At 36.3% G+C, this 138200-nt stretch overlaps 19 protein-coding genes and 4 pseudogenes across 37 annotated transcripts; 3 read left to right on the forward strand and 20 right to left on the reverse strand.

The window, feature by feature from the left end:
* Nucleotides 1-2842: 2842 nt before the first annotated feature.
* LOC147562923 (cytochrome P450 71AP13-like) lies at nt 2843-4936 on the reverse strand. Its single transcript, XM_086632422.1, has 2 exons — nt 3830-4936; nt 2843-3722 (listed from the first exon to the last, which is right to left on the reverse strand). The coding sequence occupies exons 1-2, from the start codon at nt 4769-4771 to the stop codon at nt 3087-3089; spliced, it is 1578 nt and encodes a 525-aa protein (XP_086488548.1). The 5' UTR covers nt 4772-4936; the 3' UTR covers nt 2843-3086.
* Nucleotides 4937-7414: 2478 nt separating this feature from the next.
* Nucleotides 7415-10103, reverse strand: LOC147562924 (cytochrome P450 71AP13-like). Its single transcript, XM_086632436.1, has 3 exons — nt 9909-10103; nt 8451-9202; nt 7415-8369 (listed from the first exon to the last, which is right to left on the reverse strand). Exons 1-3 carry the CDS (start codon nt 10093-10095, stop codon nt 7734-7736), a joined length of 1575 nt encoding a protein of 524 aa, XP_086488562.1. The 5' UTR covers nt 10096-10103; the 3' UTR covers nt 7415-7733.
* A 1742-nt stretch (nt 10104-11845) lies between these two features.
* Nucleotides 11846-14866, reverse strand: LOC147562925 (cytochrome P450 71AP13-like). Its single transcript, XM_086632451.1, has 2 exons — nt 13203-14866; nt 11846-12791 (listed from the first exon to the last, which is right to left on the reverse strand). The coding sequence occupies exons 1-2, from the start codon at nt 14136-14138 to the stop codon at nt 12177-12179; spliced, it is 1551 nt and encodes a 516-aa protein (XP_086488577.1). The 5' UTR covers nt 14139-14866; the 3' UTR covers nt 11846-12176.
* Nucleotides 14867-15645: 779 nt separating this feature from the next.
* On the reverse strand, nt 15646-17443 carry LOC147562926 (cytochrome P450 71A1 pseudogene; annotated as a pseudogene).
* A 2349-nt stretch (nt 17444-19792) lies between these two features.
* LOC147562927 (cytochrome P450 736A117 pseudogene) lies at nt 19793-21859 on the reverse strand (annotated as a pseudogene). The gene is made up of 2 exons (XR_015230776.1): nt 21023-21859; nt 19793-20394 (listed from the first exon to the last, which is right to left on the reverse strand). The product of XR_015230776.1 is annotated as a cytochrome P450 736A117 pseudogene (transcript).
* Nucleotides 21860-23032: 1173 nt separating this feature from the next.
* Nucleotides 23033-25033, reverse strand: LOC147562928 (cytochrome P450 71A1 pseudogene; annotated as a pseudogene). Its single transcript, XR_015230780.1, has 2 exons — nt 24101-25033; nt 23033-23849 (listed from the first exon to the last, which is right to left on the reverse strand). The product of XR_015230780.1 is annotated as a cytochrome P450 71A1 pseudogene (transcript).
* A 566-nt stretch (nt 25034-25599) lies between these two features.
* LOC147562929 (UPF0496 protein At4g34320-like) lies at nt 25600-26835 on the reverse strand. The gene has a single exon (XM_086654147.1). The coding sequence runs from the start codon at nt 26833-26835 to the stop codon at nt 25600-25602; it is 1236 nt and encodes a 411-aa protein (XP_086510273.1).
* A 9424-nt stretch (nt 26836-36259) lies between these two features.
* On the reverse strand, nt 36260-38475 carry LOC147562930 (cytochrome P450 71A1 pseudogene; annotated as a pseudogene).
* A 9273-nt stretch (nt 38476-47748) lies between these two features.
* LOC147562931 (cytochrome P450 71A1-like) lies at nt 47749-52235 on the reverse strand. The gene is made up of 2 exons (XM_086632467.1): nt 50978-52235; nt 47749-48671 (listed from the first exon to the last, which is right to left on the reverse strand). The coding sequence occupies exons 1-2, from the start codon at nt 51968-51970 to the stop codon at nt 48042-48044; spliced, it is 1623 nt and encodes a 540-aa protein (XP_086488593.1). The 5' UTR covers nt 51971-52235; the 3' UTR covers nt 47749-48041.
* Nucleotides 52236-52912: 677 nt separating this feature from the next.
* Nucleotides 52913-55210, reverse strand: LOC147562932 (cytochrome P450 71A1-like). The gene is made up of 2 exons (XM_086632483.1): nt 54007-55210; nt 52913-53842 (listed from the first exon to the last, which is right to left on the reverse strand). Exons 1-2 carry the CDS (start codon nt 55000-55002, stop codon nt 53213-53215), a joined length of 1626 nt encoding a protein of 541 aa, XP_086488609.1. The 5' UTR covers nt 55003-55210; the 3' UTR covers nt 52913-53212.
* Nucleotides 55211-56277: 1067 nt separating this feature from the next.
* LOC147562933 (serine/threonine-protein kinase AFC2-like) lies at nt 56278-59690 on the forward strand. Its single transcript, XM_086632497.1, has 12 exons — nt 56278-56484; nt 56923-57061; nt 57363-57389; nt 57481-57634; nt 57740-57788; nt 57886-58000; nt 58147-58217; nt 58362-58506; nt 58618-58682; nt 58790-58890; nt 59012-59117; nt 59294-59690. The coding sequence occupies exons 1-12, from the start codon at nt 56389-56391 to the stop codon at nt 59435-59437; spliced, it is 1212 nt and encodes a 403-aa protein (XP_086488623.1). The 5' UTR covers nt 56278-56388; the 3' UTR covers nt 59438-59690.
* A 105-nt stretch (nt 59691-59795) lies between these two features.
* LOC147562934 (NDR1/HIN1-like protein 13) lies at nt 59796-60613 on the reverse strand. The gene has a single exon (XM_086632507.1). It carries the CDS (start codon nt 60569-60571, stop codon nt 59876-59878), a length of 696 nt encoding a protein of 231 aa, XP_086488633.1. The 5' UTR covers nt 60572-60613; the 3' UTR covers nt 59796-59875.
* A 966-nt stretch (nt 60614-61579) lies between these two features.
* LOC147562935 (sphere organelles protein-like protein) lies at nt 61580-68983 on the reverse strand. 3 transcript variants are annotated; one of them, XM_086632517.1, is made up of 15 exons: nt 68790-68983; nt 67739-68172; nt 67518-67582; nt 66913-67185; nt 66332-66460; nt 65897-66229; nt 65458-65527; nt 64769-64843; nt 64473-64620; nt 63794-63825; nt 63176-63376; nt 62884-62955; nt 62650-62793; nt 62274-62460; nt 61580-62127 (listed from the first exon to the last, which is right to left on the reverse strand). In XM_086632517.1, the coding sequence occupies exons 2-15, from the start codon at nt 67922-67924 to the stop codon at nt 61910-61912; spliced, it is 2133 nt and encodes a 710-aa protein (XP_086488643.1). In that variant the 5' UTR covers nt 67925-68172; nt 68790-68983; the 3' UTR covers nt 61580-61909. The 3 variants fall into 3 exon arrangements, with proteins under 3 accessions (XP_086488643.1, XP_086488651.1, XP_086488656.1); XM_086632525.1 differs by having other exon boundaries at nt 68748-68962; XM_086632530.1 differs by lacking the exon at nt 68790-68983 and having other exon boundaries at nt 65458-65524.
* Nucleotides 68984-69372: 389 nt separating this feature from the next.
* Nucleotides 69373-71346, reverse strand: LOC147562936 (Ribosomal protein S21 family protein). The gene is made up of 2 exons (XM_086632541.1): nt 70930-71346; nt 69373-69653 (listed from the first exon to the last, which is right to left on the reverse strand). Exons 1-2 carry the CDS (start codon nt 71250-71252, stop codon nt 69644-69646), a joined length of 333 nt encoding a protein of 110 aa, XP_086488667.1. The 5' UTR covers nt 71253-71346; the 3' UTR covers nt 69373-69643.
* A 1841-nt stretch (nt 71347-73187) lies between these two features.
* Nucleotides 73188-75232, reverse strand: LOC147562937 (uncharacterized). The gene is made up of 5 exons (XM_086632551.1): nt 74670-75232; nt 74418-74515; nt 73868-74248; nt 73510-73585; nt 73188-73418 (listed from the first exon to the last, which is right to left on the reverse strand). The coding sequence occupies exons 1-5, from the start codon at nt 75047-75049 to the stop codon at nt 73325-73327; spliced, it is 1029 nt and encodes a 342-aa protein (XP_086488677.1). The 5' UTR covers nt 75050-75232; the 3' UTR covers nt 73188-73324.
* Nucleotides 75233-76570: 1338 nt separating this feature from the next.
* On the reverse strand, nt 76571-77999 carry LOC147562938 (high-affinity nitrate transporter 3.2-like). The gene is made up of 2 exons (XM_086632562.1): nt 77634-77999; nt 76571-77217 (listed from the first exon to the last, which is right to left on the reverse strand). Exons 1-2 carry the CDS (start codon nt 77761-77763, stop codon nt 76730-76732), a joined length of 618 nt encoding a protein of 205 aa, XP_086488688.1. The 5' UTR covers nt 77764-77999; the 3' UTR covers nt 76571-76729.
* An 8991-nt stretch (nt 78000-86990) lies between these two features.
* LOC147562939 (uncharacterized) lies at nt 86991-88911 on the reverse strand. Its single transcript, XM_086632574.1, has one exon. It carries the CDS (start codon nt 88501-88503, stop codon nt 87592-87594), a length of 912 nt encoding a protein of 303 aa, XP_086488700.1. The 5' UTR covers nt 88504-88911; the 3' UTR covers nt 86991-87591.
* Nucleotides 88912-101519: 12608 nt separating this feature from the next.
* LOC147562940 (uncharacterized) lies at nt 101520-110306 on the forward strand. 13 transcript variants are annotated; one of them, XR_015223105.1, is made up of 17 exons: nt 101531-102117; nt 102709-102794; nt 102928-103036; nt 103138-103281; nt 103684-103788; nt 104451-104534; nt 104628-104743; nt 104856-104957; nt 105038-105151; nt 105231-105287; nt 105368-105434; nt 105506-105559; nt 105670-105744; nt 105820-105855; nt 105965-106095; nt 107323-107439; nt 107616-107793. XR_015223105.1 is itself a non-coding variant. In XM_086632618.1 (16 exons), the coding sequence occupies exons 2-15, from the start codon at nt 102766-102768 to the stop codon at nt 106079-106081; spliced, it is 1209 nt and encodes a 402-aa protein (XP_086488744.1). In that variant the 5' UTR covers nt 101531-102117; nt 102709-102765; the 3' UTR covers nt 106082-106095; nt 106815-107234. The 13 variants fall into 13 exon arrangements, 11 of the variants coding, with proteins under 11 accessions (XP_086488719.1, XP_086488736.1, XP_086488744.1 ...); XR_015223106.1 differs by having other exon boundaries at nt 101532-102072; XM_086632618.1 differs by lacking the exons at nt 107323-107439; nt 107616-107793 and adding an exon at nt 106815-107234.
* On the reverse strand, nt 108171-111528 carry LOC147562941 (SUPPRESSOR OF GAMMA RESPONSE 1-like). The gene is made up of 6 exons (XM_086632663.1): nt 111226-111528; nt 110365-110497; nt 109977-110163; nt 109238-109731; nt 108818-109135; nt 108171-108707 (listed from the first exon to the last, which is right to left on the reverse strand). Exons 1-6 carry the CDS (start codon nt 111231-111233, stop codon nt 108654-108656), a joined length of 1194 nt encoding a protein of 397 aa, XP_086488789.1. The 5' UTR covers nt 111234-111528; the 3' UTR covers nt 108171-108653.
* A 5209-nt stretch (nt 111529-116737) lies between these two features.
* On the forward strand, nt 116738-120276 carry LOC147562942 (BTB/POZ domain-containing protein At1g67900-like). 2 transcript variants are annotated; one of them, XM_086632682.1, is made up of 5 exons: nt 116738-117077; nt 117212-117379; nt 117723-117792; nt 117878-119134; nt 119608-120276. In XM_086632682.1, the coding sequence occupies exons 2-5, from the start codon at nt 117321-117323 to the stop codon at nt 120094-120096; spliced, it is 1875 nt and encodes a 624-aa protein (XP_086488808.1). In that variant the 5' UTR covers nt 116738-117077; nt 117212-117320; the 3' UTR covers nt 120097-120276. The 2 variants fall into 2 exon arrangements, with proteins under 2 accessions (XP_086488808.1, XP_086488799.1); XM_086632673.1 differs by having other exon boundaries at nt 117237-117379.
* Nucleotides 120277-120305: 29 nt separating this feature from the next.
* LOC147562943 (serine/threonine-protein kinase STY13-like) lies at nt 120306-123874 on the reverse strand. The gene is made up of 6 exons (XM_086632693.1): nt 122878-123874; nt 122367-122499; nt 122020-122212; nt 121242-121366; nt 121002-121160; nt 120306-120884 (listed from the first exon to the last, which is right to left on the reverse strand). The coding sequence occupies exons 1-6, from the start codon at nt 123003-123005 to the stop codon at nt 120564-120566; spliced, it is 1059 nt and encodes a 352-aa protein (XP_086488819.1). The 5' UTR covers nt 123006-123874; the 3' UTR covers nt 120306-120563.
* A 3235-nt stretch (nt 123875-127109) lies between these two features.
* LOC147562944 (putative glucose-6-phosphate 1-epimerase) lies at nt 127110-130608 on the reverse strand. Of its 2 annotated transcripts, none has more exons than XM_086632704.1 (9): nt 130227-130608; nt 129941-130061; nt 129430-129504; nt 128825-128881; nt 128582-128739; nt 128349-128480; nt 128022-128124; nt 127731-127830; nt 127110-127631 (listed from the first exon to the last, which is right to left on the reverse strand). In XM_086632704.1, the coding sequence occupies exons 2-9, from the start codon at nt 130019-130021 to the stop codon at nt 127414-127416; spliced, it is 924 nt and encodes a 307-aa protein (XP_086488830.1). In that variant the 5' UTR covers nt 130022-130061; nt 130227-130608; the 3' UTR covers nt 127110-127413. The 2 variants fall into 2 exon arrangements, with proteins under 2 accessions (XP_086488830.1, XP_086488838.1); XM_086632712.1 differs by having other exon boundaries at nt 129430-129590; nt 129664-130061; nt 130227-130348.
* A 2123-nt stretch (nt 130609-132731) lies between these two features.
* Nucleotides 132732-137372, reverse strand: LOC147562945 (uncharacterized). Its single transcript, XM_086632724.1, has 4 exons — nt 137132-137372; nt 134189-136435; nt 134020-134110; nt 132732-133551 (listed from the first exon to the last, which is right to left on the reverse strand). The coding sequence occupies exons 1-4, from the start codon at nt 137158-137160 to the stop codon at nt 133048-133050; spliced, it is 2871 nt and encodes a 956-aa protein (XP_086488850.1). The 5' UTR covers nt 137161-137372; the 3' UTR covers nt 132732-133047.
* Between the last annotated feature and the right edge of the window lie 828 nt (nt 137373-138200).

Consider the following 138200-nt stretch of genomic DNA (forward strand, 5'->3'; position numbering starts at 1 on the left):
TTATTGTCTTTAGCAAACTTATGAACAGATAAGAGGTTCTTAGTAATAGAAGGAACATGTAAAATATTATGAAGGAAAAAGGAATTTGAATCAAAAGAGGCAATAGTTGAACCAGTATGAGAGATAGACAAACCTGTTCCATTACCAATTTTAACATGACCTTTGCCTTTGAATTCCGATTGAACTCCTAGATTGGTCATATCTGATGTAACATGATGAGTGGCTCCTGAATCAGGATTCCAAGTAGTTGAGGAAGAGTGTGGTGGAGCAGATGAATAAGTGTTGTGAATCTCAGGGAAATATGTCTCATTATCTGTGAAATGATGAGAGTCAACTGGCTGAGACATAGAAGAGTAATCAAAATCAGAATATGGATAATAATGATGATAATCCGAAGAGTAATCAGGAAGATAGGTAGTAGGATCTTCAAATTCAGTAAGATATGATTGATTTTCAGTAGAGATAGTGGATGACTTAGGTTGAAAAGCTGAATTGTTCTTATTATAACAATAATAAGCTGAATGACCAGATTTTCCACAAATTTGACATATAACAGGAGAAGAAGAAGATGAAGATCTTCCTCTTATCATGGTTCGACCATGATTCCTCATATCAGAACGACCACGACCTCTGTAATATGATTGACCTCTGTGTAATCCTCTAAAAGGAGATGTTTGAGTAAAATTGATTGAAGAGTGAAGAAGATTATATGAATTTTCATGTTGTAAACGATTTTCCTCTATCAACAGAAGACCAAGCAAATCATTAGGAGAGTAAGATTGTGATTGAAGAGAAAAGGCAGCTCGAAAAGAGCCATAATCAGAAGAGAGTCCTCTTAATAGTATATCACATAGATCCTCATCAGATATAGGTTTAGAAGCTTGTCGTAATTGAAGAGCAATGGATTTTGCTTTATTGAAATAGATTTGAATGGAATCAGAACCTTTTTTGAGGTTTTGAAGATCAGATTTCAAATTAGAAACTCGAGCTTTCGAGTGAGAAGAATAAGATCTTTCTAGCTCTGTCCAGACATCATGAGATGTTGTGAGATCAAGGACTTGACTATGAGTTTCTTCTGTGAGAGAGGCAAGAAGCCAACTGAGAATCATTTGATCTTGCCTGATCCAATTCGTATATTCAGGATTAAGAGAAGGATGATCAGTAGGATGATTTCGGATGAACTTATCAGGACAAATTGAAGATCCATCAACAATTTGAAGAACATCATAAGAGCGTAAAAGAGGAAGAAATTGAGATTTCCAAAAAATGTAATTAGTAGATGTCAATTTGTTGGAAACATATTGATTAACAGTAGAAGGAGATGGAAGATGGAAGGAAGAAGAAGATGATGAATAATTTGGAGAAGAAGAAGAAGAATCATGCGCCATTAAAGTAAAATTGAAGAAGAATCAAAAAGAAGAACAAACTTAGAAAGGAAAAAGAAGAAGATCAAGCTTGAATATCGAAAAAAAAAGAGAAAATCGAAGAAGGCTCTGGTACCATGTTAGAATTTGAAGTAGAAAGAGAAAAGTAAAAGATGGAAATTGATTTCATTCATTCAATTGATTTCAATTTACATTAAGATATATATAGAGAATCTGAAGAGAGAGAGAAACAGAAAAGGTTTGTTAGTTGTTATGAAACTAACAATATGGTTTCATAACTAACTTTCTAACAACTAACTTCTTTCATAACTAACTTCTTTCATAACTAACCTATTCTAACTAAGCTCGATTATATACATCTAATTAACTTAATCATCTAATTAGATGTTGATTCACTTTCCTTAACAAGGTTACCTGTAATCGGGAGCTTCCACGGCGTTGGAGGTAGTTTGTAGTGCTTCTTGTTGGTTATAAGTTGCTTAAAATTGAACACAAATAGGTTGAACACGAGCGAGATGAAGAACAAAGAGAAGATGAAGGATGGTCATTATTTAGTAGTGATATTTTAGTCCATTGTCGCTCAAGTCATGTTAGTACCTCATCCATCTTTCTTGAGTACTGTGATTCTGTGAAAGAGTTGCAATTACTATGCGTAAATACACATCTATATATGTGTGTGTGTGTGTGTTGGTTCGCAGTTTGTTTCGCGGTCAATCCGCATTCATCCCTCTCTCTTAAGAAGTTTGCATTTCAATTAGTCACCTTTTTTAAGATGGTTCTTTTTCACTTGTGAAACATTTCCATAACAAGTTGTTGTATCTGTCTTTCAACAAAAAAAAAAGGTTGTTGTATTTGTAAGTATTTGTCTTCTTTTATTAATAAGAAACGATATTCTTTTTATTTTAACAAAGTCTACTAAAGTAGGGTAGATTTTTTAAAGGAAAACCTCTTTAAAAAAGTATTGTACAACTACGTTGTCTTGCGTGCTTTATAGGGAGTATCCTCTTTTATTTGAAGACCATAATTAACAATGAAGTCTTTCTTTTTTCAGAAAAGCAAAAAATGTATGCTAATCTAATTCAAAATAACATTCATAGTGTCCCCTTTTCTAATTTTAGTTATATCATTTAAAAAGATTTCTTCTAGTGTGTGTGCTTTTTCTTATAACTTTTGGTTTTACTATAAGCTCTGACAGTAGTGTGGTGCTAACTTGCAGCTGGCTTTGCCTAGTAAGGTAGTTTGGTGGATGAGGAATCATGGTGGAGGGGAGGTGGCGCAACAATATTAAATTGGTGGAAACCATTTCGTTAAGATTTCTACTTCAACTTGTTCGAGTTTTTTGAACAAGCCTGAGAAGTTGTGAATAGAATCAGCTAAGGGCTTCATCGTGTAATCAAGTACTCTTCTTGATACTCTAATTCTTCCTCTTTTTTTGAGTTCTGTCTGTTAGATTGTAATTCAGTTTGCCAAAGCAAAATACATTTTTATTTCACCCCAATGATTATTATGAAACCACATTACAACTTCCATAATCAAAATGCATTATGCCATTGTTTAAGATACCCATCAAGCATATAACTTTTTATTCCATAAGACTCCCAAGTAAACTTTTTTATGTATAATAACCACACCATTAATAATTCAATTCTAATCAGCACTCTGAAATGGATACTGGGTGGAGTAGTGCTGAACTTGGGATAATCAAGATGATTTGAATGGAAAGCGAGGTTTTGCGTTCACAATTAGACTAGATATCCTGTGCATAGTGACACCAAACATTTCGGTCATGTCAAGATCCTTGGCATGGACACCAGAGGGAAGCTCATAATCAAAGCTGTGCAAAAGTTGAGCAAGAGGGAGCTCAATTGATGCAATTCCATATGAAACTGCAGGACACATTCTCCTTCCAGACCCAAAAGGTGTAAATTCATAATCTAGTCCTTTGTAATCTAGTGCTGCATTTTTACCACCAGGCATGAATCTCTCAGGTTCGAAAACTTCGGGATTTTCCCATGACTCTGGGTCTCTCCCGATCGCCCATGCATTCACAGTGAACCTTGTTCTAGCTGGAATTTCATACCCGTCTATTGTTATGTCTTCCATTGATTCTCTATGGAGAAGTAGTGGCGCAGCAGGATGCATTCGGAAGATTTCTTTGATGACAGCTTTCAAGTAGTCCATGTGAGGTAGATCACTTTCTGAAACTGCTTCTCTATCTCCTACTATCCTTCTTACTTCTGCTTGTGCTTTCTCCATGACTCTTGGATTTAGTATGAGCTCTGTCATTCCCCAATCCAATGTTGTGTAGGTTGTATCAGTTCCTCCAGCAAACATGTTCTGCAAATTATCATGCATTCAGAATATTATTAGATACACAGCTCTATAGCCTAGAGAGAAGAGTCAGAGAGAGTCAGAGAGAGAGAGAGAGAGAGAGAGAGAGAGACCAAGAGGATAGCCTTGACGTTCTCCATGGTGAGATTGTCATCCTCTTTTTGTATCTCAAGCAAGACATCGACTATGTCCTTGTGATCATCTTTTGATTTCTTAGAAATCTGATGTTCCTTAATAACTTCATCAAAGAAACGATCGAAGCCTCCTGCTGTTTCAACCAATCTCGATTTTACTCCTGTTATAATGCTTACCCACTCTATGGAAGGGAAGTACTCTCCCAAGCTAAATCCTCCAAGCAACACTTGAAACTCTTCAAGCAATTTATTGAACCCATATTTATCATATTCTTCTCCTTCTGAAGAATAAGTTCTCCCCAAGGCTGTCCTGCAAGTCAAATCATTCGCGTAGAGTGCTATCATCTTACTAAGGTTTGTAGTACCTGGGCGGCACACACCTATCCGACGAATAAGATTTGCAACCTCTTGTTCTCTTACATGGCTAAAAGCCTGAACCCGCTTAGCGCTAAGAAGCTCAAGGATGCATATCTTTCGGATGTGCCTCCAATATGCACCATAGGGGGAGAAGGTTATATCAGTGTAATTATAGAAGAGGTATTTCGCTGCGTATAGCTTTGGTCTGCTTGCAAGTGCAAGGTCGTGTGTCTTTAAAACTTCCTTAGCTAATCGAGCTGATGAGACAACTACAGTTGGGATCTCACCTAATTGTAGATGAATAATCGGCCCGTGTTTCTGACACAAGCTCCGTAAAGACAGATGTGGTGCTTTGCCGAGTTGGTGAAGGTTGCCTATGATTGGTAATTTTGGAGGATTTGGTGGTAGATTATACTTCTTATTGCTTTTGCTAGATACTCTTATTCTTCTTATAAATGGAACTATGATAAGTAGTAGAAGAAAAACAGCAGGTAGCAAGAAACTGCTACTGAATGAAAGATTAGTTTGCAGGAAAAGTAAGAATTGACTGAAGAGGATACCCATAATTTAGATCTGATTAGTTTCAATTGATTTCTAATGATATATTCTTTTTGGTAACTAGCAGTATAGGTCTCCATTTATAATTAGTGATCTTCAGGTATCCTTAATTTTTTAATCAAAAACCCATCTTAGGTTGATGTGAGGGTGCTAATGTATGTTACTGAGCTTAACTTCCACTGACCCTTTCACTGCTTATAGTACAATTATGCAGTGTTAAGATATTTTATATTGAAGACAACTGGGCTTTTCGGACAAAAAGGTTTGTATTTTAAGGTGTCCACATTCATTAGTCGCGGTGGAAACACACAAGCGACGACTTTTTGTCCTTTAAGTAATGGTATTTGGGCCAGCCTAATGAGACATAGGTAAAACTCAGATTCAATCTTATATTCAAGCTTTCAAGTCTTTATCTAGGAAAGGTATGACTCTCTTTGAGAGTGAATTGGTTTTGGGTAGATTTTAATCAATTCACTGTAAAAGTAAGAGATACATTTCTCAAAAATGAAAAACTTAAAGATACACAAATTTAGCGTGACACCCCAAATCGTTGCAATTATCAATATTGTCCATGAGGTTTCAAATATTTGGTATGAGGGTTTAGGCCTTTATATAATCTAGTAAGAATGAAGTTTCAGGTGTAGTGAGAAATGTAAAGAGAATAATAAGATGAAGATTGACAAGAGAGAACGAAGAAGAGGGGAAAAAAGGAGTGAGGTATAATTGAAAAAGAAAAGGGGCCAAAGTAGGAGCTTGTCAAATATTAGGAGCCAAATGGGTGAATTGATCACACTTGAGGGGCTAAACAGGATTTTATCCAATAAAATAAGATATATGCATCCGTAAAATACTTATAAACAACACATCTTTCATAGTTTCAATATAAGTAATGCATATTTAAGACACCCATAAAAACAATTTTTAGTGTATAAGACTCCAGTTTTGTAGTTTTCAAAAATAAAATATTAATAAACTTCGTCCATATATAGGAACTCCACCATCAACAGTTCAATACTATTTTAGCTAATAAGCCTAATAAACTAGAGTTTGGTACTTTCGGCGTTTAATTAAATTCGGAACAACTTTACCCAAATGACGGAACATTAGCCGAATGAGATGTTGAAGGTTAAGTATGAAAACTATTCAGTATCTGGAAATGGGTAGAGTAAAGCTGATCTTGGAATGATCAAGATCAGTTTAATGGAAAGCGAGGTTCGGCATTCACGATTAGATTAGATATCCTGCGCATAGTAACACCAAACATTTCAGTCATGTCAAGATCCTTGTCATGGACACCTGAAGGAAGCTCATCATAATCAAAGCTGTGTAGAAGTTGAGCAAGAGGGACCTCAACTTCTGCAATTCCAAATGAAAGTGCAATTCCAATCCTTTGTAGTCAGTTCCGAAAACTTCTGGATTTTCCAATGACTCTGGGTCACTCCCGATTGTCCACGCATTGACAGTAAACCTTGCTCTAGAAGGAATTTCATACCCGTCTATTTTTATATCTTCCATATATTCTCTTAGGAGAAGTAGTGGAGCAGTAGGATGCATTCGAAATATTTCCAACCCGGATAACACTCAGATATCCGCCGAATATTACTAGCAACCTCTTGTTCTCTGACATAAGCTGAATGCCTGAAGCAGTCTAGCTCTTAGAAGCTGAAGCGTGCAGATCCTCCTCCGGATGTGCCTCCAGTATGCACCATAAGAGGAGAATGCTATATCGGTGCAGTTATACATGAGGTATTTTGCTCCGTAAAGCTTTGATCTGCTTGCAAGTGCAAGGTCAGGTGTCTTCAAAACCTCCTTGGCCTACAGTTGGGATAGCTGTAGATGAATAATCGGCCGTGTTTGACACAAGCTCTTATGAAGGTTTCCTATAATTAAGAATAATACATATAATGTTAGGCTTATGTGAAGGTGCTGATGTATAGTTGGTGAGCTCATTTTCGAATGACCCTTTCACTGCAGGCCATTCTAAATAATTGTTGTGATAAAATATTGTATATCAAATGGCAACAAAGCTCTTCGAAAAAGAAGAAATAAACAAATTTTGGGTTTACATGAAATAATCAGCACGATTTGTTCGAACATACCTGGTGTCAATTGTTTATATTTTAGGGTCTCATTGGCACATACATTACTTGATGTGGGAAAAGAAGCGCCAACTTTTTCCCTTTCGGTAATGGTATTTGAACCCGAATAAGTCTCAGGTATAACTTGGAAATTCAACCTAATGATCCACGCTTTCAAGTCAGTCTTTCGGAAAGGCCTGACCTAAAAGCCCGGTCCTTAATAAAATAGAATGCCTTTCTTTATTTAAAAAGAAATTCTCTTTCAAGAAATATTGTACTAATACATTTCCTTTCCTGCTTTTAAGATTATTTGTGATATTAGGATGAGGACCTTAATAAAATAGAAAGTCTTTCTTTATTGAAAAAACAAAAACAAAACAATAAGAAAACATGAGGGATGGAATTGCTTCCAACTATACTTAATCAACTTGTTTTGACCAAGTCGTGGGTGAAAACAAGCCCGAGAAGTTGTCAATACTTAGCTACGGGCTTCACCGTATAATCAAGTGCTCTTCTTGATACTCTAATTCTTCCCGTTTTCTTGAGTTCTATGTCTTGAGTTCTATGTCTGTTAGATTTTCATGTCAATGATCCTTGATTGTAATTCCGTTTGCCAATTTAAAAACAAAGTACATTTTTTTAATTTCACCCTAATAATTATTATGAAACCACATTACAACTTCCATTTTTCAATTCTAATCCAGCTAACAACCCCAATAAACAACAGTTACTACTTTTAGGCTTCTAGTTGAAATAGCAAAGCTTAACTTTTGATTAAATAACAAAAGATTTTTACTAATTAATGGGACATTTATTATCCTAACGTGTTCGATGGGATGTTACTTCACTTTGAAAACTACCCCGAACTGGTAATTAGAAATTTAGGATAATCAAGATGAGTTTAATGGGAATCGAGGTTTGGCATTAACAACTAGATTCGATGTTCTGTGCATAGTGATACCAAACAATTCAGTCATGTCGAGATCCTTGGCATGGACACCAGCAGGAAGCTCATAATCGAAGCTGTGCAGAAGTTGAGCGAGAGGGAGCTCAATTGATGCAATTCCAAATGAAACTGCAGGACACATTCTCCTTCCTGACCCAAAAGGTGTGAATTCATAATCTAGTCCTTTGTAATCAAGTGCTGCATTTTTACCACCAGGCATGAACCTCTCCGGTTCGAAAACGTCGGGATTTTCCCATGACTCCGGATCTCTCCCAATCGCCCATGCATTAACAGTAAACCTTGTTCTAGCAGGAATTTCATACCCGTCTATTGTTATGTCTTCCATTGATTCTCTTAGGATAAGTAGTGGAGCTGGAGGATGCATTCGGAAGATTTCTTTGATGACAGCTTTCAAGTAGTCCATGTGAGACAGATCACTTTCTGAAACTGCTTCTCTATCTCCTACTATCCTTCTTACTTCTGCTTGAGCTTTCTCCATGACTCTTGGATTTATTATGAGCTCTGTCATTCCCCAATCCAATGTTGTGTAGGTTGTATCAGTTCCTCCAGTGAACATGTTCTGCAAATCATCGTACATGTTATTAATAAATATATATAGATAGATAGATAGATAGATAGAGAGAGAGAGAGAGAGAGAGACCAAGATAATAGCCTTGACGTTGTCCATGGTGAAATTGTCATCCTCTTTTTGTATCTCAAGCAGAATATCGACTATGTCCTTGTGATCAGCATTTGATTTCTTAGAAATCTGATGTTCCTTAATAACTTCATCAAAGAAACGATCGAAGCCTCCTGCTGTTTTAACCAATCTCGATTTTACTCCTGTTATAATGTTTACCCACTCTATTGAAGGGAAGTAGTCTCCCAAGCTAAATCCTCCAAGCAACACTTGAAACTCTTCAAGCAATTTATTGAACCCATATTTATCATATTCTCCTCCTTCTGAAGAATAAGTTCTCCCCAAGGCTGTCCTGCAAGTCAAATCATTCGCGTAGAGTGCTATCATCTTACTAAGGTTTGTAGTACCCGGGCAGCACACACCTATCCGACGAATAAGATTAGCAACCTCTTGTTCTCTTACATGGCTAAAGGCTTGAACCCGTTTAGCGCTAAGAAGCTCAAGAATGCATATCTTTCGGATGTGCCTCCAATATGCACCATAGGGTGAGAAGGTCATATCAGTGCAATCATAGAAGAGGTATTTTGCTGCGTAAAGCTTTGGTCTGCTTGCAAGTGCAAGGTCATGTGTCTTTAAAACTTCCTTAGCTAATCGAGCCGATGAGACAACTACAGTTGCGACCTCACCTAGTTGTAGATGAATAATCTCCCCGTGTTTCTGGCACAAGCTACGTAAAGACAGATGCGGTGCTTCGCTGAGTTGGTGAAGGTTGCCTATAATCAGGGGCGGACCTATGTGTAGTCCAGCCTAGGCCATTGCCCAGGCTGGAATATTTAGTTTCCTCTGTAAACTCATGACACGAACAAGGATCCGGCCCAGTGGATAGGTTTCTGCCTAGTGCATCTAAGGTCTGAGGTTCAAATCCCCTCCAAAGCACTTACATCCCTATTTTTGCATGTTTTTTTCTTTTAAAGAGCTGGTTCTTTTCAGTCCTTCTATTATGACCAACTCACAGAATGACCCCCATAATTTGAACAGCTTCGAAAATAGACTCTCAAATTACTTTTTTTTTTCTTCTGCTAGTGATTATATATTATTTTAATTTCAATTTCACCCTTATTATTTTTGTATTATGAAAGATAGAGTTATTATGAGGGAGACCAAGAGATTTGTTATTTTTTTCTTCTCTTATTTTCCTCGTGTTTAAGGTCGCTATCTCGTCTATTTCATCGTTTTCTCGCAAAAGACAAGACTTGTTTGCAAATAATGACTAGTTCTTCGTTGTCGAGTCTCATTTTCTTCTTTTCTCTTTCGTTCCTCACATTAATACCTACTTTATTATAGGTAAAAATTATCAAGATTAATGCATATATGCATAATAATATGTGAAATTAGTACACATAAATAATATCTACACGATTAATTTAGAGTAACTTTAATCTTGCCCAGGCTAGCTGAGAATCCTGGTTCCGCCCCTGCCTATAATTGGTAATTTTGGAGGAATTGGTGGTAGATTATACTTCTTATTGCTTTTGCTAGATATTTTTCTTCTTATAAATGTAACTATGATAAGTAGTAGAAGAAAAACAACAGGTAGCAAGAAACTGCTACTAATTGAAAGATTAGTTTGCAAGAAAAGTAAGAATTGGCTGAAGTGGGTACTCATAATTTAGATCTCAGTTTCAACTGATTTCTAATGATATATTCTTTGCTTGTCTATGGTACCTAGTATTTGTCTCCATTTATAAGGGGGATGGTGGTTGTGGGCTTGTGGCAATCAATGTTCACCGGTGTCTGTGTTATTGGGTGGGGAAATTTGAAATGTCCCCAAATGCCTGTGTTATTCGTTAGAGACACTTCAAACGTCCCGAAATGTCTGTCCCATTCTTTTAAACATCTCAAATGTCTTGAAATGAATGTTTTATTTGTTTGATAAATTCAATGTCTTTTGTTATTTATTTAGAACATTTCAGATGTCCTCCAGTGTCTTTGTTATTTCTTTGGGACACGAAATTACTGACATCCCAAAAAAAGTTGGTTTCATGGACATTTGTAGACATTTTAGTATAAATTTGGAGAGCTTATGAAGAGAGAATGTGTTTGGAAATATAGAAGACCGGCCTCGGGAATCAGATAGATCTTTTAAAGGAAAAAACTCTTTCAAAAATAGTGTACAAGTCCGTTGTCTTGTCTCCTTTTCAAGGAGTATCTTCTTTTATTTTAAAGACCATAATAAATAAGAAAATCTTTCTTTGTCAATAGTATATAGGAACCCACCATCAATAATTGAATACTAATTTAGCTAATAACTTACCCCAATAAACAAGAGTTGCTATTTTCGGCCTTTAATTAGATACGATTTTTTTTTTTACCAATATGGTGGAGCATTACCTGAATGATATGTCGAAGGTTACGTATGAAAACTATTTAGTATCTTGAAATGGGTAGAGTAATGCTGATATCAGAATGATCAAGATCAATTTAATGGATAGTGAGATTCCGCATTCACGTTTAGATTAGATACCCTAACAGCACTTGGAAGTTGGAACTCTTCAAGAAACACCGGTGTAACACCGAGATACCCGACGAATAAGACTAGCACCCTCTCTTTCTCTCACATAACTGAATGCCCGAACTAATCAAGCGTTAAGAAGCTGAAGCGTGCAAATCCTCCGGATGTGCCTCCAGTATGCACCATAACAGGAGAATGCTAAAACGTTCGTTTATACATGAGGTAGTTTGCTCCGTAAAGCTTTGGTCTGGTAGCAAGTCCAAAGTCATGTGTCTTCAAAACCTCGTTGGCCAATTGAGTCGATGAGACAACTACAGTTGGGATATCACCTAGCTGTAGATGAAAAATCGCCTTTGTTTGACACAAGTTCATTTGAAGGTTTCCTATAATTAAGTAATACATATCATGTTAGGCTTATGTGAAGATGCTGATGTATAGTTGGTGAGCTCATTTCCGGATGACCCTTTCACTGCTTACCTTATAAATAATTGTTGTGATAAACTATTGTACATCAAATGTCAACATAACTCTTCGTAAAAGAAGTAAGAAAAAGCTTCTGGGTTTATGTGAAATAATCAGCATGATTTGTTCGAACATGCCTGGTGTCAATTGTCTAGATTTTAGGGTCTCATTGGCACATAAATTACTTGATGTGGGAAAAGAAGCCCAACTTGTTCCCTTTCAGTAATGGTATTTAAATCGGGAATGAGTCTCAGGTAAAAGTCGGAGATTTAATCTAGTCGTCACACTTATAAGTCAGTGTTTCAGGAAGGCCTGACCTAAAAGCTTGGGCCTTCAAAGTGGTCCAGTAGTTTTCATCTCCAGACATTTTTCTCCGTAAGAGTGGATTAGATTTGAGTACTTGACTTTAACTAATTCACTGTTAATCAAAAGAGATATAAGAGACTAAGAATTCATAGTTTTGTTATTTTACTAGAAAGATTTCTGTTATCATTATTCATAGTCGTGGAACCCAATAGTTCCTTATGTCTAGGAGCAAGAGGCACGCTCGACATACTTAAGAGCAAGAGGCCCCTCCAACATACTTAACAACAACAGGCCATTCTAAATACTTAAGAACAAGAGGACCGTCCAGCCCATTCAAGGGCGGATAGGCCCTTTCAACATACTTAAGAGGAAGTGATGCCATTGAAGAAATTTGAACTCCTACGTAATTAACCAAGTGGTCTTGACTACTTGGGCGAGACCCTCGGTCGATGCAACATACTTTTATTTTAGTGGTTGAAATGTGGCTTAGCAATCACAACCATATGAGATTTCCTATGCATGGTTATGCCAAAAACTTCAGTCATGTCTAAATCTTTAGCTTCAATACCAATTGGAAGCTCCCAATCAAAGCTATGGAGAAGCTGAGCAAAAGCAAGCTCCACTGTTGCTATTGCAAATCCTAAGGCAGGGCAAATCCTTCTCCCAGACCCAAACGGTATTAACTCAAAATCTTGACCTTTATAATCAATTGAACTTCCATTAAATCTCTCTGGTTCAAAAACATTTGGATTCTCCCATGACTCTGGGTCTCTCCCAATTGCCCAAGCATTGATGAAGAATCTTGTTTTTGTAGGAATTTCATACCCATCTATCATTACTTCTTCCATGGATTCTCTTGGTACTAAAACTGGAGCTGCAGGATGCATTCTCAAGATCTCCTTAATCACACATCTCAAGTAGTTCATTTCAGGTAAATCACTCTCTAAAACTGTTCTTCTTTCTCCAAGAATACTTCTTATTTCTGTTTGTGCTTTTTTCATGACTCTTGGGTTTATTATAAGCTCTGTCATTCCCCAATCTAATGTTATGAAAGTTGTGTCAGTTCCAGCAGCAAACATGTCCTGAAAATTAATAAATATTTTATATTATAAATATTGCGTATACGATTTAGATATTCGAATATCCATTGACATAACAGGCTTTCAGATTACTAAAGTTATTAGCAAAACCAAAAGTTAATTGGATATCCAACTCAAAACCAATTGAGCCTAACAGGTGTTTTTTTTCTTTTCGGGTGACGTGGTGGCTTTTAAGCTTATCACGTGTGGGCCTAGCTCTCATAGACTCATACCATGTTAAGTTTGTGGTCATCCAACCCAAACCAATTGGTAATGAGTGGAAATGACCTAGACATTATATTCTTGGTTTTTGGATCGCCCTTCTCCCATGTGGGACTATTCTCACATATACTGCCACAAAACTTCAACCAAATTAATGGAAGAAAGAGAAAAGTGAGTGAAGAAAAAACAAACCAAGATAACAGCTTTGATATTATCCATTGTTAGAGTGAGATCATCTTTTTGTACTTGTAGCAAAACATCAACAATATCCTTATGATCATCTTTTCCTTTCTTGAAATTTTGATGTTCCATGATAATTTCATCAAAGAGACTATCAAATCTTTTGAAGGTATTGACTAGTCTAGATTTCATGCCAGTTATGGTTTGAATCCACTCCATTGAAGGAAAATAATCTCCAATACTAAATCCTCCTAACAGAACTTGATATTCTTCAAGCAAATTTTGAAACCCATGTTTATCGTATTCCCGTCCACCCGTGAAATCACGCCCGAAAGCTGCCCGACAGATGATATCATTGGCGTAGAGCCCCAAGATCTTGCTTAGGTCGACCGTGCAATTACCATGGCACGATTCATCTGTAATTCGTTGAACTAGACGAGCAACCTCTTCTTCTCTTACAAAACTATAGGATTGAACTCTTTTAGCACTAAGAACTTCAAGTATGCAAATTTTTCTTATGTGCCTCCAGTAAGAACCATAAGGAGAAAAAGCTATATCAGTACAGTTATAGAAGAGATATTTTGCTGAATAAATTGAAGGTCTACTAGCAAGAGCAAGGTCATTGGTTTTCAAAACTTCCTTAGCTAAACAAGCCGATGAAACAACCACGGTCGGGATCTCACCTAGTTGAAGGTAAACTATCGGGCCGTACTTCTGGCACAAGCGACGTATAGAGAGGTGAGGCAAATCACCGAGTTGGTGAAGGTTGCCTATAATTGGTAGCTTTGGAGGACTTGGTGGGAGATTATAGTACTTCTGCTTTCCTCTTTTTGGATCCTTGAGAAGATATTTCAGTATAAGTAGAATAAGTAAAGCAATTAGGAAGAAGTGACTGAAACAGAGATGGGTTTGAATGATCTCATTCAACCAGTGAAGATAGAGAGCCATTTAGTTGATTGTTCTTACCTTTACTTGAGGATATCTAACTCTTCTATATAGTCAAATTATTAGAGCTAGAACTTTCTCTTGAGTGGGGCAGGCGATAGGACAAATGCAGCCATGCTCATTGTACATCTTATCTTAGACAAGGCTCATTTAGGACCACCATGCACCTTTATTAGAATGGCTGACAATGGATGATTCAAGCATCTGGTTCACCATATTAGGTCCCCATGTAGTATTGTGCGGAATATAAGCTTCCAAATTTAAAGTTCGCCTTCGGTACCCCTACGATTATGACTAACCCGTCGTGTGGAATATAAGCTTCCAAATTTTTGTATAGAAAACAAGTTTAGTTCTTAATATGACAGTTGGAACCAAGGAATGAAATTTCGAAAAATTTCGGTCAACATGACCGAAATATTTCGGTTTTTCAACCAACCGAAGTAAAAACACACATACATGATTTTCGTGTAAAATTTCGTCCAAGAAAATCGAGATTTCGACCGAAATCTATGGAAATTTCGAAATAGTTCAGAGATTTTGAAAGATTAAAGAAAAACCTGGTTAAATCATTGTTTTTTTCTTGTTTTCTTCATCGTATGCTCTTGATTTCTTCTTCTTATCTTCTTGATTTCTATGATTTCATATATTTTAAGGTGATTTTAGAGGTGAAGAAGAAGAAAACTGGTTAGGGTTTCAGATGGGGAAGAAGGAGAAGAAAGGGTTACGGCTGCTGAAGAAGAAAAGGATTAGGGTTTTTAAATTATAAGTCTAAAAGCCCCTCTAGAAACTGTTATTGGCACCCACTTTTTCACTGTCCCTAAGCCTTCGATGGTGCCAGTAACCCTTCGTACGGGTGCTTTAGAAATTCAATTCTAATTATTATTTAACCCCTGAAAAAATTCTGATGTGAATATAACCCCTCCAATTAACAGAATGGTTAAAATTTAAGAACATTTACCCCCTAAACTAACTATTTCTCGGTTATTAGGGGTGAATAAGTGATATTAGCCCTCTAACTTCTATTTTATTGCATATTAGGCCTCCAAGATACCAACCTTTCATGCTAAACAAACTTCAATAAAGATAATAAAATTTCGACGGATTTGCAAGATTTCCACACAGATCGAAACGTTTCCACGAAACGTTTCCACTTTTGGACCGACCGAAATTTCCACCGAAACCGAAGTTTCATTCCTTGGTTGGAACTACCACAAAAGTACTTGTTAGGCCACATATATACCAAACCAGAATTTCATTTATATTTTATTTTATTCTTATTATTCCAACTTGGGTAGTCATAAAAGAGACACAAAAACATCCTAAGTAAAAGTTTTTATAGCAATACACAGACACACATGCTCACGCTCACGCCTGCACACACACATAAACACTACGAGGTATTATCCCACAGCATGAATCGGTCCATCGCAAAAAGTAGACCTAATAAACAAAGTCCTCTCCTATATACGATGTGCCCATGCATTTACCGTATGTTATCGCTTTCTTATATTCAAAAATGATCAGTTGCAACAAGAAATAGAGGAGACTTCCTATGGTGCACAATGGCAGGTCCCATTTCAGTCATGTCTAAGTCATCCACACTTGCCCCATTTGGCATTCCCCAGTCATATCTATAAAGAAGATTAGCCAAACCAAGTTCAACAGTGGAGGTTGCAAATAAAGAGCCTGGACAACTCCTTCTACCTGCTCCAAATGGAATAAACTCGAAATTCTGTCCTTTATAATCAATAGAAGAATTCTCAAACCTCTTTGGTTCAAATCTCTCTGGGTTTTTCCATGAATCAGGGTTTCTTCCGATCGCCGACGCGTTAACAATAACTCTAGTTTTGGCAGGAATATCGTAGCCGTGAACTTTGATATCCTCGGTTGACACTCGGGGAATTAGTAATGGGCTTGGTGGATGGATCCTTAGAGTCTCCTTGATAACCAACTTTAAGAAATTCATTTTGTGGAGATCTTCCTCTGTGATGTTTGTTTTCCCTTTGCCTATCTCTCTTACCTCTTGTTGTACTTCTTTCATGACTTTTGGGTCTTTTATAAGCTCTGACATAGCCCATTCTATGGTTACTTGAGTTGTATCAGTTCCACCAGCAAACATATTCTACAAAAAAAGAACATAAAGGAAGTTAAACGCATATTTGAATATCAGACATCCTTGGGCTCCTAAAAATTCGAAGCATTCGAGCTTAATAAGTCAGAACTATTCGTGAGTGTAGTTCATGCAGGACTATTCTCGGTTTGAGCTCTATCTATCTACCTGTCTGTCTGTGTGTATGTATGTATGTCTATAAATGAGATAGAGAGAAGGAAACAGAGAGAAAGAGAGGGGGGGGGGGGGGGGGGTGAAAACTTACCAAGATGACCGCCTTGATGTGATCGTTACTTAGTGAAAGATCATTTGAGTCATCCTTCTTAATCCCAAGCAACACATCAACAAGATCCTCATTTTCATCATTTGTTTTCTCCTTACTATAATGTTCTTTAAGTACTTCTTCAAAGAAATCATCTAATGCTTTGAATGTCTTCTCCACTTTTGCATTTAAACCATTAAAATTATTAACCCAAGCAAGCCAAGGGATGAAATCCCCAACATTGAAAACACCCATTAAATGAACAAAATCAACTAACATCCCTCCAAACCTCCTCCCAACTTCTTCTCCAGAGTACTTCTTCCCAAATGTAACTCTACATATTATATCACTTGTATACTGTACCAATATGTCTGTCAAGTTCACTACTCGATGACCCATCAAAGAACCTATAATCTTATCGATCATAATAGCGGTTTCTTCTTCTTTTACGTGTCGAAATGATTGAACTCTCTTTGCAGTAAGAAGTTGGAGAATACAAATCTTTCTCATCTCTCTCCAATACTCACTATAAGGTGAAAAGGCCAAGTCCTTGTAGTCATAGGAAAACCTTCGGGCGATGTCTGAAAGAGGTCGACTAGAGCAAGCAAAATCATATGTTTTCATAATCTCTCTAGCAAATGTGGGAGACGATACGACAAGAGTCGGAGCTTGACCCAAGTGAATAAGCATTAGATCAAGCCCATAGTTTTTAGAAAGAGATTGAAGATTCTTGTGTGGGTGGATTCCTAGCATATGAAGATGACCAAAAATGGGAAGCTCATGAGGAGGTGAAGGTGGTAGATTTAGTGCTTTTCTTTTCTTATATGATATAATATTGATCAAAGTAAACACAATAAGGAGAAGGAGCATAAGAAATGAAAGTGAGAGATGAGAGACGGGTATTTGAAGTAACGGTGACGTTTCTGTTTGTTCCATGTTGAATCTTGGGTACTAGTGAGATAGAGTACTTAAACTATATGTTATACTCTGCATATATATGTATATATATATATATATATATATATATATATAGAGAGAGAGAGAGAGAGAGAGAGAGAGAGAGAGAGAGAGAGAGAGAGAGAGAGAGAGTGATACCTAAAAACAAATGTAGTGTGATCTAATCTTGGACTATTTGGGTATGCATTCTTTACCCTGGCACCAAGCAGCATAAAGAGTTAACAAATTTTGAAGTGTGTCAAGTTATGAGATAGAGGTATATGTTGTTTTCTAGTTCTGTATGTCTTCTGTTGCTTATTGAAGAATTTGTCTTCTAATGAATCAAAATCAAATGCCAAATTAAGATAAACTTCAATTTTTGTTTAAGTTAGTTTTCCTCTTTGGGTTCTTCAAAAGACATCTGATAAATTAGAATGATACAAAGAAGATTAGGGTTCACCTTTGTAAAGATGTCACACACATAAATCGAGAGAAATTAAATGTCCAAATATAGTTTCACTAATGTGTGATGGCTGACAATGGATGATCCAAGCATCTGTTTTACCATATTAGAGCAAGTCCATCCAGAGACTGTCTCAGGCCCTTAAACCAATTTTTCACCCAAATTTTACAGTCTCAGCTCAGCCCTTAAAATTCAACTCCAACCTCAGCCTCTCTTGGGACCCTAAAATTTGAATTTGAATTTATCACTTTTCTACCCTTCCAACCACCGTATTAAATTTTTTATTAACTTTTTTCCTCTATAAATACAACTCTTTTTTTCTACAAACTCAAATCAATTTCATCTTCTTCTTTCTCTACAAACTTATCAAACTCTCTTCCTATAACCTCTATCTTTTCTACAATGCAAAACAGTTTTTTTTAGGGAAATTTGGCCAAAACACTCTAAAAAATTTGAGTTTTGGTTGAAAAGGATTTATCAAACTTTTTATAGGCTTCAGCTTCATATGACATTTTTGTAAATTATCTAATATAAGGAAAAAACGAAACTGACCTTATTGCAAACTAGTTTGCAAAGCTCTGCAAACCAGATTGCAAAGCTTTGCAAGACAAACCAAATCGCAAAGTAGTGCAAACCAGTTTGCAAAGCTCTGCAAAGTGTGTGCAAAGTTTTACATAGTCATTGCAAGGCAAACCAGATTGCAAAGCAATGCAAACGGGAATTCAAAGCTCTGCAAACCAGATTGCAAACCAGTTTGCAAAGCTTTGCAAGCTAAGATTCTAAGGGAAATTTCAGCATTAGAAATGGGAATGTTTTTAGAATTGTCCTTCAAAACTGTTTCCAAACTATATATGGTCACTAAAAGGACATAAAGATAATTTGTCTTTTTGACAAAAAAAAACATGAAATTGGGGCTCCGACCCAATTTCCTATTTTTTTTAATGAACATGATGCTTGAAGAAGATGCATGGGCTGCAGAAAGAGATGATGATGATCTCAAAATGTTAGATGAAATGGAAAAGAATGCTAAACAAAAACGTTCTCGTCATGTTGGTTCTGTTTCGGGTCACCAAACGATAGATCGTAATAGACAACTCGGTCATGAAACCATTATGAGAGACTATTTCAATGAAACTCGAAAGTATGATGATACAATTGGCGCACGCTACACGTGTGGAATACGAGATCTAACGACTACGAATAGATGCATTTTTAAGTTTTTTTTATCAATGTAATGCATTTTAAGTTTTTTAATCAATGAGTTCTTTTTTTAAAGATAAAAAAATTTGGACCGTTGGATCACATTCAACGGTCATGTTGGGGAGTTCAGCCGGCCCTTAATTAAGGGCCGGTTGGGCTTGGACCAGGGGGAGGGGCCCTTAATTCAAGTTTTTTAATCAATGAGTTCGTTTTTTAAAGATAAAAAAATTTGGACCGTTGGATCACATCCAACGGTCATGTTGGGGAGTTCAGCCGACCCTTAATTAAGGGCCGGTTAGGGTTGGACCAGGGGGAGGGGAGCCCCTGATTGGACTTGCTCTTAGGTCCCCATGTAGTAATGTGCTGCTATTATGTGTGACGAGGGCACCAATTTTAAAGTTCGCCTTATGTACCCTACGGCTATAACCGAACCTTCATGTGGAATACAGGGTTCCAAAGTTTTGTGTAAAACAAGTTTAGTTGTTAATATGACAGTCAATTGGAACTACCACAAAAGTACTTGTTAGGCTCCAATATGGCAATATGAAACAAAAAATTCATTTATATTTATTCACACATACGCACGCGCGCGCGCGCACACACACACACACAAACATTTAGCATGAATAGATGGATTCGAAAAAAGTAGACCTGTTAAACAAGTTCCTTTGCTATTTACGACGTACCCATTTACCGTAGTTGTTACTTATATTCGAAAATGGTCAGTTGCTACAATAAACAGAGGAGACTTCCTATGGTGCATAATGCCAGGTCCCATTTCAGTCATGTCTAAGTCATCTACACTCGCCCCATTTGGCATCCCCCAGTCATATCTATTAAGAAGATTAGCCAAGCAACAACTCCTTCTACCTGCTCCAAATGGAATAAACTCGAAATTCAGTCCTTTATAATCAATAGAAGAATTCTCAAACCTCTTCGGTTCAAATTTCTCTGGGTTTTTCCATGAATCAGGGTTTCTTCCAATCGCCCACGCGTTAACAATAACTCTAGTTTTGGATGGAATATCGTAGCCGTGAACTTTGATATCCTCGGTTGATAGTCGGGGAATTAGTAATGGCCCTGGTGGATGGATCCTTAGAGTCTCCTTGATAACTAACTTCAAGTAATTCATTTTGTGGAGATCTTCCTCTATGATGTTTGTTTTCCCTTTGCCTATCTCTCTTACTTCTTCTTGTACTTCTTTCATGATTTTTGGGTGTTTTATAAGCTCTGCCATAGCCCACTCTATTGTTGCTTGTGTTGTATCAGTTCCACCAGCAAATATATTCTACGAAAAAAGAGCAGAAACAAAGTTAAAATCATATTCAAATACTAAACATCCTTGGGCTCCTTAAAACTCGAAGCAGTCGAGTCTACTAATTTAGAGCTAGTTGTAAGTGTACTTCAAGTAGGAGGACTATTCTCGGCTTGAACTCTGTCTATCCATATACGTACATGTATGTCTACTTTTTTGTCATTCTATCTGTATGCATGTCTATTGTGACGAAGAACAAGTAACCAAGAAAACTATAGTCGAAAGTAAACAATCATACAAAACAGAAGAGATTTAAGTGGTTCGGTTGGTGAAGCTTACTACACGGCGAACAACGACATGATGATTTCCACTATGATAAGAATAACAAGTTACACAAGGGTTTCGTGAGAATGAATAGGATATCTCTAAGGTTTCAGTTTATAAAGCCACTGAAACTCTAATTCCACTGCCTCACCTACTCTCTTTCTAATTCTGAAATTTACATGGATACCCTTTACATTGATAACCGTTCTACCATACGAGTCCAAAATTTTGTGGCCCTCGAAACGGGTTAGTGGGTCGCATACCGGGTTAGATATCGACCCACATTCAAGACACTTTCATCAATGTTAATATGAGATAGAGAGGGGTGAAAACTTACCAAGATGACAGCTTTGATGTGATCATTACTAAGTGAAACATCATTTGAACCATCCTTCTTAATCCCAAGCAACACATCAACAAGATCTTCATTTTTATTATTTGTTTTCTTCTTACTATAATGTTCTTGAAGAACTCCTTCAAGGAAATCATCTAAAGCTTTGAATGTCTTCTCCACTTTTGCATTTAAACCATTAAATTTATTAACCCAAGCAAGCCAAGGAATGAAATCCCCAACATTTAAAACACTTATTAAATGAACAAAATCAACTAACATCTCTCCAAACTTCCTCCCAACTTCTTCTCCAGAGTACTTCTTTCCAAATGTAACTCTACATATTATATCACTTGTATATTGTACTAATATGTCTGTCAAGTTCACCACTTGATGACCCATCGAAGAACTAGTAATCTTAGCGATCATAACAGAGGTTTCTTCTTCTTTTGCGTGTCGAAATGATTGAACTCTCTTTGAACTAAGAAGTTGGAGAACACAAATTTTTCTCATCTCTCTCCAATACTCACTATAAGGTGAAAAGGCCAAGTCCTTGTAGTTATAGGAAAACCTTCGGGCGAAGTCTGAAAGTGGTCTACTAGAGCAAGCAAAATCGTATGTTTTCATAATCTCTCTAGCAAATATGGGAGACGATACGACAAGAGTACGAGCTTGACCCAAGTGAAGAAGCATTAGATCAAGCCCATATTTTTTAGAGAGAAATTGAAGATCCTTGTGTGGGTGGACTCCTAGCAGATGAAGATGACCAAAAATGGGGAGCTTGTGAGGAGGTGAAGGTGGTAGACTTAGTGTTTTACTTTTCTTATGGGATGTAATATTCATCAATGTAAAAACAATAAGGAGTAGGATCATAAGAAGTGAAAGTGAAAGATGAGAAATTGGTAGTTGAAGTAATGGTGACATTTCTGTTTGTTCCATGTTGCTTATTGGGTAATACTGAGATATAGTACTTAATTATATGTTATACTCTGCATATATATCTAATCTTGGATTATTTGGGTTTGGATGTGCATTCTTTACCTTGGCCAAAACTATCTTCAAATGTTTGGCACCAAGCAGCCTAAAGAGTGTCAAGTTATGAAATAGGGGTTATGTTGTTTTGTGTTTTTGTTATTGAAGATTTTGTCTTATAATGAATCAAAATCAAATGCCAAATAAGATAACTTCAGATACACGCTACCGAGAAATTTTTGTTTTATTTTAAGTTAGTTTTCTCCTGTGGGTCCTCGCAGAGACATCTGATAAAATTGAAATGATGCAGAGCAGATTATATATCAATACAATTATCCGATGGAAAATATTATTTAGCAAACATTACCATCGTATTTATTGTAAGTTAGTATTTATTTATAAATGTGGTATTGCTTTAAGAATGTGAGAGGCGGTTTGAATTGGATTCAAATTGGAGGCGGTTTTGAATTGGGTTCATTTGAGAGGCAGTTTCAATTTGAGTTTCTAATTCCTAAGTTGGAGTCCGCTTATAATATAGAAATAGGGGGTTTGAGTGCTTTGTAAACATCAACAAAAAATACAACAACTATTCTTTAGAGAGAACTAGAGAGAGAGCAAGGGAGAGAGAAATTTTGTTCATACTTTTGAGCGGTGTTTAATTTCTCGGTCGTCGAAGATCTAGTATAAAAGGTTAAATTTCTATACGGTACCATCTTGGGAAGAACTTGCGGGTTGTGTGAGTCGTCTTCATCTATCCTCCAATAAAGTTTTCTTGTTCGCCGAGGAAGTACGCTTTAAGCCGAACCTCGTTAATTCTGTTTACATATTTAGTTTATATTCCACACGATTATGACTAACCCGTCGTGTGGAATATAAGCTTCCAAATTTTTGTATAGAAAACAAGTTTAGTTCTTAATATGACAGTTGGAACTACCACAAAAGTACTTGTCAGGCCACATATATATCAAACCAGAATTTCATTTATATTTTATTTTATTCTTATTTTTCCAACTTGAGTAATCATAAAAGAGACACAAAAACATCTTTAAGTAAAAGTTTTTATAGCAATACACAGACACACACCTCACGCTCACGCCTGCACACACACATACACACACACACATAAACACTACGAGGTATTATCCAAAAGCATGAATCTGTCCATCGCAAAAAGTAGACCTAATAAACAAAGTCCTCTCCTATATACGTTGTGCCCATGCATTTACCGTATGTTACCACTTTCTTATATTTGAAAATCATCAGTTGCAACAAGAAAGAGAGGAGACTTCCTATGGTGCACAATGGCAGGTCCCATTTCAGTCATGTCTAAGTCATCCACACTTGCCCCATTTGGCATTCCCCAGTCATATCTATAAAGAAGATTAGCCAAACCAAGTTCAACAGTGGAGGTTGCAAATAAAGAGCCTGGACAACTCCTTCTACCTGCTCCAAATGGAATAAACTCGAAATTATGTCCTTTATAATCAATTGAAAAATTCTCAAACCTCTTTGGTTCAAATCTCTCTGGGTTTTTCCATGAATCAGGGTTTCTTCCGATCGCCCACGCGTTAACAATAACTCTAGTTTTGGCAGGAATATCGTAGCCGCGAACTTTGATATCCTCGGTCGATAGTCTGGGAATTAGTAATGGGCCTGGTGGATGGATCCTTAGAGTCTCCTTGATAACTAACTTTAAGTAATTCATTTTGTGGAGATCTTCCTCTGTGATGTTTGTTTTCCCTTTGCCTATCCCTCTTACCTCTTGTTGTACTTCTTTCATGACTTTTGGGTGTTTTATAAGCTCTGACATAGCCCATTCTATGGTTGCTTGAGTTGTATCAGTTCCAGCAGCAAACATATTCTACAAAAAAGAACATAAAGAAAGTTAAACTCATATTCGAATATTAAACGTCCTTGGGCTCCTAAAAATTCGAAGCATTCGAGCTTAGTAAGTCAGAACTATTCGTGAGTGTGGTTCGTGCAGGACTATTCTCGGTTTGAACTCTATCTATCTGTCTACCTATATGTCTGTCTGTGTGTATGCAAGTATGTCTATAAATGAGATAGAGAGAAGGAAGCAGAGAGAAAGAGAGGGGAGGGGTGAAAACTTACCAAGATGACAGCTTTGATGTGATCATTACTAAGTGAATAATCATTTGAATCATCCTTCTTAATCCCAAGCAACACATCAACAAGATCTTCTTTTTCATCATTTGTTTTCTCCTTACTATAATGTTCTTTAAGTATTCCTTCAAGGAAATCATCTAATGCTTTGAATGTCTTCTCCACTTTTGCATTTAAACCATTAAAATTATTAACCCAAGCAAGCCAAGGAATAAAATCCCCAACATTAAAAACACCCATTAAATTAATCAAATCAACTAACATCCATCCAAACTTCCTCCCAACTTCTTCTCCAGAGTACTTCTTCCCAAATGTAATTCTACATATTATATCACTTGTATATTGTACCAATATGTCTGTCAAGTTCACTACTCGATGACCTATCGAAGAACTTATAATCTTATCGATCATAATAGCGGTTTCTTCTTCTTTTACGTGTCGAAACGATGGAACTCTCTTTGCACTAAGAAGTTGGAGAACACAAATCTTTCTCATCTCTCTCCAATACTCACTATAAGGTGAAAAGGCCAAGTCCTTGTAGTCATAGGAAAACCTTCGGGCGAAGTCTGAAAGAGGTCGACTAGAGCAAGCAGAATCATATGTTTTCATAATCTCTCTAGCAAATGTGGGAGACGATACGACAAGAGTAGGAGCTTGACCCAAGTGAATAAGCATTAGATCAAGCCCATAGTTTTTAGAAAGAGATTGAAGATTCTTGTGTGGGTAGATTCCTAGCAAATGAAGATGACCAAAAATGGGAAGCTTATGAGGAGGTGAAGGTGGTAGATTCAGTGCTTTTCCTTTCTTGTATGATATAATATTGATCAAAGTAAACACAACCAGGAGAAGGATCATAAGAAATGAAAGTGAGAGATGAGAGACGGGTATTTGAAGTAACGGTGACATTTCTGTTTGTTCCATGTTGAATCTTGGGTACTAGCGAGATAGATTACTTAACTATATGTTATGAGATAGAGGTATTTGGCACCAAGCAGCTTAAAGAGTTAACAAATTTTGAAGTTTGTCAAGTTATGAGATAGGGGTATATGGTGTTTTCTAATTTTGGATGAACTTCTTTTGCTTATTGAAGAATTTGTCTTCGAATGAATCAAAATCAAATGCCAAAATAAGATAACTTCGTATACACCCTGCCGAGAAATATTTTGTTTTATCTTAAGTTAGTTTTCATCTGTGGGTCCTCGCAGATACATTTGATAAAATTGAAATGATGCAGAAGATTATACTATATCAATACAATTATGGAATGGAAAATATTATAAAGGAAGCTTAGATATGATTCATTTTTTAGTAGTTTCTATTTTAAGATAATCATACAATAAAGAAAGATGGACCAAAAGTGAAGTTCTGACTTGTGTTGAACAAAAAGCTTTCAACCCAAGCAAAGAAACTGCACCAGCAAGTAGAAAAGATAGAACTATTAGCTTAAAGATAATAATATTTACAAACATTTTAATCGAAAACCAGACTCAACTTCTTTCAGAGCTTGAACTTGTTTCCTCTATGGAGGGTGTTTTCATAATTCCCTGCAGCACAACAAGTCTTGCTCTCTGAATCTTTCTAGTACAACCATTAACATATTTTCTAAGTTTATCTGTATTCTTACTGAAAGCCCTAACCTTAATCTCAATCTTTTTGATAGCCAACCGAACCTTCATTGTCTCTTCAACAAACCCACTGCCATTATTAACTAAGGAACCATTTTGTGTCTCTTCGACAGACAGACTCTGTCTCATCTCGCAGGCGAAATTAGTAGATTCCATCTCCAAACTTTCCACCCAAGACATTATTTTCTCTAAATCTCGACTGGCGAAATAAGTTTCTTCCAGCATTGAATTTACAACTAGCTTTTGTTCTTCAACTTTATTTTCATATCCTTGCCATAATCGCTTGAACCATCTATGAGTAGGAGCCCAAGATAGAGTTGTTGAAACTACAGGTAGAATGGCTATAAGAATTGGAGGTGCAGCTAATGCAGCTGTTATAATCGAAACAATCGTCAAAGTATATAATGCAGCATTAAATATTATGTTTGAAGTTTTCCTCCATGATTTTACTTTTCCAAGTTTCTTATCTAGTTTTTCAATCTGTTTCTCCAAACTTTGACACATTTGCGAATGATCACTATAAAGTGATCGGAATAACTCCAAGACCTCTTGTGTAATATGGGTTTGAATTGATTTATACTTTTCCAAATTTTCCATTGCTTTCTGGTATTGATTGGTTCCTGGTGTTGAGTAGATGATCATTAGTCGTTCAAGGGATGACGTTAGTAACGTCTGTCTTGCTCTTAAATTCGATAAGTATTTTTCGACAGAATTGAAGAAATCTAAAGTGTGTAGACTAATTTTGAAGTAATTATCAATAAGAGAAGATAGTTGTTTGTTTTTCCATATATGATCGTTTTTACCTTGTAATATGATTTCAGCGACGTTTTCGTCGGTTCGAAGAAGACAAGTAGTCATCTCTCTTATTAAATCCAAAGAGAAAGTGAGAGGTTCTTGAATTCCAGTAGCCATAGCATTGATAGCACGATTTGTTCTAAGGTGTAAATCTCTATCGAATATTTGAACATCTTTACGAATAGCTTCTTCATAAGCAAGTAGATCTTCAGCTGAAAGTTTTACTGGACGAAGAAGTTGTTCTTCTGATCTGGGACTGGGTGTAATAACATTAGCTTTACCAAGCCCTAATCGATTTCCCATTTCCTAAATTCCTCAATTCAACAATTTAACAGAGAAATTTGTGTTCTGGGTATACGAGAAATTTGGGGAGATAACCTAATTGAGAGAGTAATGTATGAGAAATTTTAGAGGGAGAAAGTAGTAGTAGTAGTATCAGTTAATGGAGGTTATTTTTGTTTGTGAGATCGAGTGAGAGATGGGGTGGGTTTTAATAGACAGAGGAGTATCCTCTTTCTACAATACAAATATTAGAAACTTGGAAAAAAAAATATAAACTACTAAAAACTATTATTACCATAGATAGACTTGGTACGCATGGACTTTGGAAATATTACCATAGAATTTTAGTAAACATACCATGATGATGTTATCTCTAGAGAAAGGAATACCTAAGTTGCTATTTGTTTGTTTGGGGTGAAAACTTACCAAGATGACAGCTTTGATGTGATCATTACTAAGTGAAAAATCAATTGAATCATCCTTCTTAATGGCTCCCAAGCAACACATCAACAAGATCTTCTTTTTCATCATTTGTTTTCTCCTTACTATAATGTTCTACTCCTTCAAGGAAATCATCTAGAGGCGTTTATTATAAGGCCCAAAATGGTGGAGTCAAGAGAGGATCTGGCCCAGTGGTAAATAATAATGAGAAAAAAACCCACTTAGTAAAATTACCCCACTACCCACATTTATAAAAAGAAAAGACTATAGCGTCCTGGCCCAAATTTTCGAAATCTTTCCCGCCCAAAAAGAGGAAGCAGTCCCATAAAGTCAGACGCATGCCTTTTACTCTCTCATAGCCGAACATAAACGTTTCATTTCATCTTCTCATTTTCTCTCTCTAAAAAACCAAAAACCATCTTATCTCTCACTGCAAATCGTTTTTGAGCTTTAATCTCCATCATCTCTATCAAAAATTCGTCTGAAATCTAGAGAAACTAAGGGTATCTAAAATCTTTTGTTAGGGTTTCGGTTTGAAAAAACTTTTTTCATCGGTTCGATCTTGGTTTTGTTACTCGATTTTTAGGGTTTTGGTTTTGTTACTCGATTTTTCATCGGGTGATCTTGAAAAAACTAGGGTATCTAAAATCTTTTGTTAGGGTTTTGGTTTTGTTACTCGATTTTTAGGAGAAAAAGAAAGAGTTACTGTTGAATACACAACAATTTTATGTGGGTGTTTCTTAAGATCTTCATCATGTTCAACAAAATCAAAGATTTTGATGTGTTTTTTTGTCTTAAGATCTTCATCATGTTTCTTAAGATCTTCATCATGTTTCTTAAGATCTTCATCATGTTTTGATGTGTTTTTAACAATATAGATTTTTTTCTTCAGAAATATTTAATATGTAGAAACATTTAGGTCTTCTCAGAACACATTTGATATGTTTTAACAAATTTTGTTCATTTTGGATGGTTTGTTCTTCAGATCTACATATAAAAGATCCTGGTTTAAACATTTCTGGTTTTTGTGTTACTTTATGTTAGATTTATTCCTATTCTTTGTTTTCAAAACTTGAGGGTTTGTTTTTCAAAACCACAATACATTTGTAAACAAGTTCACATGTTGAAGATATTTTGAGTTCTGTTTCAAACATTTATGGTTTTGTTGTAGTTATTTTGGTTTTTAACCTAGACATTCAGGGGTTTGTTGGTGAATTTTGGGTTCTGTCTCAGACATTCAGGGGTTTGTTGGTGAATTTTGGGTGTTTTACTGGGTAAAAAAGATTTTGTTCTCTGTTGCATTGGACCTCTTTGTCTATACAACATTCTTATTGTCTGAAACATTTGCAAAATATGTTTTTTTGTTGAAAGATATGTGGTTTAGACATACAAAATTGATTGTTTGCATATAGTTAAATGTTCATATCTTGTCTGTTATTGTTTGTTTGATGATTCTAATTGTACTGATATTTGGTTATTTGTCTGATGCAAGGAGACATCTGCTGCTGCTAGAGGCAGAAAAGATAAAGCAATTGCGAAAGACAACAAGAATAAGGACCCATCAATACAGTTTAAATGTAACTTATATTTTTAGGAGCAAATCAGGTAACTAAAACAAACATAGTTATGTTTTTTCCGAGCATATACTCATATGCTCTAAACATACTAAAATATGTTTTGTTTTACCCGTAAAAATTCAGTGTACATATCCCTAAATTATGTTTATCAGATGAGTAAACTTTAACTTTGAAAACATATAATTTTTCTAAAAAACATAATTTCATTTGTTCTAAACATATCAACATGTGTTGTCTCTATACTTTGATGTGTTTATATATCTACCGGAATGCTACGGAAGAGGTAAGAGAAGTCTTGGTTGATAAAACCTGTTATTATTTGAAACATCAGTAAATATGTTTGTTGTTGAAGAAATATGTTTTCAGCAGTCAAAATGAGTTGTTTGCATATAGTTAAATGTTCATAACTTGTATGTTACTATATGTTTAATGTTTTTTAATGTAGACAATTGATTATTTGTCTGCTGCAAGGACAAATCTGTTGTTGTGCGAGGGTGAAAAAAGATCGACATTAAAGAGAAAGTCATCTTTGAAGTAGATAAGAAAAAAGGGACATCACAATCTAACATATGTTAGAGGATTGGAGGATTAAGGTGTCATGTTGTAGATATTTTTGTGAACAATTTAACATATGTTCATCTGTATCGATATTTTGAAAAAAACAAAGTTTGGAAAATGTAAACAATAGATAAAAAATGAGCTCGTATGATCTGTTGGTGCTACTTGCAATTTCGGAAAAGCAGGAACAACTTAATCTTTGCTTGGAGCATATATATTTGATAGATAGATTGATTTTATGTTCTATATTTAGTGGAAACAACATATTTTACAGATTGATATTTTAGGGTTCTATTGAAGATTTTTAGGCCATGTTTGGCGCGCGGGAATGGAATGTCATTCCCAGGAATCACATTCCCGTAATGCGATTCCCGGGAATCAGGTTATTTTGGTTTAATGTTTGGTTCAACCAGGAATAGGAATTCCATTCCCGATGGATTCCTAACTTGTTGTTTGGTTTGTGTAGGAATAGGAATGTAAATTTTACGAAAGTTCTGTTATATCCTTTTACTCAAACTACATAAATTATGATGTAAATTTTACGAAAGTCATGTTGTATCCTTTTACTCAAACTACATAAATTATAGGTCAACTTTGTTATATATATATTTTAAATAGCATTGTCTATTCAAATTTATAGATATGAAATAATAACGTAGTACACTAATTTAAGTTGTATTTAAAGATTTATTTAAAATAAATAAGGTCTCGACTAATTTTTTTAAACGTTATGAAATCGATTTTTAATGAACAAAGAGCAAGAGAGAAGAAAAAAAAAACTAGAGATATGGAGAGAGAGTTGCGTTTGAGTGAGAGAGGGGGTGGGAGAGAGAGAGAGAGTGTGTGTGTGTGTGTGTGTGTGTGTTGGTATGGTGGTAGTTGAAACCCTGGGTTTTTAATTTTTTTAGTAAAAATATTATGAGAATGACGATTTTAATATTAGTCATTCTAATATTTTATTGAGGATTATTTTGTCCAAAAAATATTAAATCAAATCATTCCTGGGAATGGGAATCACAAACCCACCCCCCTCCCTGGGTTTGCTATTACCCCATTTCGAGGGAATCTCATTCCTCCAGGAATAGGATTCCCCCTGCATTCCCGCGAGCCAAACATTAGTCGGGAATGTGATTCCCAGGAATCACATTCCATTCCCATGCGATTCCCGCGTGCCAAACATGGCCTTAGTGTTTGGAACACTTGTTTGTTTTCTTCTTTACATTTAAGTATGATTTTTGATCATGGTTGATTTGCCTTTTACATTCATTGATATGTAATCAACATTTTTGATTATTCAGAAGTTTTTACGCTATGGTAACATCAAAGAAAATCACTAAAAATCCAACTATGACATCTGCTTCATCTAAGGCAAATCGGGTAATTTCGGAAACACTTTCTTTTTTGATGTCAATAAATTCAGATATGTTTTCATTTTGGATGAGTCAATTTCTTTTTTCATGTAAACATATTCAGATATGTTTCCATTTTGGATGAGGCTATTTATTTTTGGATGTCAATAGAGTCAGATATGTTTCCATTTGGATGAGGCTATATATTTTTGGATGTCAACATAGTCAGATATGCTTCCATTTAGATGAGGCTATTTATTTTTGTATGTCAACAAATTCAGATATGTTTCCATTTGTGTGAGCCAATTTATTTTTGGATGTAAACATATTTAGATATGTTTTGAAATACCTAAAATGTGTTACTTGCATATGAAACTTTGTCTGCATTAGCCAACATATGTCCCGTTGTGCATGAAGCATATTTTAGTATGTTCAGATAATAGGACCTATATTTTGTGAAATATTTTACTTTCTTCAGATAATAGAATCGTTTATATGTTCTTCAAGGTTAAGGAGGAGCTGGAAGCAGAGAGTGAACAAGAGACAAGATTGTTACAATTCAGTGAAAAGTTGGTTCTTCAAGTGAATATGGAAGACAATATAAAACTTGTCGAAGAAACTTAATATTTGGTGGAGCAAATTAATAGTTGCTTAGAGCATATCTAGATTTGTTTAGATAAATCTATTTCTATTTTGAAGTTGTAAATTTTCTTCATGCAAAAACTAATTTGTTCGGAATATTTCTGAGGTTGTAAATTTCCTTGGAGCATATATGAATTTGTTCGGAAATAAATAAATTATTGAGAACAAACAAAGATTTGTTCAAACAAATCTTTGAAGTGGGAAATATTTTTTATGTTATAATAATATACTCGAACACAAAACTAAATTTTAGGGAGTTCAGAAATAAAAGTTAAAACATCTAAAAATTAGGTAGAAGGCAAAATAGATAATATTCATAACAAAATATTGTGGACAATCACAAAGGATAATTTGTCTTCCATATTCACTTGAAGAACCAACTTTTCACTGCATTGTAACAATCTTGTCTCTTCTTCACTCTCTGGTTCCAACTCCTCCTTAACCTTGAAGAACATATAAACGATTTTATTATCTGAACAAAGTAAAATATTTCACAAAATATATGTCTTATTAACTGAACATATTAAAATATGCTTCATGCACAACAGGACATATGTTGGCTAATGTAGACAAAGTTTCGTATGCAAGTAACACATTTTAGGTATTTCAGAACATATCTGAATATGTTTACATCTAAAAAGAAATTGGCTCATTCAAATGGAAACATATCTGAATTTGTTGACATCCAAAAAGAAATTATTTCCGAAATTAACTAATTTGCTTTTAGCACATCAATTTCTTTCTCCAAACCTGCAAAGAAGTAAAATAAAACATGAAATCTGAAAAACATGAAACATTAATGAAAACATACAGATGAACAAGAAAGTTTTATCAAAATGAAAGGCTTTCACTCCTCCATCAAATATTTGACCAATATGAGTAAACACAGGGCCCCAAGATTCAGATACTAGTGGTCGGTCCCTCAATGGTGCCAGATCTGGCTGTAGGTCAACCTCCATATGCAAGTGTTGTAGAAAAAATGTCTTCAAATTAATATATATTCTGAGAATACATAACTTTATGTTTCTGAAAATGCATTGGTTCAAAGACAAATCCTAACAAACAGACAAAAACAAATTTTATGCATCATGATTCAAATGTAATGTTCTTAAAAGGGAGAGTTTTTATGTGAAACACGCAGACAATATTTACTATCTATAAACACAACAATATATGCTTCCGTAAACATAAAATAATCTGAACAAAACGATTTGTGTTAGTGGAAGTGGAAATATGTTCATGAAATATATGAAAACAGATAATATGAAAGCACAACAAGGTGAAATCATGAGTATATACTTCCGAAAACAGAAAATACTCTAAACAAATGAATTTGTGTTTGTGGAAGTGAAAATATGTTTCATGAAATTTATGAAAACTGAACAGATGAAAATTATGAAAACTGAACAGATGAAAATTATGAAAACATAAAACATATTGGGTTTTTCTTAGGACATAACTTGTTGTGTCACAAAATATGAGTGTAAAAACCAAACGAAATTTCAGATACACAAAATTTAAAGAAAACGCAAACAGTATTTACTACCTATAAACAAAACAATATATGCTTCCGTAAACATAAAATAATCTGAACAAAAAGATTTGTGTTAGTGGAAGTGGAAATATGTTCATGAAATATATGAAAACAGATAACATGATATCACAACAAGGTGAAAACATGAGTATATACTTCCGAAAACAGAAAATACTTTAAACAACGGAATTTGTGTTTGTGGAAGTGAAAATATGTTCCATGAAATTTATGAAAACATAAAACATATTGGGTTTTTCTTAGGACATACTTGTTGTGTCACAAAATATGAGTGTAAAAACCAAACGAAATTTCAGATACACAAAGTTTAAAGAGACACAGACAATATATACTACCTATAAACACAACAATATATGCTTCCGTAAACATAAAATAATCTGAACAAAAAGATTTATGTTAGTGGAAGTGGAAATGTGTTCATGAAATATATGAAAACAGATAACATGAAATCACAACAAGGTGAAAACATGAGTATATACTTCCGAAAACAGAAAATACTCCTAACAAACTGACAAAAACAAATTTTATTTATCATGATTCAAATGTAATGTTCTTAAAAGGAAGAATTTTTATGTGAAAAACGCAGACAATATTTACTACCTATAAACACAACAATATATACTTCTGTAAATATAAAATAATCTGAACAAAACGATTTGTATTAGTGGAAGTGGAAATATGTTCATGAAATAATATATGAAAAACAGATAACATGAAATCACAACAGGGTGAAAACATGAGTATATACTTCCGAAAATACTCTAAACAAAGGAATTTGTGTTTGTGGAAGTGACAATATGTTTCATGAAATTTATGAAAACAGAACACATGAAAATTATGAAAACAGAAAACATATTGGGTTTTTCTTAGGACATAACTTGTTGTGTCAGAAAATATGAGTGTAAAAACCAAACGAAATTTCAGATAGAAATGAAGATGAAGAACAAAGAAGGTTCAATGAACAAAACATGGTTGAACAAAACATGGTGTTGATGATAATGATAATGATGATGAAGATGAACACAAACTCTCTAAAAACTAAAGAAGGTTCATGGAACAAATCATGGTGTTGATGATAAAGATCATGAAGATGAAAAAAAATACAGAAGAAGAAAGAAACTTTTATGTTTCGAAAAAATAAAGAAGAAAGTTTTATGATGTTTTAAGAAAACGAAAAATTTACAGAAGAAGATGAAGATGAGTGTTTATGATGTTTTAAGCAAAGTGCAAAGAAAATGAAGATGAAGATGAGGGTTTATGTTGTTTTAAGCAAAATGCAAAGAAGATGAAGATGAGGGTTTATGATGAAGATGAAGGGATGAAGATAAGGAAACTCAAACCTGTAAATATTTCCGGATCCGTGTAGCTTAGTAGTTGTTAGAGAGATACAGATGAGAGAGAGAAATGGAAGGAAAGATTTCTTTCTCCTATGGAGGAGAGAGCAGATATAGGAGAGAGAAAATGGATGGAAAGTTTTGAGGAGGGAAAGGGAAAGTTTTGAGGAGGGAAAGAGAAAGTTTTGAGGAGGGAAAGAGATATAAATGGAAGGAAAAAACCCAGGCATCTTCTCTTACATATATATATAAGGGTATAAGAGGGATTATTTAAAGTAAGGGCTTCCTAGAGATGGGAAAAGTGACCTAGGGATCCGAAATTGGGTTGGATTAGGATTATTTTTGAAAAAATGGATTTTGCAACTTATAATAATCTATGGTGGGCCAAATCCTAGTTATAGGGTCATTTTTTGGACTTTTGAGTAAAAATTTGAATCATCTAAGGCTTTGAATGTCTTCTCCACTGTAGCATTTAAACCATTAAATTTATTGACCCAAGCAAGCCAAGGAATGAAATCCCCAACATTTAAAACACTTATTAAATGAACAAAATCCACTAACGTCCCTCCAAACTTCTTCTCCAGAGTACTTCTTTCCAAATGCAACTCTACATATTATATCACTTGTATATTGCACTAATATGTCTGTCAAGTTCACCACTATCGAAGAACTAGTAATCTTGTCGATCATAATAGCGGTTTCTTCTTCTTTTACAGGTCGAAATGACTGAACTCTCTTTGCACTAAGAAGTTGGAGAATACAAATCTTTCTCATCTCTCTCCAATACTCACTATAAGGTGAAAAGGCCAAATCCTTGTAGTTATAGGTTAACCTTCGGCCGAAGTCTGATAGAGGTCTACTAGAGCAAGCGAAGTCGTATGTTTTCATAACCTCTCTCGCATACGTGGAAGACGATACGACAAGAGTTGGAGCTTGACCCAAGTGAATAAGCATTAGATCAAGGCCATGTTTATTAGAGATAGACTGAAGATTCTTGTGTGGGTGGATTCCTAGCAAATGAAGATGACCAAAAATGGGGAGTTTGTGAGGAGGTGAAGGTGGTAGACTTAATGTTTTACTTTTCTTATGGGATATAATATTGATCAAAGTAAGCTCAACAAGGAGAAGGATCATAAGAAGTGAAAGTGAGAGATGAGAAATTGGTAGTTGAAGTAATGGTGACATTTCTGTTTGTTCCATGTTGTTTTTTGGGTATATGTTGTTTTCTAGTTCTGTATGTGTGAGAGGTGGTTTCTAAGTTTCTAAAAGTGGACATTGGCGGTTTAGCTGGCATTGGCGGTTTAAGCAATTTCCAAATTGAAGGCATTGGCGGTTTGGTGCAGCCAATTAATGAGGCGGTTTGTAATTCAATTTGAGTTTCTAAATTGGATTCACAAAGTCGGCTTATATTATTATATAAATAGGGGGTCTTGGGTCCAATCTAAAAACACACCAACCAACCCAACACAACAACAACTAAATAAAGAGTTAGAGAGTGTGAGCAAGTAAGAGAGAAATTTGGTTCATAGTTTTGAGCGGTGTTTGATTTCTCGGTTGTCGAAGATCTAGTATAGAAGGTTAAATTCTATACGGTACCATCTTGGGACGAACTTGCGGGTTGTGTGAGTCGTCTTCATCTATCCTTCAATAAAGATTTCTTGTTCGCCCGAGGACGTAGGCTTTAAAGCCGAACCTCGTTAAATTCTGTTCGCATATTTGATTTTGACTTAGCTTTTCGATTAATCTTCATAATCAGATCAATTTCTAGGATAGGTTCGATAGCTTCCGCGACTTTTAGTTCTAACAGTATGTCTTCTGTTGCTTATTGAAGAATTTGTCTTCGAATGAATCACAATCAAATGCCAAATTAAGATAACTTCGAATACACACTGCCGAGAATTTTTTGTTTTATTTTAAGTTAGTTTTCTCCTGTGGGTCCTGGCAGAGGCATTTGATAAAATTGAAATGATGCAGAATACAATTATCAAATGGAACATTACCATGGTATTTATTGTAGGTACATAATACAACAATATATAAAGGAAGATTAGATATGTGATTCATTTATGAATATGGTGTTGCTTTAAGAATGAGTGGGGATTTCTTATGAACTGTTAATCCATGTCTTTCTTCCATATCTAGATCCTCATTCTTAATCCCATCTGGCATTTCCCAAGAAAAATTCATTTAGAAGATTAGCAAGTGCAAGTTCAACAGTAGCCATGGAAAATTCAAGACCAGGGCATCCTCTCCTTCCATCCCCAAATGGTATCAACTGAAAATCATTACCTCTAAAGTCGATTTTTCGATTTTCGTTTAAGAATCTTTGAGGTTTAAAAGTATTTGGTTCTTCCCAAGATTTTGGGTCTCGCCCGATTGCCCAAGAATTCACAATAATTCTAGTTTTAGCAGGAATACAGTAATCATTAATCTCGATGTCTTCTGTTGACTCCTGAGGGACCAATAGAGGAAGTTGAGGATATGCAATTGTAAAGTCTCCTGGATTACTGCTCTTAAGTAGTGCATTTGACATATATCTTCTTCTCTTAGCGAAGATTTACCTCTCGTGATATTTCTTACTTCTTCTTGCACTTCTTTCATGATATCTGGATGTCTCATTAGTTCAGCCATTGTCCATTCTATGGCTGCGTATGTTGTATCAGTTCCAGCAGCAAACATATCCTACATGATAAAATATTTGTAAGTAGTAATTAAAAACTTTGGAACTAATAAAACCGGAAATATGAACTTTGAGTGGGACGCTAGGGCCATGTTTGGTGCGCATGAAACACAAATTTTTTCCATTAATTTGGGGACTTGGGTATGGAAATAGGAAATAGAATTTTAGTAAACATACCATGATGATGGCTTTGATGCTATCCCTAGAGAAAGGAATACCTAAGGTGCATTCCTCTTCAATCCTAAGTAAAATATCCACAAAATCTTCTTCTTCTCCCTCCCCATCAAAACTAGTACCATTTTCCCTCATCATATTCTTATTCTTTTTGTGGGATATATGATCTTCAGTTGCTTGTTCAAGAAATGTATCAAAAAGTTAAAATTCTCCTTTGTTCTTGCATCTAAACCATTAAAATAGGTCACCCAACTAAGTGAACGAATCAAATCCCCAATGTCAAGAGCAGCCAATAGTGTTCCAAACTCATCCATCATCTCCTTAAACCTCTCTCATCTTCCATCTTCATTATACTTCTTCCCATAAGCTACCCTGCAAACTATGTCAATAGTAAGCAGAGGAAACAATTCATTCAAATTCACCAAACCTCCCCATGAGGAAGAAGAAGAAGAAGAAGAAGAAGAGCTTTGTTTGATCTTCTTGACCATAAGAGCTATTTCTTCTTCCCTTACCACTCGATACGATTGAACTTTCTTCACACTTAAAAGTTGTAATATACAAATCTTACGCGTTTGTCTCCAGTATTCACCATAAGGTGCAAAACTTATTTCCTTTCCGTACAATACTCGTTCGGCTATTCTTAACTTGGGTCTACTTGAACAAACAAGATCATGGGTCTTCATGACAACTTCAGCCATAGTTGCAGAAGATACTACTAATGTTGGTACTGGACCCAAGTGTATGAACATGAGTGGCCCATACTTTTTTGCTAGAGAAAGAATGATGAGGTAGGGAAGACAGAATTTGGTGGAGGTTACCAATAATGGGGAGCTTCCACGGCGATGGAGGTAGTTTGTAGTGCTTCTTGTTGGTTTTGACCTGTTTAAAATTGAATCCAAACAAGATGAACACAAGCAAGATGAAGAAGAGAGAAAAGATGAAGGATGGGTTATTGAAAAGTAGTGATACTTTAGTCCATTGTTGCTCAAACCATGTTAGTACCTCATCCATCTTTCTTGTGTTTTGAGATACAAGTGAGTCTGTGATTCTGTGAAGGAGATGAGAGAGAGAGAGAGAGAGAGAGAGAGAGAGAGAGGGATATTTGTTTCTGACACCAAACATCATTTATTTGTGCATTCACTGTACGACCCAGCAAAGATGGTCTAACTACCATACTACCCAGAAATATCGAGTCAACTCCTGACCCAATAACATAAATATCATACGTCGCCGCATCTTCCACCGATTCATCATCAATGTTGCTACGATACCCCTCGGTTGTCGGCCTTAGAGCATTAGCTACCAAATTAGCCTTACCTGGGTGGTATTGCAACGTGAAGTCATAATCTTTCATTAACTCCAACCACCGACGTTGGTGCATATTCAATTCCGTCTGAGAAAATAGATACTTGAGGCTCTTATGGTCGGTAAAGAGGTCAAAAGTTTTTTTTCACCGTACAAATAATGCCTCCAAATCTTCAAAGCGAACACTACAACCGCCAACTCTAAGTCGTGAGTTGGGTAATTTCGTTCATGTGGTCTCAACTGTCTCGAAGCATAGGCAACCACCTTATCACTCTGCATTAGAACACAACCCAGACCCTGAATGGATGATCAGTGTAAATCACCAACCGAATACCGCTCTTAGGAATGGTCAAAACAGGTGTATTAGTGTACCTCCTCTTCAGTTCTTTAACTGTCTGATCACACTCTGTAGACCATCGAACGGAACTTCCTTCTTAGTTAGGTTCGTCAAAGGCCCTGCAATACCCGAGAACCCTTGATAAACCGTCTATAATATCCGGTCAAACCCATAAATCTACGAACCTTTGTCGCTGATGTGGGTTCCTTTCAAGTAAGCACTGCTTCGACCTTAGAATGGTCGACTGATACTCCAATGCTAGAAATAACATGATCCAAGAATTTTACTTCCTCTTGCAGAAATTCACACTTCTCGAACTTATCATAGAACTGATGTTCCACCAGTCTCTCTAGTACCTCTCGTAAGTTATCCTCGTGATCTTCCTTAGTTCTGGAGTAGATAAGGATATCATCAATAAAATAAATCTACTACTTCTAGTATATATATTTGTGTCAAGGAATCTAATCTATCTTCAAGTAATACTAAAATTTAAGGTTTGTAGTGTCATCTAATTTGTTTAGGTTTTTCTATAAAATAGCTATTCAAGCCCTAGAGGAGATAGATTTCTACCTTAATCCAAAGCAAAGCAAGTTCCGCGCCAAGAACAACAAAGAAAACCAACCAAGCTTTGATCCCTCCTTCTTCTCCTTCACTTTGCCCTAGTTTCTCTCTCTAAAACCAAACTCTCTCTCTCTCTCTCTCTCTCTCTCTCTCTCTCTCTCTAACACTAATGGCTACAACAAGAAAAGAAAGAGATGAAGAAAGTAGGAACTCAAATGTGAGTGTAGGGTTTAAGGCTTAAAGGGTTTAAAAGGTTTGGGGCAATATCCGAGGTAGAGAGAGAGAAACCGAGAGCTAGAGCTAGAGAGAGAGAGAGAGATTGAATTATTTATAAACTCCATTAATCTCATCTTTTTCTTCTTCTTTCTTTATCATTACTGTTAGCGAGAGAAAGAGAGTGTTGCTGGTTTGGTTAGAGAGAGGAAGAGAAAGTTTAGAAAGAGAAAGAAAGAGAAAACAGAGAAGGAAAGAGAAAAACCAGAGAAGGAAAATTATTTTCTCACCTGGAAATTGTTTCCGGGAAGATGAGAAAATAATTTTCCCTAAGGTTCTGTTTGGCTGCGCAGAAGGAAAAAAAAAAGCGAAAAAAGGTGTTTTCTTCTCCGAATCTTTTTCTTTCTTTAATGTTATTAATTTTTATCTCTCCCACCATGATTATGATCTCTTTAGTGATGAGTAGCAAATTTATCTAATCTAGGGTTAGGATGAAACCTTAATATCGCGTAAATGTCTGACTTTTTGAACTCATACCTAATATCTTCGAAGTACTTTTATTGAGATACGTGTGTAAACACGTGATATAAGAGGCGGATCGAGATGAGAAGATCCGACGATCAAGACTATTGCAAGATATTTGAAGATATGTGAAGATTTAGAATATTCAGTTTCATATATTATAATATTTCTTGTAATATATCTAATATTATTGTTAGATAATATTTATATTGTTTCCTAGTTCAGTTAAGGGAAACTAGGAAACCCTAAACCTTCTCTATAAATAAGAGAGGATTCTAGGAGTTAAATCATTCGATTACTATTCGATTATTGTAACGAATCACCACAGTTGTGGTTAATAAAGTATGTAGCCATTCAGGCTTTATCCGAGGATGTAGGTCGTGAATATCCGACCGAACCTCGTTAAATATGTGTCGTCTAATTTATGTTCATCTATCTCCGATTATCACATAATCGTGATTTTAACATGGTATCTGAGCAGGTAGTTCAATCCTGATTCAAGCTTCCGCAATTTTCCAATATTTTTTTTTAAATGTTGTGATTATATAATCGATCAATCTCTTGGTCGACTTTTTTCGACACCAAGTTTGTGTCTTGTGACTTCTTTTTTCAAGCTTCATTGAGCAACCGAAACCACCTGAGTTGACACAAGAAGAATGCATTTTCTCTGTCCAAATAGAGCACCACAAGAAACAACACTAGCAAAGAAGTACTCCCTCCCATGGTCACACTATTATTAGCAAAATAAGAAGAAGGCCCGTATATCCAATCCAGCCGAGCCATTTTCCTTTTCGGTGGAGAACTAGAATTTGTTGCTACATTAAGTGATCATCTTCTTTGTTCATATCATAATTGGGATATCAATCTTCAAGTCATGTTCAAGACCCATCATCAAGTGAGTTTTTTTCAGCCTACTGAAGTCGTTGATTACGTAGGTTGTTCCGTCTAATCAAGGCGATTCAAGTCACAATTTTTGATGTGATATCACTATTTTTTTTCAAGTTGGACACTTCACATCTTCCGTGCTCCAACTTGCAGGAGGGTATTGAGATACGTGTGTAAACACGTGATATAAGAGGCGGATCGAGATGAGAAGATCCGACGATCAAGACTATTGCAAGATATTTGAAGATATGTGAAGATCTAGAATATTCAGTTTCATATATTATAATATTTCTTGTAATATATCTAATATTATTGTTAGATAATATTTATATTGTTTCCTAGTTCAGTTAAGGGAAACTAGGAAACCCTAAACCTTCTCTATAAATAAGAGAGGATTCTAGGAGTTAAATCATTCGATTACTATTCGATTATTGTAACGAATCACCACAGTTGTGGTTAATAAAGTATGTAGCCATTCAGGCTTTATCCGAGGATGTAGGTCGTGAATATCCGACCGAACCTCGTTAAATATGTGTCGTCTAATTTATGTTCATCTATCTCCGATTATCACATAATCGTGATTTTAAAAATGATAAATTGATTTTTCTTATTTAAATTCATGATATGTCTTTCATTAACTATACTTATATGTTGATGATTCATGTTTAGACTAAGTGTCTTTAATGTCTCATGCTTAGGATTTGATAGTTAATAGTTAGATTATCACTTGAATATTTATTTTTGAAATCAAAACATTATATTTTATTCTAAGAAAGTTGTATTTTCCGAGGATGATAGATTTGTCTCTCCTTGAGTTATAGAAGATCGAGTTGTCACTAATTAGGCAATAATTTACGCATATTTAGGTGGATTCTGAAACCCTAGACTTTCTCCACATAAAACTTCTCCTTACACTTTATTTTCCCGTTATTTTGGAATTATTCATTATTTTTCCCACCTCAACATTCTATCACCAAAGTAAATCCAGATTAGTTATAGGAGTCAGAATAGATTGACTTAGTCTCTAAGGAACGAACCGGTCTTACCGGAATTATCACTTGACGCCCGTATACTTGCGGGTGGTGACCTATTTAGGAAACTTTCTAGGCCCATCAGCAACCCAACTAATACTCACGGGTGTTACATATATATATATATAGAGAGAGAGAGAGAGAAGAGAGTCAGAGAAAGAGAATTACGTAACAAAAATGATTAGGGGACTTCTCCGTCTACTCCCTAATATACTTCATAGTTGAGGTGACTAATAAAACAAGAGGTATTTTAGTCTTTTTACAGTCTGAAAACACTGTGAAAAGACTAAAATACCTCTTGTTCTATTAGGGAGAGTGCACCAGAGAGTACACTGGGAAGTCCCCCTATCAGCCTTGATTACCTGATAAAAACAAACGTAGTGTGATCTAATCTTGGATTATTTGGATTTGGATATGCATTTTGTACCTGTTATAACTAAAAGTCACGGAAGCTATCGAACCTATCCTAGAAATTAATCTGATTATGAAGATTAATCGAAAAGCCAAGTCAAAATCTAAATATGCGAACAGAATTTAACGAGGTTCGGCCTAAAGCCTACGTCCTCGGGCGAACAAGAAATCTTTATTGAAGGATAGATGAAGACGACTAACACAACCCGCAAGTTCGTCCCAAGATGGTACCGTATAGAAATTAACCTTCTATACTAAATCTTCGACGACCGAGAAATTTAACACCGCTCAAAAAAACTATGAAAAAATTTCTCTCACTCTTGCTCTCTCTCTCTCTCTCTCTCTAGCTCTCTAAAGAAGAGTTGTTGATGTGTTTGTTGATGTTGGTTGTGGTGATTGGATCCCCTATTTATATATTGTTATAAGCCGACAATTGAAGCCAATTTGAATCCAATTTAGAAACCAATTTAGCTTCACCAACCGACTTCAACCGACCGACTTCAATTGATTTCCAAAAAACTGCCTCCAATTGATTATCAAAACCGCCTATAGCTGATGTGAAACCGCCTCTAGGAATCCAACCAAAACTGCCTTTTACAATTCTCCACCTCGTACACAATTTGATATACTTCAAATTTTGGACGAACACCAGGATACTCCTTGTAAGATATATCTGCCTTTTGTAACTTCATCCGACTGCACCATATGACCATGGTTGCCTACGTACCCTTTTACAGGATCAAGCCTACCGTAGTTCTACCAACCCTTCACATAAAGATAACCTTGTCGCCATTACGCCCTTTCGGGCAACTTAACACGAGCCGATTTGCAGCAATTTCAGACAATGCTGAAACTTGCTACACGTCACCACTTTAGTCAACATGTCCGCGGGATTCTCATCTGTGTGTACCTTCATGAGAGAAACATCACCTTCCTCTATGACATCTCGTACAAAGTGATACCTGACATCGATATGCTTAGTACGAGCATGATGAACCTGATTCTTCGCCAAGTGGATCGCACTTTGACTATCACACCATACCTCTACGCACTCCTGCTTAATCCCTAGATCATCCAGAAGACCCCACAACCACAATGCTTCCTTCACACCCTCCGCCATAGCCATATACTCGGCCTCCGTAGTAGATAACGCAACTGTAGATTGTAACATCGATCGCCAACTAACTGGAGCACCATGTACCCTAAATACATAACCAGTAGTAGATCGTCTTCTATCTAGATCGCCAGCATAATCTGAGTCAACATACCCGCTTACCTGACATGTGTCTCCACCAAAGCACAAACCCGTATCAACAGTACCCTTCAAGTACCTCAAGACCCACTTCACAGCTTCCCAATGTGTCTTCCCCGGGTTTGCCATAAACCTACTAACCACACTGACCGCTTGTGAAATATCCGGACGAGTACACACCATAGCGTACATCAAACTGCCAACTGCACTAGCATACGGTGGACGATCCATATGATCCTTCTCCACCGTAGTAGTGGGAGATTGTTTTCCCGAGAGCCTGAAGTGTGGTGCCAAAGGTGTTGACACCGCCTTCGCATTCTGCATCCCGAATCGAGAGACTACTCGTTCGATGTAACCTTTCTGATTCAAGTACAGTTTCTTACTTGACCGCTCTCTCTTAATCTCCATTCCCAGTATTTTCTTTGCAGCGCCCATGTCTTTCATCTCAAACTCTTGACTGAGTTGAGATTTCAACTTATCTATCTCCACCATGCTTCTAGAAGCAATAAGCATGTCATCCACATACAAAAGGAGATAAATAAAGTCACCTTCGCGAAGCTTCTTGATGTATACACAACAATCATAGTCACTTCTGCGAAAACCATGCTTTAGCATGAAAAAATCAAATCGTTTGTACCATTGGCGAGGGGATTGTTTCAATCCGTAAAGAGACTTCCTCAAACGACATACTTGATTTTCTTTACCCTCAACCTTGTATCCCTCAGGTTGAGCCATATAAATTTCTTCTTCCAAATCTCCGTGCAAGAAGGAGGTTTTAACATCGAGTTGTTCCAGCTCAAGATCACTATGAGCAACAATACTCAATAGCACCCGAATAGAAGTATGTTTCACGACCGGTGAGAAAATCTCATTGTAGTCGACCCCTTCTTTCTGTGCATAACCCTTGGCCACTAGTCTTGCCTTATACCTTGTACCCTTGATTTCTGAAGAATCCTCTTTCTTCTTGTACACCCATTTACAACCAATAACAGACTTACCTTCGGGCAATGGGACAACCTCCCATGTCTGGTTCTTGGGAAGAGACTCCATCTCTTCTTGCATAGCAACCAACCAACTCTCTCTTTCTGCCGCGGTGATAGCTTGTTTGAAGGTGACCGGCTCGTCGTCTTCCACCGAGAGTGCATATTCAACCACATTTGCCTGCCCGTAATGCCTAAGAGGTTTGTCTGACCCTAACCTCTGTACCGGCTTATATAACCGTTTCGGCCTAGTGTGTACCGAAACATCCTGCTGTTGTTGTTGTAAAACTTGTGTACCTTTCCCTTGAACCTCCTCATGATCGGGTTCATCAATTTCCTCATCCTGAGTATTATCCTGATGCTCCACCTGATCATGATTCCTAGAAACCCGTTGGTCTTCGATTTCTACTTCCACTACTTGAGCTTTAGTAGACCCAACATCACCACAACTAGGCACCGTAGCTTTCGCCATAGCTACAATAGATGACTCATCAAACACCACATCTCTGCTGATTACAAACTTCTTGTCTTCCGTACACCATAACCGATAACCCTTGACTCCTGTAGCATATCCTAAGAAAATTGCCTTCTTTGCTCTATTGTCAAGTTTGTTACCTTTAACATGGTAATAGGTCGTACAACCGAAAACCTTAAGTCTCCCATAATCTGCATGTTCACCTGACCACACCTCGTAAGGTATGCCGCCATCTAAAGAAGAATGTGGAGACCTGTTCACAATATAACAAGCTGTAGCAACAGATTCTGCCCACCATTCTACGCCTAGTCCCGAATTGGAGCGCATACATCTAGCCTTCTCAAGTAGTGTACGGTTCAATCTCTCTGCGACTCCATTCTGCTGAGGTGTGTTTACTACTGTCCAGTGCCTCACAATGCCTTCTTGATTACAAAACTCCTTGAATGCCCCATCCGTGTACTCGGTCCCATTATCCGACCTTAACGTCTTCAGCTTTCGACCAGTTTTGTTCTCAACCATTGCTTTCCACACCAGGAACGTGTTGAATACCTCATTCTTATGCTTCAGAAAATAAAGCCAGACAAATCTCGAATGATCATCAACGAACGTAACAAAATACCTGGAACCACCCTTGGAAGGTAACTTTGCCGGTCCCCAGACATCGGTATGTACGTAGTCTAATACCTCTTTGCTCATGTGCTTGCTTGTAGAGAACGTCACCTTGTGTGCCTTCCCGAACACACAATGCTCACAAAACTCCATGCAAGGCTTCTTCATGTCCTTCAACAAGCCTTTCCCGCACATCAGAGATAGACCCTTTTCTGACATATGCCCAAGGCGCATATGCCAAAGCCTCGTACTAGCCGTTGGATCCCTTCCACTGATTCCTACTGCTACATCTCCAGTAATTGTTGTCCCCAAAAGTTTGTATAAATTACCGTAACGAGTACCTCTCATTACCACCAAAGAACCCTTAACGACTTTTATGGAGCCATTCTCTATAATTATCTTACAGCCGTTCCGCTCCAACACACCAAGGGAAATTAGATTTTTCCGCAAATCGGGTATGTGTCTTACGTCCGTCAATGTTCTCACCACTCCATCGTGCATCTTGATCCGTATTGTTCCGAGTCCCACAGTTTTACATATACTATCATCACCCAGTATAACTGTACCACCATCTATACTCCTATAGGTAGTAAACCACTCCCTATTTGGGCACATATGGTGTGACGCCCCTGAATCAAGCATCCACTTATCGAAGATCTTCTCAGACACCTCTGTCACCGAGAAACATTCGTCCGCCTCTTCTGACACATATCCCGCCTCTTGCATCTCTTGTTTCTCCTTGTAGCCTTCGTTCTTTTGCTTCAACTTTCTCTTTCGACAAGCCGCTTTAAAGTGGCCAAGCTCACCACAACTAAAGCACGTTTTCTTGAAAGAGCCTCTAGATTTGGATCTAGATTTCCCGCCCTTTCCCTTTCCCCTTTCATTACTCCTCCCCCTCGTTACAAACAACCCTTGTGCTTGATCCTTGTCTACTCCACCCGACGCCATACTGCTAGTAGCAACCTTACGAAGGTCATCCGCTAATAGCGAATTTCTCGTCTCTTCCATACTTAGACTATCACCAACAAGCATCAAAGTTTGAACAAGGTTCTCATAGGATTTAGGCAATGAAAGTAACAATATGAGGGCTTGGTCCTCATCCTCAACCTTAACATCAATATCCTTCAAATCTGAGATAATCCTGTCAAACCTATTCACATATTCCTGAATAGAAGAACCCTCTTCCATTCTACATGTGAATAATTTGGATTTTAAGTAGACCCGATTCGTTAAAGTTTTCGTCATAAAACTGCTTTCTAGCTTTAACCACACACCCGCCGCCGTTGTTTCTTCGCCTACTAGGAACGCCACGTCCCTCTCAAGACACAACATAATGGTAGCCCGTGCTTCGAGATCTAACTCTTCCCAATCCTCATCTGACATATCTCCTGGTTTCTTTCCCGTCAACGTCTTGTGTAATTTCTGCGAGATTAACAGATTCTTCATCTGCATCCGCCAATAAGAAAAATCGTTTTTCCCATTGAACTTCTCTATCTCATATTTCCCTGCTTTGACCGTACCACTTCTCGATCCCATCTTCTCTTCGTTCAATCTCAACAAGGCTCTGGTACCAATTGTTATAACTAAAAGTCACGGAAGCTATCGAACCTATCCTAGAAATTGATCCGATTATGAAGATTAATCGAAAAGCCAAGTCAAAATCTAAATATGCGAACAGAATTTAACGAGGTTCGGCCTAAAGCCTATGGTATCACTTTTAGTTATAACAGTACCTTGGCCAAAACTATCTTTAAATGTCACCAAGCAGCCCAAAGAGTTAACAAACTTGAAGTGTGTCTAAGTTATGAAATAGGGGTGTAAGTTGTTTTCTATTTTTGTATGTCCTCTTTTGCTTATCGAAGATTTTGTCTTATAATGAATGAAAATCAAACGCGAAATTAAGATAACTTCAAACACACGCTGACGAGCAATTTTTGTTTTATGTTGAGTTAGTTTTCCTCGGTGGCTTCTCGAAAAACATCTGATAAAATTGACATGATACATAGAAAATTATGTATCAATAAAATTATTGAATGGAAAATATTATTTAGCAAACATTACCATCGTATTTAGTGTAAATACATAATACTAAAACCATACCTAGAACATGATAATATGAGTTAAATTTATGTAAAATACAACAATATGAGTAATGTTAGGGAACAAGACAAACGAGACAAACTCTAGATAGAAATCCTATGTAGTTTGTCGTGATTCGCGGTTATGTGGATCAGATTCAATAGAAGCATGAATCACATCAAGCTACGTAAAGTTTCCGTCTAGATTTTGTCTAGTTTTTCTTGTTTCATAACATTTTTCCAACAATATATAAATAAAGCTTAGATATGTGATTCGTTTACGAATGGAGTTGCTTTAAGATTGAGTGGGGATTTCTTATGAACTGTAACTCCAGGTCCTTCTTCCATATCCAGATCCTTATTCTTAATACCATCAGGCATTTCCCACGAAAATTCATTTAGAAGATTAGCCAGTGCAAGTTCAGTGATAGCCATGGCAAATTCAAGGCCAGGGCATCCTCTTCTTCCAGCTCCAAATGGTATCAACCCAAAATCATGACCTCTAAAGTCAATTTTTCGATTTTCATTTAAGAACCTTTGAGGTTTGAATGCGTTTGGATCTTTCCATGATTTTGGGTCTCGTCCGATTGCCCAAGAATTAACAATAATCCTGGTTTTAGCGGGAATACAATAACCATTTATTTCGATGTCTTTTGTTGATTCGTGAGGAATCATTAGAGGGAGTGGAGGATGCAATCGTAATGTCTCCTTGATTACTGCTCTTAAGTAGTGCATTTGACATGTGTCTTCTTCTCTCAGCGAAGATTTACCTCTCGTGATATTTCTTACTTCTTCTTGCACTTCTTTCATTATATCCGGATGTCTCATTATTTCAGCCATTGTCCATTCTATGGCTGTGTATGTCGTATCAGTTCCAGCAGCAAACATATCCTACACGATAAAATATTTGTAAGTAGTACTTAGAAACTTCAAAACTAATAAAACCGGGAATATGACCTTTGAGTGAGACTCTACTGTCATGTTTGATATGCATGAATTATAATATTTCCTATAGGGGTGGGAATCGGGTCGGTCGGGTTCATATCATTAATCGGGTTGGATTGGTCGGGTTTTGAAATTCCCTGTCTATTTGGGTTTTTGGGCTTAATCAGGCGGGTTATTTTACAAATCTTAGTGTCTAAGACCCGTCAAACCGTTCGGGTTTCTCGGGTATTGGACGGTCGGTTATCGGATTTTCACTAGAATTTCGAAATATCTCGGTCGAAATGAGCAAAATGTTTATATTTCTATGTCTGTCGAAATTTCCATCGAAACTGAAATTTAATTAAGTTTCTCTTAACAATTCCTTGTCAAAGGACACCTCGAACAACAATATATGTATACATATATATATAATATATATATATATAGTTAAAATATTTAATAGAATATTAGAGTGCATTTAATCTATTTTATACATCATTTCACTGGTTCACTACCATATTTTATCACGTTGGTCACCACCACCACACAACCGTCACATCTACGATTCACCATCATACCTAGGGCCGGGAAAACGGTTTGAAAATCCGAAACCCGGCCCTAACCACCCGGACCCGTGACGCCCGAAAATCGAGAAGAACCCGGTTCGGGCGGGCCCGGCCCGAAATATCGGTCGGGCTCGGGTAAGGTGTCTTACCCGAGGTCCGGCCCATTAGGCCCGCCCGATAGGCAATCGGTACCCGCCCGCCCGAAGTGTCACCCGATCCGCCCGCCCGATAGGCAACCGCTACCCCCCCCTCCCCCCGCCCGAAGTGTCACCCGATCCGACCGCCCGAAGTAGAAGCCGATACGCCCGCCCGAAATAGCATGGTACCCGCCCGCCAAACTACAACCCGACCCCATTGCCCGTTAGATTTTATGATCCAACGGCTGAGAATCACCAGTCGTTGGATCATAAATATCTTCTCTATAAATAGGGGTTAAAACCCTGATTTCAGCTTTTGCAACCCTAAGTCCCTAACAGAGAGAGATCCACCGCCTCCACCTTCTTCCACTCTCGACGCCTCCACCGTCTTTCTTTTCATTCTTTACCAAATACCAATACAGATCCAAAGCCTCCATCCATTAAATTTATTTTCATTACTTGAAGACAAGTTATCAACCTTTTTGAAGAACAAGTTCGATCATTAAATCAATCAAAAACAATGGTTAGTAACTAATATCTCTTAAAGACTAAGACTTTTTTTTCAATATTCTTAAATATTTTCTTTCTGTTTTCAAAATGATCCTAAAGATTATATTCGGCTCACACCGATGATATGAGATTACGAGGTGTTTTGATGCTTTAGAATATAACTTTGGGTGATTATCTCTAATAGACTAAGACTTTTTTTTTTCCAATCTCTGAAACAGATCCACTTCTTGATCGGTTTCAGAGATATAACAAAATATTATTTATTTATTTTTGAAAAAAGACGAATAAACATTTTGTTTCAGAGATGTTACGAAATTAGTTTATTTATTTTTATTTTTATAAAAGATGAATAAATCATCTTTTAAACAGACCTTCTTTGAGAGAGTAGATCTGTATCAGAGATGAACGAATATTTTTTTATTAACACGTCTCTTAAACAGATCTATTTTTTGATCTGTTTCAGAGATGTATTGAAATAAAGGTGTATGTTTGTTAAAAAATGATGTAAACAAATAATGAAATTAGAATTTTTTTTTTATAAAAGATGATGAACATCTCTGAGACAGATCTATTTGATGATCTGTTTCAGAGATGTGTAATATTATTGTCTGACTTTTTCTTTATGAAAGATGGTGAACATCTCTGAGACAGATCTATTTGATGATCTGTTTCAGAGATGTGTAATATTATTGTCTGGCTTTTTTTTTTATGAAGGATGGTGAACATCTCTGAGACAGATCTATTTGATGATCTGTTTCAGAGATGTGTATTGGTATTATCGAATCAATGGATGACATTATTAAGCGTGTTATGTCGGGTAAATATTAACGGGTCGGGCGGGACGCCAATAGCACTTCAAACCCCGAGCCCGACCTGTTTATTTCACCGGGTTGGTCATTGGTCGGGCTAAACCCGCCTTCGGGTTTCAGGTGTGGACTCTAACAGACTTGGGGTACCCGTGACGGGTTTCGGGTTGTCTGACTTTTTTTTCCCAGCCCTAAGTTCTTATAACTTAAGATATTTTGGTATGAAATAGGAAACAGAAATTTAGTAAACATACCATGATGATGGCTTTGATGCTATCTCTAGAAAAAGGAATACCTAAGTTGCATTCCTCTTCAATCCTAAGTAAAATGTCCACAAAATCTTCTTCTTCTTCTCCTTCACCATCAAAACTAGTACCATTTTCTCTCATCATATTCTTATTCTTTTTGTGGGATATATGATCTTCAATTACTTGTTCAAGAAATGTATCAAAATGTCTAAAATTCTTCTTTATTCTTGCATCTAAACCATTAAAATAGGTCACCCAACTAAGTGAAGGAATCAAATCCCCAATGTCCAGAGCACCCAATAAAGTCCCAAACTCATCCATCATCTCCTTAAACCTGATCTCCCATATTGCATCTCCACTATACTTCTTCCCATAAGCTACCCTGCAAACTATGTCACTAGTAAGCAGAGGAAGCAACTCACTCAAATTCACCAAACCTCCCAATGATGAAGAAGAGATTTGTTTGATCTTCTTGATCATAAGAGCTATTTCTTCTTCCCTTACCACTCGATAGGACTGAACTTTCTTGACACTTAAAAGTTGTAATATACAAATCTTACGCATTTGTCTCCAATATTCACCATAAGGTGAAAAACCTACGTCCTTTCCATACAATAATAGTTCGGCTATTCTTAACTTGGGTCTACTTGAACAAACAAGATCATGGGTCTTCATGATAACTTCAGCCATAGTTGCAGAAGATACTACTAAGGTTGGTACTTTACCGAAGTGTATGAACATGAGTGGCCCATACCTTTTTGCTAGAGAATGAAGAGAATGGTGAGGTAGGGAAGACATAATTTGGTGGAGATTACCTATAATGGGGAGCTTCCATGGTGATGGAGGTAGTTTGTAGTGCTTCTTGTTGGTTTTGAGCTGTTTAAAATTGAATCCAAACAAGATGAACACAAGCAAGATGATGAAGAAAGAGAAGATGAAGGACGGGTCATTGAAAACTAGTGATGTTTTCGCCCGTTGTTGCTCGAACCATGTATCCATCTTTCTTGTGGTTTGATGTAGTGTGATTCTATGAAATAGTTGAGAGAGAGAGAGAGGAGGTAGTGATCATTTTGAAGGTGGGAATTTGCCACAAGGAAGCATCTAGTAACCATTAATTGTGTGGTAGTGGTGGTGTATAGACTACAGTGGTTATGGAACTGGAACCACAAGTAGTGAGAGGGAAGTGGGAAAGGAAGTTTTGGATGGAAGTGAAAAATTGGTAGTTAGCTAAACTTATGGACATGGTTTATAGGAGGAGATTGGTAAGATAAGTAGTTTTTATTTTATTTTATTTTGTTGAAATTGAAAAGTAGTGATGTTTCAGTCCATTGTTGCTCCAGGCTCCAGCCATGTTAGTACATCATCCATCTTTCTTGTGTTTTGAGGTAGGGTGCGGCTAAAAGCACCCTCCCAGACTGCTGTTGACACCCGACCAAAGCAAAAAATGGGAGATGTCCCATGTGCAATCCGGGTGCCAACAGTACTTTGGGGGGGTGTTTTAGCCCCTCCATTCCACTTGAGGTATTGTGAGTCTGTGATTCTATGAAGGAGTTATATATATATATATATATATATATAGAGAGAGAGAGAGAGAGAGAGAGAGAGAGAGAGAGAATTTCCTAATCTTGGATTATTAGGGTTTGGATATGCATTCTTACCTGCCAAAACTATCTTCACATGTTTGGCAGAGTAGCCTAAAGAGTTACCAAACTTGAAGTGTGTCAAATTATTGAATAGAGGTATATGTTGTTCTCTAATTTTGTATGTCATCTTTGTCTTATTGAAGATAACTTCAAGCACACTTGATGAGCAATTTTTGTTTTTTGTTTTTTTTTTGTTGAAAAATTTTTGTTTTATTTTGAGTTAGTTTTCCTCTGCGGATTCTCGCAGAAACATCTGATAAAAATGACATGACACAGAGAAAATTATGTATCAATAAAATTATCGAATGGAAAATATTATTTAGCAAATACCATCGTATTTATTGTAAGTACATAATACTAAAACCATAGCAAAAACGTGATAATATGAGTTAAATTTATGTATAATACAGCAACATGAGTAATGTTAGGGAACAAGAGAAACTAAACAGAATCTGGATAGAAATTCTTTGTAATTTGTTGTGATTCACAGTTCCATGATTAGAATCAATAGAAGCACGAATCACACATAAGGTTTCTGTCAAGATTTTGTCTAGTTTTTCTTGTTCCCTAACATTTTCCAACAATATACAAATGTAGCTTAGATATGTGATTCATTTATAAATGGAGTTGCTTTAAGAATGAGTGGGGATTTCTTATGAATTGTTAATCCATGTCCTTCTTCCATATCTAGATCCTCATTCTTAATACCATCTGGCATTTCCCAAGAAAATTCATTTAGAAGATTAGCAAGTGCAAGTTCAGTGGTAGCCATGGCAAATTCAACACCAGGGCATCCTCTTCTTCCTGCTCCAAATGGTATCAACCGAAAATCATGACCTCTAAAGTCAATTTTTCGATTTTCATTTAAGAACCTTTGAGGTTTGAACGCATTTGGTTCTTCCCACGATCTTGGGTCTCGCCCGATTGCCCAAGAATTAACAACAATCCTAGTTTTAGCAGGAATACAATAATCATTTATTTCAATGTCTTTTGTTGATTCGTGCGGAACCAATAGAGGAATTGGAGGATGCAGTCGTAAAGCCTCCTTGATTACTGATTTTAAGAAGTGCATTTGACTTAGATCTTCTTCTTTGAACTTAGAGTTACCTCTCATGGTATTTCTCACTTCTTCTTGCACTTCTTTCATTATATCTGGATGTCTCATTAGTTCAGCCATTGTCCATTCCATGACTGTGTATGTCGTATCAGTTCCAGCAGCAAACATATCCTACGCGATAAAATATTTGTAAGTAGTAAATTAAAATTTCGAAACTAATAAAACCAGAAATATGAACTTTGAGTGAGACTCTAAGGCCATGTTTGGTACGCATGAAATACAATGTTTCCTATAACTTGGGCATGAGATGGGAAATAGAATTTTAGTAAACATACCATGATGATGCCTTTGATGTTATCTCTAGAGAAAGGAATACCCAAGTTGCATTCTTCTTCAATCCTAAGTAAAATATCCACAAAATCTTCTTCTTCTTCTTCTCCATCACAATCAAAATTAGTACCATTTTCTCTCATCATATTCTTATTCTTTTTGTGGGATATATGTTCTTCAATTACTTGTTCAAGAAATGTATCAAAAAGTCTAAAATTCTTCTTTATTCTTGCATCTAAACCATTAAAATAGGTCACCCAACTAAGTGAAGGAATTAAATCCCCAATGTCCAAAGCACCCAATAAAGTCTCAAACTCATCCATCATCTCCTTAAACTTGGTCCCCCATCTTGCATCTCCACTATACTTCTTCCCATAAGCTACCCTGCAAACTATGTCACCAGTAAGCAGAGGAAGCAACTCACTCAAATTCACCAAACCTCCCAATGAAGAAGAAGGGTTTTGTTTAATCTTCTTGATCATAAGAGCTATTTCTTCTTCCCTTACCACTCTATATGACTGAACTTTCTTCACACTTAAAAGTTGCAATATACAAATCTTACGCATTTGTCTCCAATATTCACCATAAGGTGCAAAAGCTACGTCCTTTCCGTACAGTAATAGTTCGGGTATTCTTAACTCGGGTCTACTTGAACAAACAAGATCGTGGGTCTTTAAGATAACTTCGGCCATATTTGCAGAAGATACTACTAAAGTTGGTACTTGACCAAAGTGTATGAACATAAGTGACCCATACTTTTTTGCTAGAGATTGAAGAGAATGGTGAGGTGAGGAAGGCATAATTTGGTGAAGGTTACCTATAATTGGGAGCTTCCATGGCGATGGAGGTAGTTTGTAGTGCTTCTTGTTGGTTTTGAGCTGTTTAAAATTGAATCCAAACAAGATGAACACAAGCAAGATGATGAAGAAAGAGAAGATGAAGGATGGGTCATTGAAAAGTACTAATGCTTTCGCCCTTTGTTGCTCGAACCATGTATCCATCTTTCTTGTGTTTTGATGTAGTGTGATTCTATGAAGGAGTTGTGATTACTATATATATATATATATATATATATATATATATATATATATATATGTATATATATATATATGTATATATTTAGCGAGAGAGAGAGAGAGGAGGTAGTGATCATTTTGAATTTTGTTGTGGATATTTGCCACAAGGAAGCATTTAGTAACCCTTACTTGTGTGGTGGTGGTGGTGGTGGTGTATGGACTATAGTGGTTATGGAACTGGAACCACAAGTGCGAGGGAAGTGGAAAAGGAAGTTTTGGATGGAAGTGAAAAATTGGTAGTTAGCTAAACCTATGGACATGGTTTATAGGAGAAGATTGCTAAGATAAATAGTTTTTATTTTTTTTGTTGAAATTGATACTACATTTAGAAAGATAGTTAATAATGGATTGGGTGACATGGTTAAAGGTTGATTGTGATAAAAAGATGATGGAAAATTAAAGGTTTTCCTAATAGTACTTTCAAAAGTGTTGTAGTTGGGGATGATACGTTAGTGATAAATATACAGACAAAATGTCCCATCTGCACATATAATTCTCTCGGACATGATGGCTTTAGGTAGGGGAGTTGATAGCGGGACTCCTTGGTACACTCCTTGACGCACTCCCGGACGTAAGACCAGAGATATAACTGTAAAAAGACTAAAATATCATTTTTCTTATTAACTAAACAAGGGAGTGTGTTTATGTCGCAAATAATTGACGGTCCCACTACCTCAATAACAATTAAGCGTCTTTCACATTTCTTAAAAGTTACTTAACAAATACAGAGATGCTATATGGCCCAAAGCATCATGGGGCATGCTTTGATGCTCATTTTCTAACACGTCACATCGTCAACGGGTTCATGTTCAGACTTTTCCAGATAAATTTGAAGTCGCTATATGTCCCAAAGCAGGGCCCAAGTGATGTTGTGGCTAACCCGTTTTCTACTCTGAGCACACTACATCATCACTCGGCCCGCTTTTACTAATAAGTACCCATATGGCTCAAAGCATGGCTCGAGTTACGCCGTGGCATGCCCGTTTTCTTCTTCGGACACACCACATCATCGCTCGGCCCATGTTCTGGCTTCTCCTAACACGTTAACCTTCTAAATTCAGAGGTGGTATATGCCTTGAACATGGCGAGAATGATGACCTGGCATGCCCATTTTCTATTTTGGGAATGCCATCACTAAGCCCAAGACCAGGCCCCGGCCCAAAATTCGGCATAAATTAAAAAGAAGAGGGAAACCATTTCGCCTGATTTGAAAAATCGAAAAATTAAGGTCACAATTCTTGATCTGAAACCTACCTATCGATCTCTTCTGTTTATAGATATTCTTGATCTCAAAACCGTTTCGCCTGAAAGATGAAAGAGTTTCCTCAAACTCACATGGATCCCTCTCGCCCTAGAAAAAGACCAAGATCGCCTGATTCCGATACTCCTCCTCCTCCTGCTTCTGAGGTAGTATAATTTATCTTTTGCTTTTTCATTTCAAATATCAGTTAAGTATCGTCTTCTACATGTTAAGGGTTTAGGGTTTGGGTTTGAATTCATCAAATTTAGTAAAGATTGTATCTTGTCTGTTTTTTCTTATGAATTTCATGAAAATCTTGTTTTTTGCTATGAATTTCAAGATTTTTCAGACACAATGGGTTCATTTAGGTAGTCTTTCCACACTGAACTTGAAAAATTGTGAATTTTATGGGAATGGGTAGGCAACTTAAAAATTGTTTCTTGTCTTGCCTTTAGGTCGATAATATTTGTGAGTAATGTTATTGCTTATATATTTCCATACAAATCAGACCTTTTCTGTGAAGAAATATGTTTGAATGATATGAACTGTTGTGAAGGTAATGGTTGTGTTGTTTATGTGTATTGATAACGGGTGGCTGTTTTTAGGCTCAAGAAGTTGGAAATAAAACAAGCTTTGCCGCGACTGAGCATGCTACTTCACTATCTACGAAGGAAGACGCTCAAAATGGTTCTCCCCCTGGTCAAGATGACTCTGATGATCAAGCAAACTATATAATTGATCGTTGTAATTATACGAAACACCCTTGATGAATCATTTATTTAATTCGTCTCTGTTTGAGATCTTTAGACGTCGTTATAATTGCAGTTTATCCTGTTTTATGAAATGATTCTGTTGTACTACTTGCTATTTAGACGTATTCTCCTTGAGAGATTTCTTGTTTCTATTGAATTTAAAGCACCACCTATCAATTGATTTTTAAGAAAATAACTACAGCATTGACTTCAAGTTAGATGTTATGAGTCCTCGTGTATATATGTTTTCGACTCATTCCTAACACTAATGGTTTTATTGCTCTTCTATGCAGATAAGATCCACAGTGACTTGGGTGAAGGTCAGTTACTTCCACCTTCGATTACAAAACAATAGATTGTTTAGTTGGGCATCATTTTTTTCTTATCACAATTCTTATGTTCTTCCGCCAGGATCCTTTGGCGTGGTTAAGGAGTGTTGGGACAAAGAAAGAAATGAAATGGTTGCCATTAAACTTACTAGATGCGAAGAGGAATTCCGAGAAGCAGCTGAGAATGAAATTAATGTCTTTCAAGAGCTTGAAGAAAGTGATACAAATGGTAGCCAGTGAGTATTTTTCCTTACCCCTGTATACTCTTATTTTCATATGGACTACTCATGATTTGCATTGTGTTTTGTAAAAAACTTGTTAATGTGGTCTATTCTTTGCAGTTTCGTGAAAATGCTTGACTGGTTTGACTATGATGGCAGTCTACATATTGTGAGTATATGATTTAGTTTTGATAGATTAAGTTCTCCTCTTTCACAAATATTTATGGAGGTTAAGATGTTCATGAATTTTGTAATGGTTTCAACAGGTACTTGAGAAGCTCGGACCAAGCTTATACGATCTAATGGAGATAAACAAGTTTTCTGCATTTCCCTTGGACATAGTTCATGAATTTGGGAGACAGCTTTTGGAGTCTATAGCAAGTGTGAACTAGTACTTTGCCTGTTCTAGTTTCTCTTACTTTTTTTCAAGTTCAAATTTTCGGTCACTCTCTAATAGTAATTACTAATTAAGTTCCAATTCCTCTCTATTCCATGCTTATCATTTTTCTCTTCTATACATCTGGTAGTTATGCATAAATTGGATCTCATCCATGTTGACTTGAAGCCCGAGAATATACTTCATGTTTCAGACTTGGAGGTGCTTCTTAAATGTCCCATCCTTTGAAGCTTTAAACACCCTAAAATTTTTTTAATCTCAGACAACAACAGAAAAAAATTGATTGTGTTTCCCTTTTATGTGGTTTTAAAATATATATATCTGCTTACTTATTGGTATTACAAGGTTTCATCAAGCTTCGAGGAGCTACTTCCAAAATTGAGTAATATCAAGGTTATAGATTTTAGTAATACATGTCATGGTCCTCCTGGTTGTAAGCATCTTGAATCAACGCCTACAGCACCCTACTGTGCTCCCGAGATTATTCTTGGTATGTCAATCACCTTATATCGAACTATCTGTTTTTGTTTTCTTTTCATTCTGTTTTCTGGTTAAAATAATTCTTGGGGTTCCCGTATTCCGATTGGTTGTGTGCTTACAGGACTTGGGTGGAATCGTTCTCTTGACATTTGGAGTATTGGTTGTATCTTACTGAGGCTTTGCTCGGTAACCTTTTTTACAAAACCCTAGTTCTTAGAATACTCATGTGGTGTTCTTTTTCAATTATGCATAATATGCATATATCACAAAAGTAATACGGACAAGCTTTGCAGGAAGCGCAAGTATTATGGGCATTTGATAGATTAGAGCGCCTAGTGAGGATGGAGAGAGTGTTGGGGCCATTACCACAGTCTATGTTTGAGAGAGTAGAAGGGTACGTGGACTCGCATTTTTTCGTACCTTATATTTGTTTTATCTCGTTTGATTATTACCACCTATTATTCAATAGTTACCGACTTTACAGTTCTAGTATTATTATCTCTTGTGCATTTCAGGCCTGTTTCTGACAAATACATCATAGACGGGTGTAGATTGAACTGGCCGAATGGTGCACTTTCAGAACAGAAGGTCATCGATGTTTCAAATCTTCGTCCACTCCAGGTTTCAATATAATTATTATTATTTTTTATCGGATTTCGAGTTGTCGGGCTGGAAGGGTATCGCAGTTTCAGTCGTTGGGTTACCATGCTCCTGCTGGGACTCGGGTATTTGAGCCTTCGGGTTCCCCTAGTTCAATGTGTGTGATAAAACCGTTTGTGTTCTTTAAATGTTTGCAGGAGCTTGTGATGTATCCTGACGATGATATTGCAAAAGCAGATCTGGTAAATTTACTGCGAGGTCTCTTAAGGTATGAGCCATTGGAACGACTAACAGCCCAGGATGCCCTCAAGCACCCATTTTTTACAAAGACATACCACTGAAGATCCCTGTGAAGCAATCGTCGACATGTCTATTCATGAAGTTCAAGCATCTTCCTTTGGAGCATTTGGAAGTTTAAAAACTTCAAGAAAGTGATTGCAAGGAGTTTGTTTGATTCTGTTTGCCCTCTCGTCGAAATTTTTTTTTTTTTGGTTAATACATAGCAAATGAGCCCACTTTGTATATCGATCGATTTCTTTTGTACGTAAACATTGATAAATACTTGAAAAGAATAATCTGCTTTTGTTGAGTCTATATTCTTTTCGGCTTTCTTATTTTTCTAAAAGTGAGAATATCGTCTCAAGTTGTCTGATAGTATACACATGAGATCAAGAATCTACTTTACAAGTAAGGCGAAAATGAAAGTAATAAATAATAATAACAATTACTTGGAGGATCAAAAGAAGAGAAAAAAATGCTCAAATCAAGATGAGTTCGGATCAACGTTTTGTTTTACATTTTCTTGATACAAGAACCCCATAAGGTGGCCCGGAAAGAACTATATCACATCGACCGTGCAACCAATAAGAGTAATGTAAGAAACTACCCAAGTTCGATCTTGTTCTAAACCTCCCTTGAACATCGAAGATCACCCCATTTCTCTCTACATCTTTCTTAAGATGATTGACATCGTTCAGCGATAATTGAACTTCACTCGACACAAAATGGATCTCTACTAACTTAGATTCTGCGCTTGCAGCTGAAAATGGATTAATGGAGGTTGTAGAAATGAGGGTGTTTCTATAGTAGAGTTCTAAAACCATGTAACTATAGCCAACTCTAACCTTCTCGTTCGGATTCGTGAAGTTGGCTAAGACGGTTATGTCTGCGTTCAGGTGTGAGTCCGTGTCGAGGTAGATAGCATTGAGGGTTGCATTTGAGATATCAAAACGAGGAGATTTTGGACGAAAAACAAGGTACACTATGAGAACGGCTAGTCCTCCGAGAATAATAATGACCCATAGTATGACACAAAAGAAAGCGACTAACCACGCCCCGGGGTTGGTTCGACGTGGGTGTGGCACCTTGAGATCATGCCTATGGGAGTGAGAGTCTCGTCGTGGGAGTTGTTGAGTTTGGTGTTCTTGTTGTGGTTGTTGCTCTGGATGAAAATTATGGGTTGGTGGTCTACTCATGGTGATGAGGTGGTGAAGCTTGATGAGAGAAGAAGTAGAGAGAAGGAGATGAGAAAGAGAAGTGAAGGAAAGAGAAGGATTTCATGATGGAATATCAATTAGTAGAAGAGAAGTGAAGAGAAGGTAAAGAATAATGAAATTCCTTATATGGTTTGAGTACCAGATTAGAAGTTTCAGATTCAAGTAAGCTTCTGATACCTCCTGGGCCCTGTGAAATACAAAATGATCACCCACAAATCCTACTTACTCTTCAAGGTTGTTCGAGCCTGGCTTATGGGAAATTATATGGGCAACCATGTAATTGGGAAATTATATGTCAACTCGCTCCGAATCGAGGCCTATTTTGGGCAAATGACCCAAAAGTTTTCAAATGCTCCTTCGTTTATTTTTTGTTTTGTTTTCGTCCTCCTATATCGGGAAATCTAAAAATTTTAAATTTCTCTATTTTTCTCAGAAAACCCCTTCCCTCTTCTTATCCTCTCTCGATTTCACAATCACCACCGCCTCGGAAAAATAAAAATTACACCCACCACAAAAAAAAATAAACCTTTTCCTCTTCAGTATCTCTACCACGAGAAAAAAAAAACTTTTCTTCTTCAACATCTCTTCTTCTTCCTCCCCAAATAAGAACGGTAAAAACCTTAGCAATTTTGCCGAGAGAGAAATTTGGCCTTCTCAAATCCGTGTAATAGAGAAGAAGATAGCAACTAAGTGTAACCGGTGGCTGGATAGGTTGAGAGAGAGAGAGAGAAAGAGTGATTTCCGCAAGAGGGAGAAGAATATAGGAGTTCTTTGGGTTTTGGCGAAATTTTGGAAAACTTAGAAGACGGAACAGATAAAAAAGAAAAAGGGGCATTTGAGCAATTTCAAGAACTTTTGGGACATTTGCCCAAAGTAACCCTGAATTGGGGGCATTTGAGCAAATTTCCCCTTGTATTCTAACTGAGTTGACTCAGTCATATAGCCAAGTCCACCCGCACAAATAGAAGATAGGGGAGAGAGTGAGAGTTCTGAAAAGTGAAGTCTTATAAGTTTTCAACATGTAGATTTCATACACAGATTAGGTCTAATGTCAAAACATAGTCTAGACTATTTCAGGGGTAAGCCATCAATCTTTACCCTGTTTCCTTGCCTCGCTGCTCTGGAGTGCCCGAAAATAAGAACCATCAAGGACTGAACTTGTAACAAACAGAAATCGACCAATTAGTTAACTAAATTTTTCATGCTATTTTGAAGACAGTTTCTCACCACCCATTTACTGGCCCTAAAAGTATTGACATGATCTAGAAGCAAACCACGTACGTTGATCCTTCGACGACGTGTAGTTTTGAATGTAGTTTACCTTGAGTTCCAGCCCAATTCATTTGACCCATTTCCAGATCTTAATAGAGACATTGTAGGGCCTAGGGCACTACTTCTCATTGCCCTATACGACCATGAACTACTTCGGGGGCTCTCTTTCTTGTTCCAACCTTGCTTTTCAGACAACAGCTGTGTCTTCTTTGCATCTAACTCCTTGCTGAATTCTTCCCAGACACGTGATGGTCCTCCATTTTCTACACATAAGAAAAGGTATTAAATACCACAACTGTGTTGATAATATCAGAATAGGTCATTTGAATTTTAACGATGACCAATATTATGCTAATATGTTTCAATTACAGAAGTAATAATCTTCTTATCTGTGAGTGAGAACCATTACCTAAAACTCGGGAATTACTGTTTCCATTGCCATTGTTGAGGTTTGCTTCCTTCGTGGTCACTGGCGCAGCAGCAGCAGCAGCAGCTTCTTTAGTGGTCACAGCAGCTTCTTCAGATAGACTAGTGACGACGGTAGCTGAGCCATCATGTTTAACAACACGGACACCAACAAGTGCTGCAAAATCAATCTGGAAAACATACATTGTTATCAGATCTTGCATCAACCTTATCGTGGAGGGGCTAGGAATAGTTGCGGGACTTGAATACATATACTAATGGTTCCAGATTTTTAAACATGGTAAAACAAGAGTTTATATGTTGGCATCAATTGTTTAATTAGTTAAAGGGTTGCTGCTATGATGAAATTCTTTTAGTACCTCCAAGGAGCCGTCAGCGTTGTATAAGGAGTTATCCACTTCCAGTGTCTCATCTTGATCCTCTTCTGAAACAATTGGATACTCTGGAACAGGTAACAGCAAAACCCTATTGGATGCAGAGTCAAAAGCTGATACTTTTCCAACCTAATGAAAAAAAAGATTAGAATGCTAATGATTATTCTTGATCATGTAATCCAACACAATTAACAAATAGACAAGACTTGAGAGTTGTACTCGAAACGGTGAAAGTTCAGGGCACCATGATGAAGATAACTCAACAACCCGATATGCAACGACATCACCTTCCTGCAACCAAAATTAAAACTCTTAATAATTTGTGCGAAACTCGATGGAGAGGAAACAAGTCGTGCGGCCAGTGGTGGTGGTTCAATGCTTTTAGAAACCTTAGGTATAAGATGGAAGAGAGAAAATCATAACTGTGAGAGTATGTCGCATTGATTTTATTCTAGACCAACTAAATCTAAAAATAGCCCTGTGTGCAGGTCTAGGCTTGGTAACATCAAACCTTAGGGAAGCCAGGTAACAGCTGGAGCTTCTCAAAGTCAATAGGATCTGGAACGTGCTTCCTAACTTCAACAGGCGGCTGCTTCTCAACAGTTTCTTCCCAGGAACGCTTATTGTCATTGGTTCTAGATGCTGAAGTCTTCTCTTTCCCCCACTTTTGTCCCTTCTTCTTGCTGGTGGTTCCATTCCACTGGAAGGACTCCTAAATAGACATAAAAGAATCAGTTAACTCAGAGCCCCAGACAATGGACCTAGTTGTGTCACCTAACTGCTACCGTGTAGCCCTTCCATGCTTTCCAGTAAAGTTCGGTGAGTGGTACAGGAAAAAGCCAATACCAAATCGTCATGACCAACAAATCCTTAAATTGGAAGATATTCTTCGCTAGAGACTAAATAATGGTCTTCCCTCCCACAACGGAAATGTACGGTGTCAGTCACTAGGGTGCAACTTTCCAACCGTACAACTCAGTTCATCCCAATATGTTGCTGGTTTAAAGCTCTAAACAGTCTGATGCCATTTTAGCGACATGTAGTAAAGGAAAAAAAGAAAAGAGTCCACAAGAAGAATATATGGGTTCCCTCTGCAATAGAAAGACATTAAATGAGCCAGAGAAGTTACCACAGGAGCTTGACTACGCTGGATCACCTCATCTGTTGCAACAAATCGTAATTTATCAGAGAAATTACATACAATACAGGATTTTGAAACTTTATAACTGAATACATTGATATAAATCATGGCAGGATATCAAATATTAGATGATCCCAAGACTCGTGTCAGGATCGTCTGTTGGCCGGTCACGAACCGATCCCGTCCCCAGCTACTTAGCTTCTTGGATTAGTTTTACAACTATCATATAAAACTTGACATCTAGAAGTCATAACTGGAGCAGGATTGAGTCATTAATTATAATATGTAATAAATCACATCTCTAGTCAATGCTTGGGCTATTTCATACTGTGTCAGTAGCAAGAACATGATGCAAATTCATGGCAGATTAAGCTCTATGCATTGTTTATAGTGGTCAGTGCATTAAGTCCCAGTGTTTCAAGATGCTTGTCAGGGAACACTTTAAAGAACCAAATTTCATTATCTGGAAGAGCCTTCAACCTCATATTGAAAGCAAATATAATTGTAGCATGGCAAAATACAAGAATATATTATCCTCACTATTTTCTACAAGTTGATTTACATTTTACACCCCCATATACGTGAGCAGCGATTCATGTCGCTCATCCACTCTATGTAAGTTGACATACATGATAACATGAGAACAAAGAAAAGAATATTAGCATACCTTCATCAAGAGGCTCAAAACGAATGTGCCCTGGCCTAACAACTACTGGAGCAATTTCAGTGGGTTCTTTATCAGTTTCATCATCAATTTGAACATGTTCTTGAGGTATTTTATTTACATTTTTTTCAGGTAACTGGCTCTGAACCATCTGCACAAAAACATGAAAAAAAAGGGAATCAATTACTAAGAAACATTTGTAACAAGAAGTCAAGGCATGAACGTAGAGAGCATTTGATAAAATGTGAAGCAAGTTGTTTTGATTTTACGGCTTTCTAATGCTAAAAGCGTAAGAATACCTCCTTCTCTGTCTTTTCTTGTTCCCTTAACCACTTCCTTTTGGCCTTTTTACGTCGAGCACTTCTGCTTGATGTCTGATAAGAAAATAACATTTGCATGATGGAGGTGGATAACAAAAATCTAGGATTTATCATAGAAGAAATACACAGTGAGTTGAAAGTAAGAGGTTCACATTTCTAAATCGATAACCTCGAAACTTTTATTACATGTGAAATTCATGAGAGGTAAGACAAAATGGCTACAAAGGCATCAAGACCTTGAAGCAAATCCTACCAAGAAAATTGGAGTATAGCAAATAATGACATAGAAATACACCAAAATCCTCCAAACAAACATCTCCTATCACATGTGTTTTCGAGAGGACACGAGATTCTTGCATGTCATTCCAAGTGAACTTTGTGGTCATGCAGATTAAGCTTTTACCGCCGGCAGATAGATTATCCAGTACAAAGAAGATATAATTTTTAAAAGAAATTGTATGTCTTGCTCATATCCTAACTTTTGTTGACAATAGTAAGCCACTATTTCTTTATATATGGCTCCCTCCAGCATGTCATGAAGTATGTTTTTCAGAAGCTTCCCCGAAACAGACATTTTAGAAGCAGACATGAAGTAAACTTTGCGTACCCCTCTATAGCCACAAGAAATAAGGTTACAGACGAGTAAAATAAGGAACAAAGAACAAAACCTTTTTCATGCTTTCAGAAACAGCAGCGACTTCTTGACTTTTAGTGCCATTTTCCTGGAGATCATCGCTACTACAAAGAAGGTAACATATTACATTCAGGGTGCTGGATATAAGTATAAAAGCCAATTTCAAGAATAAATAAGCAAATACATTTACTAACTAATAATTTGTGATAGATTATTCCCGTATAGACTAAAAAAATTAGTGGTTAATCACATAAGTGCCAACTGAAACTATGACAAGTTAACAATAGATGATGTTAATCTTTCAAAATGGAATTTCCAACGTTAGTTGTTTTGATTGAACCAGGGAAAGTTAATGTATCAGAAACTAACCAAGTTTTTGGTTCTAACCAACTTTAATCGCAAATTGAAACTTTTGCAAAACCAGAAATAGGCATCGCAAGAAAACAGATCAGTATAGAGAGTACAAATCCTACCTCTCATCACTAAGCACAAACTTGGGTATGTTTTTAACCATATCGTCAGCTTCGGCACTAATTCTTTTTGACTTGCCAATTTTCTTGGAAGACTTGCTCTCATCTCTAACCTTTGACTTAGCTGTGTTTTTAACCGTGTTATCAACTTCAGCGGCACTCACTTTTTTTGACTTCCCAATTTTCTTGGAAGACTTGCTCTTCTTGTGGGATGTATTTCCAGGGACACTATCTGTGCCTTGAGGTTCTTCCTCCTGCACTTTATGATCATCATCTTCAACTTCATTAACTGGTCTCTTTTGCTCTTTCTGCGGGCTACTACGTTTAATTTTCTTTCTGTTATGCACAATAAAAGAATGAGAAATGTGCAAATAATAGTTACGTCCATTACCAAGAAAAGCTTCAAAACAAGATCCTTATAGAGCTAATAAGAATGACCTGATTAGCTTCTCGGGGACACCATTTGTGCTTTGGAATCCTTCCTGCAGCTCTTTAAGACCATCATTCTCAAAGCCATTAACTATTTCCCTTTGATCTTTCTGTGGGCTACTACGTTTAATTTTCTTCCTGTTATGCACAATAAAAGAATGAGAATCGTGCCAAAAATAGTTATGCCCATTACAAAGAAAAGCTTCAAGATGAGATCCTTAAAGAGATTACGGGGGTGAACCGATTAGCTATTGGATTATCCACTAACTTTCTAGATACATTATGAATTTATGAGCAGACGCTCAAATCATGCAACATGATTTCATAAATCATACTGTATTACTAATCTAGAAACTGGATTTCATTGCAAGCCAATGAGACCGTGATGATGCAACCAATGCGAGAATAGCAGCAAACCAGTGGTATACCACAAAAAGATCAAGCAAGGTAATGCTAAAACAAATTAATGGAATATTCTAAAACTAAAAGTTCATGCTATGTATTCCGGAGAATAAATCTTTATACTAAGCAGAGCAAATCACAGATCATGCAACAAAAAAGATGTCTAAGGTAAGGATAAAAGGTAGTACTTTTCACTTTGAAGTTTCTTAGATGACTTTCTTTTCTTCGATTTAGCTTCTCCACCTGAAGCAGTTTTGACACACAAAGCATTCCCAGAGTTGCCACCATTAGTTTCTTCAGGTTCGCTTTCATACCCTCCAGTCTCCTCTTCAAACTCCTCCATAGCTAGAAGTTCATTCTGGGGTTCATGTTGCTTTCCTAATATTTCCCGAACTCGAGGAGAATTTGCCTGATTTTCTGTTACAAGTTCCTCCAGCAAAAATAATTCATTCTTTTTCACTCTGAAAATACACGTGAATTCGCGTTAAACGCATGAAATCAAATTGCCCGTCACGAAATTGTAGGTGGTTAAACTGCTAGAGTTTGCTTAAATGTGATAATCCCACATCGGTCGGGAGAGTGTCCGGAGCCTGGGTTGTAGGTGTACGCTCAAGCTTAGTACGTCCCACAAAACCCCATACTTGTGTGTGGTGGTAAAAGCGGGGTCAGTATGGACACCTGCTAAGGGGTTTGGGGCGTCACAAAAACCTCAACCAGATACTTCAATTAAGCTCATTTATTGTTTAATAAGTAGTATAACACAGGAAAAGAGAAAAACAAGGATGAAACCAACCTGATAATATCTTTGTCCTTAAAAATTCGAGTTGATTCAAAAGGAGGCAAAACAAAGCCACCCATCTACAAAATCAATCATACGAAACTGTGATTATCACAAAATAAGCAAAAAAATTCACAAAATAAAGTTCCGAACTTCCAAATGTGTAGTAGTTAATGACAATGTCTAATGAATGTTCTTAAGGATTAAAATACTGAAGCAGAGAGAGAGAGAGTTACAGAGAGAATGAGAGCATCGGAGGAAGGTACAGGAAGGTTGAAATTGTTGAGGAGGAAAGAAGCAATATCGGAAATGTTCTCGGCACCGAAGTCGAGAAGAATCCAGCATCGTTTAAGTCCGGCTGACTTCAGATACTCAGTTAGTAACCCATCCTCGAACACCACTCGGATCCGTAACGGTTCCATGCAACCACCAACACTGACGATGAAGAAGAAGAAGAAGAGAGCTTAAACCCTTGTTAGCTCTTCTCCTGGGTTTTTACTGTGACGATGAAGTTGGGGTTTGGGGGAAAATGGTGAATATGAAATATGTCTCTGCACTGCTGGTGTAGAATCCTCTTCCTGAAAATCTCTTCCCACGTGGATTCTTATTTCATACGTGTCTAGGCTTACACTTTCTTTTCATTTCTTTTCTTTTCTTTTTTGTTACAATACTAGGGTATATCCCGTGCCCTAGGGCACGGACATTATATCAATCAAATGTTACGAAATTTATTTTGGGAAGTTTTATAAGGTCTCCCCAATTTTGTTAAAAGGCCTCCCCATGAACTATTTTATTTGCTAAATTATCACTGAGGGGAGGTCTTTTAACAAAAATGAGGGGGCCCTATAAAATCTCCCATTTATTTTTATATTTTATTGAGAGAGAGAGAGATTTCTATTAGTTATTATTTTTTGTTTCTTTTTTCTTAAATTAGTTATTATTTTATTGAGAGAGAGATATTTTAATTTCTTTTTTTAACCCTTGAAATTTATTTTGTTTATTTTTTTTTTTAAATTAGAATTTTTATTTCTAAGAATGAAAAAATTATTATTTTTTAAATAGGTAACTTTATGTCTACGAAGGACTATGTCTTAAATTTTGAGAAGGGCTTCTAGACAATATCTTTTATAAAAAAAAGATTTTTATTTCTAAGACGGAAATGATTATTGTTTAGACAATATCCTTTATTAAAAAAAGATTTTTATTTCTAAGAAGGATACAGTTATTATTTTTTAAATAGGTAACTTTATCTCTATAAAGGACTATATTTTAAATTTTGAGAAGGGCCTCTAGACAATATGCATAATTAAAAAAGGGTGTTTGTCCCAGTCATCGTTTTCCTTCTATCTCCTTTCAAAGTGTTACCGGAGTTGAGAGTAATGATAGATTAGGAAAAAGGAGGTTCGATCTTTGAGTTTGATAACTCGTACATTTTTCTTTTCAAAGTATATCGAGAAAATGAGTTTGTGTCTCTTTTTGGTGAACTTGTGAACATCAAATACAAACTCTTTATACTTTGGAAAACACATTCCTCTTTAGGTTGTCTTGAAGTTATGGAATGTTGAAATTGATCAATAACAAAGGCTTGATTGAACTAAACCTCCATTTTATAGTGGGTTTTCTGACTAACAGGCCATGTACCAAATTTTGCTCAATTGTCATGCTCTGCCCCTCACGCTCATTTCTCTGCCGAGATATGTCAGGTCAAGATTTAGAGAGAGAAGGTAAAACACTTTTTCTATCTAAATCATGTCCAGACACATATACCAGCCAGATTCGGCAGGATAACTGCCCCGGAGAGACATCTTCCAATTTTGCCTCCCTTTCGAACTCCGATATTGATGTTTGACTCCCCGAGTTTCCAGACAAATTTCCTCTCAAAACATGTAATTTCAGCATGAAATATAACTAGTCACCACAGATAAAAGCTACTACAAAAGTTTATTATAATCCACCTCTTAATATTGTGTCTACTAGTTACAACTGAAAACGAAGCACGGTGAAGGAGAGAGAATGGGGTAGCACAGTTCCTACAAAACAAACTAAAATACGGATGGAAAACGATTGACAAGATGAATGTTGTCTTCGAAAGGTAACACCAAGCAAAAGTAGTACGAGAATAGAATGCTCCGCGAGATGCTTTAAAGACCTCTGCAGTTATATTCAAATAAAACACATCAGAGTATATAAAGAAACAAACTGAAGTATATTCAATACAAGAGTTATAGTCTGTCTGGCCACAATCCCAGCTGAATCTCGGCCAGGGTATGTGTTTGGACAGGATGTACTTTCTCACTCTAAATCCTGTCCGGCCACATACGCTAGACGTGATTCAGCTGGAATTGTGGCAATGGCAGACTCCCATTTCCTATTCTATATTTCCACCTTAATTTCAGATCAGCAGAAAAACAAAAGAGTCATAGTGTTCCTAGTGCGACATTCTACTTTTTGGGTTTTTTCGAATAGCATGAAGTTATAAATAATACGTATTAAGATTGATTTTCAACTGAAGAAAATATACATATACAGGAATTTCATAAGAAAATAGTGAGTACCATAAAAATGATCTAAGTACAAAGAATTTTTTTCTAGACTTGAAAGAAGTTAAAACAACTTAAAGATATTCTACTAACCACATTATGAGTTATATAGTTGAACTATCAGCTAAGTTAATCAAGTACCCATTGAGCCATTATCCAATCAAATTAACTTCCGATCGAATTATCAAAACAAAGGTACAGAATGAGTTTATCGATCGAAGTAATGACCGACGAGTCCGTTACTTGCTCCAAAAGATGTGGAGGTCTCTCATTCACATCTAAACACAAAGTACAAAAAGTGTTCCAAACTTCCAAATCAAGATGATACAGAGAAAGAATACTGATTACTGTGCTCCAAAATGAATCTGTTAATATATCAACACTTTCCCTAACTTGAAGCGATTAACGAGCATTTTGTGCTACATGAGGCTCAGATACGAACTTCCGATCTTAGTGTGCAAACAGAGGATCAAACATCAATTTCATCGGAATTTGAAAGGACGACTAGTCCCCTGTTACAAGAACTCTGACTGGTCTGCTCCCAAAACGACTAGAGGCCGAGCCTCCAGTCGAGTCAGCTCAGGCGCACCGAGGCGCCACTTTTTTGAGCTAGGGTAAGTGTTGATATGTTAACAGCTTAGGTCTAGATTAGACGAAGGTGTTTCTATTAAATAGAAAATAACAACGATTACGAGTTGAAATCTAAATATGGTTCAACCTAGTTCTTCGAATTTATCATTTCATACATATTATGAAGTAATTTGGCTGAACTATTCGGATCACAACCATAATTTCTCTAATTGGCGTTCATTTTATAGAATTTAAGCTCTAGGGTTCTACTATGATCAATGTTTCTAGGGTTCAAACGATTAGGGGGATTTACGTACCTGACTTTCTTGATGAGGATTGATTTCAATTTTCGAGCCAAATCTTGTGATCGGAGTCTGCGTTCAAGGTTCTTCCGAGCCAAAACTTTCTTCTCGGAGTTCTTTATGTGATGAGTTTGCTGACGTTTAATCAATCGTTCGATCCCGCTTGAAGTCATCTTACGTTGCATTATCACCAGTGCTTGTTCCACGTTCCCGTCTTTTACCCTAACTTTTATCCCCCGCCATTGCTGAAGCTGTTGGTGTACTGATGAACACAGTGAGTTGTTCGCAATAGTTGGGGTTTTGAACAGATTGCACAAGTTCTTTGCTAATGAATTCATTTTCTATGGTTTGATGATTTGAAAACTTAAAGTTGTAACAAGAAATTCAAGGACTGGTAATGGCGTCTGAAACGAAACCCTAGAAATGGTTTTCTTTTTCTTTTTGGCAAATTCTCTTGCCTAAAGAGAAGGGCGATTTTAAAGGCGCCACTGTAGTTTTATTGGCGTCCCCGCAAAGCAAAATTTGGACGAAGATCGTGAGGGGAGGGGCGCCAATAACACTTCTGGAGGCGCTTTTTAGTATATTCTCTTGGTAAGGTAATAAGGTGTTTAAACGCTCACATATCATCATTATTGATTTGGACTAGGACCATTGTTAACCAAACAAGTAACGAAAAAGAATTCATCTTCGTCTTCTTTACCATCATTATTGGTTTGGCAGCCCTAGATTTCTTAGTTTGCTTGAAATCAGATGTTTTTGTAATGACTCATGGTGCCAACTTTGCTAAGGTCATAATTGGGGCACGAAGACGTATGTGGCATGGGCAGAAGTCAATAAAGCCCGGGACTCATATCGAAGTCCTTTGGTGAATCGTAAACGGGCCGGGCCACCTTCGTGGAAGATGTAGTAATTACACACCAAACAAGAACTGGGCTGCACGAAGCGACCTTCCCTAAACTACAACCCTCTGGGAGAAGCTTAACAGTACAGGAAGCCCTCTGCTCCAATAAATTGTGGCCCATTACTTGTACTGATCCGAGAGTTCGTTCGTTCGCCCCACCCAAAGAGGTGCCAACTGAAGCATGTCCAAACTACAAGAAGCTGCTACTCCGTGTTTGACATTTTTTTTTTGTTGCTGCAGATAGATTTTTCCTCCTTTTTCTGTTATTTCTTGGAAAGTATAGATGATTTTGGGTGGTATTATTTGATTAATGATCATGTATAAAATTACACTAAACATAAATTGGATGCACATATTACCAGTAATGACAATCCAAATACCATTAGAAATCTTGCTGCTACAATCACGGTTATGCTTTATTACACACAAGTTCCGTCGTCTTCAACAATACTAGCAAAATTTGGAAGTTTTCAGGGATGAAGGCCTCTCGGCAGAGAGAGAGAGAGAGAGGGATCATTAGAGGTACAGCCAGGGGCGGAACCAGGATTTCCAGCTAGCCTGGGCGGGTTCGTTCCAAGTACTTTAAATAAAAAAATCTAGATACTATGTATATGTACACGAAGTTTACAAATTTTTATGCATATATATGTACAAATGTTGATTTTTTTTTACTTGAAATAAAGTACATAGTAGTTTGAAAAATGGAGAACAAAACTCGCCAACGACCCTCTTTACAAACGAATTTCGTCTTCTCCGAAGAAAAGATAAAAAGAAGACATAACGACTTCAGATATGAGGAGAAAAAGCGAGATGATGAAAAAACCAAATCTTTTACTCCCTCATAATGACTCTTTATATTTTATAACACTAAAAGAACCAAAGTAAAGTTGGTATTTTCATCTTTCAACAAAAAAAAGTTTGTATTTTCATCTTTCAACAAAAAAAAAGTTGATATTTTCATAACATTAAAAAGAATAAACATACATTGGTATGAAAATAATATGTAAAAAAGAAAAAAAAATAGCAAAATTATATTTCAAAGGGACTATTTTAGAAGGTGGTCAAATTTTAAGGGTCATATTATGAATGGATCATTGCAAGGGCTAAAAGAAACAAAAAGGGCAAAAATATAACCAATTTGCATCAAAGGGATTCGAATCCTTGACCTCCCGTGCCCAAAATAAAGAACAATACACTAAGCTATACTTATTATCTGTTATGAATTTGCATAACACCTCACAAATCCGTAAATTTCCAGCCTGGGCAATTGGTACAAATTTATATAACTTCACACAAATCCTAAATTTCCAGCCTGGGCCATTGCCCAGGCTTGTCTATACTACAGTCCGCCAATGGGTACAGCTACTTAAAATTCGACATAAATGATAGATTTCACTACACAATGATCGACTTATCACAAATTACCATTCAAAATTAACTCATTGATGTCAAAAAGTTTGTTCAACATGAAGATAAACCATTACTTGGTGCAAAACTCTCTTTCGAACCTCAATCAGAGCTTACCTTACTTGATTTGGTCTTGATCTTCTTCTTCCTCGAGGCAAAGCTACTAGGTCCGATTTCTATGGACATGCGCTTCGTCCTGCAAACCAAAATATTATCAGTTACGCATAACCTCAGTAAGCTATGTTCGTGCAGGACTAAAACAAGACAGACTATGTTTCCTCACACACCTCATGGAGAGCTCTACAGATTCAGGACCACTCTTGTCATCTACGATCTCTGAAGATTCGTCGCCACACTTTTCTTCTGCTTCATCGATCAAACACAAATCCAGATATCAGTTTTCCAACTTACAATCCAATGCAGAACTAACCGAAAAACGGCCAATTTCATCTGAAAAACAAGTCTCTTGAGAACGAGATTTTTGCTAAAAGTTAAGTGAAATTGTCAAACTTTCGCTATATTTGATTCAACGTTGGAAATGTCACGGAAGGTTCATACTACTTCCTTGTATTTCAATCATTTAACCATTCAAATTCATTATAAATTTATCGAACTCCAATAGCAATTAGAAGCAAGAAAATTCACCTATCTCACCCCCTTCATCGGGTTCTTGCTCCGACTCTGTATCGGATGCCCACCGATCTTTTCCATCATCAAAGTCCCAACGGCTACCCGTAGGAGGAATCCAGAAATCAAGCTCTTCCGCTTCGCCTTCATCTTCCATGAGACTCTCCTCCTCCTCCTCTGCGCCCTCAGGTACCTCTTCTTCTGAAACATCTTCCTTCACGCCCTTCATCTTCTTGTCTTTCATCTTCTTCTCCCTCTCTTTCTTCTCCTTCTCCTTCTTCTCCTTTTTCTTCTTCTTCTTTCTGTCATTCTTAGCTTTCGACTTCGATACAGTTACTGGTTCCTCCTCATTTTTCAGTACAGTTCCTTTGGGCTTTAGCTTTTCAGTTTCTTTTTGTTCTGTCAATATCATTAAGCAATTCAATAAACACACAACTATTCAACTAATGGTACAAAAAAAGGATTCATAAATGAACAATTACAAGCTAAATTAACAGTACTTTTGATGAACTTTGATCCAAAAGGAATATAGATTAACTGGCAGAGAAGAAAGTAGGATTTTATAGACCTAATTTATTGAGGAATTTTCTTCCATTAAGATGCTTCCATATGTGTTCTTCAGTTTTGTTGATACTGACTCCTGTTAGCTTGCATAATACCTTTGACCTAAAAATTAAGAAGAACCCATGATTATATGAATCAAATAAAAGATACCCATTTCAATTAAAACTAGTAAAACCCTTAAATTTATAGAATTAATTACCAAAACCCTAAAACCCCTTGAAAGAGAATGACAAAGAGGAGTTTAATGGTTGTTTACTTGGAAACAGGATCTTGTTTGAACATATTGAGAGGGGGTTTCTTTTGAGATAGAAAAGATTCAATTAAACCTAATCGACATCTCTTGCTGTTACTGTATGATTCCATGTCTTTAGCAAGCATTTCATGACCAGTTTCTATGCATTTGAAACGCCCATTCTCCAGTTCTTTAAAGGTTGGTGAGCCTAATAGGTTTTGACCTTCTTTGATCGTTTCTTCTTCCATATTTTCTTCTTCAATATAATTAGGGTTTGTTTCTTCTTCTGCTATCGTCGCCATGTTTGATGTGATGAACTCTCTCAGAGAAACTCGTCTACTCTTCACTGTTTTATTTTCTTTAGGTTTCGAAGTGGTAAAAGGAAAATATTTTCTTGGGTTCATTGTGGGCTGAGAAAAAAGACTTTAAGCCCGTTAGATAAATCCATTGTGGGCTTAGACACAAAACTTGCATCATTTTAGAGATCACATTTATAAGGGGGTTAGCCGCTAACCGTTAGCCGATACTATACCAAAAATCGTAAAAGAATTTACAAAAGTAGACAAACCTAAATAAGAATCAACCGCTTATTGAGATTGAAAATCCATCAACAGAGAAAAATGGAATTGACTTGGAAGTGGAGATCATTAATTTTGTGTAGGTCTAGTGTAAGATCTACAGTATGCTTTGACGGGTATTATCTTTCTGTAATGTTTCCATAATAACAAGCGTGATGATTGTCCGGAAAAAGTTGGTTGACCCGACGCAACGGCTGACATGGTCATCTAAGATGGGCCAAACATTAAAGGAAAGGTGGTTGGCCCATCCTGGCACACCACTTCATCCCTCGTTTTTTTTTTTGGAATCAAACTTCATTAATAGGCCAAAAGGCTAATGAGAATTACATCATGAAGTTGAAATCAAAGACACAACCAAATCGGACAAACAAGTCGAATTATTCCCACTTGGGGTGTATTTAGAGCTGCCTGGACTAACTTGTGGGCTACTTCTGTTGCAGTCACCACTAACCATCTGTGGGTAGCCGTAGCTTCTTCCACCTTCTGCTGTGAGTTGTTGAAGAAACTTCCAATGGTTGATACACTCAGTCTGAGATAAATACAAAAAGATCCTAAAGACCAACAAAACATATCATAAAGACCAACAAAACAGGCCCTAAAGACCAACAAAGAAACATAATCTTTATTTAGAATCAAAGAAAGAAATCCGGTGACCGGAAAAACAATGAACCCCTTGGATAATCCGTGATGATCTTTTAAATATTGAAAGTTGTATCTCCAACAAATAAACAAAAGAGTCGATGATGGACTACTGTGAATGTTGGCTCCAATTCTCGGACTTCCATTCAATCTAATCTCCATTAATGCGGTTACTTCTATTGCGCATACTCTGGGTCCGAACCAAACGATCACTAGTGACTATGAGAATTCATAGGAAGGATTCATTAAACATTCTCTCCACTAATTAACCTTACCAGTAGACTCCTTGAAGATCAAAGCATTTCAATATCTTTTTTTTTTTATCAGAGCATTACAATATCCTTGAAGACATCGTTTCACTTCCACCGATGATTCAACTATGACTCTAGACACTACTAATGGAGGGAAGACTAACAACCATCGAGAGAAAAAGGGGATCCGGCGAAGGGAAGCGAAGAGCATTACAATATCTTTGATGATAACCTAAGAAACCAAAAAATCTTGAAAAAATCCCAACTTTATTATTATTATTACAATCCCCATTCATGAAAAATGTTACTTCATAAACCAGACATCAATCAAGTAATCAGTCTTGCCCATTATTCTAGGTTACTTCAATTATAGATCAATCAAACTTCAATAGTAAAATAAGAACATGATCAAATCCTCAAATTGAGTCATTGAGACCCCCACCCAAACAATAAAAAAGAACCCAAACTGATCTTTCATTTCTTGGAAAACAAAATTCACTTATACAAACTTAATTATTATAGTAATGAAAGAGTTTCACAAACAAGGAAAAAAAAGAAAGAAGTTACTACCATATGATCAAGAAGCCATTAAACCATCCCAATAAGCTTCTTCTTCTTAACTCTTTTGGGCAGCCTTCTTGGCCTTCATCTTCTCTTTAAAGAAGAACCCAAACAAGGAAACAACAGAGAAAGCAGAGAAAACAGCAGCAGCAATATCAATCGAAACATGACGACCTGATATACTTTGAAGATCAAACAAATTACTTGTATGATTCTTATCAGTTGTTTGACCAAACCCAACAATGGTTTCATCTGAATTAGAAACATAAGCTCTGATAAAGAAAGTTGCAGTTGGAACATCTTTCTCAATTACCCATTCAATACTATCTGATGAAGATTTGTATGGTCTTTTAACAATGGTGAATTGACAAGTTTTATCTTTCTTTAGTTCATCTTCTGTTTTCCTCCAAGCTCTTTCTTTTTGAGAAATTGGTGCAAAACAAAGCTTAACTTCAACTTGTTTGAAGTCTGAAGCTTTTCCAGCAGATACGGTTGGGTTCAATCCCCATGTCACTGTAATCTTGTCATCTCCTGCTTTCAATACTGCAAATTGAACAAAAAAAAACAAGGACTTTTATGATTCTAGATTATGATCAATTCAAGTCATGGTACATAATCTATTTACTTTTTTTGGTTGAAATTGATTTTTTTTTTTCTTTCTTTGTGAGGGTGAAATCATCATAATGGGTATTAATATGATTTTTCAGCTACCCATTGATCCATATTGGGTTTTGATCTAATTTTTCAACTACCCATTAATTTATATTGGGTTTTGATCTGATTTTTCAGCTACCCACTGATTCATATTGGGCTTTGCTCAATAATCAGATTGCTCTGATGGGTGAAAGTTAGAGAGAAGAGAGAGAGAGAGAGAGAGAGAGAGAGAGAGAGAGAGAGAGAGAGAGAGAGAGAGAGAGAGAGAGAGAGAGAGAGAGAGAGAGAGAGAGAGATGTTCATACCTTGACCAGCTTTAGGGGAAGCAGTAACAACAAGGTTTTCAGAGAGAGAAGAGAACATGACATTACCATAGGTAGTAGTCCAAGCAAAACCAAAAAGAACAAGAGAACATAATAGAACAGAAGAACCCATTCTTGATCTTCTACTTTTCTTTTGAAAGAACTAAACTTTAATGGAGTTAAGATTTCAATAAAGAAGAAGAAAGAAGTTGCAGAAAAGTTTTGCTCTGAAAAGTAAAATGAGGGTCTTGATTGTTTATATATAATTTCTAATCTAAACAAAGAGTAGGAGGGACAAAGTCAATGACAACCTTTTGATGATGAGAGAGAAACATTTCATCTCATCTCATCTCATCTCAAAAGATTATCAATTTGTATTTGTTAAACTAGATTAATTTAATATCATAATTAAAGGTGGCTCTTAAAAATCTTCAAAGGGTACAAATTGAGATTAATTGATCAACTAATCTTGTATTGAATGTTTTGAATGGTTTGACTTGGTTTATATTTCAATTTTGTATTCTTTTCTCTCCTGCTAGGCTTTTAGGAGCAACAAAACAAGAACTTGATTAGTAAAGCAAAAGGCCAAAATGTATTGTGTAAACATTAACAAATTAGATTGTCTTTTTTTGTTTTTCATTTAGGAAATGATTTTTGTTGGTTAGCTATGAATTCCTATTGCAACAAAAAAAACTTTGAATTCCTATACATATTTTTTTGGTATAGTATCTGATTGTCTACTAATGCTACAGCATGTCAAATATATTTGAGTTTATTGTCAATTAATTACATCAAACTATTAGTAACATCTAAATTTTGATGGTACTACTCAAAAGCAACCTAGAGTAAGTTATTCACTATGTGGACATTGTTAAGTTTATATGGGTTTTTTTTACTTTAGTCTCTCTCAACATTAGTTAGTGATTGAGTTCTCTGTTTTATAATCGGCGATTCAGTTTATCTCCTTAAACTTACTGTATTACAATTACTAAAATCATTTTACCACATCGTTATTTTTGGTAATTATATTCTCTGTTTGTGCTTCAACATTGTTTTGGTGTTCTTAGTAAAAAGTAGCAAGTCCAAGAGGGTATACTCAATTATTAGTGGTCGAAGGGGGTGAATACAATTACTAATTCATATTGAGAGGGCAAAACAAAAAAAAAAAAATCATTTTTTTTCCTAGTAATATCTATCATTTAGTGAACATGATGATAAGTTATCAACTTTGTCTTTGAATTTCAACAAAAAAAATCAACTTTGTCTTTGAGAGTTCATTTCCCATCTCTTATATCAATCGAATTGGTACTCTTAATCTCGTGTGCAGCCCACTAACCAATACTTAATTATAATTGAGAATCATTAGTTCGTTGACCTCAATTTTGAAAAGGAATCTTAATTTCCAATCAATAAGAATTAGAAATTCAGAATCATTCAAAAGAATATTGGACTTAGATACATGTGTTATGAGATGCAAACAAGGAGTACACCCCCATGAAATAAGGTAAGGAAACTACTTGGTGGATTTGTCTAATGAATGATAAGAACAATGACTAAGAGTCTAAGAAGATGAATTTTTAGACATGATTAAAGAAGATGAATATAATAGTGTTTGGACCTTTTTTTCACTTCTTGTACATATTACTATAAATATACTTATTTAGCACATGAACCATTAGATTAACACTCTGAACTAAAGTCTAGGATTAAGGCTCAAACTTTATAAACTAAAAAGAGAAAATTAAGACAGAGTACATGTTGACTACTAGGTATATTTATCGTGCAAATTAGTCAGATTGGGTGAAATGTATCGATTTTCTTATTCAGATGTTAGTTGTCATCAAGTTTAATATATGTTCCCTATCCAACTTGCAAGATATTTTTCAGACTACATAAACAAATAAAAATAAATAAATAGTATATAATTGTTCTTAAATATATGGGGTCATAAAAAATATATAGACCCTTAAAGGTGGGGGAAGGTCAATTTGGCTGTTTCCCAAAATCATAGTGAGATTCTAAGCCGTACATCAAGGACTCCAAAGTCCAAAATTGCCAAATTGTGTGTGAGGAGTGGGGGTTGGGAGTAGCTTTGCCCTTTCAAAAGGTTAATAATCACAACTCTCTCTCTCTCTCTCTCTCTCTCTCTCTCTAACTTTCTTCTTCTTAATAGTACTAGTATAGTTGACTATGAGAAAGAGACCTTCATTTATGTCACCATAGTCTCACATCATCCTTTTTGAATATTCAAAGTATAAATTTCATGAATTATATTATATTAGGGTTTCGTTTCAAGTTAAAACTCTTTATTTGTTTTTGTTTTTCTGCTTATAATTGCCCCATCGATAATTCAAAATAGTTCGATAACAGAGGCATTACAAAACATTCACTTGTTGAGTTTTCTTCATATATGTGACACCAATTGCAAATCCACTAACCCAACTAGTAAACAAGAATATATGTATTGTTTGTGTTACAATCATATTGATGTAGATTGTTGCGGAAGCGAAATAACATTAGAATTCATTACTAGAATTAAGAAGAGAGAAGAAATAACTAAAGATAAACTAAAATAACTGTAAAGAAAGAAGATGCAATCAAGGGGTTTGTTTATAACTCAATTCAATGTCTTACAAGATAAACTGAACTTCTCTTATATAGAGATTATGCTTTCCTAATTAGACTCAAAGTGGGAAACAAGATAACTACTAATATTACTTTCCTTGATTGCTAATATTCCTAAACATAGAAACCCTAAATAATAAAATAGGAAACTTATAATAATATAACTTCTAGGCCGGTGGGCCTATAGTTGGGCTAGCCGTGAGGCCCATAGGAGGATGGCCGCCATCATACTCCCCCTCCGTGGAACAACTTGCCCCCAAGTTGGTGTCTTCATAAATTGGTTCGTCCGGAAAAAATGGATAAATATCGGAAACATTAAAAGTGTTGGAAATATTGAAATCCGATGGAAGATCAATCACGAACGCATTATCATTGATTTTGTGGAGAATCTTGAAAGGACCAAATTTCTTTTGGCCTATCTTCTTGAAAGTACCCACGGGAGTACGTTGCTTCGAAATATAAATCATTACCAAATCACCTTCTTTGAAGTCTTTATGAACACGATGACGGTCGGCGGACGCCTTGTAGGACGAATTGGCCATAGAAATATTATGACGAACCTCATCATGTGAAGCTAAGATATGAGAAGCGAAAGTGTCGGCAAGAGGGTCGAACTCGGCAATAGAAGGAAGAGGGACGAGGTCGACCACATGGTTCGGCCGAGAGGTGTATACTATCTCAAAAGGTGTCTTCCTCGTAGTACGGTTAACGGTGCTATTATAAACGAACTCTGCATGAGGAATAGCGGTTTCCCAATTGACACCCTTATCTTTGATAATACAACGAAGTAGGTTACCAAGAGAACGGTTGACAACTTCCGTTTGACCGTCACTTTGAGGGTGACAAGTACTACTGAAATTAAGCTTAGTATTGAGTCTCTTCCATAAAAAGCGCCAAAAGTGGCTTTGAAATTTCACATCTCGATCAGAGACGATACTTCTAGGTAACCCGTGAAGACGAACAATCTCCCAAAAGAATAAATTAGCAATATTAGAAGCATTGTCAGTTTTCCTGCATGGAATAAAGTGAGCCATCTTGCTAAAACGGTCAACGACTACCATAATTGAATCTCGTCCTTTCTGAGAACGGGGAAGACCAAGAACAAAATCCATCGATAAATCTTCCCAAATAGTTCCCGGAGTGGGTAACGGTATGTAAAGGCCTGAATTTTGTGTTTTGCCTTTACTTGATTGACAAACATAGCAACGTTCTACAATTCGGGAGACATCTCTTTTGAGCTTAGGCCAATAAAATCTTTCTGAAACTAACATGAATGTTTTGTCACGTCCTACGTGGCCCTCGTTGTGTAATTCTCGAATAATATGTTCTCGAAGAGAAGAGATAGGAATACATAACTGATTACCACGAAATAAATAACCGGAAGAGATAAAGAACTCACCTGAAGAACGATTTTGACTGCATGAATCCCAAATTGGACCAAAATCGGGGTCATCTTTATATTGGTCGGGTAATAATTCAAACCCCGGAACGTGAACGGTCATGGTGGTTAACAGACTAGCTCTCCGACTAAGGGCGTCGGCCACTGAGTTAGAAGACCCGGATTTATGCTTGATAACGAAGTTAAAACGTTGAATAAACGAAATCCATCTCATATGCATAGGGTCTGCGGTTCTTTGATCGTTAAGTGTTTGTAACGCTTTATGGTCCGTATATAGGACAAACTCTACCCCGAGGAGAAAACGTTGCCAATGACGTAGTGCTCGGTATAGGGCATAAAATTCGGATTCATAGACCGTCCACTTTCGTCTTGCGTCCCCTAATTTTTCACTCATAAATTCAATAGGTCTTTTATGTTGAGATAGTACTGCTCCAATACCTAAGCCTGAAGCGTCACATTCCACTTCAAAAAGTTTGGAGAAATCTGGGAATGCCAAGACTGGAGCTGAACATAATCTTTGTTTAATTGTAGAGAAACTCTCATCCTGTTGAGGTCCCCATAAAAACTTACCCTTCTTTAAGCAATCAGTAAGTGGTGCCATAACTGTACTGAAATCCCGAATAAAACGTCTGTAAAAAGAGGCCAAACCATTGAAGCTACGAACTTCTGACGGTGAGGATGGAATAGGCCACTCAGAAATAGCTCGGACTTTAGCGGGATCAACTTTCATACCGCTCTTACTGATAATGAATCCTAAAAAATAAACTTCATCCAAGAAGAAAAAACTTTTGGGAATATTCATGAAAAGTGAGTTTTGTCTCATAACCTCAAAAACTGCTCGAATATGGTCTAAGTGATCGTTTCTTGATTTGCTAAAGATGAGGATATCATCGAAGTAAACGACCACAAATTTGTTCAAAAAAGGTTTAAGAATTTGATTCATGAAACGCATAAAAGTACTAGGAGCGTTAGAGAAGCCAAAAGGCATTACTAACCATTCATAAAGTCCTTCCTTTGTTTTGAAAGTTGTCTTCCATTCATCTCCTTCTCGAATCCTTATTTGGTGATAACCTGCTTTTAGATCGATTTTGGAAAAAATTGTAGCCCCAGTGAGGTGATCAAGCATGTCTTCTAAACGAGGGATTGGGAAACCATACTTGATGGTAATTTTGTTGATAGCTTTACTGTCAACGCACATACGCCATGTACCGTCTTTCTTTGGAACCAAAAGTGTCGGGACTGCACATGGACTAAGGCTTTCCCGAATAAAGCCTTTAGATAATAAATCTTCTACCTGTTCCTGGAGTAACTTATGTTCCTGAGGGCTCATCTTGTGGTGAGGTAAATTTGGTAAATTAGCTCCCGGTATAAGGTCGATTTGGTGTTGAATATCCCGTAATGGTGGAAGAGAAGGTGGTGTGATGGATGGTATAAGATCATGGAATTCGTCAAGAAGGGGTTTAACGGATGGGTGTGGTGGTCGGTTGGTGGTTGAAGTATCTTTGGTTGCTAGCAAAAAGCCGCGAAGTGGGGCTGTTTCGGTAGGGGTAGGCTTCGGTGGTTGCTGTGTTTGATGTTGTGGTGTGACGGTGGTGGGTTTCGGTTGTTGTTGTTGGTGGCGATCGGTGATGGTGTGGTCTCGGTGTGGTGTAGTGGATGGGAGCTGTTGTGTTTCGGTGTGGTGAGGCTGGTTCGGGGTGATGGTGTGGTCTCGTTGTGGTGTAGTGGATGGAAGTTGTGGTGTTTCGGTGGTGGTCGTTTGCGGTTGTTTTTGTTGGTGATGATCGGTGATAGTTTTGTTGGTTTGCCGTGATGGTTCCGTGTTGGAAGTTTGAACCGAGAGATCGGTTTTCTCCGTTAACGGTAATAGTTTAAGGGTACGGTTTGACCAAGAAAACTCGAATATATTTGCCCGACAATAATATGTGGCGTCGACGTAAAAAATCCATGGTCTTCCGAAAATAAGATGACAATTATCCATATCGACGACATCACAACAAATTGAATCACGATAATAAGAGCCAATGGAGAACGGGAATGTGCATTGGGTTCTTACCGATAATTCTTTTTGATTAGAAATCCAACCAACTTTGTAAGGATTTGGGTGTTCAGTTGTAGGTAGTTGAAGGGCATTAACAAGTCGTTGAGAAATCATGTTCTCTTCACTACCATTATCGATGATGAAATCACATACCTTCTTATTGATTGTAAGTCTTGATTTGAACACCTTATTCCTCTCTGGATGATTTGTTGGAAAAAAAATTTCAGGATTTTGAAGGCTCATGATACCAGCTGATGTAGATTGTTGCGGAAGCGAAATAACATTAGAATCCATTACTAGAATTAAGAAGAGAGAAGAAATAACTAAAGATAAACTAAAATAACTGTAAAGAAAGAAGATGCAATCAAGGGGTTTGTTTATAACTCAATTCAATGTCTTACAAGATAAATTGAACTTCTCTTATATAGAGATTATGCTTTCCTAATTAGACTCAAAGTGGGAAACAAGATAACTACTAATATTACTTTCCTTGATTGCTAATATTCCTAAACATAGAAACCCTAAATAATAAAATAGGAAACTTATAATAATATAACTTCTAGGCCAGTGGGCCTATAGTTGGGCTAGCCGTGAGGCCCATAGGAGGATGACCGCCATCACATATCAATCAAGACTTTGTATACTAAGCATGCCAATTACCATCACAACATTCTTCAAATTCCTCAGTCAAAGACATTCGAAAATTTTGGGAAGCTTAAAAAAAATCAGTAAACATAATAATTGAGAAAGAGCATAAATAATGCTGCTAAATATTATTTTTGGACACTTGTGATATTTGGCAGTGCCTTTAAACAAGAATAGTGTGATATGGTACTCCTAGAACTACCTAGTTAGGGCGCTTAATAAGTTTATAAACACCTCTTATTGGCTGAAGGGGAATCCTGGTGCATTTTTCATTTCGGTCTGAGCCCACAAGTATATGGGAACAATTGCGATTCAGGCCCATGAGTAACCAAGTGATCTGGGCGCCACTCTATTACGAATAGGCGAATAGCTAAGTATAAGACTGTCTTTTTCTCTCACGCGTGATTATCGGAAGGGAAGTTTTCAACCATAAATAATCTTGGTTGTTCACATGCCCATAGGAATGCCTAGGATTGTGGATGGCTAGAGAGAGAGACATTGAAAATTGGTGGTGGTCTGAGACTGTCAGACACGATGAAGATGATGAGTAGACAAAGAAACCACCGTGGAGGTGGAAGAAGAGAGAAAAACTGTTTACTCAATCCTCCACATATTTCATGCGAGGAGAAATGTGAGTGTAAAAAGATATGTGCATTCAGTGGGTTAACATGTGTGTAGTGTATGTAAAAAAATAGGAAAAAAACGTATGTCCCATTTACTGTGCCAGATAAGTTTACCTCGGGGTAGAATCGTGCCAAGTAGGGATCCCCATTGCTCACTGCAACAAAATGGGAGCACCTAGAAGATGGGGCAATCTAGAGGTTTGGCGAAAAGAAGTTATATTAATGGTACTTTTTACCCTCAAATCTTCTGTCAGTATTTTTCTTATAAGGGTCTATCAGTATTACGAGCAATAGTTGATTGTGGAATTTTTGGTCTATAATTTAGGAAGAAGTCTTTTGGATGGTGGATTGGTTAGAAGTCGTGTTTATGCATTTGTTATTTCATCCTTTTCTGATGCTCATGCTCATGCAAACAAGGGATTGGAGAAAGAAGTTACCTTAAGTGCAAATGGTAAACCTCTTCAAGAGTCTGGTGGAGAACAAGCAAGCGTAAATGAATTGGTACTTAGAAAAGAAAAAAAACTCGAACTTTTGATCCGTGATCTTGATGACAAAGTTCGATTTAGCCAGAAAAGCACTGAAAGCAGGCAGGTTTAGTTCCTTCCCAACTAGGTCTCCATCACAAACTAACATGGTAGAAGAACCTAGAAACATGGAACACGGTGATAGGCCTCGTTCACGTGGAGCTGATGTTTGGACCAGGCCAGGGGATGACAGAAGAAGATCTTTTCAAGGTGGTAGGGAAAGAGGATTCCTGCCAACAATGATAGAGACAGGTAATACATTTTAACTCCTTGTGTGATTCTTACATTACTCTTTCTATGTGGTGAAATTACATGGTCAAGTTTCGAAATTAGACTTCCGATAAAACATTTCCGACATTCAGTAGCCTTGCGGTGAAATGACGGGCCACCTGTTTGTGTAAACCATGGCCACCTAGGAGATGCTGTAGGCGAAAAAGCATCTTGAACTGCTATACATTATTCTTCTTGGTTTCATAGATAACCTAAAACCCGAGGTACTATCTGCAGATTGGTGTGTCACAACAGGCAAAAACAGACAGATTATGGCCAAATAACATGGTACTTTTACTTGTTAAGGGAAAGAATGTATTATTGATGTCACTTCGTAATTAATGATTCGGACAACATCTCCGTCAACTTGACCCCTTCAACTAATAGGACTCTCGGCATCTAAACCATGTAAAATTCTGGTCTACAGAGATCGAGAACTATTAGTTTTGCGGCGAATAGAGGATCGGATTTATAAGGGTTAGTTAGATATGCCAGTTAAAACATAAATCCCAACAGCAAAAAGGGATTCAAACTATCCCGTTGTCACAGATGCAATGCCCCATTATATTATCGAATCATTATATAATTTATTATCTTTTCCTGTCTTCTTGTTTATTGCAATAGAATCAATATTTCTCAATGGAAACCTTATACTACTATTTTGCTCGTTTTGTCTAACCAGCATTACATTTAACACGCGTGGATATGTTATATGGATTCGAACTAGTATACATACCATGTATTCCACATTAGCATCTGCACCCGTGTCACAAGGGCCCGGGGCCAATGGGCCAAACCTGAGTGGTGGAGCCAGGAGTCAACCCAACCCCACATTAAAGTTGGACATGTTGAAAATATAGTATATTGGAAGACATGAAAATGGAAATGCACTTCCACTTTCTTTTCATCAATAACGCGGTTTTGGTACTTGTTGTAAGTCTTCCCCATGACCTCCCCCATATTTGAAGCAAATAAACCCTCTGACATTTAGCAACTTGTTAGGTTTTTAACCTCACAAACTAGGAGTATTAAACTTGAAAACTTTCCCTTTTGTGGGTTGATCAAATAATATTAGTACTACAAGATTGGCTTTTCTTTTTTTGGAGTAATTTTGGGGAGTTTGCCTCCTTGGAGAGTAACCCAATTCACATTGAATTTTTCAAATATGTGTTTGATTTCAAACACTTATGAAGAAGAAGAAGAAACAATGAATCTAGGAGAAAACAATAAACATATAGAAATACTACTAGTATCAAGCTTTCATTAATAGTATCTACCAGATTCACTTCACCTCAATTTCACATCATTAATCCAACATTTCTCCTCTCTTTTCTATAACTATGAAATAAATTACATAATATATAGTATATAGATAGAGAGGAGGTGACTGTCATAACAATGTTGGAAGTGGACAGCTGTGTGGGATAAATGAATGGACAAGAATTGGAAAAAACATTTCATCTGACACCCATATCCAATAATTCTCCCTCTCCCTCTCTCTCTGCAACACAAAACCCCAGACCAAATCAACCTCACCTTCATCACAACTATTGCCATGAACAAAAACATTTACTCAACAAGAAAAACTACGCAGACTCTTAGCAGAAATTCCATGTTGTTTGCCGATATACGTGGTTCCGTAGATCAAAATCACCAGAGACAAGAATCACAGCAGGCCACGTAAGATTTATGTCCAGAGTCTGTCTAGTTTTTCTTGTTCCCTATAGCATTTTTCTTAAACTCAATACCCTTTTTATTATCTGGTGATGGTGGTGATGATTTTACCCACCTCCATATTTAAAGGTATGCAAACTAGTCCTCAATTGTCCATTATTCATTCAACTTTCCAAGCATAAAGAAACAAGCTAGACCCAAATGACCCACTTCCATTAAAACCATCTAATTGATATGACATTGTTGTAGGAGATGATGGTGTTGATATAGATGATGATGAAGAAGATGGTGATGATATTGGTTTAAACACAAATAATGCATGTCTAAGACCAGGGCTAAATAGCCAATCATGAACATCCCAATAAACTTCAACTCTAACTTTACTTATAAAGATTGATTCATTACCTCTAAATTTCCATTGAAGATGTTTTACTTTGATAGCTAATTGCCCATCAATTCTTATCTCCATTTCTGGATCAAACCCACTTCCACCATTGTTGTTGCAAACAACTGAAATATCATGAATCTTGCCTTTATCAAGAAACTTAGCTCTAGTACAGAACTTCTTCTTACCGAAGATATGTTCCGTGCTCGAAACCAAAATGGGTTCAATAAGTGCTGGCCTACATCCAGTTTTTCGATATGCATCTTTCTTTTGATCACCTAAAAGAAGTATAACTTCATCTTGACAAACAATAGCAACATAATAATCTGATTGTGGTCCAGTTTCTCCATTAAATTTTGCAGTTTTAAGATCCCAAAATATATCAATAGCTATACCATCAACTAGAAAGCTTTTCGACCCTTGTTTCCTCCAAAAATACCATGGTTTTACCTCAACTTTGCATCTATACTGGTTATCTCCAACTAGTCCTTCAACTGAAACTGAGAGACCATGGAGTAAGAGATTCTTACACCATGTAATTGTGATAAGACGACACGAACCTGCAACTTTTGTACGGTATACCGACATGAAAACACTCTGTCCTGACCTTGTTATGGTAGCTGGATCATCCATTGGTCTCTCGCCCGACGAAAAACAAGTCGGAATACCAAGTTGGTCTTGCATCATTGTGAACTATACTATATATCAACCGATAATCAATCAAACTTCTTTGACAGAGAGTTGAATGAAAGTATAGAATCAGAAGATAAATATGGATATCTTGAGTGGGTTTATATATAAGTATATATATATATATATATGGGTTAGATAGACAAATTAAGTAGAGATAGAATGATATATAGATAGATCTTACCTACAAGATCTACCAAAAAGATGCTGCCAGAGGTTTTCTTGGCTGCATTTACCCATAATAAAGAAAGAATACAAAAATGAAAAATAACTCAACTTCCAAACTGGCATTTACAAGTCAGAGTGAGTGAGAGAGAGAAAGAAGAGGAAGAACCCTTCTTATACTATGAAATTCTCTATAAGCTTTTGAGACATATTATATTTGTGTATAAAATTATGTGGTTTATTATTTTCCTCTACTATACCCACTTTTTTTTTAAATAAACCCAAGATGGTTTTGCTTCTATTTTGTGTCCAATATATGTATATATTCAATTCATGGTGAAAAGGAGAGACCCTTTTCACCACATTTTAGATTTCCATGTACTCAATTTTCAAGGCTCGAGTCGCCATATCTTTATAACAAGGGAGCTCAACCCTATCATCTCACATAAATCTCCTACACATTTCTTTGGTTAGGTTAATATTTCAGCACATACGACAATAAGTACAAACCCGTTTGTACACTTACACCCGTTACGTGAGGAGGAGGAGGAGGATTGGTGGGTTTGGATCAGGCCAACCCACCAACCGTCCCCTTATCTTGAGGAGCGTATATGTAGTGACAGGCTAACGTATCTTAATTTCGCTGAAACCTGGTGAGTAAAAGAGAATCTATGGTTGGTAAATGAAGAAAAGTTCGAGTAATTTGGGGTTGCTATTGCACCAAATTGTTTAGTTTATTTTTTATCCCAAGAAAAGGTCTTAATAAATGAATAACTACCACTAACATCCAACAACATTAGAGGCTTTAAAGGAAAAAAAACAAATGAACATTTTAAGATAAATTCAAAATGATAAACAAAGATGCAAACTCAACTTAATTCAATACTAGACAAATTCTTTTGACTTGGCTAACATTTATTTTATTACATTTGGTGGTATTAATCCGGAGATTCATAGTTAACGATCATTTAACAACAAGAAGCAATTCAACAAATTAGTGTAAATAGCAATTAAAATTCACTAAAATAAGAAACTTGTATTATAAGTTTGAGCTTCATCTTCAATTATAGGTAGGTTGAGAAATGACAGACATAAATAAGCTAGATACATACACATTTTTATTTTGTTTGGATAAGAGTTTTGATTTCCACAAAACAATGGACTCTCAATTCCAATCAATGCTACTGGTAATGCTCAACTTATAACTCCATCTCATACATTTGATCTGTTTAATGTTCTTTATGTTCCTAAACTAAAAAGGAACCTATTATCCATTTCAAAGTTCACACATGATAACCAGTGTTCCATGAAATTTACTCCATGGGGTTATCAAATTAGAGACCTTTGGTCTGATGAAGTTCTAAATGAAGGCACAATGACAAATCATCTTTATCCCATTATATTTGATATAGAAGAATCGACTTCTAATCACTCTTATATGGTTTCATTAGCTGCACCATTCTCTATTTGGCACACAAGGTTGGGTCACACTTCAGACTCAATTGTTCACTTACTTTCAAGGAACAAACTAATCCATGTTCAAGATAAACCTATTAAAACTCTTTGTCATTCTTGCTCATTAGCTAAAAGCAAACTTCATCCTTTTTCTCTCTCTGAAAGCTTTACTGAATCTCCTTTGTATCTCATACATTGTGATATTTGGGGTCCTTCTCCTGAGCCAAGTCTCACAGGAGATAAGTACTTCATTTTATTTCTTGATGATTACAGTAGATTCCTATGGATTTATCCTTTAAAATATAAGTCAGACAGCTTGAAGTACTTCAAGCTCTTCAAGACTGCTCATGAGAATCTTCTATCTACTAGTATCAAATATTTTCAGAGTGATGGTGCCTTGGAGTTATCTAAAGGGGAGTTCAAACAATATCTTGATGAATGTGGTATATTATTTCGAAGCTCCTGCCCCTACACTCCTCAACAAAATGGGAGAGCTGAAAGAAGAAATAGGCAAATCACTGAAATGGGAAATGCTATGCTATTTCAATCCAATTGTCCCAAGTGTTATTGGTTTGAGGCTTTTTCAGCAGCTGTTTTCACCATAAATAGGCTACCAACTAAGCTTCTTCTTAGCAAATCACCATATGAGGTATTCTTTAACAAATCTCCTGATTACACTCTTTTGAAGACATTTGGTTGTTTATGCTATCCTCACTTAGGTGCTATAAGACATGATAAACTTAGTCCTAAGTCTTCTAAATGTGTCTTCATTGGGTATAGTACTTCTCATAAGGGTTATAGATGCCTGGACTTAGAATCTCAGAAGATCTATATATCTAGAAATGTGGTTTTTGAGGAATTTACATTCCCATTTGCTGAGTCAAACTCCACTTCTTCTTCTTCTGAAAATATTAGTCCTATTGTTCTTCAATTACCCCTTACCTCTGAAAGTCCTATTAGTGCTGCTGAGTCTTCACAACCTGATCTATCTCCTCAACTTAGCACAACTTCAGCACCACCAGTTGCTGCACCATCTCATAGGATGACCACAAGGTTAAGAAATGGAATTTCAAAACCAAAATTTGTTCCTGATTATGTTTCTCATCTTTCTGTGAGACATCCTATTTCTCAGACCTATCTCACACTACTACAACATCATAAGGAACCTTCCACTTACAAAGAAGCTTCTCAAGACCCAAATTGGGTTAAAGCAATGGAAGAAGAATTCTCAGCTCTTAGAAAAAATAACACTTGGTCACTTGTACCTTTCAATCCTTCAATGAATCTTCTAGGATGTAAGTGGGTATTCAAAGTTAAGTACAACTCCAATGGGACTGTGGAGAGATTTAAAGCTCGATTGGTAGCTAAGGGTTGTCATCAGAAAGATGGGTTGGATTACTCAGAGACCTTTAGCCCAGTGGTAAAAGCATCTACCATTAGAATAGTTCTTAACTTAGCTGTTTCTAATGGATGGTCTATTCAGCAATTAGATGTGTCTAATGCATTTTTGCATGGACTGCTTCAAGAGAATGTCTATATGACACAACCTCAGGGGTTCATTGATGCTTCTAACCCATCCTATGTTTGTCATTTACATAAAAGTCTTTATGGGCTGAAACAAGCTCCTAGAGCCTGGTTTCAGAGGTTTGGCACTTTTCTCCTATCACTTGGATTTGTCAAAAGTGCTCATGATCACTCAATGTTTATTCAACAATCACAAGATGATATTCTAGTGTTATTATTGTATGTGGATGACATAATCTTGACAGGAAGCAGCTCTACTCTCCTGCATTCCCTAATTGCTACTTTGAGCAAGGAGTTTGCCATGAAGGACTTGGGTTCTCTCCATTTCTTCTTAGGAATTGAGGTTACTACAGATAAATCTTGTGCACTGTTTCTTACTCAAAAGAAGTATGCTCTTGGGCTATTGGAAAAAGCTGATCTTCTTGATTCGAAACCTAGCTGCACTCCTGTTTCTATCAACAGACTATCTAAGCATGATGGTGAACTCATCTCTGATCCCTCCTTTTATAGGAGCATGATAGGTGGTCTTCAATACTTAACTATGACAAGGCCTGATTTGGCATATGCTGTCAACTATGCAGCTCAGTTTATGCAAACTCCAAGATCTACTCATCTTCAATTACTTAAGAAGATTCTAAGGTATGTGAAAGGGACAATTAACTGTGGGATTACCATTACACCAGGAGACACTTCTAAATTGAGGGGATACTCTGACTCGGATTGGGCTGGATGCCCAGACTCCAGGAGGTCTACAAGTGGTGTATGTGTGGTTCTTGGAAATTCTTTAGTAAATTGGAGCTCGAAAAAGCAACCCACTGTTGCTAAATCTTCTACAGAAGCTGAATACAAGGCCCTCTCTTCCACTGCTGCTGAATTATTATGGGTGTCTTACTTGTTAACTGAGCTTCATCATCCAATTTCATCTCCTATGGTTTTATATTGTGATAATCTAGGAGCCAAGAACATTGCTGCTAATCCTATCTGTCACGCAAGAACAAAACATATAGAGGTGGATTATCACTTTGTCAGGGATTTAGTAGCCTCTGGTTCTCTTCAAATTCAGCACATTCCAACTCATGAACAGCCTGCTGATTTACTTACAAAAGGATTACCTAAAGATTTGTTTCTTACTCTAAGAGACAAGTTGATGATTCTTTTAGATTCATCAACTTGAGGGGGGATGTTAGAGTATATTAATGGTGTAAGTTTAGTGTGAGAAAGACAAAGAACTAAAGGAAGAAGGAGGTGTTATAGAGGTGTAATGATATAAGTATAAGTGTAGCTGGCCGAGGTGCCTATAGCCTAAATAACAACCTAACTAACTCATAACCAATTCAGTTAGTTAGGTTGTTATGAAACAGATTCTCTCTCTCACTTTCTCTCTCTATAACTGAATAAGTAGAGAACTATATAAAGAGATTAAGCTTGTAATAATCGAATATATTGAATTCTCTCTAAAAGAGATTAATAAATTTTCATTCTCTCTGATTTCTATCATGGTATAAGAGCCTTGATTTTTTTTTCGATCTTCATCTTCTTCATTTGATCTTCTTCATCGAATTCATCTTAGAAATCACAGAAATTTTCGTCTCTTTCCTCAATAATGGCGTCTCAATCATCTCAGTCAGTATCTTCTCCTAATTTTACTTCACCAAATACTTCAATCTCTAATCTAGCAAGTTTTGTTTCTGAAAAACTTGATGGATCAAACTTTCTCATCTGGAAAGATCAGTTTGAAGCTATTCTAATTAGCACAGATCTTTATGGATTCGTTGATGGCTCAATTGTGGTTCCAGCCAAATCAATACTTGAAAACAACATTGAAGTTCCAAATCCACTGTTTCTTCAATGGAGAAAAACCGACAACTTTGTTAAGTCATGTATGAAAGCTACTTTTACTCACTCGATCTCTTCTGATGTGTTAGGGCTTCAGTCTTCAAGAGATATTTGGAGGTTCCTTGAACAGAACTATATTGAAGAATATGAAGCTAAAATTGCTTCTCTTCGTGAGCAAATTCAAAATATTAAGAGAGGTGATTCTTCTGCTACTGATTATCTAAGAAGGATTAAGGTACTTTCTGACTCTTTAATTGCAGTTAGTGAAAGGTTATCAGATAAGGAACTTAGTAGAATTGTTTTAAAAGGTCTTGGTAAAGAATATAGATCATTTGTGATTGCTATTCATAATCGAGACACACCTATTTCATTTGGTGAATTGCGTACAAGGATTATTCATCATGAACAGTGGATGAAGTCACAAGTTCAAGAGGATGAGGCCACAGCCTATTTTGCTAAGAATCTTTCAAATAGGAATCCTAATTCTTATCATAATTCTAACAGATCATCTTTTTCCAATCAATCACAACGAATTCCTTATTCTAATAACCAAGTTCGATCATATAACCAATCAAATAGGTCTAATCCTTCAATTTCAAACCAAAATCAAGATAATTCAGCTTCTGATTTTGATTTTAATTCTATTCCATGTGGTATATGCAAGAGATGGGGTCATCTTGCCTCTAAATGTCGATATAGGTATGCACCAGATGATGCAATTCGAAATCCAAATGCTAAAAATGATTATAATTCAAATGCTAAAACTGAATATAAAAAGTTTCATCAGCCAATTCGACCTCAAAAAGGGAATTTTGCTGGTATTCATCTCTTTGAGAGTTCAGATGAACTCAAAGATGATAAAATGGTAAATTGTACTCCTACTGATGAGGAGCTATATGAATCCAATTTTGATTATGGATCAGAAGAATTTGCTTGTGAAGAAGCAAATATGGTGGTTATAATATCATCACAGGAGAGGCCTTCTAATGAAGTGAATCATACTATAGTTGAGAAGGTTTGGCTTGCAGATACAGGTGCCACTTCTCACATGACAAATGATTCTTCTACAATTCTAAATGCACAAAAGTATGAAGGATCAGACTCAGTTATGGTTGGTAATGGACTCTCAATTCCAATCAATGCTACTGGTAATGCTCAACTTATAACTCCATCTCATACATTTGATCTGTTTAATGTTCTTTATGTTCCTAAACTAAAAAGGAACCTATTATCCATTTCAAAGTTCACACATGATAACCAGTGTTCCATGAAATTTACTCCATGGGGTTATCAAATTAGAGACCTTTGGTCTGATGAAGTTCTAAATGAAGGCACAATGACAAATCATCTTTATCCCATTATATTTGATATAGAAGAATCGACTTCTAATCACTCTTATATGGTTTCATTAGCTGCACCATTCTCTATTTGGCACACAAGGTTGGGTCACACTTCAGACTCAATTGTTCACTTACTTTCAAGGAACAAACTAATCCATGTTCAAGATAAACCTATTAAAACTCTTTGTCATTCTTGCTCATTAGCTAAAAGCAAACTTCATCCTTTTTCTCTCTCTGAAAGCTTTACTGAATCTCCTTTGTATCTCATACATTGTGATATTTGGGGTCCTTCTCCTGAGCCAAGTCTCACAGGAGATAAGTACTTCATTTTATTTCTTGATGATTACAGTAGATTCCTATGGATTTATCCTTTAAAATATAAGTCAGACAGCTTGAAGTACTTCAAGCTCTTCAAGACTGCTCATGAGAATCTTCTATCTACTAGTATCAAATATTTTCAGAGTGATGGTGCCTTGGAGTTATCTAAAGGGGAGTTCAAACAATATCTTGATGAATGTGGTATATTATTTCGAAGCTCCTGCCCCTACACTCCTCAACAAAATGGGAGAGCTGAAAGAAGAAATAGGCAAATCACTGAAATGGGAAATGCTATGCTATTTCAATCCAATTGTCCCAAGTGTTATTGGTTTGAGGCTTTTTCAGCAGCTGTTTTCACCATAAATAGGCTACCAACTAAGCTTCTTCTTAGCAAATCACCATATGAGGTATTCTTTAACAAATCTCCTGATTACACTCTTTTGAAGACATTTGGTTGTTTATGCTATCCTCACTTAGGTGCTATAAGACATGATAAACTTAGTCCTAAGTCTTCTAAATGTGTCTTCATTGGGTATAGTACTTCTCATAAGGGTTATAGATGCCTGGACTTAGAATCTCAGAAGATCTATATATCTAGAAATGTGGTTTTTGAGGAATTTACATTCCCATTTGCTGAGTCAAACTCCACTTCTTCTTCTTCTGAAAATATTAGTCCTATTGTTCTTCAATTACCCCTTACCTCTGAAAGTCCTATTAGTGCTGCTGAGTCTTCACAACCTGATCTATCTCCTCAACTTAGCACAACTTCAGCACCACCAGTTGCTGCACCATCTCATAGGATGACCACAAGGTTAAGAAATGGAATTTCAAAACCAAAATTTGTTCCTGATTATGTTTCTCATCTTTCTGTGAGACATCCTATTTCTCAGACCTATCTCACACTACTACAACATCATAAGGAACCTTCCACTTACAAAGAAGCTTCTCAAGACCCAAATTGGGTTAAAGCAATGGAAGAAGAATTCTCAGCTCTTAGAAAAAATAACACTTGGTCACTTGTACCTTTCAATCCTTCAATGAATCTTCTAGGATGTAAGTGGGTATTCAAAGTTAAGTACAACTCCAATGGGACTGTGGAGAGATTTAAAGCTCGATTGGTAGCTAAGGGTTGTCATCAGAAAGATGGGTTGGATTACTCAGAGACCTTTAGCCCAGTGGTAAAAGCATCTACCATTAGAATAGTTCTTAACTTAGCTGTTTCTAATGGATGGTCTATTCAGCAATTAGATGTGTCTAATGCATTTTTGCATGGACTGCTTCAAGAGAATGTCTATATGACACAACCTCAGGGGTTCATTGATGCTTCTAACCCATCCTATGTTTGTCATTTACATAAAAGTCTTTATGGGCTGAAACAAGCTCCTAGAGCCTGGTTTCAGAGGTTTGGCACTTTTCTCCTATCACTTGGATTTGTCAAAAGTGCTCATGATCACTCAATGTTTATTCAACAATCACAAGATGATATTCTAGTGTTATTATTGTATGTGGATGACATAATCTTGACAGGAAGCAGCTCTACTCTCCTGCATTCCCTAATTGCTACTTTGAGCAAGGAGTTTGCCATGAAGGACTTGGGTTCTCTCCATTTCTTCTTAGGAATTGAGGTTACTACAGATAAATCTTGTGCACTGTTTCTTACTCAAAAGAAGTATGCTCTTGGGCTATTGGAAAAAGCTGATCTTCTTGATTCGAAACCTAGCTGCACTCCTGTTTCTATCAACAGACTATCTAAGCATGATGGTGAACTCATCTCTGATCCCTCCTTTTATAGGAGCATGATAGGTGGTCTTCAATACTTAACTATGACAAGGCCTGATTTGGCATATGCTGTCAACTATGCAGCTCAGTTTATGCAAACTCCAAGATCTACTCATCTTCAATTACTTAAGAAGATTCTAAGGTATGTGAAAGGGACAATTAACTGTGGGATTACCATTACACCAGGAGACACTTCTAAATTGAGGGGATACTCTGACTCGGATTGGGCTGGATGCCCAGACTCCAGGAGGTCTACAAGTGGTGTATGTGTGGTTCTTGGAAATTCTTTAGTAAATTGGAGCTCGAAAAAGCAACCCACTGTTGCTAAATCTTCTACAGAAGCTGAATACAAGGCCCTCTCTTCCACTGCTGCTGAATTATTATGGGTGTCTTACTTGTTAACTGAGCTTCATCATCCAATTTCATCTCCTATGGTTTTATATTGTGATAATCTAGGAGCCAAGAACATTGCTGCTAATCCTATCTGTCACGCAAGAACAAAACATATAGAGGTGGATTATCACTTTGTCAGGGATTTAGTAGCCTCTGGTTCTCTTCAAATTCAGCACATTCCAACTCATGAACAGCCTGCTGATTTACTTACAAAAGGATTACCTAAAGATTTGTTTCTTACTCTAAGAGACAAGTTGATGATTCTTTTAGATTCATCAACTTGAGGGGGGATGTTAGAGTATATTAATGGTGTAAGTTTAGTGTGAGAAAGACAAAGAACTAAAGGAAGAAGGAGGTGTTATAGAGGTGTAATGATATAAGTATAAGTGTAGCTGGCCGAGGTGCCTATAGCCTAAATAACAACCTAACTAACTCATAACCAATTCAGTTAGTTAGGTTGTTATGAAACAGATTCTCTCTCTCACTTTCTCTCTCTATAACTGAATAAGTAGAGAACTATATAAAGAGATTAAGCTTGTAATAATCGAATATATTGAATTCTCTCTAAAAGAGATTAATAAATTTTCATTCTCTCTGATTTCTATCAGTATGGTTTTATTTTGTTTGGTAACGATGACAGACGAGCAAAAATTAGAAATAAAAATGGTGGTTCATTAAACAACACAAGTAAAGGTTGTTGAATGGTGATTAGTATAATAATAATGTCAAATATAAAAAAAACCAAGGAAATACAGGTAAGAGTATGAATTTCTATATTGTTTGTAACATCTAATACGGGCAAAATCCTATGATTTCATAATATTTCCTAAAACCATGGTTTAAATTTCTAACTATTTCAGTTGAAATGACCAAATATTTCGTTTTTGGTACCCAACAAGACGAAATGCGACCACACAATGTCATTGTTCTTTTCGACTAACATGTTTCGGTAAGTGTCTTAAAATATTTCTTAAAACAACCTCTTAAGTTCATAGTATTATCTTCTGATTTGAGTGGAAGACTTGAAATCTAACTATGGTGGGCTCATCGAAATGGCCTAATTTTGTAACAGAGCATGTGCAATTCTCATGTCAAAAGAGGAAAAAAAGCTACAAAATAATAGATGGATCAACAAAAGGACCTAGTAGAATTTGGTTTCATGACAATATGTGAATGTCCTTTATTATCGTAGTATTTGTCGCCTTCACTTGGAAAAAGAAAAGGACTAGATAATAATCTACCAGGATTCAGCTCATAGCTCGATCGATTATCTCTTTATTCCACCCTATATATTGTTATAGATTCACAAGTCACAACCATGAAAAAAATTTAAGACTTAATATTTGTGAAGTAGTCGCGGAGGTGGGGGCTAGTTTACTCAATAATTGATATATTGATAAAATAGAAACACCCGAGGAACATCAATTAATTATTGGTTTATGAATTCTGTCGATTAGTTGGAATAGGGAAAAATCTATCAATCATCAAAAGATAATGCACAAAGCTTGTGCAACTTCCATGCCCACATGAAAACTCAGGAGATGCATCAAGCTCAAGAAAATGAAGTTGCACCATATGAATCTCCTATTTAAAGACAGATAACATAAAATTAACTTTAGAAATGTGCCACTATGCAACTTATAGTAATATCTTTCAATAATTTAAACAAACATCTTATGGTCCATTTTAACAACAACCCAAGTTTCAAATTATTAGTTTCGAAACTGAAATCGACATTCAACATTGCATATTTTAAGATCTTGTTCATCTAAATAATGAGCAAGATATCTATGACCATGATAGTTATGTTTAATTGTAGTGCCCCACATCTTAACCGTTGTCGATGTTGTCCCTGCTTTAACCACCTCACACAAGTAAACCTATAGCCCAGTCTCTGGACACTCTTGCGAGCAATGCGGGACTATTAAAATCCTCCACCTTCAGGGAAGAGCCAACCTGGCTCAGATACCACTTTGTAACTGTCGATATTGTCCCCGCTTTAACCACCTCACACAAGTACAAGGTTTTGTTCTTGGTGAAGGCACCACAAGCCCACCCAAAAGGCTTCGGTACTTACTAAGCTTGAGCGTACACCTGTAGCCCAGTCTCGGGACACTCTTGCGAGCAATGCGAGACTATTACATTAATGATTTTCATCATTCTGAAATTGATTATGTAAATGGGGTGAAATCATTTTCTTGTTTTGGTGAGAAAGAGATAAGGGAGGATTTTTTATTTTTTTTCTTGCCAAACCAAGAACAAGAATTGTGTAAGTTAGAAGTTTCATCTTCTTCTCCAATATGAAAGGTTCAATGTCTCTGTTTAGATAGAATAAAGGAAACTATAAAAGCACCCCCATTTCAGTTAAAAGCGCCTCGCCTTTGGTGACTCCTCAGTTTTCACAGTCAGCTGAAAGTGTCAGTCTCAAAACAAGTACTCTCACCTTTGTGTTTTGCGCAAAATGGGTGAGTTCGTACCGATTTTTATTCACAAAATTAGTTCAACCACCGCCTTTACCAAGATGAGTAAAACACTGTCTCATTTTCTTCTTCTTCAATTCTACTATTGCCCACACCTTAAAATCACAAATTTTGTTTCTCTCTAAGTTCAACTCTTTGTGCTATAAATCTTTGTAGACTTTGAGTTTGAGATAATTTCTCAAGCATATCATTTCCCTATTAGTCGCCAGATACATACCTCGGACCGAAAATGACACTGTACCAGATACAATCACATCTAAGGTTATTTTTGTTATATACTCTCACATCATTTTTTTCTAATATGTACTCACATTTTGTTTGTTTGACTTGAACAAAAATATCTTTAATTTGAGTGTGTATTAAAAAATGGTGAGTGCATTTAAAATTTCTTATAAATGTTGCATGGCAATTCACACTGGCAACTCAGGAACATAAGGGGTATTCTCAAGGCACCTTTGAATGGCTGAGCCCATCACTTACGACATACTCAACCTAAGTTTCATAGTTGGCTTTGGGCCCATAAATACTAAATATGGATTTTGCCCATTATAGTCCAGCCGTTATCACTTCACTCGACTCCAATAACTGAGTGAACCTTCGCATTTTCGAGGTTTCCTGTAGAAATTTCACTTATAGACGAGTGATCTATTCGATATTCCCACCTCGCTCAGAAGTGTGTCTGAAATCTGAGCAACAAGTATGAGGTTAGTATCGCAGGATGTTGAATCATTTTGGTGGGACTGTGAGACGACAAACCCTATAACTTGGGTATCAAGAGCAGAGGAAATGTAGACAGGGCGTTTGGTCATGGACACGGGAACTCCCAATACTTGCAATAGGAGGGACTTAGAAGTTAATATAGGGACCCTAGTATCATCCCGAGGACATTGTTAGATGGTTTGAGGCCCCTCCGGACATTTATTAGATCTCATGTGTTTATCGTACATTTGTATTGGGTCATAAAGTCATGATGATGAGGTCGATAAACGATCTTAGTTCTAAACACAAACAAATCAAATATTCTCCTGAAAATTGAGACGAACAAAGTCACAAACAGAGTACCACTGCTTTTCCTTCTTAAAAATATTTTAAAATTTCTTTTGCCGCCATTAGATATTAAACCCAAATTTTTAATTAGTATCCACAAGAACATAATGGGCAAATAAAGTTGTTTTCAAAACCCTGAAAAGGTCTATTGCTTGAAAAGATCCCCATTTCAAGTTTCAAATATATTTTAGCCATATTTTACGGCCTATTTTACCCTACCTAGTTTGAGTTTATACATTTAATTACTTGTTTCCATGCTAAGGGAACATTCATTTGTTTTTTTTTTAATAATTTCTATTATTTTTATGTCCCCTTTTTATTTAAATAATTATAACATTGGTTCAAGTAAAAGGTATATATGTTGGATACCTTTGTCTAAAGTTTTGCACTTTACCGAGGTAGTGCTTTACCATCTGGCGTATTTCACGATAATTGTATTTTTCAAATAACACCTGAAGATTGTGTTCATTGTATTATTTGACAGATCAAACTAAGAGAGTCACGAGATCTCATTTTGACTATCATATCAGCATTTTAACCTATTCTATCGAGCTTTTGGCTAAATGTATATCACATTTGATAATATTGTCGTATGACAAAAAAAACATAATAGTAGGAAAAAAAAAGATTGTTACTAGTGAAATCATACTACCCTTTATACCATCCAAGGTTTAGAGAGAGAAAGATTGTTGTATGAAGATGACATTTTATAATTAGAGAGAGAAAGAGAATGGTTTGCAGAAAAAATAGGCAATAAAGTTGCCACTTATTCCAACACTACCAACTCTCAACCGTTGGATAATCTTTAATTTCCAATTTTGACGGTCTCGATCTATTAACTCGCGTCCTAAAATTCCCCAAGTGGTGGTGGCAAAACGGAGTGAGAAGAAACAAATTCTTTCCCTCAAGAAATGAAATGAAATGAAATTTCATCAATCTCAAGTACTAGTACTAGTAGTATTTTAGTTTCTCTCTCTCTCTCTAAAAACTCTGAAAGGGAAATCAACCTAAGAAGCTATCAGCTCATGAGAAAAATCAAACAAACATCTTTTTCTTCTTTAATCTTTTATTCTGGAAACGGTTTTGTTTGAGATTCGAAACTCACGAAGTTTGGCAAAGGGTCGAAAGAGGGTGAGCCGAGATTTCTCAGAGTTGCTCTTCCACGTTTCATTGCTCTCATTTTCTTCTTCTTCTTCTTCTTCTTCAAGTGATCCCATCACCCTCTTTAGGTTTACTCTCTCTATCTATCTATATATCTTGTGATTAGATTGCAGGTGAGTAATGGGTAGGCATTTGTTTGTGTATTCATGTGATTAGATTCTTCTATTGGATTGGGAAAAAAGGAAAACTGTTGAACATTTACGTTTGATTTAGTTTACTTAGATTGATATTTTTTCTGGGTTATCTTTTGCCATGGTAATGGCTATCTGAACCCCATTTTTTTTTTTTTTTTGTATAATAGTCATTTCAAAGGATCGGTGTGAGCACGATAACTGCCAAATTTAAACCCTTACAGAAACTACTAGCCTAAAGCCCAACGAAACTACTGGCATAAAAGCCCCATCTGACTACTTTATTTATATCCAAGTTCAATAATCCTCAATTTGCACTTCCATGGGACCTTCGTATTGCGGAGTAGATGCACTACCAACTAGGCTACCAGTTGTTGGCCTGAACCCCATTTTTGTTTGTTCATCAAAGGCTATATTTTTTAAGATGTTTTAGTACCCTTTAGTTTCAAAGTATGCCTATGATGTTGGTATTTTTGTAGTTTCTTTAGGTCTAATGATCCTTCAATTTTACATTATTTGTTCGTGAGAGATTAAGTTATGTTCTGAAATTTTCGAAATTATGAATGTGGTAAGGGATGTGGAGTAGCTCCTGGTGCAGTTTTCTCTATTGTGACAGAGGGTTAGTAGACCATGAGTAAAATGGGAGTTCTAGGCCGAAGGTTAGGAAATTCTAACTATGTTTGGATTCGTATTCTGTTTTTGGTTAAGTTATTATTGAAGTATTAGCCTTTCTATTTGTAAGAAAGGCGTACTATTATCACTTTTTTAAGATTTATCTATTGTGGGTTGCAGTGGAATAGGAAGAAAACCGAGTGAGAATATGAGGTTAATCGTAACTACGTTTGTTGGAGTTGTTTTTGGTTTCTTCATGGGAGTGTCGTTCCCGGTTTCACTAAATAAGGTAAACAAACATCATAAAATAGTTCTAATTTGTATTCGAATCAAAATAATGTCAATACTAACCGGATAAATGGTTTTTCGATTTTTATTTGATTTTGACAGTTCAACTTTCCGTCTAGCCTTATCCCTTCCTTCGATCTTAAATACATGGAAGATAGTAATTCAAGCCTGTTGCACCATGCTTGGTCTGCTGTGAAGGGTCAGAATAAAAGTAGCTCAACTCAACATAAATATGATACTACGAAGGTAAAATCCACTGGCTACCATAGGATAAATAGTAAGATTACGTTCATGTTTTCGTTGTCTGACTCACTTCTCTTATATCTTTCCTCTATTGGCGTACTAGATGCTATATGTCGTCCAAGCTTCCCTCCATTATTTATCAACATCTTCATAATTGTCTGCTAGTTCAATCTTGTTTTGATGTCCTAGCCACATGTAAGATCCATCTAGTTAGGTGATAAAATATAAGTATCTAATTCGTAAAATTGGGATTTAAGTTCCTGCTATAAGCCTAAGGAACAGGAGTCATATAGGTCCATTCTGGTTTACAGTATTACCCTGCAAAATTTGCGCTTTCGACTGTTAATTCTTCAAAAATATTGTCTGTATGTTGCTGCTTAATTGACCCCCCTTAATCTCGTGTAGATATGGGTTCCAACAAATCCTCGAGGCGCAGAAAGACTACCCCCTGGCGTTGTTAAAGCAGAGTCAGACTTTTATCTTCGTAGATTGTGGGGTAAGCCCAGTGAGGTGTGTGCTTTAAACCATTTTATGGAAGCTTAAAGCGTCAAATTTCTGGCCTACTCCTTTTTATTGTATACGCAAAAAATAGGATAGTCGTCTTATCTTCCCCTTTTGACATCCGAATGGTTTCTTTTTGTTAGAAATAACAAAATAGTCAGAAACCTTTTACTTTTGCTGCTATTCAATAAAATCAATTGCCATATTTCGTCTTCAAATTACCAAAAATATGTTTTGAAGTACTAGATCGGTTAGTAGAAAAGGATAATGACAGTTATGAAGTGATATATGTTCTTAGTAGCACATGCATATATATATATATATATATATATATATATATATATATTTAGTGTATATGACAATCCACATTAAATTTGCAGATTTTTAAATGTTCTTAAAAGAAAATTTTAGTTAAAAACTCCTCTTGTTTACATTAAGAGGTGTGCCAGTCTCAGGGAATAAAGATCCTTAATGAGTGTGTAGAAATTCCTGCATGCGGATGATTTGATGTTGTTATCTACAAGTTGACGCATCAATCTCATTACGTTTTGAAAGCATTGCTCTAAACTTTTCAATGACACTGTCAAATTTGTTCTTTTCGCTTTTCTCTATCCTCAGTTTGGAACATGAAGATTTCCTTTTGTCTCTTCTTGTTGTTTCGATACCTGCAGGACTTGACTATTAAGCCGAAGTATCTTGTAACCTTCACTGTTGGTCTTAATCAGAAAAAAAATATTGATGCAGCAGTTAAAAAGGTTAGTCAGGAGAGTGACAAATGCACATATCATAGAGACACTAATACTCCCATTGACACTTCTAGTAAGCTATTGACGTTGATTCTTCTACAGTTCTCAGAGAACTTCACGATCGTGTTATTTCACTATGATGGCCGGACCAGTGAATGGGATGACCTTGAGTGGTCAAAACGAGCTATTCATGTTAGCGTGCCGAAGCAAACTAAATGGTGCATAACTATCTCTTTTACTATGCTTATAATTGGGTCTGAGTAGTTATACAGGTCTCTCCAAGTGATGTTTCTCTCTCTTCCCCTAAAAGGCTCTGGTTTCTGGTCTCAGGTGGTATGCCAAAAGGTTTTTGCATCCTGACATTGTGGCAGTCTATGACTACATATTTATATGGGATGAAGACCTTGGAGTCGAGCATTTTAATGCAGAAGAGTGAGTAATTGTAAGGAACTAGCTTTGCATTGTTTTATGTGAAATCTAAGCTTACCTTCTGTTTTGTCGCCCGATCATAGATATGTTGAGCTGGTGAAGAAGCATGGGTTGGCTATTTCACAGCCTGGTTTAGACCCAGATAGTGGATTAACATGGCAAATGACAAAGAGAAGAGTTGACGCTGAAGTTCACAAGTAAGAATTACAAAAATTCCTTTTCCTACTCAAGTTAGGTCGTATGAACATCATTCATCACTTGTTGCCTTATATTCAGAGACACCGAGGAGAAACCAGGCTGGTGCACTGATCCTCATTTACCACCATGTGCAGCGTATGCAAACTCTTTTATCTTCTTCCCACGTTTTCTGCTTCTAGAAGTAAATCTTCTCATTTTTCTTTACTCGCGTCCAGTTTCGTCGAGATCATGGCGCCTGTGTTTTCTAGAGAGGCATGGCGATGTGTGTGGCATATGATTCAGGTATCTAATTTGCTGATTGCATCAGTTTGTTCCAAGTTCTCATCCTAATGAGTTACTTTATATTATTGCAGAACGATTTAGTTCATGGATGGGGTCTTGATTTCGCACTTAGGAAATGTGTAGAGGTTTGTGATGGATCCTATAGCTCTAATAGTTTGTTTCATCTTAATCACGTCATTATCATTCTGTCTAAACTCTAACTCTTTTTCCATTTTCTCCGTTGTCCAAAAAACAGCCCGCCCATGAGAAAATAGGAGTAGTTGACGCTCAATGGGTGGTTCATCAAACTGTCCCATCACTCGGGAACCAGGTAAATTGAAACTACCCATTAGATTAAACAAACATTGATCTTTTCAATCAAACCTTTGTTTATGTTTTTTCACAGGGCGAGGCACAAAATGGGAAGGCGCCATGGGAAGGGGTAACCGATACACTATTAAATACTCGTTATGACGTTTAATCTCACTTAAACATTTCTGTGAGAGTCTTGAAATTACTCGGAATTCACTCTAATTACTGTTGTACGACAGGTGAGAGAAAGGTGTAGAAAAGAATGGGCGATTTTTCAAGACCGGTTCTCAGATGCAGAGAAGACATATTATAAGGAACTAGGAATCGATCCACCCAATTCCACAATCCGACGTTAGGGAAGCACTAAGAGGTGATTATAGAAACCACTGAAGCTTCTCCATAGCTACTATTGCTGTGTAACTGTCCTACGTTTTTATTTTCTACGTAATTAGTTGTATCAGAAACAAAGAGAAACTAGTGTGCCATATATATATATATATATAGAAATCGCTAATTTTGATTCATTTCAAAAGTTTCCATCATCTCTCTTTCCTTCAACTATCGAAGTTGCTAGAACATATGAATGAAGCCAAATTTCAGGCACCATCTGCATGAAATAAAATGTCGAAACAGTAAAAGGGCGACTGAACTTTTTTCTCTGCGGACAAGAAATTCTTGTCGAAAAGTAAGATCAGAACGTGAAGCTTTAATGAAAATATTCTTGAAGAGATTTCAGTGTTTCACTGATATCTTCTTTTTATTGTAAGTTATTTCATTTGCTTAATCGATAATACAGATCACAAACATCACTTCACATATGAAACGTAACATAACACAAATACCCACTTAGAATCATTGTTTTGCTTACATTTATTTAACCATATATATATGTGTTTAATACTTGGGAGCCCTTTCAGTATGCCTTTGTCGACATCATTTTAGCCAAATTAAACTTCTTATGTTTCTCTTTGATGAAATCATCAGCTTCAGAGTCAATATTTTCATCGTAAGTTTCACGATTACCTTCTGCATTAGTTCGTTCGAAATGAACATGTTTTTTCACGTGGACATGATCTTGAGCCTTGCCAGGAAAGAGTTGGTGACGGTGAGTAGCTGGAGTAACTTCACGAATTATCGTCTCAGTAACCACCGTATTATTGTTAGGATAGAAAAGAGGTGATCCGTCGACAGTTCTTATAGTCGATCGTTCAACTCTAGCAACCTGAAAGTAGTCATCATCGATTGCTGAAGTCTGATAACCACCTGCAGGTTGGTATCCAAGAGTATGATCTACATGATGAGACGCTGGTTGAAAATAACCATCATTTCTCCAACCAGACTGATAATTAGAACGATCGTCGTATTCTCTTGAGTGATACATTTTGTTTACTTCGGTTTAGTTTGTCTCTCTCTATATAAATATAGGTTTGGTGATGAAGCTAACTGTGAACTTACCATGTATTTGTATTCTCTTATATAGTTGATATTTTTATTCCTTGAGAAGGATAAGATTGCATCTAATTCCCTTTGCTTTTGAAAATGAGATTAGGCATCATATACTTTTCCAACGTTTTAGAATCATACCCAGTTGTTTCAGGACGGCCCGAGAGCTAGGAGACGGGTCACACTTCTCTCTTAGGCGCTTGTTGTCATATAACCTATATGAATATACTTTAGTAGATACTTGCTTCTACTCCGGCTGTTGTTCAGGACGGCACGAGAGCTAGGAGACGGGTTGCACTTTTCTCTTTGGTGCTTGTTGTCAGATGGCCTATATGACCAAATTATTTCAAGTAACTACACTTCAGGGAGGCGCCTTAAAAATTGCCCATATCATATAAAACACTTTACTAGATTGAGATTCTTTCTTCTACTCTGGCTGTTGTTCAGGATGTGGGTTCGACGGGGCTAAAATGGACTGTCAGGCACAATTGGGGGCCAAAACTAAATGTCAGACACTTACGGGGCCGAAGTAGAATTAACCCATAATTATTTCAAGTAACTACACTTTTATGGACAATATTGTAAAATATTTCCGTCCAAGTCCTAATAACCAGCCCCCTGCCTATATCTCCTTGAAACCTTACTTTGTTTTTCAGTTAGTTTTATATGATATGGGCAATTTTTAAGGCGCCTCCCTGAAGTGTTATTGCTCCTATTCCTCACACTCTCTCCCTTCAAAATTTGTCACGAAGGAGGCGAAAACAAAGAGAGAAGGTCGCGTTTTTGACGGAATTATCAATTGTTTGACAATGTTTGTGACAACTAACTCAAATCTATTAGCTTAAGAATTAGAATGACATGTTGGAGAAGCTGCAGGTAGTGGTGAGAGCCTGTGGAGAAGCTTGGAGCAGTCTAGGGCAAGTCCGTCTCAGGAAAAAACCTCATATCATATAAACTATGCCGACTGCTGCCTAAACAAGGAAAACTATGGTCGACATAAGGGCGGATACTCTATCATTAGGTCATGTATATAATATGCATTGTTCATTGCACACAGACCACTTAACAACACAAATCTCTAAGTCTTTAAGAACATAAGTTATAGTTTGATCATCTCAACGTTGAAGAAACATTAAAGACAAGAGTCAGAGAGAAGTTCGAAAGGGATCTAAACGAACCGAAAGAGATAATCTTCACCATGTAATAATCTCTTCAACAAATAGTCGCCACCGAATTGCTTGCACTTCACCAAAAATCCCTTGCCAACCTGGCCTAGTGACCGAACATCAGAGCTCTTTCGTGCTCGACTTTCAGAATCACCATCAAAATTTCTCATCCCACGAATGTTGTTCATCAACCTTCTAAATAGAAGAATGAGCATACACAAAATGAGGAAGAGAATGCACAAGTGGAAGGGATGACACAAAACTGAAGTTCAGCTTCCGTTTCCATTCTTGGTAAGCTTTAGCTCTACTGGTCATCTCCCTACAACCTGTCCAACCAGCCTGTGATACTTTCTTGAGAACCAAATTGCAAATCCTGCAAAAGTAATCATACAAGAAATCGTTAATAGTCGCCCGATCAAGTTCTTTGAATTTTATCTCGATTACTAATGGAGGTAAGGAATAGCCATGAAACAGAAAACTTACCGCAAGATTAAAATCGGGTGGTGTTTCAAGAGCTAAATTACCGAGGTCAGAGAATTCACAGGATGTGTTCATATCTCCTTCGAGCATGTCATTTTTGTTTCGATCAAACTCTGAGTTATGTGGTGCTTGTTTTGTTCCTGACATACCAGCAAAAGAATCAAGAATCTCGTCACAGAACAACGATGTGTCCATGTCCTCTAGATTCTGATCATCAATGGCTTGAGATTCACCAGCCCACCATGCATGATTTAGCCCTTCATCTCCAGGATGAACAAGTTCTTGAGGGAGTTTAAATGCTTCTTGGGTAAACTCTGCATCCTATTTCACATAAATCTTAATATAAACTGCTAACATTACGAGCTTAATCGCTTTTTTTAAGTGAACATATTCCAATCAGCAATATATGGATCATCAAAGTACCTGGGCAAGTAAGCTTTGTGCAGTCTCTGTGTCAGCCTGATCAAACTTGGCTCGTTTTTCTGGTCGAGGAAGATTTGGTGTATTCGTCTTTGGGGTTCTTGGACTAGATTGAGCCACGAATAAGTTAGATTCTTGAAAATCGTTGTCACTTTTGTCGATTAGCTTCGGGTTTTGTTGGTAGAAAATCTTTGAAACAACAAATTCACCTTCCAATTCTTCTTCCTTGGTTCCAAGATGATATTGATGCATAACCCAATTAGATTTATCTGGCTTGGACCCTTTTTTTGAACTCTTGTATAGAACCATTATCTTTTTCCAACCTCTTTGGATACCATTATCTATCACAGGTTTGGTTTTTCCTGTCTTATGCCAACGAACGTGCTCAATTGTCGAACTACTTTCACCATGAATCTTTCGACGCTTACGAGAACCAGTTGCATATGCTTTTGATGTTCTATGAAAGAAATGAATGCTACTTCCATCTATTTTTGCACCTGAAACAAAACCAGGAAATGTACTTTCAGCCATGGTCCATCAACTTCAACTTAACTTGAATGACTCGATTAAACTATATGACATGTTCAACCTATCTTAGGTTTAGATTTACTAAAGTTATTGTATTTTCCTTTTGAACTACACAAGGCAAACTTGTTAAGGAGCGGTAACCTGAGGCAAATATCAGAATAGAATAAAGAACTGAAACGGAAAGAACGTAATTTAACAAGTTATCCACCCTCACCAGGAAGATTTTCAGGATGAGTATAGCAAATTCCTTTATCCAGCTCAATTGTTGGAATGAACTCATCAATAAATCTGTGGGGCTTCGAATCCCCAGAAGCAACTTTTCCTGCCAAATGCTCTAGAAGCTCTACATCAGTTGGATCGAATTTCACTCCAGCAGGGAAGCCTGGCCATTCAATTGAAACCTGCAAATCACAAGTCGTAAACAGAAATACGAAGCTTAGTTACAAACTATGCGAGAAGGTCACAAACTCACAGTATCGAATATATCTAATGATTCATTGAAGGTTTAAGTACTTGAATGCCAAAAAACGGCGTTATCTGAAAACAATGTTTCTTAGTTGATAAAACATGTCGAATGCACATCAAAATGAACTTTATCTTACATCGCTATTATCGATAAGATAATGGCAATTTGGGCACTCCCGACTCGCCCCACAGTCTTTGATTTGATGCGAAGGAAACTGAGAAGCATTTTTCACTTTGGTTGCAATACCTTTACTATCAATAAGCCAACTCCTGCAAGAGTACAAAATGTCATTTCGACAAGAGCGGATAACATGTAGACAACTCCATCTAAATCAAGCTAAGAAACCAGACAAACTTGAATCTCTAGGTTAAATAAGAGGTTAACCGATAAGATCGAACATCGACAACAGCAATTACATTTGGATATATAGCTTAAGAAAGAATCAGAAATGGTAGAAATGAACCAACTTTATTTACCCAAATATATCAGTACCATAAAAGATGATACATTTAGATACTTGATAGATGATTGATTCTAGTTTCTTCTGTAATCAATTGAAGTATGAAAAAGAAAGAAACCCAAAATTTGCACCTATAGAAAATGAATGGTATTATTATTATGATTAGCAAACAGTATCATCATCATCAATCGCTACTGACATTTCTTCAAAATGGGTAACTCAAACTTGAAATAAGAAATCAAATAAATATAAAAAAAATCACATCAAAATGAGAATCTAAACTAAGAACCAGATGAGAGGGGGCACTGATTAAAACCCTAACCCTCTACCCAAAAAGTCAAAAACCCTCTCCCCATGTGGGAAATGAACAATAAATCTAAAATCTAAAACTTGGGTTTATCAAATCTGTAACAAAAAAAGAAAATGAGAATGATTTGAGCACAAATTATACATTCTATTAAGATGATTTCAGAAAAAGGTCATTAGAAGATGAAGGAAGCTGAAGAAGAAGTGTACTAATTGTTATGATGATTTTACCTTGCCATTTAGTTTTAGAGAGAGAAAGTAGAGAGAGAAGGTGGAAGACATAGAGAGAGAAACAAGAGCGAGGGTAAGGAGGAGAAGATGAAGAAGAGTGTGTTTTTGTTTCTAGCTTTCTCTTGCTGATGAAGTTAAATGAGAGCGGGAAATAGCTTTGGGACCGTTGGAAGATATGAAGTTCCGAACCAGAGGCTCGGAAGAAATGACCAAGTTCCGAACCATCAAGTTTGTGGGGTCTTAGCGTTGACGTAACCAAAGTCGGAATCTTAGGTTCGGAACCAAGGCTGTATTTTTCTAAGCGGGAGAATGCCTTGGTGTATGGAGTCATAAAGCAAGAGAGAGAGAGTGGATAGAGAGAGAAACTAGACTTACCTTGCTCCCCAAGCTAAATGAATAGAAACGTCGGATGACTATTTGTTGACTCACTTTGACTATTTTGAAATAAACACAACCTCTACTTTAGAGGGAAGGCCAAGTGTGTTCACTCTACAAAGATTTTAATGTTCCTTACAAATTTTTCAAAGTTTGACTACGATATAGACTGTTCTTTGACGTGAGTGATGGAACAAGTCAAAAAATCTGTCACAAGTTTTTTAAAGTTTGACTATAATCTAGATTGTTCTTTAACGTGAGTGATTAGACAAATCAAACAATCTGTCAAAATCTTTTACACACTTAAGATTTCTCATTATAAAAAGAGTTAATTCCTATATTGCTCCTACTTTGTGACCAGCTTCCTTTATGGCCCCCTTTTTTCGTAAATTCAAATATGACCCCCTATTTTCAAGTAAATGTCATTACTACCTTTCTTAATTCTAAATTTAAAATATTAAAAAAGGTATTTCCACCTCACCCCTCTCTCTCTCTCCACCTCATCTCTCTCTACAACTCACCCCGCTCTCTCTCCAATTCACCTCTCTCTCCAACTCACCTCTCTCTCCAACTCACCTCTCTCTTCTCCGGCGACCTTCAAACCTAATATATATATATATATATATATATATATATATCTCTAATTTTTTTTTTTAAAATTTCTCCACTCTCTCTCTATAAAAACTCCGGCGAAGGGGTTTCCCTCCGCCGGAGGATCTGTTCACGAACCTGAAACAGATCATCCTAGACCACCATTAATGAAACCTGAAACAAAATCAGATTGGGGGATTTGGGTGTTTCTAATTCTCTCTGTTATTATCATTGGTACTGAAAACAAAACTTGTTCTTTAGCTTCTTCTACATCAAGAAATTTCTTCCAAAACCCTTTCTTTTCTTCTCTTCCTTCATACCCAAATTCCAATAATGGAGTCTTAATTACTCCAGCCATTTTTTTTCCAAAATTTCTCTCTCCTTCTTCTTCTTCTTCTCTGGTTTCTTCTTTTCCAATTATGATGTTTATATTGTGAAAGCTAACTTAAGTTGACAGAACAAATTAAACAATATCCACCACTAATAAAATTTTCTCCCTCTAAATTGGGTTTATGCGATTTTAGAGAGAAAACCAATACCCAGCCAGACAGAGACAAGATCTCATTGTAAAAGGTTCCTGACTAACATATATAAAACAGAGAGAAGAGATTGAACAGAGAGAGAGAGTGGAGAGATTTAAAAAAAAAAATTTAGGCCGGAGAAGAGAGGTGAGTTGGAGAGAGAGAGAGGTGAGTTGGAGAGAGAGAGAGAGGTGAATTGGAGAGAGAGAGAGGGGTGAGTTGTAGAGAGAGATGAGGTGGAGAGAGAGAGGGGTGAGGTGGAAATAACTTTTTTTAAATGTTATAAATTTAGAATTAAGAAGGGTAGTAATGACATTTACTTAAAAATAGGGGGTCATATTTGAATTTATGAAAAGAAATGGGCCATAAAGAAAGCTGGTCACAGAGTAAGGGGCCATATAGGAATTAACTCTTACGAAAAAGGGAAGTATTCTGGACCAGTACATTAATTACAAAGGCCACACACAGCTAGAGGCAATTCTTTCTGAAACAAATTTTTCTAAGAGTACAAACCCCTCTAGAAAATACACACATTTTGAAAAGAAAAAAAAAGACGGGGATGACGGTAAAGGGTCTGCGGTAAATTCCCCTTTGTTCGGTCGCTACTTTCGTCGCTTTCTCTTTAGTCCCTTTGTGCATCTCTCCCTAACTTCGTGTTATTTTGTCTCTCAACCATTATATCTTTTCTCGCCGGATTTTTATGTGATTGGCGACTGTTCATATTCTCATAATTTTTTTCTTCTTTCTGTTGGTAGTGCACCTAACAAATACTTGGTCCAAGTAAACCAAGGATAGGATTTGTTATGGGGTATATAAAAAATAGTGTATAAAATAACCCAAGGATTACTCGAGTGCCTTTAGATCTTATCTTCCAACCTGGCTATTTTGTCATAGCTTATACGACTATCTAATAAGTATAGCCTTGAACTCTTTGCTTTTCTGTTGAAAGGTATGGCCTGAATTCTGGCCACATTATAAGAAGTTAATTAATTTATTTGGATTACCTTTAATCATTAATTAACCTTAATCTCTCGAAATTGTGAATCTGCCTACTCAAATCAACTAGTACTTAACTTTTTTTTTTAAATATTTGGGGTCATAAATGATTATCCTTCTATGCCAACTGCATCATGTATTCATGAACTATTACTATTCAAATTTAATTTCTTAACACCACAAATAATATAGTAAATAATAATCATCATTATTAGTATTATAATCGTATTAGGTTTTAATCAAGAAAAGTAACCAAAGTTTATTTGTTGTCTATTTATTTATGATTTAGAATAATACTCAAAAGGTAGTACCATGTAATTTTATAGAATCTGAAAGATAGTGATCTAAATAGAAATTGTGATTTCTTTGATTTTAAAGAATGTGAACTAAAAAAAAGTAATATATTAAATAATTAAATTATATGTAAAGTACATGTACCTTCAAAATGTTATTAGTATTAATAACCAATATATGTTATAATAAATCAATATATGCATATTTTTTTAATCTAATATATGCATATATATATATATATATATATATATATATATATACAGTGAGTTAGTTTTTTTTTTTTGATGAAGGATATAATGAGGTAGTTGAAAATGCATTAATAAATTATGTTGGTCCTATATATATAAATTGTTGGATCTTGTGTCCTATTGGAGATTTTCATTTTATCATCATCATTCTTTACTTTAATTTTGTTCTTCCTACTTTACATAAAAGTAACACTACAACAAAAAGGGAAAAAAATTGTGGTAGGAGAAAACCTGATTTAATATACAAAATACAAAATTATGGTCGTGAGTGCGGTTTGAACCATTGATTTACGTAATTGGAAGTAACCAATTAGGTTTACGACGAAACCTAGAAATCGATCACTGATCCAATTTGAGTACCTCTACGGGATAGACCTCAACAGAAAACTGAAGAGTAACGGCAGCAAGTGATTGAGTTCAGTAGTTCCTCATATAAAATTATTGACTCTAGAGATATGGTAATATGGAGAAGACAAAATTGTTTGAAGCACCGACAGAACCGGAAGCGCCTCTTGTTTCAAAGAGAGGATGACGGGTTATTCACATTTCATTTGATGATCAGAGGCGAATTGAAAGCTAAGCAGTGGTAATTCTACCCCTGGGGAAAAATAGAGATGTCTCCTACGTTACCCGTAATATGTGGAAGTATCGACGTAATTTCATAAAGTAACTAAGTATAATATTATAAGATAAACTCCGCCGCGGAAGTGGAGCAAGATTTAAAAGAAAAAAAATGTTCTCATTTTTCATGAAAAAAAATAAAAAGCAAAACCCAATAACTTCCACCGCAGAAAAATATTTATTTTCTTTTAAATCTTATGAAAAAAAATCGTTCAAAAAGTTGAGATAACTTTCTGTAATTGTATACATCGATCAACTATTCTTTTTAATTTGATAGTATTTTTAAACGGAATAATCCAGTTAGACGATAGAGCAAGACATAAGGTAGGATGCTGGATCAAACTCTAAATGATTGCAGTGTTTCAATTGTAAATTGGAATTTGTCTATGAACATAGAATTCAATAGTGAATTGAAGTAAGAAGGGGTTTGACCGGCCCCAAAAGCATTTAAAAGTAGTTGGTTATCAATGAAGAATGTAGTGATGAGTAATAATAATAAGGGACCCAAATAGAGATAGAAACATATTAAATATGACCTATCATGACACCAATTGATGTGAGAGAAAGTAAAATATCATAATCATGATCATATACTGTGTGCCTACATGCTTATAAGCATCATAAGATATCATAAGTTGACGTACACAAACTTAATATCAAATGCAACTAACTATACATAAAATAGTAATAGAGTTAATTCCTATATGGCCCCCTACTTTGTGCCAGCTTTCTTTATGGCCCCCTTTTTTCGTAAATTCAAATATGGCCCCCTATTTTCAAGTAAATGTCATTACTACCCTTCTTAATTTTAAATTTAAAACATTTAAAAAACATTATTTCCACCTCACCCCTCTCTACAACTCACCCATCTCTCTCTCCAATTCACCTCTCTCTCTTTCCAACTCACCTCTCTCTCTCTCTTCCAACTCACCTCTCTCTCTCTCTCCAACTCACCTTCATCTTCTCCAATTAAGGTCGCCGGCCGGAAAATTTTCCGGCCGGCGACCTCCAAAAAAAAAAAAAAAATTTCCTCTCATCTCTCTCTCTCTCTAAAAACTCCGGCGAAGGGAAACCCCCTTCGCCAGAGTTTTTAGAGAGAGAGAGAGATGAGAGTGAGTTGGAGAGAGAGAGAGGTGAGTTGGAAAGAGAGAGAGGTGAGTTGGAAAGAGAGGGGTGAGTTGTAGAGAGAGATGAGGTGGAGAGAGAGAGAGGGGTGAGGTGGAAATAATGTTTTTTAAATGTTTTAAATTTAAAATTAAGAAGGGTAGTAATGACATTTACTTGAAAATTGGGGGCCATATTTGAATTTACGAAAAAAAATGGGCCATAAAGGAAGCTGGTCACAAAGTAGGGGGCCATATAGGAATTAACTCATATTAATATTACCGGCCTATCATATATGATTCTAGTCTGGCGAGTAATCTTAATTGACATAAAATTTTAGGGGGGTAGTGGTTCAGGACACTGGAGGACACTCAGAGACAAAATGTTCCAGAGACATTTCAAGATATTTCGGGACATTTGTCCGTAGACAAAATGTCTTTATGGACATTTCAAGACATTTAATTCATAAACAAAATGTCTCAGAGACATTTCAAGACATTTGGTTCATAGACAAAATGTCTTGGGGACATCTCAACATATTGAATCCATGGACAAAATGTGTAGTGCATATTATTATTATTATTATTATTATTATTATTATTATTGAAGGATAATTGGTAGACATTTATTATTTTAATATTATCATTATTGTCAAATCATATGAAATAATATATTTGAACCCATATTTCAATAATATATTTTTCGACTTCTGAGGACATTGATGGCAATTGGTAGACATTTATTATTTTAATGTTATCATTATTGTAGTCTATTTTTCTATTAATTAAAAAAACACAAATTAATTTCTACTTTGAGTTCTTTGACTAATCTTACATGGTCAACAAAATCAAGGGTGATTAGTGATAGAAGCGCATGTTAAGCACGTGCGCACTCTAGTTAACCAAATCCCCCATCTTGGGCACGCCTTAAACAGGGGAAGCTTCTTTCATCTCTGAACCAGCGGCCCTTATTAGTCTGGCCAATTTCCTTCTTTTATTCTCAGTTCTTGTAATCCTCCTCTGTTATTTTCATAGCTGGAAACTGGGTAATTCTTCAATTTCAAGAAGAATTATAGTCTATCTACTTTGATTATTTTAATCCTGTAAGTTCAATTGAAAATGTTTTTTTTTTTTTTAATTTTGATCTTGTTAACAATTTAACATGATTATTTTAAAATTTCATCATCTGGGTCATCAACCTTTTTAGCAAATTCTGAAACTCTCCATTTAAATACAGTTTCTTCTCTGCTTAAATTCTTCAGAGTTGAAGGTGATCAAGTGGTGGAGGAAGTTCAATTTTCTGATAGAGTACTGGAAATTTTGATGAGAAAAGTAGAAAGATCAAAATGAAGTTTATGAAACTTGGATCTAAACTTGATACTTTCTTCACGGCAGGGGATATAAGGTATATTTTCAAGAGTAATGTTACTGAACAAGAAAGACAAACTCTGAGCAGAGATCTTACGTGGTTTGTCGTGATTCGCGGTTTAATTGATGAGAAGCATCAGAAACACGATCGTGGCGAGCCACGTAAGATTTCTGCCTAGAGTCTGTCTGGTTTTTCCGATGATTCTGATCCACTAAACGGCGAATCACGACAAACCACATAGGATTTTGCTCAGAGTCTGCCTCTGATTTTCTTGTTCTCTAACATTACTCTTTTCAAAGATAGTTCTGACCCTTTTTTTTATTGAACTTTGTTTTAAGTTGTGAATGAATTTAATCTTTCTTTTTCATCTCTAAATTAGATCTATCAATACAGAAGTCTCAACTGATATCATAATTATAGTCAAAGGAACCAAATATTTACTTCACAAGGTAAAATTCATAATACCCATTTATAAAAATTTATGTTTTTGATTTTTAACCTATACTTGATTCTTTTGATGTTCATTTGATACAGTTTCCACTACTATCAAAATCTTTGCTTTTACAAAGACTAGTTTCAGAGTGTTCAAATTCATCAAAATCCTCTCAAGAATTAGTAATTCAACTTCTTGATTTTCCTTGTGGAATCGAAGCTTTCGAGGTATGTGTTAAGTTTTGTTATGGAATTACTATAACTCTTAGTGCTCTCAACATTGTATCGATTCGATGTGCTTCCGAATACCTTCAAATGAGAGAAGATGTAGATAAGAGAAATCTTATAAGCAAGCTTGAAACCTTCTTCAATTCTTGTATTCTTAGAGGATGGAAAGATTCACTTTTGACTTTACAAAGCACGAAATCGTTCCCTTTGTTATCCGAAGATCTTAAGATCACAAGTCGATGCATTGATGCTATTGCCTTGGGAGTTCTCTCTTTCCCGATTAAGTCGACTTTGGGATCTAGCTCCAAAGTGGGAAAAGACGATTCTTCTTGTATGGGAACGTTGAGTCAGAGACACGGGCTTTCTTCTCAGAGTGGGTGGGCAGAAGATCTAGCAGAATTCGGTATAGACCTCTACTGGAGAACAATAGTGGCGATTAAAGCGAGAGGAAAAGTACCCGCTAATCTCATAGGTAAAGCGTTGCAGATTTACGTTTCAAGATGGTTGCCTAATATATCTAAAGATGGGAAGATTATGAATGGGCAATATGATTCAGAATCCACAGGAGATATAAAAGAAAAATATCGATTTCTATTGGAATCGATTATAAGTTTACTCCCAATGGAGAAAGGTTCTGTTTCATGTAGTTTCTTGCTTAAACTATTGAAAGCTGGAAACGTAGTTCGTGCTTCATTTTCTTCAAAAATGGAGTTAGCTAAAAGAGTAGGAATTCAGTTAGAGGAAGCAAAAGTCAATGATCTATTGATTCCATCTCTATCAATGAACGGAACAAAGTATGATGTCGATATAGTCATGACTATATTGGAGCAATTCATGTCACAAACACAAAGTCCTCCAACTAGTCCACCAAGAGCAAAGGAAAGGTTTCAGAGAAGAAGGTCAAGATCGGCAGAGAATTTCGATTTTGAGTTTCAGGAGAGTAGGAGATCTTCTTCGACATCGCATAGTTCAAAACTGAAAGTAGCTAAACTCGTCGATCGGTATCTCCAAGAGATTGCTCGAGATCCTAAGTTGCCTTTGGTAAAGGTGATTTCACTTGCAGAATTCATACCAGATTTTGCCAGACCTGACCATGATGATCTTTATAAAGCCATTGACATTTATCTCAGGGTAAGCTAGATCTGATAATCTAATTTACCAATTTGAAGCTAGATTATTTTCTGTATAATGCACCAAGCATTAGAAGTTATCGATATTGTCTCACTCCTGGCACCCAAACCCAAGTCCATGGGTACGGGGTTTTGTTTTGGCAAGGGCTCCACGAGCCTACCCAAAAGGCTTCCACATTTTACTAAACTTGAGCAACACCTAGTCTCTAGTGTCTGGACATTCACCCAAGTGATATGGGAGTATTACAATCCCCACCTTTGGAGACAAGCTGTCCTCGACTCTAATATCATTTATAGCGCCTCGTGCCCAAAATATGCACCAAAGATGTTTCGACAATTCATAGATGAGATCGCGACAAAATTTCTTCTGTAAGTCGAACCGGTCACACCTGTATAAACCTGTCCACACGTCCTGCACAAGTCCATATACCATATGGATATAAGGATACTCAGATTCTTTGTTTGATCATGCAGACTCACAAAGAGCTGAATAAGAGTGGGAGGAAGCAGTTATGTCGAATTCTAGACTGCAAGAAGTTATCAGCGAGAACTTGCACGCTGGCTGCACGAAACGAACTACTTCCACTCAGAATGGTGGTTCAAGTTCTATTCATTGAGCAGTCTCGAGCTTCCATGGCTGGTGGTTTGGTGCCTGAGTTACCTAACAATATCGACATACTTCTTCGAGCAAAGAAAGACTCGTCCAGGATTCTGCCACAGGTAAGCACGAATATTACTAGGCAAACTGAAGAAGAATGGAGTATGTCTGGTCTCAGTTCACTAAATTCAAAGCTTTCGAATCTTAAGATGAAATTAACAGAAGACGATGAAGAAGAAGATCAAATAGAAGATGGCATTGGGCCTGTTGGAAGGAATCCAAAGCTTAAGTCTATCCACTCCATTCCTGATAGACCGAAGAAGATGTTAACTAGGTTGATGTCTGTCAATAGAACTGTAACTTGAATGAAGACTGCTCGTTCTTTTTTCTGTTTATTTTTCTCTTAGATAACACAAAACTGTTATTGATGAACTTTTTTTTTTTCCTTCTCTCGTTCGGAAATGATTATTGAGTTGTACAATCATAATTTCTACTTTGTATTGTTGCTGTACTCATGAACGATGTATTAAAGATCGATTGATTTATCACTGTGTGAGAAAGTACTAAACCCCGATTGCCGAAGAGCTCAAAAGTACATAGTTTATTAATATAGGAAGTCAGAGTACACATATTGAAGTTCATGATATTAGAGCTAACTAGAATCTTACAAACTACATAGCTTTTATCAGTACTAGTAGTACCATATTACGAGACACAGACTCCTCAGTAATTTAACAGATCGAGCGAGTAATTTAAACATCTAAGACTTCTATTATGTTTACGAGGATAGAGCATCAGAAACCTGGTTTTCTGGTTTAGGAGTTCAGGAAATTCAATAACACTGGTTGAAGCAGAAGAAGAGTCCTCCCTTAGACTTGCTGCTTTCCATCTTCGCCTTTGGCGTTTCACCCATATCATCACATTTGGCCATTAACGAACTAGTCCCAGGAGAATCAGGCGAAAATACCCTGTTTTCAGAAGTAAACACACGAGATGGAATCACGGGTCCTGCTGGTGAAATCCTTGACAGATAATGAAGGAGCATCTGTATTATTTGAGTGAAGTTCGGGCGAGCATTTGGGTCCTCGTTCCAACATGAAGTTAAAATCAGCGCCAAATCCTCTGGAAGATTTTCCGCACTTGGTCTCACATTCTGAAACATAAAAGTAAGAAGTTCGAATCATCTCGCTTTGTTCAGATAACGGGGTGAGTGCTCCGATATAAGAAAACGAAAAGTAGAAAAGAAAACAAAAACGAAAAGATACATTACTTTAAAAGCGGCTGCATATGCTGCTTGCAGATTTGACATGCCCTCGAAAGGCAACTTGTTATGCAAGAGTTCCCATAATACAATAGCAAAGCTATAAGCGTCCACTTTATGGTTATAATGCTTCTTCTCCCCTTGCCTCAATGTAACAGTGCTATATAACTGTGAGGAAAATAAGTTATGAATGGTTTCTCTCAGATAACGGCGAACGAAAGTCTTTTTTTGTTCGATTGAAATATTTACCTCTGGAGCCATCCAACGATAAGTTCCCGTTTCAGCAGTCATCATCTCTGTTACTGTCTCTTCTCTTGCTAAACCGAAGTCTACAAGTTTCACTGTTTTCTGGTCTGCCGTCAACATCAAGTTATCTGCAAAAGAAAATACGCACTCGTCAATAATTTGGAGAATCTCATTGCCCGAGTCATATTAAAAGTGAGCTGTCCAACCAATAATCACAAAAGATCAAGTGAAATATACAGTAATCTTTCACTTCGATTCTAACTTTCGTTCAAAAATCGTAGTATTTGTTGGGTAGCAGAAGAACTATTTTCAGATTCATGTCCAAGTTGTCAAATAGGCGAAAAGGGTTGCAATATTGGTAGAAGCCAAAAATTCATAGCCCACCAACCGGGCCACGAAACCAATAATTGCTAGGGTACAAAGACAAAATCTTCATAATCCAACACTCGATTAAGGACAAAGACGAAACGTGAGCTATAAAGTCAAACTTTAGTACTAGTTAAACATATATATGGCAGTAAATAGCTCAATTATCCAGATAGTCCAATATCCTAGAGGTACTAACCGTAACCAGGACTTTCTCCTTCTATGCGAACCTTGTGTTGTTTGGCAACTTTAGATATAGTTACTGCCATACTGGGCGTAATATATCAACATGTTTCCTTAAGTACAGAAACTCTGAATTGTGTAAGCAAATTCGGCAGACATTTCAGTTTTATTTTAATCTTCGTCTTCAGGAATAACCTTCATATACAACTATACGAGTAGAAAGTGAAATTACCTGGCTTCAGATCACGATGGATGATCCCGTGAGAATGCAAGCACTCCATTGCTCGAGCAATGTCAAGAGCGAACCCAACTGCGACACTGGTGTCCAAACACCTAGGCCGGACACTCATCAAGTATTTACGCAATGAACCACCCGACAAAAGTTCAGTTACTACCACCATAGGTTCTTTACAGCCCCCGATGAACTGCAAAATACGTGAACTACTATATCATTTTCATTCCTATGCCCAATTGATCAAAACATGCAATTTCAAGCCCTCTTCACTATAATGAACATGGAGATGAGAATCCATAATAATACCAGTTTCCAAGTCAAGGATGATATGAAAAAACAAGTACCTTTACTAAGTTTTTATGTTGAACTCTAGATAACATAGCAACCTCTCTTGCGAATCGAGACTCTCGTTTCTCGATCTCCTCTGTCGTTTCTCCTCTATGCACAATTTTAATAGCAACATTCTGATTTTTGTATCTGTACGAAACACAATAGCAAGTAAAAGTTAGAAAATTGTTGTACTTCAGAAACAAAATATAAGTTTAGGTTCCACAAGATCCAAACCAATTTACTTAAATGACACTAATTTGCTTGTTCTTTTGGAATTCAGATTTCATCAGAATCAGAAGTACATAGTGAGATTAAATTCAATGAGATCAATGCCATAATTCCCCCAAAGGAGGTACTCAAATCTGGTGGTTTCTTCTCAACTAAGCCCATAGGAGTTGAAGGGGGTGTTCAAATCAAATATGGTTAACCCTAATTCAAGTGCATGAGATCTTGTAATCTTACTAAATATTGAACTATGAAAAGAGAAATTTGGCAAGAAAAATGAGAAATTGTGGGCATACTTACTTTCCTTCATAGACTTTGGCATGAGCTCCTTCTCCAATCCTTGGACCAACAAAGAGATTCTTAGGGTCAATTAGCCACTTAGGGTCTAAATGGAACTCATCTGAGAAGAACCCATTTTCAGAATCCATTTCTTTTTTCTAGATAGAGAGAAAGTATTTACAAATTGTTCATCACCAAACCCTAGTACCCATCACTAAACTTTTACTTAGATGAGTTTTCATGAAGCTAAATTATACAAATTGACATGCTATGAATGACCACATGACTTAGTTCCCCATGACAACTTCATCTCATAAACCAAAACCTAACTAAAACTCTGAAAATCAAAATTACACATGAAAAACTTTTATTAGGGAAATAGAGAAGAAAACCCAGAAACAGAAAGAAGATAGAAGAACAAATCAATCACTGAGAATCTTCATTGGAACTCGGCAACCCAGATTGAAGTTTTGTATATTCTGTAATGGGTAGAGCTTATTTTATATTCTTTCTTTACAAATCTGTAGCAAAACCATGAAACCAATTGAACTAGTACTGTGAACAAACAGAGCTAGAAAGGGAAGAAATAAGCCTACCCAGATGACATTACAGAGAGAGAGAAAGAGTTTATTAATGGTGAAGAAGAGGGAGAAAGGAAGAAGAAAAAAAATGAAGAAAATGCACATGGAAACTGACCCTTAACATGGGGACAACCAAATAAAAAAAGAGAAATTTGATGAACAAGCTCCCATTTTCTCTCATTTTTCTTTAACTTTTAGTCTTATTACACTTTCTTTTTGTATAAATTACACTAATTAAGCATAAAAGATTAGTACATCTTTTGTTTAATTTAATCAAAGAGTTGGTCTAATATTAGTGTCTTCATCTTCCAAATAATTAAGTGTTTATAAGATCTTTGATTCCTTTTCCTAATCCATCTACACAGTAAAATGCAGAGCTGCGAATAATGGGGTAATTGGGAAGGAAGAAAATGAATTATAGGTCGTCCTTGTGTGACATTATGAACCACAAATTTTGGAGTTAGGTTTGATAGCGGAAAAAAAGAAAGTAGAAAAATGAAAAAGTTAATAGTAGTATTAAATTTGACACCGTTGTCCTAGTATGCATACATAGTACTTTAGGAACTAGAAAATAGTTATATAATATATTGTCTTCTCTCGTCATAATCAGGTGCTGGGTTAGATAATCACAAATTTAATGTTGTTTGAAAAATCAGGAAATGACCTTAAAATTAGATTAGTTGTTCTAAAAAAAACTCAATCACGCACAGGGACGGAAGCGGATAAAAAATCAAGGGGGTCAATGTAGAGTAATCTATTACCTTGGTTTAAATGTAAGAGAAAATAGAAAGTATAAATGTAAGAGAAAATAGATAGTATACCATTTCCAAACACACCTAAAGAAGTCTTGAAACACATAAAAAAAAAAAAAACACGCTATCAGGTGGGGTTGAACGTAAGTCACTTGAGTTATAACCATAAAGTTCTACCAAGAGTTGCTAACAGTATATATTAAGTAGCTTCGTCCCTGATCACGCATGGTAGAACTTAATAAATTGGTTAAGAGGCTGAAAGTATGTAGTCATAGTTGTAAGAGAACCTCTTATACTTGTGAGAGTTGAGATAGAATAAGTACTTGTAGTTCCTATATATACAATCACTTAATCAACAAAAATGAAGTTTTAATTAATTTTTGGGATCAACCTTCTCATTGTCACTAAAAATGGTCCTCAAACCTTATCAATCCTCTTTATATCCCATTATTTTGATTTTTTATTCGAACTATCCCTTTATTTTGTGAGAGTTTTTAAGTAGCTAAATATTAGACAGACGTAACAAGAAATAGAGTGAGAAGAAAGAGAACATCATAATAAAACACTCGAGTAATAAAGTAGGTGTGTCTGTATGTTGGAGATTGGTGGGATTCAACTCGCTCAACTTTAATCTATCAACACACGTAATAGCAAAAAAAAAGGTTTATTTACTAGTTTGTACTTATCCTATACTATAGCCTTAGTTAGTGTAGCTTATGCCTATATTATTGTACCTATAAAATGTGGATTGCTTTACGTGCAAATTAACAATGGCAACCCCCTTTTAATGTGGATCCAAGATCAATAAGTAATTTAATGACTTACTATAAAATTAAAATCTAGTTAATATGATATAATGTTAACTATAAAAGCACCCCACATGCAAGATCCCACCCCACTATAAAATATGTAGAATTGTTTAATATTTGGATCATATTTTTGTATATAAATCCTTGAAAAAGAATGGTTTGTTTAATAAGATACCCATATGATATTGTCTAACCAACAAAACATTTCGTGGTCATGGGTGAGGTGGGTCATTCACTCTAAAGCTAGTGGTGCTTAGGTACCCATGTGGTACTATTTGTCGACATTATGATACATCAACACCAAAATAGTTATCTTTCTCCAAAGCAATTACTGATTGATCTCCCTAGTTTTGCAACGACAATTTATACAGTTTGACAAGATCCGAACAAATTATTTCAAAATCAAATATTTGACTAAATTGGAGTGTGTTTTGGTGTAGATGTCTGTCCTTGAAAAGTAAGATTGGCTCTCCAACTTAGATTTTATAAACAACGACATTTTTAGTTAATTTTAGGTTAGAAGCAAACTAATTAGAAGATGTAAACTTTGTAATCTCAATCTTCTTCTTCATTTTCTATTTATTTGTACGTTAATGATAATTGAACAAACAATGGGTGTGAAGGGGTTTTAAGTGTTTAATAAACAAGTTTTTGCAAAAGATGCTGCAATTATAGCGGAGATTAAGGAGTTTAATCAGAAAACTCAGTAGTTTTATACATTTTATCTTATAATCGGACATGGATCGAGTAATTAAATAAATAAAATATCAAGAGTAGTGAAATAGTTACATAGGATAACAAAGAAAAACATTAGATTCCTAACTTATAAAATTATAACTCTCCACGATAGTACATACATGTACACAATAGTACAAAAATCATGAACATTATATTCCAACACATTATTATTTATATTCAAATACAAGTTGCAAAAATCTTTCTAATGTGTTGGAGACTGTTTTTGTGGATATTTTGATAATCTTTAGATCGATAAGGGTGGGTCACAAAGGCTCATATGTTTTTGTGGTCCTCGTTCATGCACAAAGATCTTATATATTAATCTATTTCTATACAAAATCTAAAATTTATATGTATTGCAAGTATGTTTTAATTATTTATATAATTTTTTTAATTAGATTGGATGTTTTTATAATGACCACGACAGTATCCTGATAAATTTTGAAGCAGGCTTATACTTTTTTTTGTTGATTTTCGATCTATGACTATTTGTATAGTGGAGCTCATTATTTGAGTAGCTAATCATTAGAACTTGAATCTCACTGTATAGAAAAAGTGTTATCGGCGGAAGAGTTGATGATTTAGATAAATGTTATTATCCCAGTGAAGTATTAGCAAAGTATAATGAAGGTTAAAGATTTTGAAAAGACAAAGATAATTGCAACGATGCTATGCCCTGCCAATATCTTGACCGGAGTACTTGGCCGGTTCAGATCTAGTGAGAGAACACTTTCTTAGTGATCATGTCCATCCAAGTACCCGGGCCCACTGAAGTCGGTGAGGAAAACAACACAATACAATTTTTTTTTTTTTGATGAAGGAACACAATACAATTTAATAATTAAGGAGGAGAAGACAGAAGAAGGTGGCTGCCTAACCATTAAATGCAATCCAACAAACACACCCAACCCCTCCCTCCCTCCCTCCCTCCCTTGTGTTCCCCTTCTTTTCTTTTGTACTTTCACGCCACGGACGTACGTACAGTCGGTCCAAACACCACCTCCCCAATCCCCATCTCTCTCTCTACCCTATCTTCTTCTCATAAATTAAGAGAGACAAAGAGAGTAAGAACTAAGAGGTAGTAGTAGTAGTAGATAGGATAGTAAAAGGTGGGAAGATAGGAAATGGATTGTAGAAGCCTGCTTAGTTATTGAGATAGTTTGTTCGATTCGTCTATATAAAATTAGTATCTCTCTAGATCATGACCATCCACATCCGACAATATTTTATAAAAGTCAATTGAAAGTCGGGCAAACAATGGTTTTACCTTTGAATTGCTCCTTCTGCACTTGATTCACCTTCTCTCTTCCCCTTCTATTTATTTTCAACAAAGGGGGTAAAATAAAAGCAACTCAAAAGTCAAAAGCAAGGGGTTGCATATAAAATTTCTTTAATCTTAATTGATTACACTTTGAGACACGCCAGGCCGTGTGAGAAAGAAACAATTCAGAAAGAAGGGGTGAGCTTCAACACCCAGGCCCGTCAATTAGTCTAGTGGGAAGTACCCGTCTTCCTGGTTCCGGATGCCCATAATAGGGCTCCAAGGAGACATGAGAAGCACTTGGTAGATTGTCTAGATGCAAATTCATATATATATATATTGAGAAACTGCACATTACAGAAGACAATCTGATTTATGTTACAGTGAAGTTCGCATACTGTTGACATGATCCAGGATTACCTAAGACCTTGAAGAACCTTGAGAGGATCAAGCTGTCCACTGCAATAACTAGATGACACAGTCGAAAGCTCTTGCCGACATTTCCATTCTTCACGAGGTTTCAGAACAATTGGGTTTTCAATATCTGCTGAATCTACACATAACATACTCTTGTAATCTTCGTCACCGAAATCTGCCAGAGCCTTAGCTTTCTTGTCCCATGGGTTCCAAACAACTGCACAGATTTAACCAATAAAAACATGATGTGGGTTGGCCAAAGGGATGGCTCGAATCAAGAAAGTAGAGACAGAAGAGCGAAGAAAGTTGAGTAAACCTGCATCAGACATGCCTTCTTTTCTCAGGACAAAGGTTCTTTTCTTCTCATGGTCTATAATGGCAATCTTTGTTGGCGTGCTCAAATACACTCGATCTATCTGTTCAAAGAAAGAAATAATATTCTCGTCCGGTTACTCTGGAATTTTAATAAAATCAATATCCAAAGCTCGTATTGAAGTTGATTTGATTTGTTTGGGGTGGATGATTGGACCAACAATGTTCATGCATTTTATGACTATAGTATACGCAGAAACTGAAAAGGAATAAAGAGCGAAGGAAATTAGTATACCTCGCCATCAAAAGTAATTGCATCTGCCTGCTCTGTGAATCTCTTCCTTTGCATCAGATTGTCGAAGTAGTCAAGAGTCTCTAATCCCTCGACCCGTACCTCACTGCAAATCAAATAGATATTTCATGTCTCGAAAAAGATAACAATGAGACATCTTTCCCAATAAATCAAGATTTGTATGGCATGGGGAAAATAGAAAGAATATTTGCAGATGCGTAATAATGCATTTTGAAGTTGTATTTCTGAAGTTCAATAGCAAGATAGTATAATAAAATTTTCGTGGCTGGAGAACTCGAGAGAATGAATTAGTAGGGAGTAAAGGCAAACCTGATGTCTGATACAGACAAATAGTTCCGTAGAGCAAACGTAAATGAGAAGGGCTTGTTATCAGTGTTACGAACTCGAGGGATCAAAGTCAGCTTGCCTGCGGCAAGGGAAATACGAACCCGCAACTCAAACCTGCAAGAGATAGCAGGGAGGGGGGTTAGGGTTTTCATTAAGTTGTGACTTTACCACCATATATCATTCTCTAACTGGATATCTGGGTCCTGGATAAATACCTCCGAGGCCATGTCTTAAGATCCTCTTCTGCGGATCTCAAGATTAGATCAACAGTTGAGTGATTGGTAGGAGGGGGTAGTGGTGCAGGATAGCTATCTAATTCCCACATTTTGTTCCTAGCAAAGCCATGTTGCTCAAGTGTTCCCAGATTTCCAAACTGCGAAGCGATGAAATTAAGCACAAAAAACGCCGAGATAGAAATGAAAAAAAAGGTTTTTAGGTTACTCTGTTCATAAGCAGACCTGAGGAAAGCAGACAGGTATACCTCCCCTAATAGCTTTTGATGGTTTCCAGTTAGCCTGTATGCATAGAACTCCATATTATTTCAAAAATGTGAAAATCATCTAAACTCTAAAGACACGTTCATCTTATGTGACTTAAAAGAGGACCGGAAAGGAAATTTTTTATACTTCAATGGCTCAAAGCCGCAAGGGAAGTTATCTGGGGGGAATAACTTTGAGGACTTGATAGTTGACTCGGAAAAACTGATTAACAGAGTTTATCCCTTCAAATTCTTTTGTTTTTAACAGTTCTCACGTTATTAACGAAAGACTTCGTCACGATTTAAATAATTGTCATCTGAGAATGTGAAAGGCACCAAATATCAAATACCAATTCCACCTTAATTCTACCATACCTTATAAACTTGGAAACATGATGTATTTAGTCAATAAACTAGAAAAAAAAAAACAAGTGAGAAGCCTTCTACAATCCTAGAGTATTCAATCAAATCAAATTCAAATAAATCGGGAAACCACTAAACCTTTTGATAGATGAAAATAACTAAATAAATAAAGCAAGCTAAGGAAGATACTTAAAAAAACATAATCCACAATAACTGCTTTACCTTAGAGCTCATAAAAAGAAGTTCTTCCCGACGTTCATTCTTCCAAGAAATGACTTGCCCACCGTGAAGGAGAACCTTCAATAACCATATTCCATCAGAAACACGCGTAATAGATGTTGGTCAGTTGCAAGTAAAAAAATGAGTAATCCCAGATTACGAAACTTATGAAGCTTGATGAGTCTAGCTTCCCTCTAGTTACAATTATCTCAACAATCCGAAAATGATCAAAAGGGCATCCGATTTCAGATCAAGTAAATAGACTTATACCAGTTTATGAAGCATGATGAGTCTCAGTTTCATCCGGTAAGAAACTACCTCAACAATCCAAAAAAGGATAATATAGTTCATTTAGGGTTTTACCCATAACTTTTTTTCTACAATAATATGCTCAAATTTGGGTTTATCAAATCATTTTTCAGTTGAATTGATCATATAACTAAAGAAGCACAACTAAAAATTAGCATAAGAACGTATAGAAAAAAACATCAAATTGAAGAAAGAGAAATGAAACCTCAGCTGATGATCCACGAGGCTCCGTCAGTATAACCCTAGTAGGAACTCCATTCTCATTGTGAATTATATTAATAGGCATCTCTTTCGATTTAATAACACTTGACGAATATTTTCTCCAACTATCGACAGAAGGAAAAACAAATCAAACCCTAAATTTAAAATTTTCCATTCAACAACAACAAGAAGAAGAACCCTAAAATGAAAACTGTTGTACTCTAATAAACGCTCAAAAACTGTTGAATCAGTTAAAAAAATCAGGAATCAAAACCCTAAAAATTGAATACCTTCGGGCTTTGAGTAGTGGTAGATAAAACTCGGTTTCGAGTCTGACGATCCACACCAACCAAACTCACTAATTGATTTGTTTTGTTTAGAGAGAGAGAGAACCTAACAACAGAACTCATTCATTTGTATTAATCAACACAGGTTTATATAAGAAACAGAGAGAGAGAGAGAGAGAGAGTCGCCGTTAAAACTAACGGACATTCAGAAGATGACGACGATCAGGTCGTTTGTTCGTTGGGGGTTTCTTCCCGTTAATTGAACATTTGTTTGGGGGAGGTTAGGAAAAGGGCTATTTATTTGTTTATAATAAGTTTGTGGAGATTATTATCTCTCTCTCTCTCTCTTTTATTTTTCTAATTGAAAACCTCTCTACTTGCACTTTAAATGATATTTTCAATTAGATTTTTATAAACAATAAATCAGTCGGTATCATATATACACTATTACTTGATCTTGATGGGTGCATGAGCAAATGCCATTTATATGATAAATTAGAGATAAAGGTCGGACAAGGAAAAGATGTTGAATGAGAAAAAAATATAATTAACTTGTATATTATAAATACGCTAATTATAGTTGTATTCCTAATTATATTTAATGCTTATCTAATTCAATGGTAAACAAACCGTGTTCTGGCTGTATGTTATTGTTGTATTACAAATGAAAACAGATTTATTCAAGCCAGTACACAAGTAATTGGATTTAAATGATAAATTAGACATAAACGGCAAACAAAGCAAAACATTGAGTGTGAAAAAACTATTTAAGTTGTATATTATGTGTACGCTAATTATAATTGTATTTAATGATTACCTAAACCAATTGTATGTAGATAAATCGTGTTGTATTACAAAAGCAAACAGATATATTCAAACTTAAATGTGGTTGCCATCCTAGTTCTAAAATATAGTTTCTTGTTTGTTTAGACGAGCTATTAGCCACATTCTAATTATCAAAGTTTTTGTATGTAAAGATTATACATTTTAAATTGTACTAGCTTTTATCAACTTCGGTACCAGTCTTTCAAAGGCCTAATATTTTTAATCTTGCATAAAATTTGATTTTGAACCAATATTAAAACTATATATAGTTTTGTCATGTTGAGCTTTTATGATCGTCAATGTCCCATCATCTTTTACATATTTTGTTTGTTATGATATTTAAATATATAAATCCATTGAACTACTAGTACATATTTTAAGAACGTAAATTTTATTTATAGATATAATTTGTTTATATGTTGAAAATAGTGAGAACCGAATTGTATACAATTCGACTAATCGTTCAATAATCTTTGGCTAATTGGACAAGTTTCAAGTCGGACAACCTCTAGATTTTTAGTGTGTGAATGTTAAAGATATTAGTTATAACACTTCAACAAAAGACAGGGAGGGATATATGGATCGTAAAATGACAGGAGAATCCTCTCTATCTCATTTTAGTGTAAAAAAGTCAACCTTTTATTTTATAAGGATATGACAAAAGGTGTTTGGCCAAACAAAGATGTCATGGGGCTGATCCACCAAAGTGGTCCTTGTAGATACTATGCTTGCACCTATGGACCAACCTTCCCTATAAACCCTAGATACAATTGCTTCATCAAATATATCAGTTAGGAACATAGATTAGGAATGGGTTATTTAGTGAATGAACCCCAGTTATTTACCTATATTAGGGATCCACCCCCAAAACGATAATGCTTTAGGGGTTACCCCCCATTCTCTACTTTTCCGTCTAAAGCCCGTTAAGTGGCGAGCGTGCCAGTCACATGTGTTTGTTTTGACGATTTTGCCCTCTTCAAGACCGTTTGAAATTTGTACAAGAACTGACCAAATCTTTCCCAACGGTCGAATGAAAGAGGCCCAATCCTCTTTATAAATAGATCTGTTGGTTGAGGGTTTATAACAATTTCTTACTCCAAATTAACGAAAGACAGTGCTAAATCGATGGGAGGAGGTGTTAAAAGTGAAGAAGCGAACCAGGTAAGCCATTTTTGATCTTCTATTTTGGGGGTCCTTCCCTAAATAGTTATTTTACAGTGGGGGTCCTTCTCTAAATGTAATAATATTCATGTTTTCACAGGAGATGAGCTGCCAAATTTGTGAGGTGAAATCACATGAAGCCTTCAAATGTCCATTTATGTATTCATCATGCACAAATGCAAAATGTGATGGCATTCGAAAAGTTATGGTGTCAAGCACATCAAAGAACCCTGGAAGGAAGTATTTGAGGTGCCAATACTTGAAATGTGATAGCTTTCAATGGCTAGATGAAGCAATACCTCTCTTTCTGTCTGGAAAACATCATGTAAAACAACATTTAACAGTGGGATGCTATGGATGTGGTGATCCTGGTCATTGGAAGAAGTATTGCCCAATGAATAAGAAACCTTCAAACCAACCAAGTTCTTCTACCCAAACTCAGATTGTAATCAATACTACTTTAGAAGATTTTTGTAACACATTTAAGAATTGTAATGTAAGAAAGTCATGAATGAAATGTAAGAGATGTATCAAACACATTTAAGAATTGTAATGTAAGTAGTTTCATCATCCATTCAAACACTTCCAAAAGAAACAGAGTACTAAAGTTTCCTGTTTGGATATACCATATACCCATATAAACTAGACATAATACCATACTGTTTTGAAATAACATATACCCATATACCCAAAAAGCTAGACAAAATACTTTGATGTTCATACCATATGTACCATATGTACCATATGTACCATATACCATATACCCAAAAAAGCTAGACAAAATACTAAGATGTTCATACCCATTTGCATCACAAATTAAGAAGGTCAAATGTCAGACTTACTTTCCTTTTCTCTTTGGTACCAATTTGGATGGCTTAAACACTTGACTATGTGGTCTAGTTGGGCTCCTTCCAAAGAATGTCAAAGGTCCTCCACTGGTGCCTGCAGCCCTAACAGTAGGTTGTGAAGATGATGGTTGGGAAATTGGTGGTTGTGAAGACCCAGCTTGTGAAGATGATGGTTGGGAAATTGGTGGTTGTGAAGACCCAGCTTGTGAAGAAGGTAGTTGTGAAGCAGTTGGTTGTGAAGCAGTTGGTTGTGAAGTAGTTGCCTGTGGTGCTCTTGCTCCTGACTTTGGTGCTCTTGCTCCTGACTTTGGTGCTCTTGCTCCTGGCTTTGGTGCTCCCTTGCAGGTCCTGCTGTTGTGACCAAACCCCAAACATTTGCTGCACCTTTTCTTTGGTTTTGGCTGTGAAGGTCCTTCATCAGCATCTCTTCTCCTCTGTTTCTTTGGTCTCCCAGCAGGCCTTAGTATGATAGGGGGTAGAACCTCATATGCTGACTATGAAATGAGTAAAGTGAGTATGAAATGAATTCAAATATGAATATGAAATCAGTAAAGTGTCTCAAAGTGTCTTAAAGTGTTTCAAAGTGTTTCAAGTATGAAATCAGTAAAGTGTCTCAAAGTGTCTCAAGTATGAAATCAGTAAAGTGTCTCAAAGTGTCTCAAGTATGAAATCAGTAAAGTGTCTCAAAGTGTCTCAAGTATGAAATCAGTAAAGTGTCTCAAAGTGTCTCAAGTATGAAATCAGTAAAGTGTCTCAAAGTGTCTCAAGTATGAAATCAGTAAAGTGTCTCAAAGTGTCTCAAGTATGAAATCAGTAAAGTGTCTCAAAGTGTCTCAAGTATGAAATCAGTAAAGTGTCTCAAAGTGTCTCAAGTATGAAATCAGTAAAGTGTCTCAAAGTGTCTCAAGTATGAATTCTCTGAGTTAAAATGAATATGAAATGGATAAAGTTAGTATACTTACTTCCCCCCAATATTGCATTTGTTTCATGGGGGTGATAAATCCACTATAAGCCTCCAAATAAGTGCTTACTTTATGAAAAGGACTGCAAAACCTAGATAATACAACATTCATAACATTAGTATCTTAATGGCAAATAAGAGAGAAACAAACATAAACAAGATAGACTCACTCTGCCCATGGTATCCTTGTTTGCAAAATGATAGGAACAGCATGCATACAAGGGATGCCAGTTAAGTCCCATACACAACAAGAGCAACTCAAATTAGTCAAGTTAACTGTCCATCTATTTGGAGTATTCACTTCATACACATTGAATAGATAATCACTTGCTCCCTGAATCCTAAACTTATTCATACTCTTCTTAAAACCATCTATCACCCTTTGAGCTCTAGGAACAATACCATTTGGATCCCATGTTCTAGCTATCTTCCTTCTCTCATACAACAAGGACATCAACATCAGATGAAACTTGTCAATCATAGATGACAAGGGCAAATCTCTGAGATCTGTAATCCAACTGTTTAAGCTCTCTGAAAAATTGTTGGAAATATGCTCACATTTTGTTCTATGATCAAAGAAGGCCCTAGACCATGAACTAACATCAACTCTGTGCAACCATTGGTAAGCTTTTTGATCATCTTTCTTCATTGTATCAGCCCACTTTTGGTAGTCCTCTTTCTTATATGCCTTTGCTGCAGACCAAGCTAAATTCATGAGATGGTCACCACCAAATGTCTTCTTAAAGTTCTTGTACATGTGTCTAAAACAGAATCTATGTGGGTTGTTAGGAAATATCTGTGAAACAGCCTCTATTAAACCTTTTTGCCTATCAGAGATGAAAGTGATAAGATTTGGATGCATTTTGACATGGTCACCAATCTGCCTAAGGAATTCATACCAATTTTCAAAATTCTCTGAGTTACAAATGTAGATGGCAAGTGGATAAAGACCATTGTTCCCATCCAAAGCAGTTGCAGCCAAGCATACCCCCCCATATTTCCCTTTCAAAAAACAACCATCCAATCCAATAACAGGTCTACAACCTTTGACAAAACCATCTAAAAAAGGTCTAAATGCAATACAACAATTCTTGAATCTGTGATCAATGTCATGCCTTGCACAAGTAGCCACACTACCAGGATTTGCAAGCAACAAGCTCATACACATAGCTGGTGCCATTTTATATCCATCTTCATAATTGCCATATATCCTCTCTAGAGCTATAGCTCTAGCTCTCCAAGCTGTCCAATAGCTAATGTTAACAACAAACTCCTTCCAAACAGCATCTATAATGTTCTTAGGATTAAAGTTCTTTCTCTGTTGTGCCCTAATAGTATCCTCTAACTCTTCTGCTACAAAACTACATCTTGCCATCTTGTTCTTCAATTTGGAGTTATGTTCACAAGTATGTGTGTTCTCAATTTGTTTCAAGACCACTGAGAAGTTATCTTTTGGACTTCTCCTAGCATAAAAGAACCAAGGACATCCAGTATCTGCATTAACACACTTAGCCCTCAACCTGTAATCCTCATTTTTTATGTACTTATACTCAAATCTATTGAGAACAGCAAACCTTCTTAAAAACTTCCTTGCTTCAACTATATTTTCCCACTTCATGCCTTCAGTAATCACACCCCTTGGCAACTCAGACTTTTGATGTTCTAAAGACTCCTGTTCACTGTAAAGATTGGTGGATTCTTTGACAAAGTCACTGAACTCCCCAGATGGTGGTTCAACTACCTCAACATCAGAATCTGACCTATCCTGTTCACTGTCTTTGGTTGGGTCATACTCATCATCACTTGATGAGTTGTAGCTAAAGTACTCTTCTTCCACCAAAATATCATCTAACTCAATTGGTATTCCCTCAGTTTGAGGCTCTTGAGGGACTTGAGGTGCAGACATGACAACAGTAGGAAAAGTTTGAGAAAGAAGAATCTCAAACTCATTGTTGTTTTCATCCATAGGATCTATCCCATCAAGATTTGGAATATCATCTAACTCTTCATTAAAAGGATCATCAGACTCTGGACCATCCTCAGAAGCAATCTGTTTACCCTTCTTCTTTGGTGTCTTCAAGGGTGGAGTATGATCTAGGAACAATTGGGCCCTTCCACATTCATCTATATCACCCTCTGTCCACCATTTCAGCAAATCAAACTCTTTTTCAATAGTGTGCTTCTTTCCCTTTCTCAAGTAGAAGAACACCATGCTATGCCCTACTAAATCTTTGTCTCTTTCCCCCATACCTTTTGCCAAATCAATTAAATTCAGTTCATCACCATCAACCTTTTCAAACAGAGCAATCTTACCCCTCAAATAGTCTTCACAAGTCCACTTTGATGACTTCTGATTAACCCTCCAATTACCATCATAATGTACCACAAGAGGTTTAAAACCAAGCTCTGTCATAGGCCTGGTTAATTGAAATTCATAGAGATTGAAACAAATCACATTAACAATGAAAGCCACCCACAGAAATTCAAGTCACATTAACAATGAAAGATAATAGAGATTGTTTGAAATCACATTAACAGAAATCACATTGAAATTCAAGTCACCATAACAATGAAACCTAATAGAGATTGAAACAAATCACATTATGTATGAAACTCAACAGAAATTCAAGTCTCCTTAACAATGAAAGATAACAGAGATTGTTTGAAATCACATTAACAGAAAGGGTCCCTAACAGAAATCACATTGAAATTCAAGTCACCATAACAATGAAACCTAATAGAGATTGTTTGAAATCACATTATGTATGAAACTCAACAGAAATTCAAGTCTCTGTTAACAATGAAATTAACAGAGATTCAACACAGTACTGTTACTACTAACAAACCCTATGTTAAACATTGAAAGCTAACAACATAACTCTGTTACTACTAACAAACCCTAATATTTGTGTAACATTAAACACTAAATACTACTAACAAACTTATATGTTAAACGAAAAACCCTAATATCTGTGTAACATTAAACACTACTAACAAAATTATATGTCAAACGAAAAACCCTAATATTTGTGTAACATAATAGACAATTACTACTAACAATTCATGGATTCATGGATACTTACAAACCATCAAGTTAGGTTTAGGATACTTACAACCCAGTTCGTGAAGAACCTTCTGCCATTAGGGACTATCGAGCTTCAGGAATCGTTGTAGAGAGAGAAATCAGAGGTGAGAACGAGCTAGGAAGAAGATATCATCAAACCCTTTCAATCTATTTCGATTTTTGATTGAAATCGAACAAAAAAAATCTAGGGTTTTCGAAGGGTCGAAGTTGGTCGAAGTTGTGTTTTGTGATTCCCGCGTTTTCACCCAAATATGGGTAGTTGATAAACTTGAAAACATTAAATAAAGAAATTAAAACTTACACCGTTGATTTGGAGGAGGGCAAGATCGTCAGTAAATTCTCACGTGACTGGCACGCTCGCCACTTAACGGGCTTTAGACGGAAAAGTAGAGAATGGGGGGTAACCCCTAAAGCATTATCGTTTTGGGGGTGGACCCCTAATATAGGTAAATAACTGGGGTCTATTCACTAAATAACCCATTAGGAATATATGGTCATAAACTATCTCTTACTTGGTACGTCACTGTCAATGGTTCCAAATAACAGTATTTTTACTCCAAACATATAATCTTAATTTTTGATTAATCACTTGGGTTACTAAATAGGCAAATTGGCTCGTAAACTCGGTGAAAGGGCAAATTGATTTAATCATAAGTCACTGAAATATTAGAGAAGTGTCTCGTCAGTTAGTTCATGACAAATATCCTTGAAAGAGAAAGATAACACGAATCAATGTGTTACTCAAATATCTCCATAGACATGATAGAATGGTTGTAGAGAAAAAATATCACGAAATAATTGAACTCCATAATTATAGTTTTTGTCGCCGATAAACTTTCGAAATATTAGAACAATAATAGTTGAGGAAGAAATATGTAAAAACACAGTTTCACCAACTTATGAATGACTTCTCACCTTGATATGACATGATATTTCTAAGTCTGGAGACTACTTTTTTGGGGCATATACCCCAATTTTTGGTGTTTTGTCACATGAATTCAAAAAAATATTGTGCCTGAATCTTATGTCTGAATAAGCTCGGATATTAATCCGTAGGCCCCTGTACTGAGTTACCCCCTTGGTTTGATACGAGCACA

The sequence above is a fragment of the Eschscholzia californica genome, unplaced genomic scaffold (genome assembly GCF_041429995.1).
Source record: "Eschscholzia californica isolate CP2 unplaced genomic scaffold, dmEscCali1.0.p SCAF_1, whole genome shotgun sequence".
Taxonomy (NCBI): Eukaryota; Viridiplantae; Streptophyta; class Magnoliopsida; order Ranunculales; family Papaveraceae; genus Eschscholzia; species Eschscholzia californica.

Bases quoted from the DNA above. Each gene is read 5' to 3' on its own strand.
- LOC147562943 (XM_086632693.1), bottom strand. From the start codon at position 123,005: ATGGATTCTGAAAATGGGTTCTTCTCAGATGAGTTCCATTTAGACCCT. The intron at 122,213-122,366 runs GTACTTGTTTTT...CGTATTTTGCAG, and splicing joins AACATAAAAACTTAGTAAAG to TTCATCGGGGGCTGTAAAGA. The intron at 121,161-121,241 runs GTAAATATTTCA...TTTTCCTCACAG, and splicing joins ATCGTTGGATGGCTCCAGAG to TTATATAGCACTGTTACATT.
- LOC147562935 (XM_086632517.1), bottom strand. From the start codon at position 67,924: ATGGAACCGTTACGGATCCGAGTGGTGTTCGAGGATGGGTTACTAACT. The intron at 63,826-64,472 runs GTATGCTAATAT...TTGTTGCAACAG, and splicing joins TTTTGAGCCTCTTGATGAAG to ATGAGGTGATCCAGCGTAGT. The intron at 62,956-63,175 runs GTTTGATGTTAC...TTTTGGTTGCAG, and splicing joins TGTTACCTGGCTTCCCTAAG to GAAGGTGATGTCGTTGCATA.
- LOC147562924 (XM_086632436.1), bottom strand. From the start codon at position 10,095: ATGAGTACCCACTTCAGCCAATTCTTACTTTTCTTGCAAACTAATCTT. The intron at 9,203-9,908 runs GCAGGGGCGGAA...CCCTGATTATAG, and splicing joins TCCAAAATTACCAATTATAG to GCAACCTTCACCAACTCAGC. The intron at 8,370-8,450 runs GTCTCTCTCTCT...GATGATTTGCAG, and splicing joins ACGTCAAGGCTATTATCTTG to AACATGTTCACTGGAGGAAC.
- LOC147562933 (XM_086632497.1), top strand. From the start codon at position 56,389: ATGAAAGAGTTTCCTCAAACTCACATGGATCCCTCTCGCCCTAGAAAA. The intron at 56,485-56,922 runs GTAGTATAATTT...GGCTGTTTTTAG, and splicing joins CTCCTCCTCCTGCTTCTGAG to GCTCAAGAAGTTGGAAATAA. The intron at 58,891-59,011 runs GTACGTGGACTC...TGTGCATTTCAG, and splicing joins ATGTTTGAGAGAGTAGAAGG to GCCTGTTTCTGACAAATACA.
- LOC147562932 (XM_086632483.1), bottom strand. From the start codon at position 55,002: ATGGATACATGGTTCGAGCAACAAAGGGCGAAAGCATTAGTACTTTTC. The intron at 53,843-54,006 runs GTATGTTTACTA...TTTATCGCGTAG, and splicing joins ACATCAAAGGCATCATCATG to GATATGTTTGCTGCTGGAAC.
- LOC147562931 (XM_086632467.1), bottom strand. From the start codon at position 51,970: ATGGATACATGGTTCGAGCAACAACGGGCGAAAACATCACTAGTTTTC. The intron at 48,672-50,977 runs GTATGTTTACTA...TTTATCGTGTAG, and splicing joins GCATCAAAGCCATCATCATG to GATATGTTTGCTGCTGGAAC.
- LOC147562942 (XM_086632682.1), top strand. From the start codon at position 117,321: ATGAAGTTTATGAAACTTGGATCTAAACTTGATACTTTCTTCACGGCA. The intron at 117,793-117,877 runs GTAAAATTCATA...CATTTGATACAG, and splicing joins CCAAATATTTACTTCACAAG to TTTCCACTACTATCAAAATC. The intron at 119,135-119,607 runs GTAAGCTAGATC...TTGATCATGCAG, and splicing joins CCATTGACATTTATCTCAGG to ACTCACAAAGAGCTGAATAA.
- LOC147562934 (XM_086632507.1), bottom strand. From the start codon at position 60,571: ATGAGTAGACCACCAACCCATAATTTTCATCCAGAGCAACAACCACAA.
- LOC147562939 (XM_086632574.1), bottom strand. From the start codon at position 88,503: ATGATGCAAGACCAACTTGGTATTCCGACTTGTTTTTCGTCGGGCGAG.
- LOC147562938 (XM_086632562.1), bottom strand. From the start codon at position 77,763: ATGGGTTCTTCTGTTCTATTATGTTCTCTTGTTCTTTTTGGTTTTGCT. The intron at 77,218-77,633 runs GTATGAACATCT...TTCAATTTGCAG, and splicing joins TTCCCCTAAAGCTGGTCAAG to TATTGAAAGCAGGAGATGAC.
- LOC147562940 (XM_086632593.1), top strand. From the start codon at position 102,766: ATGAGTAAAATGGGAGTTCTAGGCCGAAG. The intron at 104,535-104,627 runs GTTAGTCAGGAG...ATTCTTCTACAG, and splicing joins TTGATGCAGCAGTTAAAAAG to TTCTCAGAGAACTTCACGAT. The intron at 105,152-105,230 runs GTAAGAATTACA...CCTTATATTCAG, and splicing joins GTTGACGCTGAAGTTCACAA to AGACACCGAGGAGAAACCAG.
- LOC147562929 (XM_086654147.1), bottom strand. From the start codon at position 26,835: ATGGGAAATCGATTAGGGCTTGGTAAAGCTAATGTTATTACACCCAGT.
- LOC147562936 (XM_086632541.1), bottom strand. From the start codon at position 71,252: ATGAATTCATTAGCAAAGAACTTGTGCAATCTGTTCAAAACCCCAACT.
- LOC147562945 (XM_086632724.1), bottom strand. From the start codon at position 137,160: ATGGCAGAAGGTTCTTCACGAACTGGGTT. The intron at 136,436-137,131 runs GTAAGTATCCTA...TCAATTAACCAG, and splicing joins GGTTCTTCACGAACTGGGTT to GCCTATGACAGAGCTTGGTT. The intron at 134,111-134,188 runs GTGAGTCTATCT...TGTATTATCTAG, and splicing joins ACAAGGATACCATGGGCAGA to GTTTTGCAGTCCTTTTCATA.
- LOC147562923 (XM_086632422.1), bottom strand. From the start codon at position 4,771: ATGGGTATCCTCTTCAGTCAATTCTTACTTTTCCTGCAAACTAATCTT. The intron at 3,723-3,829 runs GTCTCTCTCTCT...GATAATTTGCAG, and splicing joins ACGTCAAGGCTATCCTCTTG to AACATGTTTGCTGGAGGAAC.
- LOC147562944 (XM_086632704.1), bottom strand. From the start codon at position 130,021: ATGCCTATTAATATAATTCACAATGAGAATGGAGTTCCTACTAGGGTT. The intron at 128,882-129,429 runs GTAAAGCAGTTA...CTATGCATACAG, and splicing joins TTCTTTTTATGAGCTCTAAG to GCTAACTGGAAACCATCAAA. The intron at 128,481-128,581 runs GTATTTATCCAG...TATCTCTTGCAG, and splicing joins CTTAAGACATGGCCTCGGAG to GTTTGAGTTGCGGGTTCGTA.
- LOC147562937 (XM_086632551.1), bottom strand. From the start codon at position 75,049: ATGAACCCAAGAAAATATTTTCCTTTTACCACTTCGAAACCTAAAGAA. The intron at 74,516-74,669 runs GTAAACAACCAT...CTTAATTTTTAG, and splicing joins AAACAAGATCCTGTTTCCAA to GTCAAAGGTATTATGCAAGC. The intron at 73,419-73,509 runs GTGTGTGAGGAA...TTTGGTTTGCAG, and splicing joins TCTGTAGAGCTCTCCATGAG to GACGAAGCGCATGTCCATAG.
- LOC147562925 (XM_086632451.1), bottom strand. From the start codon at position 14,138: ATGGCTCTCTATCTTCACTGGTTGAATGAGATCATTCAAACCCATCTC. The intron at 12,792-13,202 runs GTTTGTTTTTTC...ATTAATTTTCAG, and splicing joins ATATCAAAGCTGTTATCTTG to GACATGTTTGCTGCTGGAAC.
- LOC147562941 (XM_086632663.1), bottom strand. The intron at 110,164-110,364 runs GTAAGATAAAGT...TGTGATTTGCAG, and splicing joins ATCTTATCGATAATAGCGAT to GTTTCAATTGAATGGCCAGG. The intron at 109,136-109,237 runs GTACTTTGATGA...TATGTGAAATAG, and splicing joins CACAAAGCTTACTTGCCCAG to GATGCAGAGTTTACCCAAGA.